Source organism: the organism of the source record quoted next, unplaced genomic scaffold (assembly GCF_019419815.1).
Source record: "Pyrus x bretschneideri cultivar Hongxiangsu unplaced genomic scaffold, Pyrus_bretschneideri_v1 Contig7, whole genome shotgun sequence".
NCBI classification, from domain to species: Eukaryota; Viridiplantae; Streptophyta; class Magnoliopsida; order Rosales; family Rosaceae; genus Pyrus; species Pyrus x bretschneideri.
Window position 1 is genome coordinate 10,559,937 of NW_025999809.1, and position 124,169 is coordinate 10,684,105.

The 124,169-nt window shown below is 36.1% G+C and overlaps 11 protein-coding genes and 6 long non-coding RNA genes across 36 annotated transcripts; 14 read left to right on the forward strand and 3 right to left on the reverse strand.

The window, feature by feature from the left end:
- Window positions 1-4,830: 4,830 nt before the first annotated feature.
- LOC103945070 lies at window positions 4,831-8,144 on the reverse strand. 4 transcript variants are annotated; one of them, XR_007254232.1, is made up of 4 exons: window positions 6,645-8,144; window positions 5,838-5,890; window positions 5,653-5,754; window positions 4,831-5,019 (listed from the first exon to the last, which is right to left on the reverse strand). It is a non-coding gene; the product is annotated as an uncharacterized LOC103945070 (long non-coding RNA). The 4 variants fall into 4 exon arrangements; XR_007254230.1 differs by having other exon boundaries at window positions 4,831-5,025; XR_007254231.1 differs by having other exon boundaries at window positions 4,831-5,025; window positions 6,102-8,144.
- Window positions 8,145-13,206: 5,062 nt separating this feature from the next.
- LOC103945069 (berberine bridge enzyme-like 21) lies at window positions 13,207-18,304 on the forward strand. Its single transcript, XM_048573844.1, is given in 5 exon segments — window positions 13,207-14,743; window positions 14,745-14,817; window positions 14,820-14,873; window positions 16,395-16,481; window positions 17,520-18,304. Coding segments are annotated over 5 exon segments (1,710 nt in total). The 5' UTR covers window positions 13,207-13,267; the 3' UTR covers window positions 17,540-18,304.
- Window positions 18,305-18,793: 489 nt separating this feature from the next.
- Window positions 18,794-20,454, forward strand: LOC125472429 (berberine bridge enzyme-like 13). The gene has a single exon (XM_048573845.1). It carries the CDS (start codon window positions 18,813-18,815, stop codon window positions 20,397-20,399), a length of 1,587 nt encoding a protein of 528 aa, XP_048429802.1. The 5' UTR covers window positions 18,794-18,812; the 3' UTR covers window positions 20,400-20,454.
- Window positions 20,455-20,805: 351 nt separating this feature from the next.
- On the forward strand, window positions 20,806-23,336 carry LOC125472431. 2 transcript variants are annotated; one of them, XR_007254393.1, is made up of 3 exons: window positions 20,806-20,989; window positions 21,663-22,113; window positions 22,230-23,336. It is a non-coding gene; the product is annotated as an uncharacterized LOC125472431 (long non-coding RNA). The 2 variants fall into 2 exon arrangements; XR_007254394.1 differs by lacking the exon at window positions 20,806-20,989 and adding an exon at window positions 20,998-21,129.
- Window positions 23,337-23,405: 69 nt separating this feature from the next.
- LOC103938132 lies at window positions 23,406-38,388 on the forward strand. Of its 12 annotated transcripts, none has more exons than XR_007254384.1 (17): window positions 23,406-23,581; window positions 24,062-24,111; window positions 24,281-24,333; window positions 24,419-24,505; window positions 24,603-24,715; window positions 25,339-25,464; window positions 25,611-25,765; window positions 25,914-26,222; window positions 26,306-26,352; window positions 26,476-26,515; window positions 26,602-26,676; window positions 26,832-27,009; window positions 27,663-27,800; window positions 28,268-28,331; window positions 37,380-37,519; window positions 37,699-37,857; window positions 38,132-38,388. It is a non-coding gene; the product is annotated as an uncharacterized LOC103938132 (long non-coding RNA). The 12 variants fall into 12 exon arrangements; XR_007254382.1 differs by having other exon boundaries at window positions 25,914-26,120; XR_007254388.1 differs by having other exon boundaries at window positions 25,914-26,120; window positions 26,313-26,352.
- A 7,450-nt stretch (window positions 38,389-45,838) lies between these two features.
- LOC103945213 (berberine bridge enzyme-like 13) lies at window positions 45,839-47,530 on the forward strand. The gene has a single exon (XM_048573846.1). The coding sequence runs from the start codon at window positions 45,854-45,856 to the stop codon at window positions 47,438-47,440; it is 1,587 nt and encodes a 528-aa protein (XP_048429803.1). The 5' UTR covers window positions 45,839-45,853; the 3' UTR covers window positions 47,441-47,530.
- Window positions 47,531-48,175: 645 nt separating this feature from the next.
- On the forward strand, window positions 48,176-50,631 carry LOC125472430. Its single transcript, XR_007254392.1, has 2 exons — window positions 48,176-48,807; window positions 49,861-50,631. It is a non-coding gene; the product is annotated as an uncharacterized LOC125472430 (long non-coding RNA).
- A 435-nt stretch (window positions 50,632-51,066) lies between these two features.
- On the forward strand, window positions 51,067-52,755 carry LOC103945068 (berberine bridge enzyme-like 8). Its single transcript, XM_009355584.3, has one exon. It carries the CDS (start codon window positions 51,108-51,110, stop codon window positions 52,692-52,694), a length of 1,587 nt encoding a protein of 528 aa, XP_009353859.2. The 5' UTR covers window positions 51,067-51,107; the 3' UTR covers window positions 52,695-52,755.
- Window positions 52,756-61,940: 9,185 nt separating this feature from the next.
- LOC103945220 (berberine bridge enzyme-like 13) lies at window positions 61,941-63,621 on the forward strand. Its single transcript, XM_009355761.3, has one exon. The coding sequence runs from the start codon at window positions 61,979-61,981 to the stop codon at window positions 63,563-63,565; it is 1,587 nt and encodes a 528-aa protein (XP_009354036.2). The 5' UTR covers window positions 61,941-61,978; the 3' UTR covers window positions 63,566-63,621.
- A 12,257-nt stretch (window positions 63,622-75,878) lies between these two features.
- LOC103945067 (berberine bridge enzyme-like 15) lies at window positions 75,879-78,407 on the forward strand. The gene is made up of 2 exons (XM_009355583.3): window positions 75,879-76,979; window positions 77,467-78,407. The coding sequence occupies exons 1-2, from the start codon at window positions 75,894-75,896 to the stop codon at window positions 78,028-78,030; spliced, it is 1,650 nt and encodes a 549-aa protein (XP_009353858.2). The 5' UTR covers window positions 75,879-75,893; the 3' UTR covers window positions 78,031-78,407.
- A 3,862-nt stretch (window positions 78,408-82,269) lies between these two features.
- LOC108867248 lies at window positions 82,270-84,346 on the forward strand. The gene is made up of 3 exons (XR_007254293.1): window positions 82,270-82,342; window positions 83,618-83,682; window positions 84,286-84,346. It is a non-coding gene; the product is annotated as an uncharacterized LOC108867248 (long non-coding RNA).
- A 703-nt stretch (window positions 84,347-85,049) lies between these two features.
- Window positions 85,050-85,396, forward strand: LOC108867249. The gene is made up of 2 exons (XR_007254234.1): window positions 85,050-85,191; window positions 85,283-85,396. It is a non-coding gene; the product is annotated as an uncharacterized LOC108867249 (long non-coding RNA).
- A 2,501-nt stretch (window positions 85,397-87,897) lies between these two features.
- Window positions 87,898-89,704, forward strand: LOC103945219 (berberine bridge enzyme-like 15). Its single transcript, XM_009355760.3, has one exon. It carries the CDS (start codon window positions 87,949-87,951, stop codon window positions 89,551-89,553), a length of 1,605 nt encoding a protein of 534 aa, XP_009354035.2. The 5' UTR covers window positions 87,898-87,948; the 3' UTR covers window positions 89,554-89,704.
- Window positions 89,705-93,223: 3,519 nt separating this feature from the next.
- LOC103945218 (berberine bridge enzyme-like 23) lies at window positions 93,224-94,798 on the forward strand. The gene has a single exon (XM_009355759.2). It carries the CDS (start codon window positions 93,224-93,226, stop codon window positions 94,796-94,798), a length of 1,575 nt encoding a protein of 524 aa, XP_009354034.2.
- Window positions 94,799-96,600: 1,802 nt separating this feature from the next.
- Window positions 96,601-98,491, forward strand: LOC103945061 (berberine bridge enzyme-like 22). Its single transcript, XM_048574263.1, has one exon. It carries the CDS (start codon window positions 96,873-96,875, stop codon window positions 98,454-98,456), a length of 1,584 nt encoding a protein of 527 aa, XP_048430220.1. The 5' UTR covers window positions 96,601-96,872; the 3' UTR covers window positions 98,457-98,491.
- Window positions 98,492-99,273: 782 nt separating this feature from the next.
- LOC103945062 lies at window positions 99,274-106,361 on the reverse strand. 4 transcript variants are annotated; one of them, XR_007254524.1, is made up of 10 exons: window positions 106,138-106,361; window positions 105,990-106,045; window positions 105,765-105,879; window positions 103,772-105,276; window positions 101,695-103,058; window positions 101,402-101,529; window positions 100,654-101,294; window positions 100,413-100,525; window positions 99,713-100,257; window positions 99,274-99,503 (listed from the first exon to the last, which is right to left on the reverse strand). XR_007254524.1 is itself a non-coding variant. In XM_048574262.1 (8 exons), the coding sequence occupies exons 1-8, from the start codon at window positions 106,053-106,055 to the stop codon at window positions 99,921-99,923; spliced, it is 4,269 nt and encodes a 1,422-aa protein (XP_048430219.1). In that variant the 5' UTR covers window positions 106,056-106,361; the 3' UTR covers window positions 99,587-99,920. The 4 variants fall into 4 exon arrangements, 1 of the variants encoding a protein (XP_048430219.1); XR_007254522.1 differs by having other exon boundaries at window positions 105,990-106,361; XR_007254523.1 differs by having other exon boundaries at window positions 99,274-99,509; window positions 105,990-106,361.
- Window positions 106,362-107,558: 1,197 nt separating this feature from the next.
- Window positions 107,559-110,870, reverse strand: LOC103945064 (dihydroceramide fatty acyl 2-hydroxylase FAH1). Of its 2 annotated transcripts, none has more exons than XM_009355579.3 (7): window positions 110,689-110,870; window positions 109,626-109,692; window positions 109,127-109,219; window positions 108,790-108,986; window positions 108,577-108,682; window positions 108,101-108,247; window positions 107,559-107,932 (listed from the first exon to the last, which is right to left on the reverse strand). In XM_009355579.3, the coding sequence occupies exons 2-7, from the start codon at window positions 109,674-109,676 to the stop codon at window positions 107,813-107,815; spliced, it is 714 nt and encodes a 237-aa protein (XP_009353854.2). In that variant the 5' UTR covers window positions 109,677-109,692; window positions 110,689-110,870; the 3' UTR covers window positions 107,559-107,812. The 2 variants fall into 2 exon arrangements, with proteins under 2 accessions (XP_009353854.2, XP_009353853.2); XM_009355578.3 differs by having other exon boundaries at window positions 109,626-109,695; window positions 110,689-110,869.
- Between the last annotated feature and the right edge of the window lie 13,299 nt (window positions 110,871-124,169).

Consider the following 124,169-nt stretch of genomic DNA (forward strand, 5'->3'; position numbering starts at 1 on the left):
GGGGTTGATGAGGGAAAATCGGAGAGAGGAGATGGAGAACCAGTGACGCTTGAGAATAGAGGAGAATGTGAAAAAGGGGGCGGTGATGAGGAAGAAGCCGTCAGCGTCGAAGAAGGAGGAAGACTTGGGGGAAGGTGGGGGAGGGTAGGCGGAACTAGAGGTTGGAGATGGGGTCGAAGACAAACAACTAATTGAAGTTGGAGGAGGTATTGTGGGATCTAGGTTTGGGGAAGACGGGAGAGGGAAGCGCAGATGAGGGTGGGATCTGGGTTTGGGGAAGACGGGAGGAGAAGAAAGGGTAAAGAGAATAAGGGGTGGGTCCCCATGTAAAAATTTATTTTTAAGTTTTTAATATTTAATTAATTTTTTAATAGAAAGTGGGTCCAACCTCAAGCCACGTCAGCATTTAATAGAGGAATTGACAAACAAACTGACAGAAGGTATGAAATTGTAACAAATTCGTAGATGAGGTATGACATTGAAATTTTTTAAAGACAAGGTATGAAACTGTGACCAACCCAATAGTTGAGGTAGTTTTATGTAATTTACCCTAAAAACTATCAAGCTTACGTAGCACGCAAACTGAATAGCTAATGAAGTGGTGGTGTTGAACATGCTGCTAACTTTCACCAATCTTTCAAAATCACTAAACTTTCACCAATTACGACCTCTAATATGCTCTCTTGCCATGTTGAACAATTTGGAAATGGAAAAAAATGGTAGAAAGATATATTGAAAGAATTGTAGGAGAAAATTGAGTTTTGTGTGGATGATTGAACAAATACATAGGTATTTATAGAGTTTTTGGGTAAATTTTGAGTTAAATAATTTTTTTAATTATTTTAGTCGTTGGATTTAAATTTGGGCCGTTAGATCTTTTTTTTACCGTTAGATTTGATTATTTTCAATATCAGGCATTGAATTCAATGTATTTTAAAATAACATATTCTAAAAAAATTAAATTTGAATCTGGACCGTTGGATCAACCAACGGTCCTTAGATCTCAATAATTAGGTGTATTTTGGGTGGCCGACAAGTTTATGACAGGGGGCCCCACCCCTGCCGGGTAGACTTTGCAAGCCCACCGCGTGGGCGCGTTGGAGAGTGAACGGGCCGAGAGTGGCCCAACTGCCCACAAGTCTACTCGCATCGGGGTGAGGGAATTTTTTTTGGGGGGGGGGGGGGTATTTGGCCCAGCTTTGACATTTGGCTTTTAGCCCAATGTTTTAGCATGGGTTGGAGGGTGTTTGGGGGGAAATTTGACAAATAGCCCACCATTGGAGTTGCTCTTAGAGGAGGGAGAAATTCTTTAGTTCACTCCACATCACCCGTCAACCAAGGACACAAACAAGAGAATTTTGTATTGGGGCCCACCAAAGTGCGGCAATGTGATTTTTTTTTTTTTTCACTTGATGTGTTAGGCTGTGTTCATAGCATGCTAAAAAATCTCTCCAATGCAAGGGTGTCTTTTGTAGTCTTTGGCTAGAGGGACAGTGGGAACCAGTAACAGATACAAGCAAGAGATCCTGTGCGTCAGAGTGAGGCTGTATGGGACCCTAGGGCATGCATCTTCGTCTGAACGGGTGACATGCAGCGACAGATGGACAAAAGAATAATAACATGTAGTGTACATTTCCTCCAATTGTATAATAACATGAGAAAATATGGCCTTTCTGTTGATAATAAACTTGATGCCTTAATTGTTGATGTTAACGGAAGAGTTTTAGGTTGATAATCAATGGGAGAAGACCTTTTCTGGGCTATTAGAGGTGGAGGTGGAGCTAGCTTTGATGTGATTGGTTTCTTGGAAAATCAAATTGGTTTCCGGCCCGGAAATTGTCACGGTTTATAGAGTTGAAAGGACTTTAGAACAAGGCACCACCGACATTGTTCATCGATGGCAATACATTGCTGATGAAGTTCATCAAGATCTTCTCGTTAGGGTTTTTGTGATGCCACTGAATAAGAAGGGACATCAGACAGTGAAAGCTAAATTTGTGGCATTGTTTCTAGGAAATGGAGAAAGGCTTCATGCTTTGAGGGATGAGAGCTTACCCCAATTGTGCTTGAAGGATGAGGATTATACTGAAATGAGCTGGATATAATCGGTTTTTTATTGGTCTAATTACCCAATTGGAATTCCCACTGACGTGTTGCTTGAAAGACAAAAAAAAAATCAGAAAAGTTCATGAAGAAATCTGATTATGTCCAAGAGCCAATGTCAAAGTCAGGTCTTGAAGGACGTTGGAACAAAATGTTGGAACTGAAAAAGCAGTGCTGACATTCAATCCAATCCATATGGCGGAAAAACGAGTGAAATTTCGGAGCTCGAAACTCCATTTCCACATAGAGCAGGAAATAAGTACAAAATCCATTACTCTGTGAATTGGAACGACGAGGGTGTGAAGGCTGCAGATGGAAATACTGATCTAATAAAAAGGGTTTATGAGTTTATGACTCCTTATGTGTCAAAGTCAACAAGGTGTTCGTATCTGAATTGTAGAGATGTTGAATTGGGGACAAAAGGAAACGGCAATGCAAACTGCTCAGAAGCTAGGGTTTGGGGAACAAAATACTTCAAGGGGAGTTTTGACAGATTGGTACGAGTGAGGAGTGCAGTAGATCCAGGAAACTTTTTAAAGGAAAATGCTAGAGATGGAATACTTTCATTTTGGTTTAGACCAGTCTATTATTAGGCTTCAAGCCCAACGCAAATTCACTACTCCTCCAATGTGTCACTCTCAGCCATTGTGTATAGATCGGAGCATATATAATTGAAGATATGTTGAAGCAAGAAACGAAAGTGTTGAACTTAAATGCAAAAATTAAATTATTCAGATAAGTTATTCATTCGAATTCCCTTTGAAATGAGAGAATTAGAAGAAATAAAGTTTTCTCGTGTTTAATCCAATACATATGATTATGTTTCAAGATCAGTCAGACAATAAAGGTGGTGTGTCTTGTTCGACTGATCGAACATAAATTTCTCTTATATTAGATAGAAATAATAACCTTATACCTGTTATATATCGAAATATATGTGTTATATTATGAGAAAAGAAAAGGCAAGAGAAAAACCATCCAAGTGAAAATAAAGGCAAATGGAATTTCCATCACATGGCTATCTAGTTCCTCAGCATGAAACCCAATCCTAGTTCCTCACATTTTACTGAAGTTCCACACATTATAGGTTTTCCGGAAGTTTGATTACATTTTTCCAATGGATTTCCTGTGTATATGAATTTTATGAACTTATGATTGTATCATTTTTTTCCGAATTTTACTAAGATTACAAACCCTAATTAAATATCCAAATTAATTTATTCCGAATTGAAAACCCTAATTAGTAAAGGAAACATGGGAAAATATTCAGTTAAATAGGATAATGAAAATATATATTTAACACTAAGACACACAATGTATCAACCATAATAATTTGATACCAAACTCATCGTACATATGATTTGAATCAAAGACACCTCAAAATATCACTAAATCATATTCTTCCTGAATCCACATTTAGTCAAACAAGGAGTACTTGTAAACAAGACTCTAATACTAATACCAAATTAGACAACAATTAAACTGAAAAACTTTAAGTTGTTATAATCTTAGAAAATGAACTTACAACGTGTATCAAATTTGCCGCGTCTAATTATTTTTCTTTGGTTTGATGTGTGTTAAGAGAGAATGTGTAGCCAAGAACAAAAGTTAGAAGACAAAGCATATATGACTTCATTAAGTCAAGTCCTTTTATTAAAGCAGTGGTCCTTTGATTTGAAAAGTTCAAAACTTAGGCTCGATCCCATTCGCCCTTGTCTCGCCCGGTGGAATCGATCCCTTGATTTGAAAAGCGTTTCTGAGCAAAAGTAACGAATATTCTAAATGGGAGCTAATTTCATTATCTTAAGTCTCTTGAGACCGCGTACATCTATTGAATTAAACCTCCGCGTACCTCTATTGAATTAAACCTCATGCTGTATAGCACTATAGTTTAGTGTTTTCTTCTTTACTTGTAAGAATAAAGTTTTAAGTTCAGCTACTATGGACGACGTACTTTTGTAATCTAAAAACAAGAGATTCAAAAGTCACAAATCAAATTACTCGTAAGCGCACGAATCAATTTTAATGAAAAATGACAAATAAAGGTGTAGTGAATAGTACCAGGAAAAGGTAAAATATGATTTTTCGTTAAAAGTAAACAGTACCAGGAGTGTTTCGTTAAAACTCTTCTTTTTTAAGGTAAGAATTAATTTGTGGTCAGGCATTAACTCGTGTATCTCTACATGATAACTATATCCTATTGGCACTACAACAAAACTGGTCTTTCGCGTTGCACAAAAGGCGCCGTAAATGGTTATTCACGGCGTGAGCCCCCAAGCAGTAAAAGCCCCTATCGTAAAAAATATTTTGTCAAATACGATGTTCTCTAGTAGCCGTAAATAATTTAAGCAAACACTTCGTAAATGCTCTTTAAGGGGTGCCTTGCGCGCCTTAATTGGTATTAGATACGGCGTTAATGAAGTGTCATAAATTCTCTTTAAGGCATGCCTTGCGCACCTTAATCGGTATTAGATACGGCGTTAATAAAGTGTCGTAATACTGCAAAAACAATTACGGCATATCTGTGTGCCGTAATTTATATTTGATATAGCGTTTGTTGAGTGTCGTAATACTGTGAAAAGAATTAAGGCATATATCGTACATCATAAACAAAGACTAGCATCAACAATTACTGCTGAATTTGCATACAATAATTTACATTTATTTTAATTTTAATTTTTAATATATATATATATATATATATAAAAGAATCGACAAAATTACACATTTACTATAATACAATAAATTCATAAGTAATCATATTGTCAAAATGTATTACAAGTTGAACAAAGCTAAGGTCAATATCAAACTACACATGAAATACCAAATAGGCCTCTACTAACAAAGAAATTTGTCAATTGAAAGACTTCACTTTTCCTTGAAGACCTCCAAACGAAGTCATTTGAGAGTGAAATGCTGCTCCTAATGCATGAACCACACTAATTACTTTCTCTATCTACATAGACATAAGCACATGGAGCAGAAGAAAATCTATTGTACAACTATATGTAGAAATACACATTTAATCTCAAGTAAGAAAAGTGATACTGAAAGAAAACCTAATCATTGTCATACAAACCTAAATCCCAAATTATGCCTTCACAATTTTATTGCTTTACACTCATACATGTATCAAATGACTAAAATATACACAAATTATGCCTTTACAATTTTACTTTTTCCTATAACCTGCATAAAAATCATATACTTGTGAATAGATAAATTAATGAGTCTCTAACATTTCACGGATGAAGAATTGATGCGGCAAGTAGAAGATTGGATATTCGATCAGTGGATATGGTTATCAATTATGATATCCCCAAAAACTGTAAGGTAAGACTCACTGTTTTTTGACCTTGTGGCTTACTATTATCAATTTACATCAAAGTTAGCCATTTATCTAGTTTTTTGGTCTTAATATATTACAAATTCAACAATCAAATTTCAATTTTTTTTCATTTCTTTTTGTTTCATTTTCTTCAATCCAATCAACTTTCTTGGGAACTAAAACAAAAGGAGAGAGAGAGAGAGAGAGAGAGAGTTCCCAACCTGTCTCAACTTCGTCTTTGGAAACTAGGCTTTGGAACGGATAGAGTGCCCAACCAAGATACTCTAGCTAGTCAGAGATGGATTTGGTTGGTAAGTTAAGTGCTGGTCAAAACAAAAGGTTAACTTACAAATTGATAAAGACTTTAATACTAATAAAATTAAGTATAAACTTTTCCACTCATTACCGTTGCATTTGCAACCTATTCGTTTAAAAATTCACCAAAGACTTGAATGCTACCTGAAAATTAGTAAAAAGAAATAGAATAAATAAGTAATATAAATCTTACCAAGGGAACTCAATCAAATTAGCATTTTTATCCAGTAGTACAAACTAAACAAAGTACTACACTACTACTATAACAAACTCACAGAGTACTAGGCTAAGCAACAAAGTCAATAATTTAAGTGCTAGGCTATGCCCCAGTGTTATTCTACTACTACTACAACACAGATTATTTGGATTTTCAAAACAGATTATTTGGATTGCAGTATCACTATAAGTCTGTAACATCTCCATCTCCTTTGCAAAAGTAGAACCTTGCTGAGTACCCCATGTGACCTAGAGGTCCGGGATATGCATACAAAGAAACCCAAGTCACTCTGCAAGCCCAACCAAATCACACAAAGAGAGAAAAATTAACAAATTCCCAACACCATAATTAAAACTCTTTCAGAGGAAATTGAATTGGAATACTCTAGATTAATATTAGTCTAAATTTTTTTTAAATACTTGGTGCCTCAGATTTGATAATTCATTGGGCGCCATTACTTACCACTGTAGATTTGGGAAGGAATCAATTCTAACATACCTATCAAAAACTGTTTCACTCAATAAAAAAGATTAGGTAACCCAAATATTGTTCGAATGCATATATAAGTTTATAACTTACAAAAAAAGACATTATAACAAGAAAAAAAGTGCTGATACAATTCCTATAATACACTTAAAGGTGGGCATATTAACACTTATTTAAGTTATTAAATCACTTAACCTGTATATATTTGTCACTGCATTTGGAAATATAGGTGGTGATCTAACGAATAGCATGAGCGACCTGCAAAGGACAGAAATGGATTGACAAAAGTTATTTGCTACCCAGGCTATTTGGATCTTTGGACCATTGTTTCCATATTAGTGTACCTAACCATACACGAAGAGACCATTCCTAAATAAAACAATGAAACCCAAAATACTCAATCCCATTTAAAAAGCAAAGCAAGTAGACTTTAGTGAAACAAGAACTTCAACAAAAATTTCAAACAAAAGTCCATCACAACAAAGAGAACACAACACGCACCCAATTCCTCATATGAGCTAATAAAAGGGTTAGACGTCAAGCAACCAAGTACCAACCTGTAATTGAAAATTAATATAAAAAAATGAATTAACCAAACATTCAGAAAGATCCAAATGTCGAAGACCAAAAACACAAAAAAAAATATATATAAAATAAATATATATATTGAAGTGTATTACAAACTATGGATTAGATAGTGATCCCAAAAGCCAAATATAATCATAAAGCACAAGTTCCATCATTAGTAAAAATTGATTGAATCATTGATTTTTGTATGAGTGATGCAAGGATTGGTATACACAAGCAACATGAGGAGATAAGCCTCTAGGACGTGTAAGATTACAATGCAGAGCAGCTAAAAGATAAACATTACAATTGAGAGCATTAATATCCTAATATCCAATAAACAATAGCTTATATTTTTAATTTTTAAAACTACTTAAGTACAGAGCACTCACTGCTCTGGATTCAAAGAGAACCTCACATAATAAAATCGCTTCTCCATAAAACATAAATGATAGCTCTTGGAATTGACTGCAGAGTATAACGTGATGGCTTAAACAATTATGTATGGTTCAATTTCAAAGCATCTACAAAGCCCAAAATTACTAAACCTTCTTTTCTTATTCAGAAAGATTTTACCTTTAAACAACAAGAAAACAGAAGCATCCCAGAAAAATAATTTCATCCTACAGATTCACAGCAAAAAGAAAAATACTGAAAAATAAAAAGCAAATAGAAAACTGATTAAAAAATCCTCCATATGTAATAATAAATCAAGTTAAAAAATCCCCAATCACAGAATAATAAAGCTAGGCACAAATACATATAAACTTAGAAAAATCAAACCCAAATTGGAGGCTGCGGAGTGCAAATGTGTAGGTGGAGGGGCTGTTGGAGGAAAGTACCTGTAAATTCAAAACCAAATTTATATAAAAATAAAATAAAAATTTGAAGAAAAACACTTCAAACTTAGAACATTGGGAGAAAAACGGCGGTCTCGTGTGTCTGGGAGAAGAAGATTTAGATGTCGATTTGAGTTTTGGCGAAATGGATCTCCTAGGTTCTTGAATTTTCGGTGGTGGACAACAAGCGACATGGAGATGGGACCATGGATAGCGACAAAGCGATGGAGAGAGGGGTTTGTTGTCTGGGTAAATAAATCTGGGTATGACATGCACACCAGAGAGGATATGGTCTAGAATTTCACTTGTTTGATATTTCATTCTGGTGCTATAATTTCCCGATGAACATTTTTTGTTAGGTGTGGAGTGGGAAAGTTTAGGCACGAAGCTAGGAACTATTATTGACGACGTATCATTCGTGCCATAAAAGGTAGGGATCCAAATATATAAAAAAGTTCATTTTGCGACATAACGTGATGCCTTAAAAGAGAAGGAAAATGCGTCATGTAAATTGTCAAATACGACACACAATACTTAGGCCGTAAATATTTTTATTTAACGACTTGCACAAAAGTGATGTCGTGAATGCTAGATTATGTGCAAGTATTACGACATGAACTTTACGAATGTCGTGAATAATATCATTTAAGGCATGCCAATACTGTACGCCGTATATTTCAAGTCGTAAAAGATCCAAATTGTTCATTAGGCATACAATTAAACACATAAAAATCCATTAAGCGTAGAAGAATCATGCCAAGTAAGACTAGCTTGATATAATTGGTCATTCTCATTAGTTATAATTGGTCATCCTCATTAGTTTATCTACTCTTCTTAATCTTAGAACCAATAAACTTAATTGTAGGTTATCCTAATAAATTTATTTATCTAGATGCTTAAGGGCGACTAGTCATTAGAAATCTGAATCTAAAATAAAATGCGCACAAAGATTAAGAATTCAACATGGTATACAATCGAATATAAGAATTCAACATTGCATTCAATCAAATATTAGTTAACAAAATACTTCACAAATATTCATGACATGTCGTCATCATAACCTTAGACAATATAACCTTAGACAATAACTAAGTTACACATAGAAATAAAAATAAAAGAAGGATAGAACCCGGAATCCATGGCAAGGTACATCCCTAGGCTCTTTTATACTAAAGAATCCTAAAAGGTTTGATAAAAATTCTCATAAAACGAAACACATTCCTTAATAATTAACGACACAAACTAGGAAATAATCATTCTCGTCTTGAAAAACACGTAAGTCACTTTGCCCGCTAGATTTAAGGTCGTTCCATCTTCTAGAAAATTTTGGAAAAATAGGAAACATGTAGCTCTGTGTCTTAGCTTTCTAGGTTTAAATCGCACATTACTAGGAAAAATCGGTAAAGCCTTCAAATCTTCATTCTTCCATAACTGCACAGTTCTGACGGGAATGTAACTTTTACAGGATTGAACTATAAAATTGGAATGTTTGGCTCCATAAAAAATTATGAAATTTGGACAAATGATCTTCGGTCTCTTCGATTCTTTATCCAATTGGCCTTGCATCAAAACTTCTTCTGAAGCCGATTTATCATAAAAAGTGTTATAAGTGCAGAACTTTGCTAAAAATAAGAAAAGGAAAGTAATAAGTCTCTTTTATAACCAATTCCTTAACAAAACCTAAGGATAATTGAGATGAAAATATGAGAAATAATCCACCTATGAGCAAGCTCGCTACCAAAATATTTGACTAACCATTGATTGTTTGGATCTAATCTCCAACTCTATAATGTAAATATATCGGTGTCTTACAAAAAATATCTTAAACTACAATTATTTTTCAATTGGTTCATTTAGACAATGATATCTTTACATTAAAGGGTGAGGAGAATAAATAGATATGAAACTCGTCATTCATTATATTTGAATTATATATGTGTGTGTGTGTGTGTGTGTGTGTATATATATGTATGTAGTTGTCCAGTGTAGGTAAAGGGAACACGTGCTTATTATGGTCGGTACGCATCCACAATACAATATCGTTAATCATTGGATACCATAAGTAATCAATGATTTTTCTCTTTTACATCAACAATTCTATATATATATCTGTACATTTAACAAATAAAAGGTTGTTATAGATTAATTATACAGTGAATAATTGACATATTTATATAATAACTTATTTTTGTTCAAAGAAATGTTAAGTAAACTTTGTTAAAAATTAAACTCTCTATATACTCTCTGGTACCTTATGTTTTGGACATAATGTTTTTTAATATTGGTAAGAAAGTTAACGTTAAACTGTGACCTGGTAAAAAGTTTATGAGGAATTTCACTTTAAGTTAATCACATTAGCATTTTTCTTTTGTTCATGTATGTATCCTCCAAGGTCTCAATAAAGAGTCATGTTAGCATTTCTCTGTATGTATCCTCCAAGGTTTTAATAGGGTCGAGAAAAAGTCCATGCTCTTACTGTCTTACACATGTTTAATTTGTGAAGTTTCACGGGATATAGTATTATACTGTAATTGCAGGCCATAGTGGGAAAGATTATGACCTAACCAGTACCAAGCATTGGAAAAGAATATAAGAATCATACAATAAAAAGGAATTTTAATGGATGCAATCATAACAACCATGCACTTTATTTTAGACTACAAAGTTGAGCGGTGTTTGGGTCTGAAGTGCTGGTTTGGGAGAGATTTTTCAGTGTGGTCAGTACATAGGGTGGTACACTATGTGTTACTATACAAATAGTGGGACATGTGTGCTAAAAAGTTAATAACTTAAAAAATAAAATTTCTCACTACTCCTATTAAAACACGTAATGTACCACTTGTGTTCCTTCCACAACTAAAAATTTATCTGGGCTTGGGCCAAGTTGGTAGAATGTCAGAAAGGAGGGTGTTAATTTCGGCCTAATAGTGATGATGGAGTGGCCGAGTCCTAGACGAAGTAGGTTTGATTAAAGATCAGAATTAGCTTATGATGTGGTCGAGTTCTAGAACAGGGATTGTTTGGGGATCATGATTGGTGTTTGATGGGATTTGAGTTAATTTCTTAAGGATCACATAATAAGACTAGGTCCAAAATTCTAGTTTGAGCAAAAACGGGTGAGATTGACTTACTAATTGTTAGCACAAATTCCGAGTGGATAGATGGGATTTTTTAGGAGCAACTAGTGAGGGCAATCGATTGGAAAGACAAGGATTCTTTCTGAGTTTGTGGTTGATTGTTTATCTTAAGTCTTAGTCGGCGAGGAGTCTTTGATTCTTTCGCAAAAGAGATCACTCATTAACCTTTTTGACGAACTGGGATGTTATATGATTGGTTACTCTCAGGTCACATTTAGAGTTCGGCACACAGACAACCGAACCATTTTTATGATTAAGACACTCATCTTCTTCGAGTATCGTTGTCCATACAGTTTAAACTGATTTGTTGGACCTATATTTTCACCTAATTGTTTAGGCTGCCAAACCTGGTGCACACAGGATCCAGAACTTCACAATGATTTGCACAACCTTGTCTTTACATTTTAGAACTCAAGGCTGAGAGTGTTCCTTCCTCGGATGAAGTTATTTGATTCAGAAGTTAGCAATGCATTCCACCATATCACCACATTCATGTTATTTGCCTAGTCAAGTTCAGTAGCGAATTGGCATGCTCGCATTAGAATTCAAGCCGTCAAAGGACGAGTTAGCTCTTTTTTACTTAGTATATGCGCCACGTATGCCTTGTAATTTTTAGGTTCAATACATGGTAGATTGGGTGTGCCCGATAGGTTCAAGGCTAAACTTAACCATCTTATACAATTTATCACTTTAATATCTTGTTAAGTTACAAACATGCGATAACTAAAATTATAGTCTAGTGACAACTTCTTCACTTGTATGTGATGCATATAAAGTTTGACTCAAATGAATGAAGATGACGTATTATATTTGTGTAGAGTTTGATACCTAGTTAGTGACTGATTCATTGTGTGGTCCAACTCAATTCCACTATCGACAGAGTAGAATTTTTTTATGTAAAAAAAAAAAGAAAGAAAAGATCAATTCTTACCAAAACTTGATTAATGAATTTGTCATTATATATGGATATATTTGAGTTCTCTTGTCATCTCCCTAGCTATTTAGAAAACAATTCATATGGTTGCAAAAATATAATCGCATCTCCCTATATAAACAAATAAACAATAACTAAAACCTGACAACTACTCCGACATAACTCTTTTCTAAATCATGGGTTTGGTATTTTTCCTAACAAATCGTGGCTTTGTTTGTCTTCGAGAAAGCTTCAAAATTCTGATTTTTATAAAACGAAATTTTAATAAAAGGTTTTTGGTACTATTTATTTTAACAAAAAATCATATTTTTACATTAAAAAATCAATCGTGGTACTATTTATTTTATCATTATCGTTAAAACTCAAAATTTTCAAATTTTTTTCATTAATTTTTCTTTATAAAAATGATCATAAGATCTTGATAACAAAATTTCTAAAAGTTCTTTAAAGCAATACCACCGACTTTAACAGGAAGGTTCAAGTACCATTCGGTTCAAGTACGATCTTTTTCTGTGAATTATGTGTTTTGTAGGAGTCAATTTGGATTTAGTTTGATTTTTCCAATTAAGCCTAAATTTTTTTAAAGAAATAAAAGTCAATAATATCATGTCAAATTACGACTATTTAAAGTCAAAATATCACAATTTTTTTAAATATCACTATTCAAAGTCAATAATAAAATGTACACAATTTCAGTTTATTTGGACCACACATCACAAAAATATTACATTCATGATTAATCCCGCCGGAGTTTTAGGAAAAGTAAGATGCTTGAGATGTGCAACGATTGATTGGTGCCGATTTGCCCAAACGGCAAACCAGATTACTTTCCTAAAGGTTTCCATTAAATTAAAGAAAGAAACTCATTTTTCTCTTAATTTTAAATCCATGGTACCAAAAATCAAATGCTATCCTACTCATTAATGCATAATCCGAATAGAAAATGATACACGTTTTAATTTTGTACATACATTTGTTTAATTTAGTATGTTGATATTTTTTTGAGTTTCTTGTTCGATAATAAAAATAAAGACGTGTATGAGATGCTAAATATAGTGTGTGAAACTTCTTTTCTATATAACTAAATTGGCTAAACTATTGTGCTATCCTATCAAGTTCGGATTTCATTTTTCGTAATTCGGATAAATTTAGTATAATAATTTAAATTGTTTTTAATGTTTTAATCTCGATTCCAAATAACAAATGTAATGGTAACCGCCATGAATGGTCAGAGTGAACCAGTGCAAATACTGTTCCAACACGCGGCCTTGGTTGGTGCCTCTGTGTCTATATATAAGAGGACCAATCCCTTGCAAACATTCAACAAATTTAACAAAACCGATGAGGGACGCCATGTCTAGATTCTTCCAGTTCTTGTTTCTCTTCTCCTTCTTCAAGCGTCTGCTTCATTGGGCAGCTTCAGATTCTGTCTACGACAGCTTTCTCCAATGCCTAAATACCAAAACGAACTCATCAAACACAACCCAGTTGTCCAGCATAGTGTATGCCCAGAACAACCCTTCATACACACCAATTTTACAAGCCTACATCAGAAACTCCAGGTTCAACAGAACCTCCACCCCAAAGCCAATCCTTGTCGTCACACCCTTAACCGAATCCCATGTCCAGGCCTCCGTCCTTTGTGCCAAGCTCGCCGGCGTACAGCTCAAAATCCGAAGCGGCGGCCACGATTACGAGGGTATTTCGTACTGGTCTAGCCAGACATTTATTGTTCTTGACATGTTTAATCTCAGGTCGATCACGGTGAACATTGAGGACAACTCCGTTTGGGCTCAGACCGGCGCCACGCTCGGAGAATTGTACTATAGGATTTGGGAGAAGAGCAAAGTTCACGCGTTTCCGGCGGGGATTTGCCAACTAGTTGGTGTTGGTGGACACATAAGTGGCGGCGGATATGGTAACTTGCTTAGGAAGTATGGCCTGGCTGTCGACAATGTCCTTGATGCTCAGATTGTCAATGCGAACGGGGAACTTCTCGATCGAAAATCGATGGGAGAAGACTTGTTTTGGGCTATTAAAGGAGGAGGTGGTGGAAGCTTTGGAGTCATTATTTCGTACAAATTGAAGTTGGTTTCTGTCCCGGAAGTTGTTACAATTTTTCGGGTCGAGAAAACGTTGGAAGAGGATGCAACCTCCCTCGTTTTGCGGTGGCAGGAGGTGGCGCCGACTACGGATGATGGGTTGTTCTTGAGGCTGTTGTTGCAGCCTGTGAGTTCTAAAGTGAAGAAGGGTGAAAAGACTGTTAGAGCTTCAGTTTTGGCTGAGTTTCTAGGCAATGGCGATCAACTTGTGACATTGTTGGGAAAGGAGTTTCCTGAATTGGGGTTAACGAAGGAAAATTGTACCGAGACGAGCTGGATTGAATCTGTCCTCTGGTGGGCGAATTTCGACATTGGTACCTCTCCGGAAGCGTTGCTTGACAGAATGCCAAACGATGCAAATTTCTTGAAGAGGAAGTCTGATTATGTCCAAACCCCAATTTCAAAAGACGGGTTAGAGTGGCTATGGAAGAAAATGATCGAGCTAGGGAAAACAGGACTTGTTTTCAATCCGTACGGCGGGGAAATGAGCCGGATTGCGCCATCCGAGACGCCTTTTCCCCACCGTGCCGGAAACTTGTTCAAAATTCAGTACTCCGTGAACTGGGAGGATGCAGGGGAGGACTTGGAGAAGAACTACACCACAGAAAGCAAAAGGCTTTTCAGTTACATGACCCCATTTGTGTCAAAGAATCCAAGAAGTGCTTTTTTGAACTATAGGGACCTTGACATTGGTGCTAGTTCAAACGGGAGCTCCTACATATGAAGAAGGAAAGGTATATGGGGTGAAGTATTTCAATGACAATTTTGATAGGTTGGTGAAGGTGAAGACGCCGTCGATCCCGAAAATTTCTTCTACAACGAGCAAAGCATCCCAATTCTTCCAAGTAAGGAATAAGAGAACTTAGGAAGTTGATACAAAAGCATGGATTTTTGGTTATTGATTGGTCATAGATTCATAGTAATAAGTTTAAAAAAATATGAAAATGTTATAATTATTGGGTCATTTTGATTCAGTTCGTGTCACAGTGAATATATACAATGTGGTTTTACTTTTATCCTGCTCCAGATTAATATTTGGTTTTGGATTTGTGAGAGATTGAGACATGTATAAGAGAGTTGGGACAATGCCATTTATATTGAAGGCTGACTTCACAATTTCTTTCTACCTTGTGTAATGGGGTATGCTTGCCGTGAATGTCATTTTCATCTGATTAGTTTATCTCATAGAGGACTAGTTCAATCATTGGAAAAAACAAAAAATTAAAGCGGAAGTAACGGGAATTGATTTTTGCACTTTCTCTTTTTTTTCGGCGTAAGAAATGTGCAGAAAAAGAAAATAAAAGTATGCAAATTTTGAAGAATTATGCTTACGACTAATCTTTTATTTTATTTGAACAATATGCCCAATTGGATTAAACCATCCAGATGCAGATTCTTCACCTCATATTTTGTGGAAAACCTTTCCTATAGTCTAAGATTGTAAAAAGTCACAATATGGGTTCCTTTCACAATTCCATTTAAGTCAAAGTCAAGTTGAGTTAAAATAGCTGTCATTGAAAACTGTAATTGCACAGAAGCTTCTGTTGGTCGGTTGGTCTTGATTTTGTGGCTGTGAATTTGATTCTTGTGACACGGTTAGATTTGAAGGGTGTGGATTATTAGATGGAGTACAATCATTGAAGGTCCCTTGCGACTCAGTCGTTTTCTCATAGAATCATCATGTGATGTGTCTACACAAAGTTATTTGACGAGAGATATAGACACAAAAAATATGTGAGGATTTTTCGTTTTCTTAGTCTTTGTGCACTTATAAATAAATAGATTTACCTGCATGACGGTATCTCAAACTAATTACAATATTAATTTGTTATTAAGTTATATTCCTGCTAAGAAGTGTAGGTAAGTCTTTTCCTTTAGATATGACCCTTTTGGATTTTGGTCTTCTCTTTTTGGGGATATCACCACATACATGTGTCTAATGTTATTGTTGTGTTGAGTTGCCTTCAATTTCAGGAGCAAAATGAAGTAGAGTGAAAAAGATAAAACAAGTGTGTGTGTTTGAATAATACGAACTGTTGCTGATTTCCTGTTATGATTATGGATGTTTTGTCAAACAGTAGGGTGATTCCCTCCTAACAATGGTCGTTGTGAATGCATTCTCTATTGAGTGCACTCAACCTGTTCGATGAAAGTCCGCAACCAATTAGCAGTTGATGTAATAATTAAGCTCAAAGAATCCACATACAGTTTGTTGCAGTGCACATTTGCCCTATAACATTCCCAAACATGATGTAAACATAACTTGTTTGATTGGATGATCAGATACTCAAACTATAATCTTCCCATACATTTTGTTCCCTAAAGCTGAGCTCCCCAACGGCACTGACTTTGGTTGCTGATTGCAGGTTCACATACAGATGTGAATGGCGGATCAAATTCCAAGATACCAACGGGGAAGCTACTCAGTTTACTGGTATACTTGCTTGTTGGAGGTTGGTAAGAGGGAATGCTTTACTAGCCAAGACTACGATCCATTGTATGTAAATATTTTTAATTCTTCATAAATTCTTATCATTTGTACTTACTAAGTCCATCGTGCTTCCTCTTTTAACTTATAATTTGTTTGACTCCCATTATTGCGTGAAAATGGAGTAAAACGGAACAAAGATAAACAAGAAGCATCACTCGAATAAGAAGGCATTGTAGGGAGATAAAAACAACCCTAGTTTCAGTAAGAAGGCATTCGGGTAATGCCTCATGCATATAGCATGTTCGGCTTTCTAGCGTGTAGCTAGAAAGAAATAGAAACGAAGAAGTCTTGTTTAGGGTGTAGTTGAAAATAGATTTTTGGAGATAGGGCCATGAATTATGATTTCTATGCTACTACAGTACTCATGTCTAATACGAAGTCATTTTAATCTGGAGGTGGAAACCATCATCTGAAGTGCCACTTTTAAAACCTCAATTGAGTCGAGGGCGGGTAGTTGATTCTCTGGTTAAGCTAGGACAGATATGTAAACCAAGCAAGTAGTTCCCTGGTCTGTGAGAATGCGGCACTTAATAGTAGGTGACAAACTGATCATTGCAGCCATTTTAGAAGAGATGAGTTATTTGCTGATGTCTCCATGAGAAAATTATGCCATTTGTTAAATTTCATCCTAGAATATTTTTCACTTTGAAGTTTCCACTTAGAAACTTCCAGTGTGCATCCAATGACTGCAATTTTCTTTCAACTCATAGTACAAAGTAGGAACATCAACCAGATATATATATATATATATATATGGCTGATCTCTACATGTCATACGTGATACGTTAGAGGAAATAATTGTGGTGATCTTAGACAAGTCCCGAACAGGCTTACATTGGTCACGTATGCTCTTTCCATAGGCGACTTTCCAGTAGGTCTACTTCTCTTTCAACTCAGTTTGGTCCACAAGTTCAAATTTTACTTCTCATAGATTTCTTCAATTTATTCCACTACCAAAAACAGTTCTGCTTATTCCTTTGCCTTGCAATTTTGCATACAGAAACGCAGATTCTTGGATAATTCAACGCTAAAACCAGTTAGCACTACTCCTCTCCATGAATCTCATGTTTAAGTAGCAGTTTTTTGCTCCAAGAAACATGGCACAGAGATGAGATTCCGAAGTGGGGATCATGACCACGGGGGCCTTTCTGCTTCTAAGCTCTTCATCATCATTGATCTTTTCAATCTACAGTCCATCCATATTGACATAGGGAAGGAGAGTACATACTTTGCACGGATTAAGCTAGGTGCTACTCTCGGAGAGTTGTGTTATAAAATTGCACGAAAGAGTAAGGCGCTACTCGGGAATATATGGATTCCAGTACTTGCTCACTTGGGATGATGACCAAGAAACTGAGAACTTATTAGATGGATGACAAGGGTGTATGTGTAGAGTGGCGCCAAATGTTTCGAAGTCCCCAAGAGCTGCGTATTTGAACTATAGGGATCTTCAGTTGGGGAAGAACAATGCTTGTAATACAAGCTATGGACAAGCAAGCATCTGGGGCTTGCAGTATTTTAAGAGTGACTTAAGAGACTTGTTTATGGGAAGGCCTTAGTTGATTCTGGTAATTTGTTTAGAAATGAACAAGTATCCTTGTGTTCCCATCAGGGAAAGTAGAATATTAAATAGATTGGTTGGGCTTTTTGTTCATCTTTCAAGCACATGTCAACTAACGATAGATATTAGGCAGCCTCAACCAACGTTTACAAGTTCCTAACTTTGCTTGTATCTCAATAAAAGAATTATAACCTTCTTTAAATAAATGGAAATTGTTTTCGACGAATATATACTTCTTTACAATAAATAGAAATTGATGTCAAAATACACAATTGTTGTTTTATAAGATGTGACTATGAGACAGAAGTTCATGGCAAAAGAAATAGAGAAATACCTAGGAAGACTTTGAAAGAGACTAAGAAAATATATGGAGTACTTTGAGCTAACCGAAGACTTGACACAAAAACCAAGCACAATGACATTTTAATATTCATACAGCCGACCTCACTTAGTACAATAAATCTTGGTAGTTATTGTAACTATTCCATTGTCACATAGACGGAAAATTGAATTGAAAACGTATTAAATAATTTGTATTAGATCCATGTACAGATATTAAATTATTTGCATAAAAAGTCTCTTTTGTTGGGCAAACGTTTATGAAACGGCTCTTTTGTTAGGCGATCGATTGTGAAAAGTCTACGCATATATCTTTTCAATTCTTCCAACTCATCTTACCTATATAAGTGAGCTTGGAGCTCATACCATTTCACATACGTAGAACAAATAGAGATGGAGATCTCCCACATAAAACTACTTCCCCTACTACTTTTCTTCCTTCTAAACTCGGTTTATTCTACAACTTCGAACCCGATTTCGGAAAGCTTTGTCCCTTGCTTTTCATCCCGCATACATTCTAACTCAACAAGCAAAATCATCCTCACCGAAAGCACTTGGGATTATTCCTTAGTCTTGCAATCCTCCATACAGAATCTCCGATTCTTGAACACATCAACACCGAAACCACATGCTATTATTACTCCTTCTCGATACTCTCATGTTCAGGCAGCTGTGGTATGCGCCAAGAAAGACGGCATACATATAAGAACCCGAAGCGGGGGCCATGACTACGAGGGCCTATCTTATGTATCCGAAGCTCCTTTCATCATCATCGATCTTTTCAATCTTCGGTCTGTCGATGTTGACATAGAGAATGAGAGTGCCTGGGTTGAGTCAGGTGCTACTCTCGGAGAGTTGTACTACACAATTGCACAAAAGAGTAAAATTCATGGATTTCCAGCAGGGACATGTCCAACTGTGGGTGTGGGGGGACTTATTAGCGGAGGTGGATTTGGCACTATATTCCGAAAATATGGTCTAGCAGCTGACAATGTTATTGACGCTAAGATTGTTGACGTTAATGGTAGGATTCTCGACAGAAAATCCATGGGAGAAGAACTCTTTTGGGCTATTCGAGGAGGGGGAGGCTCAAGCTTTGGAGTCATTTTGGAATGGAAACTTAGGTTGGTTCCTGTTCCTCCATCTGTGACAGTTTTCAAAATTTCACAGACCATAGAACAAGGCGCAACCAAACTATTTTCGAAATGGCAAAACATTGCAGATACGCTTCATGAAGACATTTTCCTACATTCAGTCATAAGTGTTGGAAATAAAGCTGGCGCAAATGGTGGCAAAACTATTAATATTGAATTCGGTTCCTTGTTTCTTGGGCCAGTCGAGAAACTTCTCACTTTGATGCAAGACAATTTTCCGGAGTTAAGTTTAGACCGCAGCAACTGCACTGAAATGAGCTGGATCGAGTCTGTTCTATACTTTGCCGGCATGTCGATAAACGAGTCGGAAGCTTTGCTTGGGAGAACACAACAATCTAAGAGCTTCTTCAAAGCAAAATCAGACTATGTGACTAAACCAATTTCGGAAGCTGGCTTGGAAGGTTTATGGCAAACACTGATTGAAGTAAAAGCTTATTTGATATTGACACCTTATGGTGGAAAGATGAGTGAGATTTCGGATTCGGAAACTCCTTTCCCACACAGAATCGGCAACATATTCGGAATCCAGTATATGGTCACTTGGGATGATGGCAAGGAAACTGAGAAACATGTTGGCGGGATGAGAAGGCTGTATGACTACATGGAACCATATGTTTCAAAGTCCCCAAGAGGTGCCTATTTAAATTATAGGGATCTTGACTTGGGGAGGAACAATGCTTGTAATACAAGCTGTGGAAAAGCAAGCATTTGGGGCTTAAAGTATTTCAAGAATAATTTTAGGAGACTTGTTCATGTGAAGACCTTAGTTGATCCTGGTAACTTCTTTAGGAATGAACAAAGCATCCCTGTATTCCCATCTATTTGAGTTGGAAACTTGTGATTAGTTTTTACCATACTAATGATAAGTATCGAGGTTTTTATTTTATTTTTTTAATAATAATAAAGGATTAAGCGAGATTAATTTGTCAATGAAAGGTCACAAGGTGCAAACCATATACCCTTAAACTCGAAGAATAAGAGGAAACTTTCTTGTCCCAAGAGTATTTTCAAATTCTGAAGAATTATGCTTACGACTAATCTTTTATTTTATTTGAACAATATGCCTAATTGGATTAAACCATCCAGATGCAGATTCTTCACCTCATATTTTGTGGAAAACCTTTCCTATAGTCTAAGATTGTAAAAAGTCACAATATAGGTTCCTTTCACAATTCCATTTAAGTCAAAGTCAAGTTGAGTCATTGAAAACTGAAATTGCAAAGAAGCTTCTGTTGGTGGGTTGGTCTTGATTTTGTGGCTGTGATTCTTGTGACACGGTTAGATTTGAAGGGTGTGGATTATTAGATGGAGTACAATCATTGAAGGTCCCTTGCGACTCGGTCGTTTTCTCATAGAATCATCATGTGATGTGTCTACATAAAGTTATTTGACGAGAGATATAGACACAAAAAATATGTGAGCATTGACAACGAAGGATTTTTCATTTTCTTAGTCTTTGTGCACTTATAAATAAATAGATTTACCTGCATGGCGGTATCTCAAACTAATTACAATAGTAATTTGTTATTAAGTTATATTCCTGCTAAGAAGTGTAGGTAAGTCTTTTCCTTTAGAGATGACCCTTTTGGATTTTGGTCTTCTCTTTTTGGGGATATCACCACATACATGTGTTTACTGTTATTGTTGTGTTGAGTTGCCTTCAATTTCAGGAGCACAATGAAGTAGAGTGAAAAAGATAAAACAAGCGTGTGTGTTTGAATAATAAGAACTGTTGCTGATTTACTGTTATGATCATGGATGTTTTGTCAAACAGTAGGGTGATTCCCTCCTAACAATGGTCATTGTGAATGCATTCTCTATTGGGTGCACTCAACCTGTTCGATGAAAGTCCGCAGCCAATTAGCAGTTGATGTAATAATAATTAAGCTCAAAGAATCAACATACAGTTCGTTGCAGTGCACATTTGTGCTAACACCTTGCTTTTCCATGCCCTATAACATTCCCAAACATGGTGTAAACATAACTTGTTTGATTGGATGATCAGATGCTCAAACTATAATCTTCCCATACATTTTGTTGCCCTAACCGCGAGCTCCCCAACGGCACTGACTTTGGTTGCTGATTGCAGGTTCACATACAGATGTGAATAGCGGATCAAATTCCAACATACCAACGGGGAAGCTACTCAGTTTACTGGTATACTTGCTTATTGCAGGTTGGTAAGAGGGAATGCTTTCCTAGCCAAGACTATGATCCGTTGTATGTAAATATTTTTAATTGTGTCTCAGTAAGTTCTTAGCATTTTACTGCATCGATACTAGGTTGATCGTGCTTCCTCATTTAACTTACAATTTGTTCGACTCTCATTATTGCGTGAAATGTGAGTATTACAAAAGTAGGAACAACAGCCAGATGTATGTATGTATGTATGTATGTATGTATGTATGTATATATACACACACACGATTGAGCTCTACTCATGTGATACGTTTGAGGAAATACTTATGGTGATCTTAGACAAATCTCGGACAGGCTCATATTGGTCAGATATGCTCTTCCCATAGGCGACTTTCTAGTAGGTCTACTTCTCATCTTTTCAACTCAGTTTGGTTCACCAGTTCAAATTTTACTTATCATAGATTTCTTCAATTTATCCCACTAACCAACAACAGTTGTGCTTATTCCTTTGCCTCAGAACAGCAGATTCTTGGATAATTCAACGCTAAAACCAGTTAGCGCTACTCCTCTCCATGAATCTCATGTTCAAATAGCAGTTTTTTGCTCCAAGAAACTTGGCATAGAGATGAGATTCCGAAGTTTGGGTCATGACTACGGTGCCTTTATGCTTCTAAAGCTCCCTTCATCATCATTGATCTCTTCAATCTACAGTACATCCATAGTGACATAGGAAAGGAGAGTGCATACTTTGCACGGATTGAGTTAGGTGCTACTCTCGGAGAGCGGTGTTATAAAATTGCACGAAAGAGTAAGGCGCTACTCGGGAATATATGGATTCCAGTACTTGCTCACTTGGGATGATGACCAAGAAACTGAGAACTTATTAGATGGATGACAAAGGTGTATGTGTAGATGGCGCCGAATGTTTCGAAGTCCCCAAGGGCTGCATGTTTGAACTATAGGGATCTTGAGTTGGGGAAGAACAATGCTTGTAATACAAGCTATGGACAAGCAAGCATTTGGGGTTTGAAGTATTTTAAGAGTAACTTAAGAGACTTGTTTATGGGAAAGCCTTAGTTGATCCTGATAATTTCTTTAGAAATGAACAAAGTATCCTTGCGTTCCATCAGAGAAAGTAGAGTATTAAGTAGATTGGTTGGGCTTTTTGTTCATCTTTCAAGCACGTTACTTTAGTCTAAAGTAGAAGCGGGAACGGCACCGTGCAATTTTGCCTCAATTTCATTTTATTTACCAAAGTGCTACTGAGTCTCTCTACCCCCTGAGTTAACGTTATTTGCAAAATTGCCACTGGGCTTCAGATAGGGTTTTAGATCTTTTTTCCGCTGGGCTTCAGAAAAGCTTTTGGGTCTTTGGGCTGGATGTGGCCTTTCACTCGGGGAGACAAGTGAAGGGGAACGGGAGGGTTGACGTGTTGGAGGGAGAGGATCGCTGGGAATATTGGCCCGGGGGCTGGTGGGTGTGGCCGTAGGTGATGCATCCGTCAGAGGGTCGTTGGGGGAGGAGAGGAGGGGGACAGAGGGACTGACAGGTTGGAGAGAGATGGGAGTTAGGGGTTTCGACTGGGTGGGAGAGGGATTTAGGAATTTTGTTGAATTTTTGAGACAAGGATGGAGAGTGAGAGAGAGAGAGAGGGCGGAGAGAATGTTTTCGACTGAGTGGGGGAGATATTTAGAGATTTTTTCCGATTTTTTGAGGGACGGATGGACAGGGAGAGAGAGAGAGAGGGCAGAGAGCATGCCGTGCGTTTTTTGGGGTTAACGGGTTACCCCACGGGGTTGGTGGGCAGAGGATGCCTGAGGGAGGTATGGGAGAGGAGAGGGTTTTCAGTTTTGTCCCCTGATTCAACAGGTAAAACACTGTTCAGAAATCATTGTTTATTGTTTGGTTTTCCATTTGCTTTGATAAAACTGTGATTGACTTTTTTTTTGTTTCAATAAAATTGTAATGGATGTTTATAGCCTGTTTAGTTGGGTGTTAGGAAGATAGGTCTGTTTAGTGCACTGTTTCGTACACTGTTAGAGTCAGATTTGTGTCTTTTTAACTTAGGGGGTTGCACTGTGCTCATTTCTGTGTTTCTTCATGCTTTGCTGCTGTTTTCTTGTCAACAAATCGAATTGAGGTTCCTTTTCTGCTTTACATCCTTTGAATATCCCTCTGTTGCTAGATTATTTCTCCATGCTTTGTTGCTTCTGTATTTGTGTGATAAGGATGTTAGAAGGCTCTTTTACTTATTGTTTTGCTCCTCTGTTGATGGATTTTTTTGCAATTCTTGGTTGCTTATGTATTTCTGTGATAAAGTTTTAAATTTTATTCTTGACATGTATGCAGATCAAACACAAGTCTTGACAATTGGTTGTAGGAAGCCCTCTGTGCTCAAGGTAAACAATTGCCTTTCCCCCTTTTTTTAATTTTTGAATTACAAGAAAGGTTTGAATTTGAGCCTCGGATTCGAAGATTACTGCTTCTTATAGTTTTAATTTTATTTTCCAGTAGAAAATGTAGAATTTGGAGATTTTCTGATTTGACTGCATCCCTCTTTTTCTTCAGTCAAAACCCTAGAGACGATTGCAAGCGGGTGGACAGTGACGTGAGCGACGAAGGTGGGTAATTTCTGCAATTCTTGCCCTTTTAATTTTGTAATAAAATTAGGAATTGTTGCTACTGAACTGAGTTGTGCGGATGAAGGAGAAATGGAAAATCCGGAGTTATGCCCAAAATGGATAGCTTTGCTGACTATGGAGAAAGCTTGCTTATCTACTATCTCTCTTGAAGGTCTGAGTCTGTGTTGAAGCTTATGGTTTTCTGGTTCTGATACATATTTTTATGCATTACTTAGTCAGGATCTCAAACTTATGGCCTGTACTTTCAGAAACCACTGGTGCGGTAAGGAAGTCGGGGGGCAACTTTAAGGAAAAATTACGAGAGCTTGGAGGTCTTGATGCTGTATTTGAGGTGACCATGGATTGCCATTCCAATATGGAGGTGTGAACCTGTTATGTTTGTTTGATCTCACTGTGTGTTTCATTAAATGTTAAAAGAATACCAAGGGACTGTAATGCTTTAAATAGTTATGAGAGATATTTACTTCACTGTGCTACTTCATCTATAATTTCTTGGTTCACTATGTAAATAATAAATTTCTGTGAAAAAATAATGCATGTGATGGTAAAGAACCAAAATGATGGTGTGCAGCCTTAGTTGTATCTAGATTCACAAGTTTCTTCTGTTCTGTAACCTATATATTTCTTCAATTTACGAGCAACACTGACTACACTTTGGTAGTTTTATAGTAACAAATGGACAGTTATCCATTTGCCTTTGGATAGCGTCATCTTCTTTATTGTTCGTTGTAGTTCCTGATTTTCTTCTTGGAGTAACATGAGTGGTTTTGCATGCTAACAATATCACTTCTCAGTCATTGATTTGTTTTCTTTACTTATTATGTGCACATCATACACATTGAGTTATGATAACCAAAATTCCTTCGACATAATATAACCTTTCCATTTATATACTTACCTTTTCCATTTGAATCCTGGGGTCCATATGGTACTCAATTGTTATTGGGGAAATTGCCTTACTAAGCACCAGAAATTAATATGCAGGGTTGGCTAAAAGGAAGCTCGCATTCTATTTGGGAAAATGAAAACGGCATGGTGCGGAGCCTGGTTCTGCTTTTGAAATGTTTGAAGATCATGGAAAATGCCATATTCCTAAGTAAAGAGAATCAGGTATTTAAATGTGGTTTAGCCTCCCTCTCTGTCCCTCCCTCCTCAGTCCGCTGGTCTGCTTTCTCTCTTTCGCACGCTTTTCTTCTCCTTTTTAGACTTTACAATGAAGTGATTGAGCTTAAGGGCAATATCCGATTTTTCTGCAGATGTAGACCTTTGAATCAAACTGAAATTTCAAGTGGATCTGGTTTCGTTGTTGAATTCGAATCCTCCCTAAATAACGAGCTGCAGATCATTTGTTCTGATTCCTCAAAAAAGCAGTTCAAGTTTGACCATGTCTTCAGACCTGAGGACAACCAAGGTAGTTGAGAATGCATACCGATTTTGTAATTGCACTGTCTAATACTCCACAGTTGATTTTGTTACGATGGATAACAGTGCTCAGTTTTTTTGTTGTTGATATTTTCGGCCTATGGTCTGATTGACATTGGGTTTGCTCGAGTTTACAGGTCTATGTGTGCAGCAAGCAAAATCCTTTCATTCATATGAGCTTCTTGGGCCTCTACCTTCACAGCAGCTTACCTAAAATGCTTTTTCAATATGTCGATGTGTCTGAAGCGTCTATGAGAATCTCAAACTTAATAAATAATTTCCTGCAGATCAAAAAGCTTGATGGCTCTGAGTTCCGAAATGCTTTTGACTGTCAATCTGTTCGTGTATGAATCTTACAAGTTGAAAATTTATTTTCTTTCCTCCTGTATTTTTGTTTATCTTTTGCTCTGTTGGGTTTTTTTTCCAATAACTCGAAGGGCCAAAAGGTATTCCCTTTTCATATTCTTCTCTCCCAATTTCTTTAGGGTTAATTTCAATTTTCTTATGCTATTTGCATGGGGCTTTTTAGGGTTCAGCTATTTGATTTCACAGATTCATTTCAGACACAGTAAATAGGTACATTTTAAATTCGTATTTCATAACTTGGTTGCTTGATTGTCGATTCGTTACAACAGAAGTGAACTTTTTCTTTCAATAATTTAATCTGATGTAACTCTGTTTTTGTTCTCTCATGTCTAGGTTGGTCAAGGACATAGGGAGAAGAGCACTTTGGAAATGGGTACGAAAGGAAATAAACTTGCTAACTGCATTGGCATATATTGTTCTGGTTTTTCTTTGACAAGTTAACTTGCTCTCTCTTTGCAGTAAGGTGCACAAATCTGGGAAAAGCATGACAGGGGAAAGCTGGGATATTGTTGTGGATGAGGAGACCTATTATGAGTAAGAGTCTTTACTTGGTTCTGGTTCTGTCTGCATATAGTATGTTGAAGCAGTCAAAAGGATTTCAGGGGAACCAAATATAAATAATTTAGATTACATCTTCTGGTATTGCTCTTACTGTAAAAGTAATTTTGATCTTTCACTTTTTGATTAAGGGCTGAGCCGCATTACGGGTGGGCAGATGTCTTTGGTGACTCTAGCCAATTGCTGTCAATTAAACCTCGAGAATGGCCACCTGGCGTCTACCCTGCCCTTGATTTTGGATCATCGTCGCCTTCGGTTGATGAACCACCAGATGAATTTTCTCCAATATCGTGCGACTCAGAGTTTTTTGTATGTGTTTATCCGTATTTTTGTGCTCTGAATAATTCTAATCAAATTCCATTGCTCCTAAGCTAAGGTCAGAATTTGTAGCATATAAGGGAAGGTTAGGAGATACTTGCCAATTATCCAAAGCTGGATATTAAGGTCTTTAAGCTTAATATCTTTTTGTATGTGTAGCATCTGCTTGGAAAAGGTTTCAACTTTAATGTCTGTATATGTTATTACTCTTCACTGATTGTCAAGAACTAGGATTAAAGAAAAGCATCCTTTAAAGTTTAAACTGGAAGGGGGCAAGCTCTAAATTACAGGTGAAATGAAACTAGAGATATATAGTCTTATGATTTGTGTCTAAAAACATAATAAAGGATGTTACGTCCATCCATGATAATAATTAGATTGTTATTTATGTGGTTATGAGTTTCAAGTCTCTTTGATTAAACATTTTCGTTCTCACTCAGGGGTTCACCATGAACCACCTCTTTTTGATCACCTATTATACTTGAATATGATTTTCAATTTGTTGGTGCTACAGCAAAAACATGTCCTTAACTGTGAGAGGAATCCTCCTTTGTGACTTTGGTTACCTATTTATGGTGAATATGATTTTCTTAGCTTATTATCAGGACAATGTTAATTTCACTTGATTATTTCACATTTTCCAGGTCAATCTTTGATTTTGAGTCTTTCCGAAAGCTGCTATCATCTCCAAAATCCTTATTCTGGTATGTAGATAGCTGCTAAGTGCTGCGGCTCACTAAGTTTGGCCTCATGCCTTCATTGCAGCATGCCCTCTGTGACAAGTAAGCATTATAATTCCACTTTGTGGATTGATATTAAGTTGGCTTATGGAATAATATAAGGTTGTGTTATGGTTGAACATTTCGACATTCTTTATAGGTAGGGTTATTTTTTTCTTTGTGAAATTTTGACCTCTTGCTTTTCAGTTAAGAAGCCCGATTACTGTTGCAATTTTATAGTGTGTTACTAATAAATATTCGTACATTATTTTAATTAACCAAATTTTCTAGGAAAATGGCTTTTGTGAATTGTGGTTAGACATAGTATTTGAATTTTTTTTTTCCTGTTGAAAATTGCATGGCACAGTTAATAATTTCTCTATCATTATTTTGTTTGATAAATTAGCTTCTCTATCAAATTTGAAGTCTGAATATGCCAATAGAACCATATAATTATAATAGTTGGGCCAGTTTCTGCTAATCTTTTTGTGACTTTTTAATGGGTATATTGTTCCATTGCTTTCTTGCAGGTATATATATTTTGGCTATTTGGGAATGTGAATGAATACGCAAGGTCTTGATGATACTATGTAGGTACAATTTTAAACTTTTAGTGTTTACAATCTGATACCTCATTGACCATGGGTTTGATTCTACTATATCCCGTTAGTTTGATTCTAATATCAGTGAGAGTACTAACCTTCTTGTTGAAAAACGCCCACTAGACTTGTTCTTTAATGTAACCAATGGCAATAGACTAAACTAGCAAATATAGAAAACTTAGAAACACACAAGAATTATACTGGTTCGGCAGAACTTTTGCCTACGTTCAGTTGTGATTTCTCTACCTAGAGAAATCACTGCTCGTTTGATTAATAATAGAGATTATAGAACTTTTGCAAACCCTTGAACTAATCTCAAAACTCTCGGCTGTCTCTGGCTGTTTTTCTCTCTAAAAATTAAGCCTTGCCGCACCCTATTTATAGGCATAGGGTCGGCTTACATGTCCCAAGGCTGATTGAATTCCTATTTCTAAGTGTAGTCGGAAATTACACTTGTCCAAATCCAAATAGACTTCTAGAAATCCAAACCGAAATTGAATAAGGAAAACTGAAATTCTTTCCTAATCCCTCTAGGACAAGAATCGGTATACCTCTAATTTTCCTAAAACAAGCCCAAACCGACTAGGACATATTTGACGAACCAAAATACCTAACAATCTCCACCTTGGTGAGTGAAACCAAGTCTTGATCGTTGCACCCCAGAGTATCCTTGAACTTTCTTGAAGCATCTCTGGAATCTTCAAGATTCTTCACCTTGGCAATCTTCTCCTTGCTTCATTGCACCTCAAGTGAGGAGGTGCTTCAATTTGATCAATCAACGAGATTGATCAAGTGCAAGCAATGCTTGAATTTCTTGGCAGGCACTATCTTTGTAAGGAAATCTGCAACATTGTCATCCATATGAATCTTTTCAATCCAAATCTCCTTAGACTCCACCCAATCTCTAATTCTGTGATACCTTGCTTCAATATATTTTGATCTTCCAGAAAAAAAACTCGATTCTTTGCCAAGTGAATGGCACTTTGACTATCACACTTCAGCTGCACACAATCTTGAGTGACTCCCATTTGACTTACCAAGCCACTAAGCCAAATTGCTTACTTTCCAGCTTCGGCCAATGCAATATACTCTGCCTCGGGTCGACAAAGCTGTAATTGGTTGCAGTAGTGCCCTCCAATTGATTGGTCCTCCTGCGCATGTAAACACATAACCAGAAGTTGACCCTATCTTTGTCCAAGTTCCCTGCATAATCGGCATCCACATATCCAAACACCCCTACATTTTCTTTTTGACTCTCAAACATAATCCTTTTGTCGCCAAGAACCCTTAAAATAACGCAAAATCCACTTGATTGCATCCTAATGTTGATTTCCTGGATTTGCCATGTATTTGGAAACGACACTGATTGCTTGAGCTATGTCGGGACGTGTGCATACCATTGCATACATGAGGCAGCCCACGACATTAGCATAAGGCATCTTCTTCATTACTTGTTGCTCTTCCTCTGACATAGGACACTGCTGCCCGCTTAACCTGAATTGAGCCGCCAAAGGAGTCGAAACTACCTTTGCTTCTTGCATGTTGAACTTCTGAAGAACCTTCTGAATATACTTGGCTTGTGATATCTAAATCCTTCTAGCAGTCCCATATCTTTGAATTTCCATGCCAAGGATCTTCTGTGCAGCACCTAGATCCTTCATATCGAACTCCTTGCTCAACATCTTTTTCCAGTCTTGAATTCTAGACTTGTCTTGACAAGCAATTAGCATGTCATCCACATATAGCAATAGCAATATGATCATCCCATCTTAGTACGCATGATAGTACACGCAACAGTCATATAAACACCTTCTAAAATTGATTTTCAGCATTAATGAATCAAACCTCTTGTACCACTGTCTTGGAGACTGTTTCAGGACATTCAACATCAAACACTCTTCTGTTATTTCTACTAATCTGTAGGTTTATTGGGATATCTGTGCAGGTTAGTCAGTCAGTGTGTCATGGGATGCTTGGGTGCCTATATTGTTAGTCCTGAGTGATTCTGCCTAATTGGTGATCTTAGATACATACGAACAGTCATTCGTGATTGATTTTGCCGGGTATAAACATTTGAATCGAACCATAGAGTAATTGTGTTGTAATTAGTGACTCAATGTTTTGCTTCTGTCGTCAAATTATGTAGCAGTGGCCAAATATAAACATTTGAAATAACATTGCTTAAAAGAGTGGTTTTAATCCGAACTCAATTCTTTTCGGGGACATATTGTAAGTTGATTCACATTCTGGGATGTAATATAGTTGGCGTGTTGGGGCTGATCGTGGAGATTCTGTTTACACTGTAATTGCTGTTGTAAAGAGCCCCTATATGCTGCTTAAAGGCTGGTATCGACTGATTCATGATCTGATTACTCGAGAAGGTCCATTTCTTGAAATAGCTTGCATCCTTATTGCTGGTTTGACAATCACTATGTGGGTAATTGTGATTGTTTCTGTTGAAAAAAACCCGCACACTAGACCTTGTTCTTTGATGTAACCAATGGTAATAGACTAAACTAGCAAATATAGAAAACTTGGAAACACACAAGACTTATACTGGTTTGGCAGAACTTATGCCTACGTCTAGTTGTGATTTCCCTAGGTAGAGAAATCACCGCTTCTTTGATTAATAATAGAGATTACAGAACTTATGCAAACCCTAGAACTAATCTCAAAACTCTCTGCTGTTTGGCTGTTTTCTCTGTGCTGAAAAACAGCCTTGCCGCACCCTATTTATAGATATAGGGTTGGCTTACATGTCCTTTACAGATTATAATACCTATTCTAAGTGGAATAGGAAATTAGACTTCCTTTCCAATTCCAAATAGACTTCTAGGATTTCTAATCTAAATTGAATCAGGAAACTAAGATTCTTTCCTAGCCCTTTTAGGAGAAGAATTGGTGCACCCTTTCCCTAAAACAATCCTAAACAGAAAAGGACACAAACTGACGAGCCAAAAACTAACAATCTCCACCTTGGTGAGTCAAACCAAGTCTTGATCGTTTGCACCCCAGAGTATCTTTGAACCTTCTTGAAGTAGCTCTGGAAAACTTCAAGAGTCTTCACCTTGGCAACCTCCTTCTTGCCTCATTGCACCTCAGGTGAGGAGGTGCTCCACTTTAATCAATCAACGAGATTGATCAAGTTCAAACAATGCTTGAACTTCTTGGCCGGCACTATCTTTGTAAGGAAATCTGCGGCATTGCCATCCGTATGAACCTTTTCAATCTAAATTTCCTTAGACTCCACCCAATCTCTGATTCTGTGATACCTTGCTTCAATGTGCTTTGATCTTCCAGAAAAAATCTGATTCTTTGCCAAGTGAATGGCACTTTGACTATCACACTTAAGCTTCACACAATCTTGAGTGATTCCCATTTGACTTACCAAGCCACTAAGCCAAATTGCTTCCTTTCCAGCTTCGGCCAATGCAATATACTCTGCCTCTGTGGTCGATAAAGCTATAATTGGTTGTAGTAGTGCCCTCCAACTGATTGGTCCCCCTGCGCATGTAAACACATAACCAGAAGTTGACCTTCTCTTGTCCAAGTCCCCTGCATAATCGGCATCCTCATATCCTAACACCCCTGCATTTTCCTTTTGCTTCTCAAACATAATCCTTTGTCGCCAAGAACCCTTCAAATAACGCAAAATCCACTTGACTACATCCCAATGTTGCTTTCCTGGATTTGCCATGTATCTGGAAACGACACTGATTGCTTGAGCTATGTCAGGACGTGTGCATACTATTGCATACATGAGGCAGCCCACGGCATTAGCATAAGGCACCTTCTTCATTTCTTGTTGCTCTTCCTCGGACGTAGGACACTGTTGTCCACTTAACCTGAAGTGAGCTGCCAAAGGAGTCGAAACTACCTTTGCTTCTTGCATGTTGAACTTCTCAAGAACCTTCTGAATATACTTGGCTTGTGATATCCAAATCCTTCCGGCGGTCCTATCTCTCTGAATTTCCATGCCAAGGATCTTCTGTGCGGCACCTAGATCCTTCATGTCGAACTCCTCGCTCAACATCCTTTTCAAGTCTTGAATTCTAGACTTGTCTTGACAAGCAATTAACATGTCATCCACATATAGCAATAGCAATATGATCATCCCATCTTGGAACACATGATAGTACACACAACAGTCATACAAACACCTTCTAAAATTAATTTTCAGCATGAATGAATCAAACCTCTTGTACCACTGTCTTGGAGACTATTTCAGGCCATACAGGGACTTCCTTAGTTGACATACTAGGTTTTCTTTCCCATATTCAACAAACCGTTCTGGTTGAGCCATGAATATTGTCTCCTCTAAATCCCCATGAAGAAACGCTGTCTTCACATCCATCTGCTCAATCTCCATGTCATGCTGAGCTGCCATTGCTAAAAGCAATCGGATAGAAGTATGCTTGACTACAGGTGAAAAGATCTCATCATAATCCACCCCTTCCTTTTGCGAGTACCCCTTAGCCACGAGCCTTGCTTTGAATCTCACGGCATCTTGTTCATGTAGTCCTTCCTTTTTCCTAAATACCCACTTGCATCCAACTAGCTTTTTGTCTTTGGGTTTAGGAACCAACTCCCAAACAGAGTTCTTGTAAAGAGACTCCATTTCCTCTGTCATAGCACTTATCCAACTATCTCGCTCATCACTCGCTATAGCTTCTCGATAAGTAGTCGGATCTCCTTGACTAATGTTAAGAGCATAATTAACTTCGTTTTGGTCAAACCCAAACCTGTCAAGTTTCTTCTTGTTCCACTTAGGTTTGTCCAGTGCTATGCATCTTTGGAATGCAGGTGGATTGTTGGGTGGAGTTTGACTCCTTTGGGATATCTGGCGGATTGGAGTACCTTCAATCTGTCCTGTTTCTTGCTCCACCTGATTCCTAACTGGTGAATGATGCTGATGCTCTTCTTCTTCCTCAAAACCATCAGATTCGGCTTCTTGCTCAATTTGCTCCACCTGAGCTTCTTCTTCATCTGAACTGATTAGCGGAATCTTTGTTGCTTCAATTTCAGCATCATCCTTCTTCTCCCTACTGCTCTCGACTTTATTCAGAGGCATGGTTGTCTCATCAAAGACAACATCTCGACTGACAACCTTTTTCCTGTTGTTGAAATCCCAAAGCTTGAAACCCTTCACTCCTTTCTCAAAACCTAGGAATATGCAAAGTATAGACTTCGGTTTTAGCTTGGACCTTTCATCACTTGGAATATGTGCATAAGCACTACAGCCGAACACCCTGAGCTTGGAATAATCCACCGGCTTCTCAGACCATACCTCTTCTGCACTCTTAAAACCGAGAACTGTAGATGGTGATCTGTTAATCAAATAACTTGCATGATTAACAGCCTCTGCCCAAAAACTATCAGGCAATCCTGCATGAAATCGCATGCTCCTTTCTCTTTCCATGAGAGTTCGGTTCATCCTCTCAGCAGCTCCATTTTGTTGGGGATTCTTCTTTACTGTGAAGTGCCTTATGATGCCTTCCTGCTTGCAGTAATCGGTGAACTCCTTACTTGTATATTCACCTCCATTGTCACTTCTCAGATACTTGATCTTTCTTCCAGTTTGATTCTCGGTTTCTGTTTTCCATTCCTTGAACTTTGCAAAAACCTCGGATTTCTGCTTCATGAAATAAATCCAAACCTTCCTAGAAAAATCATCCATGAAAGTAACAAAATACCTGGCTCCACCATTTGATTTAGTTGGAGCAGGACCCCAAACATCTGAGTGAATATAGCTGAGTCGCTCCTTACTTCGGCTATCTGCACTGCTACTTGCGAATGATACCTTTCTTTGCTTCCCAAGAACACAGTATTCACAAAAGTCCAGTTTGCAAGCTGACACGCCTTCCAACAGGCCTTGCTTGTGTAATTCTTGCAATCCCTTCTGGCTTATGTGCCCGAGCCTATGATGCCATAGTTCAGTCTTGTCTTCTATACTTTGATTTACAGAAACAGCTGCTCCCCCGACTATTGTGGTCCCAATTAACTTATACAACTTATTGGGTTGTAGGTCACCCCGCATTACCACTAGCGATCCTTTGGTTACCCTGAGTCTTCCTTTTTTAGACTTGTACCCATAACCGGCCTCATCTAAAGTACCCAAGGAAATCAAATTCTTTCTTAGTCTAGGGACATACCTGACGTTCCCCAAAGCTCGTATCATCCCATCGAACATTCTGATTCGAACAGTGCCGATTCCTCTTACAGGACATGAAGAATCATCCCCCATTAAGACTTCCCCGCTGCTGACTTCTTTGTAAGTATCGAACCATTCTTTTACTGCACACATATGAAACGTGCATCCAGTATCCAAAATCCAATTGAAAGCCTTGGAGTCCGATGTTACCGAAAGAAGTTCCCCGTCACTCTCATGTTCGGTGACTGCACTAGCGGAACCTGAGCTTCCTTCCATCTTGGCTTTCTTTTCTTTCCAAATCTTGCAGTTCCTCTTCCAATGATCGGCTGAACCACATTCGAAGCAACCTTCCTTCTTTTCCTTTTTCTTCTTGGATTTTGACCTACCTCTGTTGCCAGTTTTCTCTTCCCTTGTCTTTTCCCGCCCCCTCTCCTTGCCTTTGGCATAAAGGCCTTGAGAGCTTTCAGTTATATCATCTAGTTTAGCATATGACTGAAGAGCTTGAATTACGTCTTCAAGCTTCAAGGACTCTTTTCCAAACATTAGAGTTGTTCGAAAGTGCTTGAAAGACGAAGGTAGAGACCTTAGCAGGATGATAGCCATATCATCATCTTTGTAAGTTTCTTCGACTTTCTGAAGATTAGCTATGCAATTCTGGAACCTGCATACGTGATCTTCAATATCACCTCCTTCTTCTAGTCGAAGCCCGAATAGTTCATCCTTTAGAAAAAGTTTATTGGACACGGTTTTTCCCATATAAACATTCTCCAATTTTTCCCATGCTTCCTGGGCAGACATCTTTTTGGTGATGTGTGACCGAACTGATCTTGTGAGATGGATCTCGATGGAACTCTTGGCCTTCTTGAGAACCTTATTCCATGCTGCTTCTGTCATGCTTTCCGGCTTCTTACCATCAAGTGCATCATCCAAATCCTGCTGTATCAGTACGTTCTTCATCATCCTTTGCCAGTCCGTGAAGTCATCCTTGCCGTCAAAGGGTTTTAACGCAGGTCCTTGATCCGCATTCATCTTCCCTTTTAACATCGTAGAACACCTTGATCCTAGCTCTTGATACCAATTGTTGAAAAAAACCCGCACACTAGACCTTGTTCTTTGATGTAACCAACGGTAATAGACTAAACTAGCAAATATAGAAAACTTGGAAACACACAAGACTTATACTGGTTCGGCAGAACTTATGCCTACGTCCAGTTGTGATTTCCCTAGGTAGAGAAATCACCGCTTCTTTGATTAATAATAGAGATTACAGAACTTATGCAAACCCTAGAACTAATCTCAAAACTCTCTGCTGTTTGGCTGTTTTCTCTGTGCTGAAAAACAGCCTTGCCGCACCCTATTTATAGATATAGGGTTGGCTTACATGTCCTTTACAGATTATAATACCTATTCTAAGTGGAATAGGAAATTAGACTTCCTTTCCAATTCCAAATAGACTTCTAGGATTTCTAATCTAAATTGAATCAGGAAACTAAGATTCTTTCCTAGCCCTTTTAGAAGAAGAATTGGTGCACCCTTTCCCTAAAACAATCCTAAACAGAAAAGGACACAAATTGACGAGCCAAAAACTAACAGTTTCAAGTATCGTGTTGGCAGTTTTTATGAACATTTTAATTGGATTGTATGCATCAGTTGTAGTATATCAGGTTTGCTTATCAGTTGTAGTATAATCATTGTAATCTCATTGGCCCTTCATGACAAGTAAAGTTATACATTTTTTAACCGTTTGGAAATGCAAGGGAGATCTTAGGAAAGGTGTGGTTCATGATTGTAATGATGGCTGAATTTGATGAGTACACGAATGATCGGCTGTATCTTCAAGAGGGATCAATCTTTCCAAAGTTAATGACTTTCTTGCTTATGAAATATTGTTCCTTAAGCTCGTTCAGTTTTACCGCAGAAAGTCACTTTCAGAAAGCGAGCAGACTTTCTTCTTATCTAATATCTTGGCCATTTCCATCAATCAGTAACCATGTGTTATGCCTGACAGCTTCAATCCTCTTGATTCCCATGTATGGCTTGAATCCTATATAATTGGCCATTGGGAATGAAAAGCCGTTTCATTGCTGTATTTTTACCCTTTTTGGTTGTATCATGTGAAATTATGTGTCGCTTTGGAATATCTATTTTTTCAGAAATACGCTTTGATGAGCTTTTAGACTTTTAGAAGGTTCAATATTAAAATGAAATCAATATGCACAATGAATGATTCGAGAGGTCTCAATTGAGTTTTATCGATATTAATAACAAAAAACCTTGATATTTTAGTATAACTAGTGACAATGAACAATTTGATACAAAACTGTTCAAATTCGTGGATTTGGGTAAGAAACTACGAAATCTTGATATTTTCTTTCGGTTTTAAGATCTGAAATGGACATGCATGTACTTTTCTTTGTGAGATATAAGAAATTGAGAAATTTTTTGTTTATCATTCTGAAGTAGGAGGGGTATTGTCAGAAATAAGAGAATTAGTAATTTTAATCAATTTAATAAATTAAGAATACAGAGGTAGTGATCTACAAAAAAATATGTTAATAAATTGGTTAATGGGTTTTCAGTTCAGTGTTATTATTGGCTTTGATGCTTTTGTTTGACTTATGTGTATGATAGAATTGATGTTCTGTATATGTGAGCTTGCTTAAAATAAAGTTAGGAAACATCATTCCTTTTTTTTTTTTGAAATACTCTGAAGTATAGCTAGGAAACATCTTTCCTTTTATATTTGGGCAAACATTTATGTCCTACACTATTAACTTTCTTTAATGCTTGCTTTGGATTTTACAGGTTGTTTTTAAAGTTTGGCACTAAATTGCTTTTTCATTGTTAATACATGTTAATTGTGATTCAGTTGTTTTTTCAATCATGTAGGGAGACGCAATCTAATCGACAGTAAAAGATGTTGACTATGCTTTACTTGATAAAAAAAAAAAAGAAACTGAATGTGTGTATTATGAGAAGAAGCGGAGAGCAATTTGTCTCAGTTTTGGAATTAAAGAAGCTAACTCAAGGTGCTAACTTTGAATTTTCTGGAAATATCTTTTTTTTATTTATTATTATTAATTATTTTAGACGTAGGAATTCTCCATGTTTTATCTGGTAGTTGAAAATATAAATTTGGGACTTCTTCCATTTAGATATTTGGGAGTTTGAATTTATAAATATGGATTTGTGTTTGTTTGCCCAGCAGATATTTCAAAGTTGGAGGAGGCATTGTGGATTAATAATAGGAAATATGATGCTATGTGGTGTTGGGAAATGCAAAGTGCTTGTGCATTTTGCACTCTGGACCAGAATGAGGCAAATGTTCCAAAAGGTGTTGCAGTGCTTCTAGAAGGCTTTCAATGAGGTACTTTCACTTACAAATCTCAAAGAAACTATATTTGTTTTTTTCAACTTTTGATGTGTAATAAGGAGGGTAATGAGATTGACTAAATAATTTGTAATATGGGTTTAATGACTTATAAAATTGCAATTTCAAAGATCTTAAATTACAGCTTGGTTATCCATTTTTGAAATTCCTGTGCAGAGTAATTGATAGATATAATGTTATTTGAAAATTGTTATTACTGTGATTGTGCAGTGCTTACTATGTATTTACTTAGCTTAATTATAAATTACAGGTGGTTGCAAGTTAGAATTTTATTCATGCAGAGAAGTGTATCTCATTACAAGGAACTTAATCCAACAGAATATTTACTACTTTTAAAAGCATTTTGTGAACTCCAAGCTCAAGTCAATCTTTAATTTTCATCTACTTTTTATTTATCTATGTCTAGGTGATTTACATGGTTTGTAACCATTAAATCACCCAACGTTATATTTACAATTGTGTTTCTGAATGTTGATATCAATTAAAATACTATTATTCAAGTTATTAGATTTTATGCTATATGTTAACATATTCATTTTAATAATTACCACTTGCTTTGATGCATTGAAAATGCTAATTCTGTGACAAGAAAGTAATCTTATTTCTTGTTTAATAAAACTCATAATTAGAGAAACTGTTAGAAGAGAATGATACATAATTATTCGTACAATTTGTAATCCCGGAGCAATGCACGGACATTACTAACTAGTGTCAACGAACGATAGATATTAGGTAGCCTCAACCAATGTTAACAAGTTCCTAACTCTGCTTGTATCTCAATAAAAGAATCATAACCTTCTTTAAATAAATGGAAATTGTTTTCGACGAATATATACTTCTTTACAATAAATGGAAATTGATGTCAAAATACAAAATTATTTTTTTATAAGATGCGACTGCGGGACAAGGTTCCAGGCGAAAGAAATAGATGAAGACATAGGAAGACTTTGAAGGAGATTATAAGAAAAGAAAAAAAAAAAAAAAGAAATTTTATTTGAACCCATATTTTGTATCTCAATACGCATCTTATTTTTTATACCCACATTGTATTTGATTTATCTATCATTATCTCCTTACACCCAACGTTATTTCCGAAACCACCATTACGACACACCCCGACTGAGATCAGGGCATGTTGGCCGTCACGTGGAAGTGACGTAACCATGTGTATAGTGCGGAAGCTAAGAAATAATAATAAAAGTACGAATAAAAACAAACCTGGCTATACACAAAGTAAATAATATACATGTGCAAGCATAAGTGTGAAAGAACAAAGTTCAGAGCACGAAAGACCTATTGCAGTCCAGGAGAAACAACACTAAATAAACGCACACAAATGTGGTCTTACACTGGTGATAATCTGTCAGATAAGTCGAGAAAATCCTCTGGGGAGCCACCAAAAGTGCTAGCCAACTAGAACCTGGAGGGGTGCAAAACAGAAAGCGTGAGTGGGTAAAAACAAAGCTTTTCAAAAATCATTTCATAAATAAAGTTCTAACCCCTTGCCGTAAAACCTGTATACTTCCAGAAAATATAATATATACATATATATATAAATCATGCTCAGAAATATGCCATGACAAATGCCTCTAAATAAGATGCATGTACTAGGTAATGCCAATCGATGCCATATAATCTGTCAACCGGAGTCACCTAACGTGACCTGTACGGCTGAATCTAGAGCTCAAATCTCCAACTCACTAACTACACCTGCATACAAGTCGGAACCACCTAAAGTGGTCTGTACGACAGGATTGGGTGTATAATAAGTATGCTCAAGTGCTACGATCACGTGAAGACTGGGCGAATGATTACGGGCCACCTACGAGTCAGAACCACCTAAAGTGGTATGTACAACAGGACTGTGCACCTAATTTGGATCCAAGATGAGCGTGTGGTGCGGGAGGTGAACATCATGTGAAAGACTGTGCCCAACTCTGGGCAGGAGCACTAACACTAAGGATGCAGGTTATGAGCTCTTTATGCATCTCAAATCACTACTAAACATAAACATAAACCATAACTTACCTGGCACTTACCTGTGCGTCCGCAGCACCAAACATATATATATATATATATGCAACTAATAATGCATAATTAAACGGGCAAACATAATGCATGGCATATAAAACATGTAAACGTTTCATTTCACTTTCTGGGAAAAACACAAGTATATAGGTATATACGGAAAACTAAAAGCCCACTTACTGGTATGTAGAAGGGTCGTAACCCCCTTGCCTCGAGTGACCGCGCTCATCCTCTTGATAGGTCTCACCTGTATGCGAAACAACTATAAAAACGTAAATTTTAAAGCATATAACCAACATTACGAAATAACTTCTCATACAATGCTCAAATGGGGTGCATGAATACACCAACGTGATCTACTCAACCTCACGAACATCTCCATAATTTTAAAATAATTTTCTGACACCGCACGCACCCCCATGCGTCCGCCAAGGCACGGCCACACGCGTCGCTCACGCGCAGGCACACTGACGACGTCAGTTAACGCCGTCAGGAATATTCCGTTAAGTCTAACTCATTCTGTTAACGCCATTAGGAATATTCCGTCCAAAATGACGGAATATTCCATCATCTTCTCCGGTCAACCATAGGCGCCGAAAAATCAGTAAAATTTCAAAACTTGATATCTCACTCGTTTTTCATCCAAATTTCACAAAATTGGTACCAAAATGAAGCTTACAACAAGAAGAACAAATCCATACCACCTTCAAGCACTAAAACCATCGAAATCTCGCCGGGAAAATACCACCAACTCCGGCCAAACCTACAACTCACGATCCCGACGTCCAAAACCTTCAAACGAACCACCCCGAGCCTCCTAAGGACCTCACCAAGCTTCCTACAAGCTTGAAATTCCCAAAAACATAAGAATTAACGTGTGCATGAACAGTACCCCGATTTACACCTCTCGGGTTCGACGTGAAAATGAAGGTTCCCTTACCTGAAATGGGTATGGTTGAACTCCTAAGAACCTCACGAGCACAAATATGTAGTTTGTTTCCTCGATTTGTGACGATTCCAAGGGTTTTGGGTGTTGTTCGTACGAAGAAGATAGGAAAGGGAGAGAAAGAAGGGGTCTCGGGACAGGGCAGAGAGAGAGAGAAATAAGTGTGGGTATGTGTGTGGTCCAAAATCAACCAATCAAAACCCAAAAACGACCACACAACGAAGCAACCATACTAGGGGTAAAATCGTCATTTCACCATACGGTACGAAAAGTCTGGGACGGGCTATCACAATTACTTATCAAAACTCAACTCAATCAAACTTCTTATTACACCCAACTCAATCTACTTAAAAATAAAAAATAAAACCCTAACCAGTCCATCATCTCCATTGAGCAAAGCCCCTTCTCTCTCTTTAAAAAATCCTTCCATCTCCCATGGTTGTCATTCTGCACCCCCATCTACTCCTCCATAGTCATCCAAACCTCTTCCTCTTACTTTTCTTCATCAGTTGACATCTCTAAATTTCTAAAGCACTAATTAGCTTAATAATTGGTATGTGTTCAATTGACTGGTTCAATTTTTACGTATTGATTCCTTTTTCTTTTCAATTAAATGAGCTTCTGGTTAGAGTGTTTAATGAGTTTGGTATGTTTCAATTAAATGAGAATCTTCTAGACTCTATATTTCTATATGTGGTAGAAAAATGGGTACGTCCATGATAACTTTTGGTAGATCAATGAATATTTTTAACCGTGGATATTTATTTATTTTTATTTTTTTGTTGAAACCGTGGATATTTATTAGATACAAAAGTTGTGGACAACAATTCACATTACATTGAACTGTGGCTAAAAAGTGTATCGCCTTTGCACATTTTAAAGGCAAACTCATAGGTAAGCAGTTTTTATTGTGGAGCAAAACTTTGGGAATTAATCTAACCTGGATACAAAAATGAGTTTATGCATTTTAATGATTAAACTAATAAATATTTCGATCACATATGGATTTAACATTGTAGTATCTTTTAGCCTCTATATGCCACAAAAGTTGCGAACAAAAATTCACAATACATAGAATTGTGGTTAAAAAAAGTATATCATATTTGCACGTTTTATAGGTGAACTCATAGGTAAGTAGTTTTTATTGTTGACCAAAACTTCGGGAATTGATCTAACTTGAATGTATAATTGAGCTTATGCATTTTAATGAGTAAATTCATAAATATCTTGATAACATATGAATTTAATATTGTAGCGTCTTTTAGCCTCTATATTGGTATCTGTGGCAAAAAAATGGGTACCTCCATGAGAAAATTTTCTTTGTAGATCGATGAATATTTTCAATTTGAATATTTATTAGATACCAGAAATTATAAGTCTATTGGCGAAAGTTTAAGTCAATGCCACATACAATATTTGTTAAGATATATTTAGGGAACTGTTATTAGTGCTCCAAAATCTCATTCTACACTTTGCACAAGTGTATTTTTCTTTCTAATTATAGAAAGTTTGGAGTGATAAATGAGATTTTTGGAGTGCTAATAACAATTTTCTATATTTATATACATTTTATTTTAGTTTGGAAGTCGACTTCCTTTTTTTTTTCTTTCTTTATCAAGTCGGGAGTATCACTGATTGTGACCTTGTGCAACTAGTTGTTGATTCGTTTTGAATAATCAACATTAGTTCTTACAATGTCTTGGGCATATGAATAACAGAAAGAAAACAGTCATGATACAAGCTGAATAAGAGTAGTACTAATTAGTAAACAACTTGTGCATGACGTTTGCTTATAACCAAGTGGCATGAAGGGACAAATGTGTATGTTTCATGCATGACTTGGAATAGTATTAGGCCAATCAACTTGTTGACAAGTGGCCCTTTACCACATTGGTTAAAAAGTGTTGTGCTTTTGCATGACGACGTGGGTTCGAATTCTATAGGTGATTAAACTAACAGCTAACTTACTAATGCTATCGCTCGACTAAAAAAAAATAAAAATGGAAATGTATGTAGTGGATAAACACAATCTCAAAATTTAATTAAACTCACATAACAACGATAAACAAAGGCATTATCACAACTTAGGTGTGGTGAGCAATCCCATTAAAATAGAACTTAATGTGTATGTTTCATGCATGACCTGGAATAGTATTAGTCGTCGGGAGATTTTGCATCAATTTGTTTTTGTTTTTAATGTACATATTAAAAACAAAAACAAATTGATGCAAAATGTCCCGACGACTAATACTATTCCAAGTCATGCATGAAACATACACCTTTGTCTTTCTTACAATGTTTTGGGCATATGAATAACAAAAAAAAAAAAGGGTCATGATACATGTGACATCCCACATCGCCCAGGGGTGATCCTTAAATGTATATTCCCATCCTTACCTAGCACGAGGCCTTTTGGGAGCTCACTGGCTTCGGGTTCCGTAGGAACTCCGAAGTTAAGCGAGAAGAGGGCTAGAGCAATCCCATGATGGGTGACCCACTGGGAAGTTGCTCGTGAGTTCCCAAAAACAAAACCGTGAGGGCGTGGTCGGGGCCCAAAGCGGACAATATCGTGCTACGGTGGTGGATCGGGCCCGGGTTGTGGTGGGGGCCCGGGCTGGGATGTGACAATACAAGCTGAATAATAGTACTAATTAGTAAACAATTTATGCATGATGTCTTCTTATAACCAAGTGGCAAGAAGCGACAAATGTATATGTTTCATGCATGACTTGGAATAGTATTAGTAAAGTCACACGGGCCAATCAACTTGTTGATAAGTGGCCCTTTACCACAGTAGTGAAAAAATGTTGTGCTCTTGCATGACGGCATGGATTCGAATTCTATCAGTGACTAATCTAACATCTAACTTACTAATGTTATCGCTCGACTCAAAAAAAAAAAAAACAAAAAAAAATATCAAAATGTATGTAGTGGATAAACACAATCTCAAAATTTAATTAAACTCACATAACAACGATAAATAAAGGCATTATCACAACTTAGGGGTGGTGAGCAATCCCATTAAAATAGAACTTAATATATACATATTAAAAACAAAAACAAATTGATGCAAAATCTCCCGATGACTAATACTATTCCAAGTCATGCATGAAACATACACATTTGTCCCTTCATGCCACTTGGTTATAAGCAAACATCATGCACAAGTTTTTACTAATTAGTATTACTACTATTCAACTTGTATCATGGCCGTTTTCTTTATGTTATTCATATGCCCAAGACATTGTAAGAAATAATGTTGATTATTCAAAACGAATCAACAACTAGTTGCACAGGGTTACAATCAGTGATACTCCCATCTTGATAAAGAAAAAAAAAAAGAAAAAGGAAGTCGACTTCCAAACTAAAATAAAATGTATATAAATATAGAAAATTGTTATTAGCACTCCAAAAATCTCATTTGGCACGCCAAACTTTCTATAATTAGAAAGAAAAATACACTTGTGAGGATTGTAGAATGAAAATTTTGAAGTGCTAATAACAGTTCCCTAAACGTCTTAACAAATATTGTACATGGCATTGACCTAGACTTTCGCGAATAGACTTATAATTTCGGGTATCTAATAAACATCCAGATTGAAAATATTCATCGATCTACAAAATTTTCTCATGGAGATACCCATTTTTTTTGCCACAGATACCAATATAGAGGCTACAAGACAATACGATATTAAATTCATATGTGGTTGAGATATTTATGAATTTAATCATTAAAATGCATAAACTCAATTATACATTCAAGTTAGATCAATTCCCGAGGTTTTGGTCAACAATAAAACCGCTTACCTATGAGTTCATCTATAAAACGTGCAAAGGCGATATACTTTTTAACCACAGTTCTATGTATTGTGAATTTTTGTCTGCAACTTTTGTGGCATATAGAGGCTAAAAGATACTACGATATTAAATCCATATATGGTCGAAATATTTATCAGTTTAATCATTAAAATGCATAAACTCAATTACATATTTAGGTTAGATCAATCCCTGAAGTTTTTCTCCACAATAAAAACTACTTAGCTATGAGTTTGCCTATAAAACGTGCAAAGGCGATATACCTTTTAGCCACAGTTCAATGTAATGTGAATTGTTGTTTGCAACTTTTGTATCTAATAAATAATCACGGCTAAAAATATTCATTGATCTACCAAAAGTTATCATGGACGTATCCATTTTTCTACCATAAATAGGAATATATAGGCTAGAAGATTCTCATTTAATTGAAACATACCAAATTCATTAAACACTCTAACCAGAAACTCATATCGATTATTAAGCTAATTAGTGCTCTAGAAATTTAGAGATGTCAAATGATGAAGAAAAGGAAGAGGAAGATGTTTAGATGACTACGGAGGAGTAGATGGGGGTGCAGAATGACAACCATGGGAGATGGAAGGATTTTTTAAAGATAGAGAGAAGGGGATTTGCTCCATGGAGATGATGGACTGGTTAGGATTTTATTTTTTATTTTTAAGTAGATTGAGTTGGATGTAAAAAGAAGTTTGATTGAGTTGAGTTTTGATAAGCAAGGACGGTTTTGGAAATAATGTTGGGTGTAAATAGATAATGATATATAAATCAAATACAATGTGAATATAAAAAGTAAGCAGAGCATTGAGATATAAAATATGAGTTCAAATAAAATTTCCTAAAAAAAATAGCATACTTGGAGCTAGCGGAAGACTTAGGACAAACACCGAGCGCAACAGTGTTTTAGGATATATACAGCCGACTCCACTTAGTACAGTAAATCTTGGTAGTTCTTGCGTAGACAAAAAATTCGAATTGAAAACGTATTAAATTATTTGCATTAGATTCATGTACAAATATTGTATTAAAATTCGAAAAGTCTCTTTTGTTAGGCAAACGTGTATGAAGGGGCTCTTTTGTTAGGCAATCGATAACCATTCAATTCTTCCAACTCATCTTACCTTTATAAGTGACTCATACCATTTCACATATGTAAAACAAATAAAGATGGAGATCTCACACATGAAACTACTTCCCCTACTACTTTTCTTCCTTCTAAACTCAGTTTGTTCTACAACTTCGAACCCGATTTCGGAAAGCTTTGTCCCTTGCTTTTCATCCCGCTTACATTCTAACTCAACAAGCAAAATCATCCTCCCTGAAAGCACTTCGGATTATTCCTCAGTCTTGCAATCTTCCATACAGAATCTCCGATTCTTGAACACATCAACATCGAAACCACAGGCTATCATTACTCCTTCTCAATACTCTCATGTTCAAGCAGCTGTGGCATGTGCCAAGAAGGAGGGCATACAAATAAGAACCCGAAGTGGGGGCCATGACTACGAGGGCCTATCTTATGTATCCAAAGCTCCTTTCATCATCATTGATCTTTTCAATCTTCGGTCTGTCGACGTTGACATAGAGCATGAGAGTGCTTGGGTTGAGTCAGGTGCTACTCTCGGAGAGTTGTACTACACAATTGCACAAAAGAGTAAAATTCATGGATTTCCAGCAGGGACATGTGCAACTATGGGTGTGGGGGGCCATATTAGCGGAGGTGGATTTGGCACTATATTCCGAAAATATGGTCTAGCAGCTGACAATGTTATTGACGCTAAGATTGTTGACGTTAATGGCAGGATTCTCGACAGAAAATCCATGGGAGAAGAACTCTTTTGGGCTATTCGAGGAGGGGGAGGCTCAAGCTTTGCAGTCATTTTGAAATGGAAACTTAGGTTGGTTCCTGTTCCTCCATCTGTGACAGTTTTCACAATTTCACAGACCATAGAACAAGGCGCAACCAAACTATTTTCGAAATGGCAAAACATTGCAGATACGCTTCATGAAGACATTTTCCTACATTCAGTCATAAGTGTTGGAAATAAAGCTGGCGCAAATGGTGGCAAAACTATTAATATTGAATTCGGTTCCTTGTTTCTTGGGCCAGTCGAGAAACTTCTTACTTTGATGCAAGACAATTTTCCGGAGTTAAGTTTAGACCGCAGCAACTGCACTGAAATGAGCTGGATCGAGTCTGTTCTATACTTTGCCGGCATGTCGATAAACGAGTCGGAAGCTTTGCTTGGGAGAACACAACAATCTAAGAGCTTCTTCAAAGCAAAATCAGACTATGTGACTAAACCAATTTCGGAAGCTGGCTTGGAAGGTTTGTGGCAAACACTGATTGAAGTGGAAGCTTATTTGATATTGACACCTTATGGTGGAAAGATGAGTGAGATTTCGGATTCGGAAACTCCTTTCCCACACAGAATCGGCAACATATTCGGAATCCAGTATATGGTCACTTGGGATGATGGCAAGGAAACTGAGAAACATGTTGGCGGGATGAGAAGGCTGTATGACTACATGGAACCATATGTTTCAAAGTCCCCAAGAGGTGCCTATTTGAATTATAGGGATCTAGACTTGGGGAGGAACAATGCTTGTAATACAAGCTATGGACAAGCAAGCATTTGGGGCTTGAAGTATTTCAAGAATAATTTTAGGAGACTTGTTCATGTGAAGACCTTAGTTGATCCTGGTAACTTCTTTAAGAATGAACAAAGCATTCCTGTGTTCCCATCTATTTGAGTTGGGAACTTGTGATTAGTTTTTATCATACTAATAATAAGTATCAAGGTTTTTATTTTATTTTTTTAATAATAATAAAGGATTAAGCGAGATTAATTTGTCAATGAAAGGTCACAAAGCATATACCCTTAAACTCGAAGAATAAGGGGAAACTTTCTTGTCCCAAGAGTATTTTCAAATTCTGAAGAATTATGCTTACGACTAATCTTTTATTTTATTTGAACAATATGCCTAATTGGATTAAACCATCCAGATGCAGATTCTTCACCTCGTATTTTGTGGAAAACCTTTCCTATAGTCTAAGATTGTAAAAAGTCACAATATAGGTTCCTATCACAATTCCATTTAAGTCAAAGTCGAGTTAAAATAGCTGTCATTGAAAACTGTAATTGCACAGAAGCTTCTGTTGGTGGGTTGGTCTTGATTTTGTGGCTGTGATTCTTGTGACACGGTTAGATTTGAAGGGTGTGGATTATTAGATGGAGTACAATCATTGAAGGTCCCTTGCGACTCGGTCGTTTTCTCGTAGAATCATCATGTGATATGTCTACATAAATTATTTGACGAGAGATATAGACACAAAAAATATGTGAGTACTGGCAACGAAGGATTTTTCATTTTCTTAGTCTTTGTGCACTTATAAATAAATAGATTTACCTACACGGCGGTATCTCAAACTAATTGCAATATTAATTTGTTATTAAGTTATATTCCTGCTAAGAAGTGTAGGTAAGTCTTTTCCTTTAGAGATGACCCTTTTGGATTTTGGTCCTCTCTTTTTGGGGATATCACCACATACATGTGTTTACTGTTATTGTTGTGTTGAGTTGCCTTCGATTTCAGGAGCACAATCAAGTAGAGTGAAAAAGATAAAACAAGTGTGTGTGTTTGAATAATAAGAACTGTTACTGATTTACTGTTATGATTATGGATGTTTTGTCAAACAGTAGGGCGATTCCCTCCTAACAATGGTCATTGTGAATGCATTCTCTATTGAGTGCACTCAACCTGTTCGATGAAAGTCCGCAACCAATTAGCAGTTGATGTAATAATTAAGCTCAAAGAATCCACATACAGTTTGTTGCAGTGCACATTTGCCCTATAACATTCCCAAACATGATGTAAACATAACTTGTTTGATTGGATGATCAGATACTCAAACTATAATCTTCCCATACATTTTGTTCCCCTAAAGCTGAGCTCCCCAACGGCACTGACTTTGGTTGCTGATTGCAGGTTCACATACAGATGTGAATGGCGGATCAAATTCCAACATACCAACGGGGAAGCTACTCAGTTTACTGGTATACTTGCTTGTTGGAGGTTGGTAAGAGGGAATGCTTTACTAGCCAAGACTACGATCCATTGTATGTAAATATTTTTAATTCTTCATAAATTCTTATCATTTGTACTTACTAAGTCCATCGTGCTTCCTCTTTTAACTTATAATTTGTTTGGCCCCCGTTATTGTGTGAAAATGGAGTAAAACGGAACAAAGATAAACAAGAAGCATCACTCGAATAAGAAGGCATTGTAGGGAGATAAAAACAACCCTAGTTTCAGTAAGATGGCATTCGGGTAATGCCTCATGCATATAGCATGTTTGGCTTTCTAGCGTGTAGCTAGAAAGAAATAGAAACGAAGAAGTCTTGTTTAGGGTGTAGTTGAAAATAGATTTTTGGAGATAGGGCCATGAATTATGATTTCTATGCTACTACAGTACTCATGTCTAATACGAAGTCGTTTTAATCTGGAGGTGGAAACCATCATCTGAAGTGCCACTTTTAAAACCTCAATTGAGTCGAGGGCGGGTAGTTGATTCTCTGGTTAAGCTAGGACAGATATGTAAACCAAGCAAGTAGTTCCCTGGTCTGTGAGAATGCGGCACTTAATAGTAGGTGACAAGCTGATCATTGCATCCATTTTAGAAGAGATAAGTTATTTGCTGATGTCTCCATGAGAAAATTATGCCATTTGTTAAATTTCATCCAAGAATATTTTTCACTTTGAAGTTTCCACTTAGAAACTTCCAGATATATATATATATATATATATGTATATATATATGGCTGCAATTTCCACTTAAATTTCATCCAATGACTGCAATTTTCTTTCAACTCATAGTACAAAGTAGGAACATCAACCAGATATATATATATATATATATATATATGTGGCTGATCTCTAAATGTCATACGTGATACGTTAGAGGAAATAATTGTGGTGATCTTAGACAAGTCCCGAACAGGCTCACATTGGTCACGTATGCTCTTTCCATAGGCGACTTTCCAGTAGGTCTACTTCTCTTTCAACTCAGTTTGGTCCACAAGTTCAAATTTTACTTCTCATAGATTTCTTCAATTTATTCCACTACCAAAAACAGTTCTGCTTATTCCTTTGCCTTGCAATTTTGCATACAGAAACGCAGATTCTTGGATAATTTAACGCTCTCCTCTCCATGAATCTCATGTTCAAGTAGCAGTTTTTTGCTCCAAGAAACTTGGCACAGAGATGAGATTCCGAAGTGGGCATCATGACCACGGGGGCCTTTCTGCTTCTAAAGCTCCTTTCATCATCATTGATCTTTTCAATCTACAGTCCATCCATATTGACATAGGGAAGGAGAGTACATACTTTGCACGGATTGAGTTAGGTGCTACTCTCGGAGAGTTGTGTTATAAAATTGCACAAAAGAGTAAGGCGCTACTCGGGAATATATGGATTCCAGTACTTGCTCACTTGGGATGATGACCAAGAAACTGAGAACTTATTAGATGGATGACAAGGGTGTATGTGTAGAGTGGCGCCAAATGTTTCGAAGTCCCCAAGAGCTGCATATTTGAACTATAGGGATCTTGGGTTGGGGAAGAACAATGCTCGTAATACAAGCTATGGACAAGCAAGCATCTGGGGCTTGAAGTATTTTAAGAGTGACTTAAGAGACTTGTTTATGGGAAGGCCTTAGTTGATCCTGATAATTTGTTTAGAAATGAACAAGTATCCTTGTGTTCCCATCAGGGAAAGTAGAATATTAAATAGATTGGTTGGGCTTTTTGTTCATCTTTCAAGCATATATCAACTAACGATAGATATTAGGCAGCCTCAACCAACGTTTACAAGTTCCTAACTTTGCTTGTATCTCAATAAAAGAATTATAACCTTCTTTAAATAAATGGAAATTGTTTTCGACGAATATATAGTTCTTTACAATAAATGGAAATTGATGACAAAATACACAATTGTTGTTTTATAAGATGTGACTATGAGATAAAATTTCATGGCAAAAGAAATAGAGAAATACCTAGGAAGACTTTGAAAGAGACTAAGAAAATACATGGAGTACTTTGAGCTAACCGAAGACTTGACACAAAAATTGAGCACAATGACCTTTTAAGATTTATACAGCCGACCTCACTTAGTGCAATAAATCTTGGTGGTTGTTGTAACTATTCCATTGTCACATAGATGGAAAATTCGAATTGAAAACGTATTAAATTATTTGCTTGAAAAGTCTCTGTTGTTGGGCAAACGTTTATGAAAAGGCTCTTTTGTTAGGCGATCGATTGTGAAAAGTCTACGCATATATCTTTTCAATTCTTCCAACTCATCTTACCTATATAAGTGAGCTTGGAGCTCATACCATTTCACATACGTAGAACAAATAGAGATGGAGATCTCCCACATAAAACTACTTCCCCTACTACTTTTCTTCCTTCTAAACTCGGTTTGTTCTACAACTTCGAACCCGATTTCGGAAAGCTTTGTCCCTTGCTTTTCATCCCGCATACATTCTAACTCAACAAGCAAAATCATCCTCACCGAAAGCACTTGGGATTATTCCTTAGTCTTGCAATCCTCCATACAGAATCTCCGATTCTTGAACACATCAACACCGAAACCACATGCTATTATTACTCCTTCTCGATACTCTCATGTTCAGGCAGCTGTGGTATGCGCCAAGAAAGACGGCATACAAATAAGAACCCGAAGCGGGGGCCATGACTACGAGGGCCTATCTTATGTATCCGAAGCTCCTTTCATCATCATCGATCTTTTCAATCTTCGGTCTGTCGATGTTGACATAGAGAATGAGAGTGCCAGGGTTGAGTCAGGTGCTACTCTCGGAGAGTTGTACTACACAATTGCACAAAAGAGTAAAATTTATGGATTTCCAGCAGGGACATGTCCAACTATTGGTGTGGGGGGACATATTAGCGGAGGTGGATTTGGCACTATATTCCGAAAATATGGTCTAGCAGCTGACAATGTTATTGATGCTAAGATTGTTGACGTTAATGGCAGGATTCTCGACAGAAAATCCATGGGAGAAGAACTCTTTTGGGCTATTCGAGGAGGGGGAGGCTCAAGCTTTGGAGTCATTTTGGAATGGAAACTTAGGTTGGTTCCTGTTCCTCCATCTGTGACAGTTTTCACAATTTCACAGACCATAGAACAAGGCGCAACCAAACTATTTTCGAAATGGCAAAACATTGCAGATACGCTTCATGAAGGCATTTTCCTACATTCAGTCATAAGTGTTGGAAATAAAGCTGGCGCAAATGGTGGCAAAACTATTAATATTGAATTCGGTTCCTTGTTTCTTGGGCCAGTCGAGAAACTTCTCACTTTGATGCAAGACAATTTTCCGGAGTTAAGTTTAGACCGCAGCAACTGCACTGAAATGAGCTGGATCGAGTCTGTTCTATACTTTGCCGGCATGTCGATAAACGAGTCGGAAGCTTTGCTTGGGAGAACACAACAATCTAAGAGCTTCTTCAAAGCAAAATCAGACTATGTGACTAAACCAATTTCGGAAGCTGGCTTGGAAGGTTTATGGCAAACACTGATTGAAGTAGAAGCTTATTTGATATTGACACCTTATGGTGGAAAGATGAGTGAGATTTCGGATTCGGAAACTCCTTTCCCACACAGAATCGGCAACATATTCGGGATCCAGTATATGGTCACTTGGGATGATGGCAAGGAAACTGAGAAACATGTTAACGGGATGAGAAGGCTGTATAACTACATGGAACCATATGTTTCAAAGTCCCCAAGAGGTGCCTATTTGAATTATAGGGATCTTGACTTGGGGAGGAACAATGCTTGTAATACAAGCTATGGACAAGCAAGCATTTGGGGCTTAAAGTATTTCAAGAATAATTTTAGGAGACTTGTTCAAGTGAAGACCTTAGTTGATCCTGGTAACTTCTTTAGGAATGAACAAAGCATCCCTGTGTTCCCATCTATATAAGTTGGGAACTTGTGATTAGTTTTTATCATACTAATGATAAGTATCAAACGTTTTTATTTTATTTTTTTAATAATAATAAAGGATTAAGCGAGATTAATTTGTCAATGAAAGGTCACAAGGTGCAAACCATATACCTTTAAACTCGAAGAATAAGGGGAAGCTTTCTTGTCCCAAGAGTATTTTCAAATTTTATCACACCAAATTATCCCTTTGTTCCCATCTAGGAAGAAGTAGATTGTTGGTATTGAAAATTTACTAACTCAATACCAAAATACGTGGATGGTAAGTTTACAAATTTTATCACACCTCTCACTTCACTCACTTTGTAAATGAACCGAAAGACAAAAGAAAAGGAAGCAGCAAGCTCCTGGGAAAAAATGCTCTGCAAAAGTTTTTAACTCTGATTGATGGTAGGAGGTAAATTGTCTGTCTTTCCATTTCCATACTCTACTCCTGTCTTTTTATTTGTGTGGTCACGGTTAGCTATGTCAACATTTTATATTCTTATTACTTTTTATTTTATTATTTTTATAAAAAAATTAATATAAAATATTGACGTGACTTAATCGTAACCACACATCATTTGAAATCATGAAAAGAATATAAAAATAAAAAGGCAGACAATCCAGGACATCTCTCTTATAGAGATTTTACAAGACTTCCTAAAAGTCATATTTGGCTGCTGCTTGTAAAACAAGGCAGCTTGCGTACAACAATTTCAACCATTGTCATTTATTCTTATTCGTATTCATTTTGCTTTTGACTTCCAACATAGATGAGTTGAAAACTTGGAATTAGTTTTCCAGTCAATCATACTAATCAAAGACTCATATTTCTTTTTGTTCTTTTTAAATGATAAAGGATTAAGTGAGATTAATTTCTCAGCAAAGGTTACAAGATGCAAACCATCAACCTTCAAACTCGAAGGAGGGAAACTTTCTTGTCCCAAGAACATTTACAAGGCTTCAATGCAGAGTTTTAGATTATACTATTGTTTGTCACGATGGATCCTGAAAAAGATTTAGGTAACCATGTTTAGTGGGCCACCAAATTGTGCTTTGAGTTTCATAGGAGAACATAGGAATGGTCTTGCTAGGCCTAAAACTATGGCTAGAATTATATAGTAATTTTATTTCAGGGGTTTAGTTTCCACTTCTCTAAATGTTAGTTTGGGATGCTATTCACACTTCTTTTTAACTTCCACACACTTCTTTCAATTTTCAATCATCTTATGAGAAAAAGTAAAGAAGGTCAAAGGATAAAAATTAACAGTGTGTAAGAGGTAAAGGGTATGCGGATAGCATCACCTTTTAATTTTTTAGACAATCTTGAGCATTTTATTATCTCGTGTGTTTGGAGTTTGTCTTAAAAGCAGTGTAGAAACAAACAAAATATAACTATGAACATTATTTTATTAACATAAAACAAATAAACAAGATTATCAAGATGACTACAGATTGAGGGCTACATCATGACTAAGTTGTTCCAAAGTAAATAACAAGTATCCTATTTATAATAAATCAAACCTAATCTCTAACAAAACCTAATTCTAACGGCTGAGCCAAATCCAAAACTTATTATTTTCTAACACCTCGGTCAAACTCATGGCGGTAAACAAATGAGATTGTCAACATGCAAATGTGGATGTAGGCTCCATTTGTCGGATAGACAACCAAGCTCTGCTACACAGACAGACAGATAGGAGGCTCCGCTATGCTAATGGATAGATTCAGATAGGCATATTCACATTCCAGCAGACAGATGTTGAGAGTATTGGACTCAGTGGATGAGAATTCTCATATCACAACTGCAGTAACAAATAAACAAGAAACAAAAACTATCACTTGAATGTTCACAGGTCCATGCACTAAACTGACAGGCAAGCAAACTCTAGCAAAACTTATCCGTGTAGGCCTCGAAAGGCCTAACAAACAGCCAATATTTTTTTCCTTTTTCCCAACAATTCAAAAACATTCTCATCAATGTAAATGGCCCCATCATTCGGAATACGGTCAAGGCTTAAAACACATCATTTTTCAATGTACCAATCTTGTTTAATCACAGATCACCAACTTCAGAACTTCCTCACTAAATCATTCACAACTCTCTCATCAGGTACAACGGCAAGCAGCAGTGGTGGTGGTCTCCAGCTTGAAGACAACAACTTTTCAAGCAGAGGAGTCACGCTGGTTCGATCAGATAGCAGGTGGCAAACAGAATTGTGCTCGTCAGATTCGAGTCCTTCGGGCTGCGGGTCGGGCTAGCGGGTCCAAATCAGGCAGACAGTGACATCGAAGCTTTAGCGTGATGGCGGTGCGAGATAGAGATTTAGCAGTGGAATGGTGGCTCCAGCGGCTGGGCACAACTCTGGCTCCAGACTTCGACATATTCATTTTATAATATTTTTAAAACGACCACATAGTGTAACCCAAACTAGAAAACAAAAATAAAAAATTTTAAGGAACAAAACTAGACAAAACAAACAGTGGAGATAGAAAAACTAATACAAACAACACACGAGCAGATTAAACTCCGAATGAGAAAGAAGGGGGTTTTAACGAAAAATTCACGGTACTGTTCACTTTAACGAAAAATCATATTTTTTTCCATTAAAAAGTCAATCATGGTATTATTCACCTTACCATTTATTTTGTCCTTATCATTAAAACTCAAAGTTTTCAAACTAGACGAAATAGACAAGGGAGATAGACAAATACAAACAAAACAGAAATTCTTTTTAAACTTTTAATGTAATCTATAAATGGGTCTTTGTTATCATATAAATTGCTGTTTATATCTATGGGTTTAAGCTGGGTGCGTTTATCACTGCCCGTAAATTGTCCTACTTGTTGGGAAATGCAAACAATACACAAGCAGATTAAACTCCTAAGGATCAAACCTTACAGAACGAAACTAGACGAAACAAACAGCGTAGATGGACAAACTAATACAAACAAAACAGAACCAGATTAAACTCCGAAGGATTTAACCTGCTCTGATACTAAGTTAAAAATAAACAAACGGAAGGACAAACGAAATATAACTATAACATTATTTTATTAATGGAAAACAGATAAACGAGATTGACAAGACAGCTATAAACTGAGAGCTACATCTTAATTGAATTAGTTAATAATAAACATCCTATTTATAATAAACTAAATTCTAATTTCTAATAAAAGCCAATTCAAACGGGCTCAGTTCAAATCTTAAACTTATTATTTTCCAACATGACAAACAACAAATTTTAGGCTAAGCTTCATTATAAGGAAAATTAATGAAAATGACTTAAAAATTTTGAGTTTTAATCAAAAAGACAAAAATGTATTGTAAATGAATAGTACCATGAGTAACTTTTTAGAGTAAAATTATCCTTTTTCGTTAAAATTACCTTCATTATATCCAGGGAACTTATGTGCACATGCCTATTTGTACACGAATGTGAAGCGAATAAAGTTTGAAAACCAATCATGTGCCATCATAAGGATAATCATATAATCCACATGTTACAGAAACATTTCCAACAATGCATAACCGCATCTATGAGAGAAAGTCTTCCTCCAACCACGGAAAAAAAAATTAATAAAGAAACCGCTACATCATCAAAGAGTTACACGCGACTTCAAAATCCTATGTATGAAAGCTTTAGATGAGTCTAACCTTTTTTACACTATATTCTACTTCTGGAGAAGATTTGAGCCAAGTCATAAATACAATGATCTATTCATAATTAAATTTCAAAATCTAACAATTTAAGTATTATCGTCATTTATACAAAACAAACATAAAACATTTTACTTAGTTAAAAAAAAAAAAAATACCACTGTATTGCATGTTAAAAGGAGTATAACTTTAAACCAATATCTTCTTCGTCTGTTCTTTTATTTCTCATAAGAAAAATGATGATGTATGCATCCCTGCATTGCGTACGCACACCGATGATGTTTCTAAACCTTTTTAGGTTTAATCATCATACTTTACTATCCTTATTCTTTGGAATGATGGAAAGCTGACTCAACTTTCCTCAAACCAAAGCTTTATTCAAGCCAGGTTTAATTATCATACTTTACTATCCTTATTCTTTGGAATGATGGAAAGCTGGCTCAACTTTCCTCAAACCAAAGCTTTATTCAAGCCAGGTTGACTAAGGTAAATGTTCCTCACCTAGTCTAGGCAGATACCAGCGATCTTGGTGAACTTCTTTAACATTTTCTCGCTTATTATGTCCTGCTAGAGTTACTCCTTTATATTTTTCGTCTATTTACATTTCAAGTCATGTATCTTAGCTTATCGGTCTAGATTTTACTTTTGTAAGCATTTGTAATCTCGACTTCATTATGAAATGATGACATTCAGTTTCTCGTTTTAGTTTCTACTTCTCATTCGCTTACTTTTTAGGTAAATACATGCAAATTCACATTAAATTTTAAGTCTTCATTTGCTTGAAACATGAAAAAACTTAATTGAATCAATGTCTCACTCGATGCAAAATCTTTTGGTTAAGAAGTCAATTGACATGCAACCTTTACACACACTCAAACACAATCTCTGTAAGTTGACAACCTCAATAGTGGCATGCTTATTTTCTTTTTTTTTCGAGTCATCCCATGACAATGAGACCGAAAACAACTCACAGTAAATACATGTTCAATCCAGTTCAGACTCTACCTAAGTTTTGACACCAATACGATCATAGTGATTAATTGATGAGAGTGTCTCATCACCAAATTAATAAAAAAGAACTGAACTTTAGGAACACTGTGGACCGTATTTAGCAATAAATTATATCAATCAACTATATCATTAGTTTCTCTACTACGTAGTTATCTGTCTCTAATTAAAGTGTTAAAACACTTTTGTCATGGCATCTCCTGGATCCTAGCAAACCCAGGAATCTTGCCTCTAAACAATAGATTTGGTAGTTGCATGTCTAAAGATGTCTTCAGTTAAATCCAGTGGCCAATATTTTATAGCATATATATATGTATATATATATACCTAGTCGAACTAACAAAACTAATTCAAAACTTAATAAAGATTATTACATGGGGGTTCCTTCTTTACATTCTGAATGGACTTGTACAAACTAATTAAGAAAATTAATGTTTATTAGAGTGCTTTGGCTCTTTAAACCCTTTACGAGTGTCCAGATTCTATGCTGATATATGTAACTAGTAATTCCTCTTTGTAAATAAAATAAGAATTTAATATGTGTATATGAACTTTTATTATCAAACTGTGATTTGTAGACGAGTTAAAAACACAATATTAGCACAAAAATTAAGTACAAACCAGAGGATTTAATGCATTATTTGATGGTTATATGAGAACATAGCAAAAACAACGAATGGGAAAAAAAAATTAGGGAAAATTTGGAAACTAGCTATTGTCCATGCTCACAATTCACCTAATGATCTAATTTAATTAGTCAACATTACCAAATTTCCTTCAAACATGGCGTGCCTTAACACTATATATCCTTGGTGGAACTATATATGTTTCCAATAACAACCCACCAAATATATTCCACTGTACATCGGTAATAATATTGGTAAAGCGCTGACCAGTTAGAGGAGTGGAAAGTGGTACAGATATTAAACCAACTGAAGTGGCAGATATTTGAATGTATATTTACCAATATTTCAGTACCATGGCAGACAAAGCTTCTTTAGAAAATACAAGAATAGAACTTTCTTGAAAAATCCAAATTTGAGTGTAATGAGAGAGTAAATGAGGCATGGGAGAGGGTGAGAGAGCAATTAGTGGGGTGTAATGATGAGTCCGATGGATTGGTTGGGTGATGGTGATGGAAACCAAAGGAAAATTCCAGAGATCCACGAAGCAAGAGAAGAGTGCCACCCGTCCCATTTCTTTCCACGATGGCGGACACGCGTACAAAAAGGGTAAAATCCTCTCAACAAAAACATTGCCGATGATCAACACTTGGAAAGCATGTATTGAAGGCAGAGCAAAACCCAAAAATGTCCAAAAGACCAGAGACGGAACGATGCAATTGAAGGAGATTTGGAGAAATGCAATTGAAGTGAACCTATCCACGATGATCGACGCGTTGCAAAACAGTGGAGAACGCGTGAGAAGGCTGTGCAAAAGAAGAAAAGCAACGGGCAGGCTACCATGTGGCCTGCTTTAATTCCCATTTTTTAAATCTTTTTTTGGTTGTGGCACCTAGGGCCTGGCAATTTCTGACACGACCCGATAACCCGACACGACACGACACGAAATTAACAGGTGTTTGGATCGACACGATAACGAATCGGGTCGTTATCGGGTAACCCGATAAGCACCTGTTAAGATAACGGGTTGGTTCGGGTATACACGTGGGTAACCCGATACACGATAAGCAGAATATTATTTTTATAATTTTATAACCTAAAAAAATACTATAATAATTATATACATTAATTTTACAATTTTATACCCTAAAAATTATAATATATATATATATTAAATTAACTATAAAATTTATAATAATTATAATAATTATATATACTATAATAATTATACCCCCAAAATATTAAGTCTATCTATAATAATTATATATATATATATTAAATTTTATAAAAACTATAATAATTATTAATTAATAATTTAATATGCATGATTTTGCATCCATTGAAATTTGATGTGATTTCTTTCCATTCAAATTTCAATAATCAATTTCTTGCCGTTGCCAACTTGCCGCCCTTTTTGAAAAAAAAAAAATGGAGGGAAAATGAAAATGTTAAGAAAAGTTGAAAATGAAACAAAAAAGTGAGGGAATTAGGGAAAGATGTTAGAGGGAAAAGTGAAAATGATAAGAAAAAGTTGAAAATGAAACAAAAAAGAGAGGGAAAAATGAAAATTAATAGAAGTGGTGAGAAATTTTTTTTTTTTTTTTAAGTTATTAACTTTTTATCACACACATGACTGTCATGACATATCTCACTATTTTTATAATGACACACGTGACACGTGATGTATGTACTATTCCGTGTACCAGTCAATTATAATTTATACGTACAAAATAAATAGATTTAAATCTACTTAATAAATATATATATATATATACACACACAGACACGGAACTTGATTGATGGCTTACGAATTCTCCAAAACTAATTTCAACGATCCAAACCGTCAAAATTGTTTGTATATGCTTGGAGATCACATCAGCAAAAAATCACAACAAAAAAACATTCAGAGATCAAGTAACGGGACAAAGCTTTTCAATGGTTATAAACGAAAAATCACGATTTAACGGTTATTTTAACTCCGATTTTGATGATTTTTTATAACTACACTCCTTGACCCTATATGAATACAATGAATGAATTCGATCTTCAATTTAAAATATTTACACAAGTGGATACCACAAAATCTTATGTTATACTTAATAAAAGTATAAATAAACTCTAAGTGTTAGTCAATCTATCGTTTTACGAATTCTCCAAAACTAATTTCAACGATCCAAACCGTCAAAATTGTTTGTATATGCTTGGAGATCACATCAGCAAAAAATCACAAAAAAAAAACATTCAGAGATCAAGTAACGGGACAAAGCTTTTCAACGGTTATAAACGAAAAATCACGATTTAATGGTTATTTTAACTCCGATTTTGATGATTTTTTATAACTACACTCCTTGACCCTATATGAATACAATGAATGAATTCGATCTTCAATTTAAAATATTTACACAAGTGGATACCACAAAATCTTATGTTATACTTAATGAAAGTATAAATAAACTCTAAGTGTTAGTCAATCTATCGTTTTACGAATTCTCCAAAACTAATTTCAACGATCCAAACCGTCAAAATTGTTTGTATATGCTTGGAGATCACATCAGCAAAAAATCACAAAAAAAAAACATTCAGAGATCAAGTAACGGGACAAAGCTTTTCGACGGTTATAAACGAAAAATCAAGATTTAACGGTTATTTTAACTCTGATTTTGATGAATTTTTACAGCTACACTCCTTGACCCTATATGAATACAAAGAATGAATTTGATCTTCAATTTAAAATATTTACACTAGTGGATGTGGATATCACAAAATCTTATGTTATAATTTATATACTTAATAAAAGTATGAATCAACTATAATATTAATAATTATATACATTAATTTAATAATTTTATATCCCTAAAAAGTAAAAACTATAATAATTATATAGATGTAGGTGTAAATTGAATACAATTTCATGATGATCGATGTAAATTGAAGATTTTGTAAATGGAGGTGTAAACTTTTGAGAAAGACTTACAATCTTAAAAACAAAAACTCTTTATCCTTGCACATTTAATATTTGTAATATATTAGTAGTGTATGTATTATTTTTTTATTAGGCTTTTATTTTCGAGTGTAGATATAGTACTTAAACGAGAAATGTTTTAATGTTTTGAAGTAATATTTATGTGGCAATGTGTGGTATGTGCAAATTTTTTAAAAAAATATTTTTTTCTTAACGGGTCATAACGGGTCGGGTCACTTTACCCGTTGGGTAAAGTGACACGACCTGTTAAGGACCCGTTAAGATAACGGGTGTGACACGACACGACCCGTTAAGATAACAGGTGTTACACGAAAATGACACGAACACGATAGACACGACCCGTTTGCCAGGCCATGCATTCAATTTCTTTATCCAATTTTTTTTATAATTGTTTATTGTTCACTTTGCCATGGCCTGGTTTAAGTTTTAACTCCCATTTTAAAAAAAAATTTGTCCTACCACCAGTTCTTTAATTATTATTTTATATTTCTTCGTCTCCCAAATGACGTATGTGGGTCAAAGAACAGTGCCAATCTGTTCGAGCACCTTTCCGTATGTAGACTCACTCTACCAAGGGGCAAAATCGCTAATTCATGTAACATCTTTTAAAAGGTTGAAAACCGTGCGTTAGATTAGGGGCAAAATCAGAACGGCATTGTTAATGAACAATATCAATAGCTGAGCTTTAGTATATGTAGAACATAGAGCACTTAGATCTAACGGAAAACTTGATGAAAAACGAGCGCAATGACATTTTAAGATTCATACAGTCGATCCCACTTAATAGAATAAGGCTTGATTGTTGTAATTATTCCACTATCACATAAATGAAAAAATTCGCATTGAAAATGTCTCTTTTGTTAGGCAAACGTTTATGAAAAGCTTCTTCTGTTAGGCAAACGTTTGTGAAAAGTCTGCCTATATATCTTTTCAAGTCTTCCACCTCATATTACCTATATAAGTGAGCTCAAAGCTCATACCATTTCACATTTATAGAACAAATAAAGATGGAGATCTCACACATAAAACTACTTCCCCTACTACTTTTCTTCCTTCTAAACTCAGTTTGTTCTACAAATTCGAACGCGATTTCGGAAAGCTTTGTCCCATGCTTTTCATCCCGCATAAATTCTACCTCAACAAGAAAAATCATCCTCACCGAAAGCACTTCGGACTATTCCATAGTCTTAAAATCTTTCATACAGAATCTCCGATTCTTGAATACATCAACACCGAAACCACAAGCTATCATTACTCCTTCTCAATACTCTCATGTTCAGGCAGCTGTGGTATGTGCCAAGAAAAACGGCATACAAATAAGAACCCGAAGCGGGGGCCATGACTACGAGGGCCTATCTTATGTATCCAAAACTCCTTTCATCATCATTGATCTTTTCAATCTTCGATCTATCGATGTTGACATAGAGAATGAGAGTGCTCGGCTTGAGTCAGGTGCTACTCTCGGAGAGTTGTACTACACAATTTCACAAAAGAGTAAAGTTCATGGATTTCCAGCAGGGTCATGCCCAACCATCGGTGTAGGGGGACATATTAGCGGAGGTGGATTTGGTACTATACTCCGAAAATATGGTCTAGCAGCTGACAGTGTTATTGATGCTAAGATTGTTGACGTTAATGGCAGGATTCTCGACAGAAAATCCATGGGAGAAGAACTCTTTTGGGCTATTCGAGGAGGGGGAGGCTCAAGCTTTGGAGTCATTCTAGAATGGAAACTTAGGTTGGTTCCTGTTCCTCCATCTGTGACAGTTTTCAAAATTTCACAGACCATAGAACAAGGTGCAACCAAACTAGTTTCCAAATGGCAAAACATTGCAGATAAACTTCATGAAGACATTTACCTACGTTCAGTCATAGGTGTTGGAAATAAAGCTGACGCAAATGGTAGCAAAACTATAATAATTGAATTTGATTCCTTGTTTCTTGGGCCAGTCGAGAAACTTCTCACTTTGATGCAAGACAATTTTCCGGAGTTAGGTTTAGACCGCGGCGACTGCACTGAAATGAGCTGGATTGAGTCTGTTCTATACTTTGCCGGCATCTCAAGAAATAAGTCGGAAGCTTTGCTCGGGAGAACTCAACAATCGAAGAGCTTCTTCAAAGCAAAATCAGACTACGTGACTGAACCAATTTCGGAAGCTGGCTTGGAAGGTTTATGGCAAAGACTGATTGAAGTAGAAGCTTATATGATATGGACACCTTATGGTGGAAAAATGAGTGAGATTTCGGATTCAGAAACTCCTTTCCCACACAGAATTGGCAACATATTCGAAATCCAGTATATGGTCACTTGGGATGATGGCAAGGACACTGAGAAACATATTGGCATGATGAGAAGACTGTATGACTACATGGCACCATATGTTTCAAAGTCCCCAAGAGGTGCCTATTTGAATTATAGGGATCTAGACTTGGGGAGGAACAATGCTTGTAATACAAGCTATGGACAAGCAAGCATTTGGGGCTTAAAGTATTTCAAGAATAATTTTAGGAGACTTGTTCATGTGAAGACCTTAGTTGATCCTGGTAACTTCTTTAGGAATGAACAAAGCATCCCTGTGTTCCCATCTATATGAGTTGGGAGCTTGTGATTAGTTTTTATGATACTAATGATAAGTATCAAGTTTTTTTTCTTTTCTTTTTTTTCTCTAATAATAATAAAGGATTAAGCGAGATTAATTTGTCAATGAAAGGTCACAAGGTGCAAACCATATACCCTTAAACTCGATGAATAAGGGAAAACTTTCTTGTCCCAAGAGTATTTTCAATGTAGAGTTTTAGAATATACTGCTGTTTGTCAAAATGAACCCTAAAAAGGATTTAGGATACCATGTATAGTGGGCCACCAAAGTGTGCTTTGAATTTCATAGGAGAAAATAGGAATGGGCTTGCTAGGCCCAAAACTACTGCAAGAATGATAGTAATCATTTCAAGGGGCTAGTCTCTACTTTTTCTATATTTTAGTTTGGGTGGTATTATCTACACACCGTCTTTTTTACCTTCTATACACTTTTTCTAATTTTTGACTGTCGGATGAAAAGAATTAAAAAGGATCAAAGAACAGAAATTAACAAGGTGTATGTGGGAGGTAAAAAGTTGTGTGTCGGTAGCATCACCGTTTAGTTTTTAGACAATCTTGAGCATTGTGTTATCTCTTATGTGTTTGGGTTTGTCTTTATAAGTAGTGTGCACAACTTTATCAAACAAGTGTTAGGCTAAGCTTCATTATATCCACGGAACTTATATGCCTATGCCTATTTGTACACAAATGTTAGACGAATGAAGTCCGAAAGATAATTGTACATGACCGCATCGTATTCACAGTCATACAATCCGCATGTTACAGAAACTATTCCAACAATACATAACCGCATCTATGGGAGAAAGCCTTCCTCCAACCACATTAAAAAAAAGACCCGCTACCCTTCAAAATAACTTTGCACTCCTACGTATGAAAAGCTTAGATGAGTCTAACTTTTTCTACACAATATGCTTACTCCTGGGGAAGATTTGAGCTTAAGTTATACAGTGATCTAACTATAATTTGGTTTTCAACTCAACACAACAATTAAAATGTCGTAGTCATTTATATAAATCGAACTTGAGACCGTTCACTTACAAATTAAGAAAAATATCACTGATATCGTATTGTTAGAGGTAGTATAACTTTAAAACAAAATCATCTTCTTTTTCTTTCTTTTTTCTCAGAAAAAAAAAAATCCTGATATATTCATCCCTTTCATGGCATGCGCATACCAATGATGTTTCTGAACCTTTTTAGGTTTAATTATCATACTTTACAATTCCTATTCCTTGAATAGAATACGTTGTGTTTGGACCACAAATAAAAATAAAGTCTGTTATGGGGTCAATTTATATTTAGTTATACCCCGACTCACCAAGTTTGAAGTTCAATTTAGGATCCTTTTTTAGGACACGGACAACCAACTCACATCATTCCAATCGGTCTAAGGACTCGGACAGGGTTCTGCACTGAGGGCTTGTATAGGGTTCTCCCTAAAGCACGCCTGCCACACAGACGACTAGTCCTGAGAATATCTATTCTTCTTAAATGCTGATTAATACCTCATTTTGACATACAAATGTGACAACAACAATCGTGCGAAAATGTTACAAGACATAGCTGAAAGCCATCAACTAGGAATTGTAGTTATTATCAACATCAAATGATAGATATACCCCTCCTAGCGGAACAACACTGGGGTCATTGAGTTCACATGACCCCAATAACCCAATGTTTCTCCTTTTTTTATTTTTTTATTTTTTTTATTTTATTTTTTACCCTTACAAGTTTGAGAAAGAAATGGTTTGTCAGTGTGAGTTTTAACTTTTTTTTTCTCAACCTGTCTCCCCCATGCTGCTGCTTCTTCTATTTTCTTCTTTCTTTCTTTTATCTTTTTCTTCTTCTGAGGTGTTACTTCTTAATTTAGATTTCTCTGTCCTTTAAAGTGTGCTTAACTCAAACTCTTCTTAGTTGACGAAAAAAAACCGTGTTCTTATTTCCTCTTCTGTTCTTAACTACATATTTTATGGATGTATTGACTTCTTGATTCGTGGTTTATTGCAACGTGTGGTGCTTGATGTTTCCTTTTACTTTTTGTTAGCGCTTTAAAGATGAACAAAAAATACAACATTACTATGTGAAAAATATGATTAATTTTTAGATTTGCTTATCATGACTTTATTGTTATATAATTGTGGCTTCACCACTGCTACCCGTGCTCCAGATCAGTAACAAGAACGAGATTACTCATTCTTCATTGCCTAGAAATAGGACCAAAGGCCTTCAAGCTCGAGACTTTAGTCAAATTCAATCACTACGATTATACAATCTTCAATCAACCCAACTGCTCTCCAGCACAAACCCAATTGCTTAGCAAAACCTCTAACTCTTCAGCTACAATCTCAAAACCTTCCTTCGATGCACACATTGCCTATGATCCCTAAGATCTAATTATAACTGTCGTTACTTCTTGATATGATTTGGTTGACGTGCAATTCCAACCACCCCTGAATTCCTGTCTGAGGCAAATGTTCATTACGTAGTCCAATTTGATACTAGTGATCTCGGTGGACTCGTCTAGGATTATCTCACCCACCATGGCTTAAATCTTGTTACAGTAGTACTGTTTTCTTTACATTTTTAGCTATTTACGTTTCAAGTCTTGTAGGTCGGTTCATCAGCCTAGATTTCAGGCAAGTACACTCAAGTCAACACTGAATTATAAGCCCGCGCTCACTCAAGACACAAAAAAGAATTTAACCGAACCAGTGTACCACTTGGTGCAAAATCTTTTGGTGAAGAAGTCAGTTTTACACACAACCCCTCACACACACTCAAATACAATCCCTTTGTTGGCAGCCTCCAAAAGTGGCGCACCTATTTTCTCTATCTCTCGAGTCATCTTGTGGTACTAAGACCAAAAGCAACATTCGGTGTAAATGCGTGTTAAATCCATTGCAGACTCTGTCCAAATTTTAACACCAACACTGTCAAAAGTGATTAATCGATGAGAGTGTCTCATCATCAAATTAATAATAAGAACTCAACTTTAGGAGCACCACGGACGTTAGTTACAAGAAATTATATCATTACCTTCTTTACTACGTACTCATGTGTCTTTAATTAAAGTGTTAAAACACTGTCATGGCATCTCCTGGATCCTAGCAAACCCACGAATCTCGCCTCTAAACAATAGATTTGGTAGTTGCTTGTCTAAAGATGTCTTCAGTTGGCCAATATTTTATGTTATATAGGGAACTTTAATGAAATGTTTCAGTACTGTTCGCTTTAACAAAAAAAATTATATTTTTACACTAAAATGTTAATCTGATACTATTCACTTTTACCCTTTATTTTGTCCTTATCATTAAAACTCAAAGTTTTCAAGCATTTTTCATTAGTTTTTCTTATATAAGGGAACTTTAATGAAAGTACGATATTCATTAATACGAAAAACACGTACAAAGAGAGGATATGATGCTAACATGGGCCTGAATAAAAACCTTGCTGAGGATTTCAACCCGATCTAAGAAAAAAGAGTGTCCTTGCACAAATAGCTATCCTCACCATAACGTAAACGGTTACACTTGATTATCTTCTAACAAAGCATCTAAAATAAAAGCATCGAATTAACAAAACTAATTTAAAACTTAATAAAGATTGTCACATGGGGTTCCTTCTTTACATTCTGTATGGACCTGGACAAACTAATTAAGAAAATTAATTGTTATAAGAGACTTCTTTGGCTCCTTAAACCCTTTATGAGTGTCCAAATTCTGTACTTTCATATTCTCTGCTAATATTGGTTTTTTTTGCCCGTTTATTTACTTTTCCACACTTAAACTTGAGCGCACAATATTATTTTTAGGAAAATACTTGACTCTTAAACGTAAAGAGTCATTCTTTTTGGCAAATAAAATAAGAATTTTATATGTATATATGAAATTTTCTTATCAAACTGTAGATGAGCTAAAAGCGGTATATTAGCACAAAAACTAAGTACAAACTAGAGGATTTAATGCATTATTTGATTTTTCTCTTAAAAATAGGAGTAGCGGGTGTCTTCTCCATGACAATCCATCATTTTGGAAACTGGGAAGACTAAGAAAGGCATTTCAGCATTCCCTGACCATCATCTTGTGATTCAGTAGCGTCAATAATCGAACTCAAGATGTTAGACCCTGAAATTTGTCCCCAACCATTGGATCATCATATGGTTGTTTTAATGCATTATTTGATGGTTATAAACTTAAAACGACAACATGGACAGTAATAAAACAACTAATTTGGAAAGGGTTGCTCTAAGAATTGGAAAAAAAAATTAGGGAAAATTAGAAACTAGTTATTGTCTATACTCATAATTCACCTAATGACTAAATTAATTAGTCATCACCATTACCAAATTCCCTTCTAGCATGGCGTGCCTTAACGTTATCCTTGGTGGAACTGTATACGTTTCCAATAACAAGCCAACAAGTATATTCCCACTGTACACATGCGAACTAAACTAGTGGCCATAGTTAAAATGAATAAAACACACCTAATCTGTTCATCTGTTATAATATTTGTAGAGCACTGACCAGTTAGAGGAGTGGAAAGTGGTACAGATATTAACCCAATTGAAGTGGCAGATATTTGAATAGCTCACTGTTGGGATGCTTACCAATATTTCAGTACCATTGCAGACAAAGCAATATGCTCTAGGTGAGTGATCTAAGACTTATAAGTTGCTTTATTTGACATTTGCAGATTGAGTGGCTTTCTTAGGACCCTCCGGTGTCTATGGAATCAATATATTAATAGCTTGTGGAGTCGATTCATCTTTTGAAATCCAAAACCTTAAAAGTTGAATGGTCTTTGCGTATTAAGCGGCATGATTTTACTGCAGATGACTGAAAAAAAAAAAAAAAAAAAAATGCTCCCCACCATTTAGAAGAAATTATTAGCTAGAGATGACCGTATCGTATAACATATGACATGCTTAAGTAATATTGAGCATTCATAAAAATTATAAAGCCCGAATAATGAATTCAACGTGCATAAATAATCATTTATCTTTTTCACTTCTTGAGTATGAACATCTAAAATAATTGTGGAGTTCATAATGACATTTCGGGCAACTCATGTTTTTCTTTGTTCTCAAGTACAAATAACTTTTGGCTTCCTTTTAAGACTAGATTCATCAGAGTTTGTTGAATTTAACTTTCTTTTTGGTTTCCTCGACTTGTAAGTTGTAAAGTTTAATGTTAATTGATCCATACAAAACACAGAAGTCAGTCTAGTCCTCTTATGATTTTATTGTAACTTTCTGGAAAAAATGTCGGCAATGATTTTACTCAACATTTCCTCTTGCTTTAATATATACAGTATATTGGCCGAAGATGAGATATAAATATGCAAGACCTTGTACAACTTGTTATTGTATCTTTTTCACAGTAAATGTCAAGAGTAATTCCAACGAATTTTTTTTTAGAAAATCTCGATGGTACAATGAAAAAAAAAAAAGTTTAAGATGATTTACATTGGAGTTAAGCATATATTAGAACAATATTATAAAAGAAAAATATGACTTGATATGTATTTAGATGGCTTACCAGCCACAAACTAACAAAGAAGCTAAACTTGATCAAATAAGCAACATTAAGAGTAAAAGCAAAGTGGTGCCTCTAGCTTCAAGTCATAGTTCTGTTCAATATAATCCAAGAAGCACGTCTGGTCAAAAAGGAATTAAAGAGGGGAGGAGAAAGAAGCTATATATTTATTTCGTGCAAGTATAATATTATTTACAAAGTTTGACACTTGCCAACATCTCTGCATCGTGAAAACGAATTAGCATAATTTTTACATGCATTTTGAAAAATACCACCATTAATCTAACATATGTATAAAACTCAATCTCTCGTTTTAAAACCAAAGTCTTCCTTTCCCAAAGTTCAAGATGGTTTGTTCACGTTAAAGTAAATAAAAGAACACTATTTGGGAATCATTACAAAGGACCATTTATCTCATTATACTGAGAAATGATACACACAGTTTATTGTTCTTTGATACACCTTTTTTTTTAAAAGAGATCATTTCCGAATTTTTTCCATCAAAATTCACGGCTCAAGTGATTCGAACCTTTGAAATTTAATCAAACGGTTAAAAACAAGGTCATCTTTTAAAAGTCATAATAATTTTAACGGTTAAATCAAATTTCAAGGATTCGGATCACTTGATCCGTGGGCTTTGGTGGAAGAGATCCGATTGTCCACAAGAACTGTCGCTACAGTTTTAGCAACAGTTCGAGTTAAGAATCGCTATCTTCATACCGAACTCCTCTTTTCAATTTTTTTTTTTTTTTTTTTTTTTGCTTATGTTTGTTTTAGTTCTCTTACCATAACAACAAACTATCAAACTCCTATTCTTCAAAATATATTTTTTCATGCAAAATCTATTATCGTACATATTTAAACACTTGTAATCAACGATTTAAAACCTAAATTTAAAGATATTTGAATTTAATAGTGGTTACTCAGATAAAGTAATGTACGAAGAAAAAACTCAAAGGAATAAACAAAAAAGCAGAAAATAAATAAATAAAAAAATGAACTGGGAAAGATCGGTACCACGCTACCGATCCTTGCCCAGTCGTATTTAAATTATCGTTCAATCTATTTATTTTCACCTTCGCCTAATCGTGAAGTTTGAAGACTATAGTAATACTTTTTGTTATATTCTTGAGTGTGGAATGTCATTTTAACAATGTTTTGGGCCTCCCTACTATATTTTTCACTTATTTTTTTAGTTTTCGACTTAAATAGTCTATTAAATATAAATTTGTTGCTCAATAAATCGTAAACTTGCTTCCAAATAAATAAATGAAATAGAAAAGGATACGATCAGTACTTTGATACCGATTGTCCACAAGAACTATCGCTATAGTTTTAGCAACAGTTCGGGTTAAGAATCGCTATCTTCATACCGAACCCCTCTTTTCAATTTTTTTTTTTTTTTTTTTTTTTTTTTGCTTATGTTTGTTTTAGTTCTCTTACCATAACAACAAACTATCAAACTCCTATTCTTCAAAATATATTTTTTCATGCAAAATCTATTATCGTACATATTTAAACACTTGTAATCAACGATTTAAAACCTAAATTTAAAGATATTTGAATTTAATAGTGGTTATTCAGATAAAGTAATGTACGAAGAAAAAACTCAAAGGAATAAACAAAAAAGCAGAAAATAAATAAATAAATAAATGAACTGGGAAAGATCGGTACCACGCTACCGATCCTTGCCCAGTCGTATTTAAATTATCGTTCAATCTATTTATTTTCACCTTTGCCTAATCGTGAAGTTTGAAGATTATAGTAATACTTTTTGTTATATTCTTGAGTGTGGAACGTCATTTTAACAATGTTTTGGGCCTCCCTACTATATTTTTCACTTATTTTTTTAGTTTTCAACTTAAATAGTCTATTAAATATACATTTTTTGCTCAATAAATCTTAAACTTGCTTCCAAATAAATAAATGAAATAGAAAATGATACGATCAGTACTTTGATACCGATTGTCCACAAGAACTGTCGCTAGAGTTTGAGCAACCGGTCGGGTTAAGAATCGCTATCTTCATACCGAACCCCTCTTTTCAATTTTTTTTTTTTTTTTTTTTTTTTTTGCTTATGTTTGTTTTAGTTCTCTTACCATAACAACAAACTATCAAACTCCTATTCTTCAAAATATATTTTTTCATGCAAAATCTATTATCGTACATATTTAAACACTTGTAATCAACGATTTAAAACCTAAATTTAAAGATATTTGAATTTAATAGTGGTTACTCAGATAAAGTAATGTACGAAGAAAAAACTCAAAGGAATAAACAAAAAAGCAGAAAATAAATAAATAAATAAATGAACTGGGAAAGATCGGTACCACGCTACCGATCCTTGCCCAGTCATATTTAAATTATCGTTCAATCTATTTATTTTCACCTTCGCCTAATCGTGAAGTTTGAAGATTATAGTAATACTTTTTGTTATATTCTTGAGTGTGGAACGTCATTTTAACAATGTTTTGGGCCTCCCTACTATATTTTTCACTTATTTTTTTAGTTTTCGACTTAAATAGTCTATTAAATATACATTTGTTGCTCAATAAATCGTAAACTTGCTTCCAAATAAATAAATGAAATAGAAAATGATACGATCAGTACTTTGGTACCGATTGGTCCACAAGAACTGTCGCTACAGTGAAAATATTGAATAAATTAATCAAAATTAATGGACAATTTTTTTTAAATAATTAATGGACAAGATTAAACACTGTGTGAGAGGTTAAAAACGTGTGTTATCAGTTTCCTTAGTATTTTGACATGGCCTAATCAAATTCTAGTATTCTTTTTCTCATAAAAATTGTCTGAAATTAGAGGTTAACATAGGGTGCAGGAAGAAATCGTTTAAGTTTAGGTTAGGTCAATAGTTTGTTTCCCTAAATTGTAATTTACAAAACATCTCAATTTACTGTAAGGACTAGTTTATATTCACCTCTTCAAAGTAAAGTAATTTTCATACTCTTTTATTCTCTTCCTAAATAATTTTAAGAAAATTTTATTTGAACCCATGTAACAATTTTTTTACATCAAACTTAAATTTAAATTGTTAATTGTCTATTGTTATTTATTGCATAATTACTATTAAGTACAAAATGAAATTAATAATAAAACTCAAATTCATCAATAAACAAATTAAACCCTACCATCACTTATTGTTTATCCTACATTCATTCTGGCTAAAACCCTAATAGGTCTTGTAGAGAAAAACAAGTTTTTTTTTATTGATGGATGGTGATTTTGAAGTTTTGAATCCTCCAACTAAGGTATTGACTCAATTTATTGTTCGTTTGATTTTAATTTTTTTAAGGTTTAGAAGATGAGTATTTGGGTTTCAATTTTTTTCATCAATCCCGAATGGTTTGTTAAACTTTCTACAGTTGGAAATTATGAGGAAAAACTTCTTACCAATGTTCTTAGATTATAAACTTCCTTGCTTGTTGATAAATATAAGGGGATGAATTGTTTAATTTGTTGCTTATGCACATCAATAGAAAGAAAAAAAGGCAAATGTATAGGTTTGGTAGCATAAAGAAAAGAAAAAAAAAAGTAGCCATGGAAATGCTTGTGGAAGGAGGGGTGGGGCAAGGATGCCTCTTTAAAAAAAATTTAAGTACAGATGTTATTTTATAAAGTGAATAAGTGTAAAGATAACTTAACATTTTAAATTAGGTTTAAGAGGGTAGTTTAGGTAATAAATTTGGGTTTAAAGATAGATTAATTCTTTAATAAAAAACAATATGATTGAAGAGAGTAAGTTATGTGAAGAAAGAAGTTATATAGGTTCAAATAAAATTTTCATAATTTTATTAAGTTAAAAGAGAATCAACAAACCTAAATAAAAGAGTAAGTACAAAACGAGAAAACAAGAGTATGAAAATCATTATTTTTTAAAGCCTTAATTGCAGGGTACGGTTAAGAATGAAATATCCTGGCTGATAAGGATTTAAATATAAAAATTTTAGTTATAGTCTTAAACTATAACACGAGCGCAATAGCAGCTGAATTGAGGGCCACGATAGTTAATTGCGGGCATGTCATTGTCCAATTGATTATGCATTACTTTCTCTAGACGAGGCATGGCGGTGACACAATAGTCAAATTGAGAATCTACAAATGTGAAAGTTGCTTCGCTTTACTTTCCTTCCTTTCACGTGTCCTTTACTTTGATCCAAATATATGACAGACAAATGATAAACACACTATTTCCAACTTCTTACACGATTTTGTTCAATTCTAACCGTTATTTTCGTTTTATTTATTCAATTCAATTTAAAAAACTAAAGAGTTGTGTGAGAAGGTCATATCAGGAGATAAGGATCCAGCTTCACGGGATGTTTGTTTTTTATCTTTCCTCGTCCACTTCCATCTTTTGCATGCCATGAATAATATGTATTTAATACTTGCATGTATTTAATACAATTATTACTGACTGTCAGATATATTCATTTGAATAATATGTATTTAACACAATCATTGTCTACCTGTTGAGATGATGATTATATTAAATACATGTAAATATTATAGCAAAATCTATATATTATATTACATGTAAATATACATAAAATCTAATTGTTATTACACTTGTTTTTTATAATTTATTTTAATAATGAAATTTAAATGTTAAGTAATAGATAGTGATTGTACAACACAAATTTATATGATTTAATATGATTTGTTTTATGGATTATTTGTCACTCATGCTCACTTTAGGGATAAGAAAGAAAGTAAATAATCTCAATCATAGTACCCACCCAAGCCAACCCGCCTTAAGATGGCTTAGCACCACATGAAAACATAGATTCTGTGAAATTAGCTCTACATGTGGCCCTGCTTTCCTCATACATTCCCATCCACCAAATGTCCATCCCTAGTCAATATTATTTATCTTGAATTTTTGGTCTTTTTTTTTTTTTTTTTTTTTTTTTTTTTTTTTTTTAATATTGAAAGTTTGGAGTGCACAACTAAATATTTCAAGGGCCAATAAAAATTTCATTTTTTTTCAGTGTTTTAAAAAACGGTTGAGGCGGCGCCTAGGCGCTAGGCGGCAGTGTTCCGCCGCGATTAACTCAAAATCGTTTCTTAAATCGGCAAGGTCTGTGCGGACGCTGGGACGGATCTATTAAGGGACCTGGGTGGTCCTGCAACCACCCGGAAGCCCGGACTAGTGGCTGTGAGACCTCCGCGGACCACCCAAATATGGGTATATGGTGGAGGAGAAAACAGTGGCGACGGCTGCTCTGTCATGGCCTTCTGCAAACCAGAAGGTGGAGAAGAACTGAAGAAGACGACTAACCATTTGGTAAAACAGTGTGTTTTTGCTATTGGTTTGAAAACACTCTCCTCATCCACATGGGAGGCCTTTTAGCCTCACCATTTTTATTAAAAAACTAAAAATCACGTGGGTTGCTTTGCTATACAGTCCACTTTATCAATTCTAATTTGTTTTCTCCTCCCCCACTCAATCCTCTCATTCCTAAATTTAAGTGTTATATTTTAGTTTAAATTAATACTATAAAATGTCTTGAATTATATTTTATTTGTCTGAATTTAATTTATTTAACTTACTAATCATTCAAAATGTCTTAAGTTATATGGTATATATGCTTAATATGTTTTTAAATTTTGAACTTGTTGGATACTCTTTTTGTATTTTATCATTCTTTTATTATCTTATCCATGAATTTCATACAAGTAGAATTTTTTATGTGTCAATATGCATTTATTTACAAGATATACAAGAAATTTACCTAAATCCACCTAGGCGCCCGTCTAGATTCCGCCTAGGCACTAGGCGCTAGCTCGCCGCCCGACTAGCACCTATCGTTTGTTAGAACCTTTTTTTTTTTTTTTTTTCAAATGATAGCGTTAGTAGGTTAAATTGTTAGTTGTTAGAGAAGAAGAGGAGATGGAGATGGAGATGGAGATGAAGATCCAACTGAGCACTAAGATGCATAAATATATTGTTTTCCGTCATTACGGTAAAGCGCCCGTTGCAATTCCTTTTTTTTTTCTAATACAATAATATATGTATACCAAGAAAATATAGTATAAGGGTCTACCATAGTTTTAAGTGGCAAGTCGACGACAAACCTATTTTAAATAAGGATTTTTTAGTCCGAAACCGAAGCTCTAGTATTTTATCTAGCAAATTCAAGAAAAATAATTCTCTGATTAAAGTACGTATTTTAAAAACTTGAACTTTTGGATATGAAATATTGATAAGGAAAAAAAGCTGATCAAATATATTGCACGTTCCTTTTGCCCAGAAAAATGAATTTTCTGATTCGGAACCATTTACAATATACAGGGGAACTTGAATTTAAAGCAAGAACATGATAAAACTATGTCTGGATAATCAAAACATTAATTGTAAAGGACCATGAATTAAAAGAAATGGTAGATCAAAGATGTTGACTACGTACTGCTGACTTGGTCCATACTCCACACTCTTCAAACACTTGAAGAACAATACCAGTACATACGAGATAAAAAAATATGTATTTATTCGTTGAAATCTCATGTATAAAATAATAATATATGTGACGATGTGATAGTCATAATTTATTATTATAAAATAAGCAGAAAAAATTATACCATATTAACTATTTGGCAACAATCATCCATAACAATTTTTTCATGCCAACGCCACATGACGTTTGCATTAGCTCAAGAAGACGTTGCGGTGTCAATGAGAGAATCATGCTTCTATAAAGCAACACACACCATCATCCACTTTCCCAACACCACACAAAGCGAATACCTTAAACGAAGCAATTAGGCATGAAGCATCCAATTCCAAACGCTTCAATTTTCTCACTGTTTCTTCTCCTGATTTCAACTCCATGGGCACATCCTCTAGCTTCATTACAAGAAGATTTCAGCCAATGCCTCTCGGAAAAATCTGAGATTTCAATCCCATTCTCCACGGCCTTGATCACCCCCAACAATTCTACATTCCTCCCATTCCTACAATCCTCAGCACAAAATCTTAGGTACTTGGTCCCTACAGCGCCAAAGCCTCAGTTTATCTTCACACCATTGCATGATTCCCACGTCCAAGCTGCTGTCATTTGCTCAAAGCAGCTTGGAATCCACCTCAGAGTCAGAAGTGGAGGCCATGATTATGAGGCCGCCTCTTATGTCTCCCAAATCGAAACGCCTTTCGTCGTTGTAGACCTGGCCAAGCTTCGATCAGTCATCGTTGATATCCAAGATAACAGTACATGGGCTCAAGCTGGTGCCTCCATTGGTGAGGTTTACTACAGAATTGCAGAGAAGAGCAAAACACATGGCTTCCCTGCCGGGCTTTGCACGAGTCTAGGCGTTGGTGGGCACATAACCGGAGGTGCATATGGCTCCATGATGAGAAAATATGGCCTTGGAGCCGACAATGTCATCGATGCAAAAATCGTTGACGTGAGTGGGAGAGTTCTCGATAGAGCAGCAATGGGAGAAGACCTTTTTTGGGCAATCAGAGGAGGAGGAGGAGGAAGCTTTGGAATCATTCTCTGGTGGAAGATAAAGCTGGTTCCCGTTCCGGAAACCGTCACAGTTTTTACTGTTCCTAAAACCTTGGAAACAGGCGCTACAAAAGTCCTACATAAATGGCAACAAGTAGCTGCCACTGAGCTCGATGAAGATCTCTTCATGAGAGTCGTCATACAAGTGTCAGAAGGTAGCAAAACTGGCAATAAAACTGTCACAACTCTTTACCAAGCCCAATTCCTTGGAGGTGCTGATAGATTGCTTGATGTTGTTCAAACCAGCTTCCCTGAGTTGGGATTGACCAAAAAAGATTGCACAGAAACAAGCTGGCTCAAATCTGTGATGTACATAGCAGGGTACCCAAGTTCGACCCCACCTGAGGTAATGATCATCTTATGTATTTGTTCAGGCTCATATAGGACAACTTATGTTAGAAATACTTCTACTGATAAGTGCTTTTGTTAAAAGTGTTTTTACTATAAACATGTCAAAGTTTTTATTTAAAACCCAAGTAATACTTAGAAAACCACTTGAAAGTGCTTCATGAAGCGCCTAGCTAGCAAGCGCTTTATGAACAACATCAAAAATACTTTTCTCAAGTGTTTCTGCCAATTATTTATTTAGAAGTACTGTTGTTATTATAGAATGGATTACATAATACTCTTAGCAGTCCCAAATAGGCCTTTGGCGGAAACAATTTAATGCGTGAGGACGTAGCCCAATTATTTGTGTGAATCGTCATATATCGTGTGTTCTTTGCGCTTGCTTGTTTCTAAATGAAGTTTGGACATTCACCGTGTTCGTTTTACTCTTTTGGTGGATCTGCGGACTAAAATTTTATTTGTTGGTGCCTTTAAATTCCTAACAGGTTTTGCTTGAAGGAAAATCTACGTTCAAGAACTACTTCAAAGCCAAATCAGATTTTGTAAAAGACCCAATTCCTGAAAGTGGGCTTGAAGGGTTTTGGAAGAGGCTGATGGAGGAAGAGTCTCCTCTAGTAATTTTAAACCCATATGGTGGAATGATGGGTAGAATTTCAGAGAGTGCAATCCCTTTCCCCCACAGAAAAGTTCTCTTCAAAATCCAGTACCTGACCACATGGCAGGATGAGAAAGAAGATGAAGGAAAGCACATGGATTGGATCAGAAAGCTTTACAACTACATGGCCCCTTATGTCACAATGTTTCCAAGGCAGGCGTATGTGAATTATAGGGATCTTGATTTGGGGGTTAACAAGAAGAGTAACATAAGCTTCATTGAGGCAAGTGCTTGGGGGAATAGGTATTTCAAGGACAACTTCAACAGGTTGATTAAAATTAAGAGCAAAGTTGATCCTGATAATTTCTTCAGGCATGAACAAAGCATCCCTCCTCTTCCACTCCCTGCAAGATCTAGAACTCGAGGCCATCACCATACAAAACAGAACAGCTAGATTATGGTGTTTGCAGCATGGTAAGTAAGGATTTGTTTGGTTTGATAAGTGTGCTTTGTTGAAGGGACTACTTAGCCAATTATACCTGGTATAGTGATTTTCACATCCCGGTTTCTCTATTTGCACTCGTCTCTTTGCTTCCGCCTGTAGTTATTTTTTATTTTGTTCGATCTAAAAACAAGGAGAGAAATGCATAGGAGAAAAAGAAAGTGCGAAAATCACTTACCATTCTATATAGACTAGAATAAAGTCATCGAAGAAGTATCTTGGTCTCGTGATCCAACTGTTGTAGAAAAGTGATGTTATTGTAACTGATATGAGGGTTGCAATAATGTGTTTGTAGGAGATAATTGAAATAAAAGTTTCTTTTTATTTCATTATTTAATTTATAAAATAAGGTTAACAGACTACCACCTAATCTTTCAGAAACTACCAAAATTCGAAATCATATAACTGTTTAAATAAAAGAGAAGCTTGAAATTCAAATTTTCAAAGTAATCCGAGTTATTATAGCCGAACAGCCCACTTCATGGGTTATCTTTCAACAACCCAACTGATTTTTAGTCTCACTTTACATCTTGGCAATGTATGAAATTTCCAGGCTGCTCTAAACCTCTAAAACTGCCAAATCTCTGCCGCCGCTGACATAAATAAAGTGACTTAACTCGATTTTGGCAGTTTTAAGAGGTAAATGAGGTAAATCCAATTTCAAAAATAAAGTAAAATTAAAAAACAGTTTCAGACCGCGAATCAATAAACAAGCCTAAGAAAAACTACAAAGAAGTTTCCTCTGTTGGAAGGCTAGAGCCTGAGAACTGCAAGGAAATAAAATAATTAAGCTGGAATTATGGTGTGTTTACGTAACGGTAATGAAAATATGAGGAATTGAATTGAGGAGGAGTTGGAATGAGGAGGAGTTGGAATGAGGAGAAGTTAGAATCGGATTCCTGTTGAAGCTGTTTACTTAAATGTTCTGGAATCGGAATAGAATTCCATAAAGCTGTTTACTAATTCAGCAGAATTGGAATATAAACTAGTATGATTACTCAAATGCCCTTGTCCCAAATCAAATATTTTATATATTTTAATGAGTTTATAAAGGATAGTCTTGGAAATAAAAAAAGTAAGTGAGGACGTATAAGGAACAAAAATATCATTCCGATTGCCCAAACAATCAGGAATTGGATTACCACTTATATCTAGGGCATCCAATTCCACCAATAAAAGGAATTGAATTCCAAAATTTCTGTGGGCCCCACTGCTTTTTTTATTCCTCCGTGTTTAGAAAACACCGTAATACTCCGTAATTAAAATTCAATTCTACATTCTCATTCCGATTATAGATACGTAAACACGACATTAGCCTAATTTGATTGCCCAAGATTTATCTTTTGACTAAACCCATAAGGCTGGAAAACGAGGCAGGTCTAATCATGCATATATTGGGGTATTTGTGGTGGAAAATGGAAAAGGGTCCTCGACTGATTCTTTTCTTAGGGATTCAGGGGATCTTGTAATCTTATCCGTTCATCGTGCATCGTGTGGTCAGAAATCATTTAAAATTTAAAATTAAATATAAATAGTACCTAACAAAAACTGATCGCATGATGTAAGATTAACAAACATAATTACGAGATCCTTGCGATCCTCAGGAAAAGGATCTAGCGAGGATCATTTTCCGTGGAAAATGAGTGTCAGATATATTAAAGCACATGATTCCGGAAAGAGATCCTCTCCGGATCTCTTCCACCAAGGCCACCGGATTAAGTAATCCGGACCTTTGAAATTTGATTCAACGACTAAAAACAGGGACCCTCTTTAAAAGTTATAATAACTTTAACCGTTAGATCAAATTTCAAGGATCCGGATCACTTGGTTCGGTGGCCTTAATGGAAAAGATTCGAAGATGATTTCTTTCCTATAATTCCATATCAGTGTTGAGTCATTGACCAAGATGGTCTATAATTTTTTTTTTTTTTTTTTTTTTTTTTTTTGTGATTCAAATTACTTTAGTCTAAAGTAGGAGGGGAAATTGCACTATTCATATGAACAGTGTTTTGGACCACATTTCAGTTTATTTACGAAGCTGCCACTGTCTCTCTCTGCCGCTGATCTTGATGCCGCGTGTTGATGATCGTGGAAAGGCAGGGTGCGATCGTCACCTTACCATTCTCTTCCTCCCCTCTTTCTCCCTCAGATCCCATTCTCTTCATCATTCTCTTTCTCTCTCCCTCAGTTTCAATCTGCTCACCTAAAATCCCCAGATCGAACATCATCCATCTCAAATAAAAAAACCTTCCCCCTTTAAAACCTATAGAATCAGCACTCATGGAATAATCATGGATTTTTGTTTAGGTAATTTGATTTTTTCCTCTTCTGTAATTTGTTTTTGTTAGTTTATTGTTCCTGAATTTTAATTTTTCTGTTTTCTGACTTGGAAGGGTCGACCTTCAGGTGATAAAATCATGATGTGACCATCACATCTCAAAACGATGAAATCGCACAGGGCTTTGTTGATTTCTGTCACTCCGACCACGACCAGTGTCGGGTAAGCTATCGACTACCCCCTCTTCATCTTCTTTTTCTTCTTCTGCTTCTCCATGCGCATTCCAGTTTGACTGTTTGTGTTTTGGATGCATCTTGATTTCCTTAGTATGTTTAGACGGTTCGGATGCGCCTAATAAACCAACCAAATTTGCCTCGCGCGTTTAGTCATTTCCTTCCTTCGTCTATAACCTCACGCAAAGACCGAGTTCCCCCAAAACCCTAAACGCCCAAAGGTAATTTTGTTTAATTTTTCAATTAGTTTTAATTATCTGGCGAATCCCTAGCATAAATTCATTCTTTTTTCTACTCTAAATGCGTATAATTTTTTGTTTTAATTTTTTGCAGTATTGATCACAAAGCTACGGAGCTGAAATTGCAAACGTTATCCATGGCTCGCTTCAAAAATGTAAGCTTGAAATTTTTAGGTTCTGTTTGGTTTTTGAGAAAACTGAATCAAAGAGGGTTTCTTTTTTTGTTAATTTTCTCGAAAACGTAGTTGATTGTTGTGTTTCTGAAAATTTGAAAACAGAAGAAGAAGGTGTTTGTGAAGTCGGTTTCGACGAAATGATGTTTGATATGGTTAAACATATATATTCAAGATTTTGATCTCTGTGTGAATTGGCAATACTACTTTTCACCTAATATTCCTCTCTCTCTCTCTCTCTCTCTCTCTCTCTCTCTCTCTCTCTCTCATGAAGTCGCTGATTGCATTAAAAAAAAGGTTCCCAGTTAATCAAGTATAGCCGGAAAGGGAAGCCAAAACTTTGTCCATTCAGAATTTCTACTATGAGTAATTTCCTTTACATTAGGATATTGGATTCATTTCATACTAATAAGTTTTTTATCTTACATCTTCTTCCAGCTGCGTATCTCCATGATCATTACTAGATATCTTAACCGCTTGAATGGCTTCATTTTTCGTATCTTTAACAGGATGAAACCACACTAATCTGGTTTAGGGATTTAGGGTTTTTGAGTTAGTTTTTGTGAAGGTCATTTTTTGATTTTAGGCACACTATAATCGATTACGGGTTTTGGGATCCTAAACACTTTGAAATGGTTTCCAGAAAAGACATCTTTCTAAAGGCGAGTAGTGACACTGTAAATTTTCTCAACCAATCTTCACTGGAATTTTCTCCGTCATCCTATATATTGCAACATTAACACATTTGATAACAAATTTTCAGTTTCTGGCCACTTAAGATGGCAAGAAAATGGACACAATAAATTATCCATGGTCTTTATCATAGCTGAAAATTGGAAAGTGCCTGAAATTATTAGTTATTAAACTCTTCCTTTTTGTTTGAAATGCAGGTGGTGTTGGACAAATGGGATAAAAGAAATGGTTTTTGACTGGAAAGTTATCCGAAAATAATGGAAAGAAAATTTTCTGCATCGTTATTCTTTAATTGTATGATAATGTTTTCAATGTTTTAGATTACATTGATCTGTATTATTTTAAAGAATATATAAAGATTAGTTTATAGGTGTATGCACTTAATATTGGATATATGGTATTTTTCAGGTTATTTGACATACAATTGCATATAATCTCAATTTTCTCCTGCAGATTTTATCTGAGCTTCGGAATCATTGAAAAATTTGTCTAAATAATAAATTAATTGAAATGGTTATTAGTAATGAATGAGGTGTTTACTGTGTTTTTTTGGTGTGTACAGAGCATTTTTTGGTGTGTACAGAGCCAATGGTATGTTGCTAACGAAGGCAAAAACAAGATGCAGTTTGCTGCATATAGAAAACGGAGGTTAGTTTGATTCCAACTCCTTTTTTCAGTTTATTTGAATAGAAAATTGGTAAGTTCGAGTCCAATTTGATTATTTCTTGCTTTTCTGCTGCCTGTCTGCTCTCCCCCTTTCTTGCTGCCGTCCATTGCTGTAAAAAAATAAAAAATAAAAAATAAAATAAAACCATTTGCCAAAACCACCAAAGCCACAAGAAAAGACAAGTAGAATTTTATATTCTCTGCCCACTTTTATTCATGATTGCTGTTGGCTTCCATTTTTTTAGAAAGGAAAAGTCCCGCTCTTCTTGGACAGTACCATCTTTCTCAAAACATGGATTCGGAAAGACATCTAACAGAATATATTTTGAGTCTAAATTATTAAATTAGGAGAGCTAAGAAGATATTAATAACTCTAATTTCTCTTTTAGCTACCACCTTGCTCTCCATTTCTCTTTTTCCTCCTGCTCTGCTACTTTTTCAGTGTTACAACCTCTATGCAAAAAACACATTGTATGTGTTTTGCATGTTTTTGTTCATGCTTCTATTCTTTGTTGTCATTGTGGTGACTCTGAATGGAATTCTCAGTTATCTATTCCTCTACAATACATGATACATCTTATTTTTGTTCATTGACAGATGATGCCACATGCTTGAGATTTTTATGCCATCACTCTGTTGGTTCTTTTGTGATTGTTATTATTTGTTTTAAAATGTGTATGCTGTGTGTGCACAGATTAGAGCAGAGATCTATGATTTAAATTCAAAATAATCCTCACATCAAACTTAGTTAAGTTCAATGTTGTTTTTTGAAACTTTGTATGCTGTTACCAATAACGTTAAGTTTAAATCATTTTATCATAACATTATGTATTTAAATTTAACTAATAATGTTAAGTAATAAAACGACGTAACAAAACAACATTCATTGAGACACGCCAAAAACAAGAATCTTCATTAACGTTATTAATAAACCAATCAATATTTCATAATTTTTTGCATGTAAGTGTACTAATATCGATCCAAAGCCGCATGGCCTACCTGTGTGGTCAAATCTTTTGATATAACAATCACTCGACGTTTTCAATGTACATAGCATTAATCTTTAGTACATTAATTCAAATAAAATTGTGGCTCAAGGGAACAGTTAATGATCCACATGGCATCAAAGTATCTTACTCAATTGTATATTACACATGTGTATTGCATTATGTGTGTGCGAATACCTTTTTTCACCGTCAATCTATATTAGTTTTGAATTCTGAGTTGATTTAACTAACAGGTTTCTTTTTATTTCAGATTAATTTGGTTCTCGCTAAATGAATCAAAGATCATAAGACTAGAACCAATGGTTTCCAAAAAAGGTTGGTTCTTGAATATTTTCATTTATGCTTTTTCAGTTCTTTGAATGGACTTCCTATAATCCAAAATGAGCTATTGAACAACTCTTTTGCTACATTGTGTTTGCAAATCAATATTTAGGCTAATAATTGAAGGATGATTCTTTTTTGTTGAAAAATGTAATCTGGATTCTTAAACTGTGGCGGTTAATGTGGTTTTTAGGTGAATTTTTCGGGTGGGGGAGATGGGGTGGGTGGGGGCTTTAAATTGTTATTCTCAATTGGTATATAAATATGTGCAAATCATGGATATCATGGAAGAATTCAAATGTTTTTTCTGCATTAGGTTGGAGAGCATGATCATTTTCTGTTTACACATCACAAAGTTTGTTTTGAGTACTTCTCACGCCATTGAGGCACAAATGTTCTTCCTGCATTAATTAATGTTTTTTATATCAAAATTTAATAAATTCAATTTTCCTTTGTATCCAAATATGTATTAAAGTAATTGTGATTGAAGTTTGTTTATGTCTGCTTTCCAAGATTTATTTTTTGTTTACATGTCGTACTCCGTTTATGAATGGTTTTTGGTTAACTGAAAGAATGCTTTTCATTCTTGGTTTTCAGGACTTTATCTACCGTTTACAAGTCAACCCCATAATACCAAAGTACAAGAGAAGCAAAGATTTGAGGTGATTTTTGCTCTAACTTATTTAGATTTTATATTCTGGGTTAATTATCAGCCGGATTCTGTTGCTAAATTTAGAATTGTAATTTGGTACCACTACTGCCACCTGCCGCTTCAGTTTTCACATCCAAACGCCACAAAATGCTAATTTTAAATTCTAGGTTATGGGTAAGCATTATTATTTGGAAGCACAAATTATTTTCAGCCGCTAAACCAAGTTCTAAATCTTTTTTTGTGTAGTTTACATTAGGCTATCCAAGCCCTATTTTAAATGTATGATTGGTTTGCGAGAAATGAATGAAAAAGAGAGTCAGAATACCCTGTGAGATGACTGATTCCAGAAACCATTTTAAATAAAACATATCAAAAGTGTTGAACGGAGAGCTAAAAGATTATTTGGATGGAAAACAGATTTCACTTTGTTTTCTTTACTCAAAGTGCTTTTATTTAATCCGGTTCTGTTTCGGTTGCGTAGTTTGTGGTTCGCAGCGACTAAGAATTGTTTCCTAAGAAATCTATTGACCTAAGTTCTTTTGGTGGGAAATTAGGGTTGCTGATGTTAGCAATGGATTGAGTCTTTCTGTTTGGTATGATTATATCTCTGAACAAGCATTAATAAATAGAACGATTTTGATCAATAATTTTATTCGGTCAAGATTCAAACTCCCATTGTAGAGCAAACTATAACTCAAACTCCCATTGCAGAACAAACTAGAAGTCAAACTCCCATTCCAAATCAAACTATGAGTCACACCCCCATTTCAGAGCAAACTGGGAACGAGGAGAAGCAATAGGGCATGGCTATTTCCGGGGCATCGGTCGTTTTGAGATTCTGGTGTAATTAGGTTTGAACATTCTGCTCCTCTGCTTCTTGATTTATATATATCTCGAATTTCTCTCAATTGCTAATGGATTTATCTTCTTGGGAAATTTCAGAAAGTCGGGTCGTGTGAGGAAGAAGCTGGTTTGTTGCCATTTTTAGGTATATAATTATGTGCCCTGATAGCATATTCAAAGCCTATTTAGTTATATGGGTTTTTTTTTATTTATCTTTCTAAAGCTTTTGTGCCTGGATTTTAAATATGTGATTGATAATTACGTAGCACGATAATTGTCAAGCATTTGATCATTATTCATGAATACAAAATCTTCATTCACAAATCACAAGTATATGATGAGCTATTTAGAAATTCAGCATTTCCGTCATCCAATTCAATAGCATTGGGGATACTATGCTAGAATTCTATTACAGCTCCAGTTAAGAGATGTGAAGCATGAAGAATATCTCTTTAGGAAGTGTTAGCTAATCCGGTTAATTGGTCAACGAAATTAGCCATTTCTATCATCTAGATTGGATAAGCTAGGAAGAATGTTAGAATGATTGGTCATATTCGTTAGCCCTACGTTTTTTTATTGCATAATCATGGAATTGACACGTCATTTAGTCATAGTAATTGATGTAATAAGTACGTATCAACTGCCGCATTCACTCATCTATTCTTCTCTTCATTTAGGTAAAATGTATCTTATTCGTGCAGTTCAAGGTGATGCATTCAAGTCCCGCAGCAACGCGCGAGCACATTTTCTAGTTAAAACTAAATTGTCATTAGATAAATGGATTCTCAAAATCTTAATTTGTTAGAAAACGGGCTAAACAAACATGCACGTGGGAAAGTATACAATAATTGAACCCCAAAACTTTGAGTTATTAGACCATCTCTAAAGAAGGTGTCAAATTTTGAACATAAAATTTAAATTGTGACAGCTTATGTGGCATTTTGACATCTTTTAAAGTTTTGTTCTCCAACCAATATGTCAAATTAAATTATTATTTTATTAAATAAATTATTAAACTAATTAAAATTTAATAAAGGACATTTAAAGTTTAAGCAGTAATCTGTTCACTTTCCTTGATTGAAAAGAAGAAAAAAGTAGGATAATTGCAACCTCAACTCAACATTAATTATAATAAATGATTAAAAATTAAAAATTAAAAAAATACATTTAATAATTAATAAAAAATACATTTGAAGCTGCTGTTAAATTTGACAACAACCTCTTTTGCTGCTAATGCATGTCATCGCCGCATAGGATTTGACACTTCAGTTGAAGAATATTAGTGTGGTCTTTTTTACTATTATAACTGATGTGTACATTTTGGCATCTCCTTTAGAGATGCTCTTAGGAGAGGGATGAACTTCTTGTCTTGAACAAATTTTTTGTATCATATTAGTAAAGTGTTGGATGTTGTTAATTAGGGGTGGTTTTTGTACATTACCGTACCAAAACCTCTGTACCAATTACCATACCAAATATTTGGTACGACAAAATCTATTATCATTACCGTACCAAACTTTTGGTATATCGAATATCGGTATACCAAATAGTTTGGTTGGTATGGTATACCAATGGTAATTGCCACTTTGTTTTACGCCACTTAGTTTGCCCAAAATCTAATATTTTTTAATTAATGTAGAAGTGTAAAAAATATAGAAAAAATATATAAACGCTTGTAATGACAAGCTTTACAACTTTCGTGAAGAGCTTAACTTTGAAATTCACCATTATAATCATATAAATCATAGATCAAAATTTAACCGTTGATTGTTGTTTACATTTACGCTTCATTTTTCTCATCAAATTTTGTTTTTATTCGGATTTTCTTTTTTGAAAACATGATCTATTAGAGGATGTAGGAAGATGAACAGTTTGGATCGTTGATATTATGTTCAGAGTTTTATAGTTAGTGAAAATATTGCTTGATGTTTATAAAGTTTTTACAAACTATATGACATCGACTCATATTTCAGTTAACTGTAAATATCAAAACGTGATATCAAAGATCTGAACCGTTCATCTTCTTACATCCGCCAGATGATCATGTTTTCAAAAAAGAAAACTTAAAAAAATGAAATTCAGTAAGAAGAATAAAACGTAAATGACAATCGACGATTAAATATAAATTTAAGGTTTATGGATTATAGTGTTGGATTTTGAAGCTGACCTCTTCATGAAAGTTGTAAAGCTCATCACTATGAGTGATTGTGTATTTTTTTTTTTACATTTTTTACACTTCTACAATAATTATTATTAATTTTATTAATTTTTCCCTCAAATAATTATATAAATAAATACATAATATAATATTAATAATATTGGTAGGTACGGTATACCACCAGTACTGATTTTGGATACCAGTACCGTACCGAAATAGTATGGTACGATACAAATATTGTACCATTACCAATTGGTACAAATTTTTGGTAATAATTTGGTATGGTATGGTTGGTAGGACGGTTGGTAGAGTAATTTGGTAAAAATTTCCCCCTACTGTCAATTATGAATAACATATTTAAATGAGTTTTTAATTTCACTTAATACTACGATTTAGTAGTATTTTTCTTCACTTATAAGTACAAAATCTTATGTTTAATTCTTGTCAAAGGCGAAATTCAATCCAAAATGATTTCATATCACTAAAATGATTTGATATCCATTAAAATGATTCCATATCCACTAAGAGACCTTCAAACTTCTATAAAGCTGCACAAGACACTTGGCTATTTCCTCAGCACCATCGAACTTCCAACAAGCAAAACAAAATGCTTCCAATCTTTTCAATTTCTTCTCTTTATCTTTTCCTTGTGCTATCAACTTCATGGGCACATCCTCCACCTTCAACACAAGAAAATTTCATCCAGTGCCTCTCGCATTATTCTAACACTTCCATTCCATTCTCTTCAGACTTTCTCACTCCAAAAAATTCTAGCTTCACTGCTGTCCTTGAATCATCTGCACAAAACCTCCGGTACTTGGTCTCTTCAGTGCCAAAGCCGGATTTTATTTTCACACCGGTGCATGATTCTCATGTGCAAGCCGCCTTTATTTGCGCGAAAAAGCTTCGAATCCATCTCAGGTTCCGAAGTGGAGGCCATGATTATGAAGGCCTCTCCTATGTCTCCCAAATCGAAACACCTTTCGCTGTTGTTGACCTTGCCAAGCTTCGATCCGTCAGTGTTGATATTAAATCCAACACTGCATGGGTTCAAGCTGGTGCCACCATTGGTGAACTCTACTACCGAATTGCAGAGAAAAGCCAAACTCATGGTTATCCTGCCGGGATCTGCACAAGTCTAGGAGTTGGTGGGCATATAACTGGAGGTGCATATGGTTCCATGATGAGAAAATATGGCCTTGGTGCTGATAACGCCGTTGATGCACGAATCATAGACTCGAATGGGAAAATTCTTGATCGGAAAGCAATGGGAGAGGACTTGTTTTGGGCAATAAGAGGAGGTGGAGGAGCAAGCTTTGGAATCATCCTTTGGTGGAAGATAAAGTTGGTTCCAGTTCCACAAAATGTGACAGTTTTTTCAGTTGTGAAGACGTTGGAACAAGGTGCCACAAAGTTCCTCCATAGATGGCAACAAGTAGCTCCATTTGTTGATGAAGATCTCTTTATCAGAGTTTTCATACAAGTATCAAATGATAGCAAAACGGGCAATAACACTATCACAACTGTTTACCAAGCTCAATTTCTTGGAGATTCTAAAAGATTACTTAATGTTATGCAACAAAGCTTCCCTGAATTGGGTTTGACAAGAAATGATTGTACTGAAACAAGTTGGATCAAATCGGTGCTATATATAGCAGGGTACCCAAGTGGAACTCCTACTGAGATTTTGCTACAAGGAAAAGCTACCCTACCCAAGATCTACTTCAAAGCCAAGTCAGACTTCGTCAAGAACCCGATTCCAGAAATTGCGCTCGAGGGGCTATGGAAGAGGCTGCTGCAAGAAACCTCTCCAGTGATGCTTTTGAATCCTTATGGCGGAATGATGAGCAGGATTTCTGAAAGCGCAATACCTTTTCCCCATAGAAATGTTCTCTTCAAAATTCAGTACTTGACTGTATGGCAGGCTGGAGATGAGGCAGAGCACATGGAATGGATTAGGAAGCTTTACAGTTACATGGCTCCTTATGTCACAATGTTTCCAAGGCAGGCATACGTGAATTATAGGGATCTTGATTTGGGGACTAATAAAAAGAGCAGTACAAGCTTTATTGAAGCAAATTCTTGGGGTTACAGGTACTTCAAGGACAATTTTAATAGATTGGTGAAAGTTAAGACCAAAGTTGATCCTGATAACTTCTTCAGGCATGAACAAAGCATCCCGCCTCTTCCACAAACTCAAGGCCATATATAGATGGCTAGGAGCTTCGATATGGTGTTTGCAGAAGCTCAAGGGTTTCGTTGCTATGATCTGTGTGCTCTGTATATGCTTCTGTGTAGCCAATTATATACATTGGAATAAAAATTCAGAGAAGTCTATTTGCCCTCTATTCTCTAGTCTCTGTTTTGTAAAGTAGTGTAATGTTGCTAATTTGCACTCTCTGCAACAATGAGTTTATTGTGGTAGATAATTTAAATACAATATTTCTCATCATAGATGAGATTAGACTAGTTGGCTAGGATAGTATGCTAGCCCCCTTACACCCAAGTTCGAAACCCCTTCCCTGTTGATTAAAGTAGTTTAGAATATAATATGCCTTATAAAAAATATGGCTTAGCCCAACTTTTCTCTAATTTTTAGGCATTAGTCATTCAGCTAAGTTATATAAAAGAAGAATTTACAGTTAATTATACTCATCAACTAATTTGTAAATAATTCTCAACAAAATGTAGGTAACCATAAGCTCAAAAAGGGGGGAAAACGGTAAGAAAATGGGGAGAGGGTCTCCAAGGCAACTAGGGCACAAAGTGGTGGTCTTTTTTCGTTATGGAAAAATCAAATTCTATTTCTGTTACTGTTCTCCATTCACATGCTCGGTACATCCATTCTGTAGCCACTGATTCGAGAGCTGGTGCTCCTTGGTTTCTATGTTGTGTATGATTATCCCCAGAAAGAAAACCAACCTCAACTTTGGAATGAGTTACTTCATCTTCAGCCTGCTAATGCTCCTTGGATCCTTCTTGGAGATTTTAATAATATTCTTTATCTAGACGAAAAGGTGGGTGGCTTAGAGTGTTGATAACTATTAGAGTGTTGATAAGTCCAGCCGAGCCTCCATTCACCTCTAAGGCCTCACTTCTCAATTTTTGTCCCAGTTAGAATTTTAGATCGGTCATTTATCAGATCTTCAGTGGAACTGTCCATCCTTCCCTCTCTTCAGACCCCCAACGCAACCACCTTCCCTCTCCCTCCCAAATCTCACGACCAAGCCTCATGCCCCGTTCCGAAAATTTCATTTGTATGCCCAATTTCCAAATTCTCGACAATCCAATCTCATCCCTTCAAGCCCAATTCCTTTTTTGGGTATTCCATTTTATTTGAAGGAATTGAGACAGTTGCAGAGAGATTGTGAACAAAGAAGAAAATCTTTTCTTTTTTTTTTTTTTTTTTTTTTTTTTTTGCTTTGGTCTTAGATGTCATTTTATAAGAAGGTAAAATTGGTATGAATTTTATTTATTTATTTATTTTAAAATGTGGATGGAGAGATAAATCAATAAGATGGGTTTATCAACACTATGTTTTGCCTCATGAAGCTTTGTATGCCTAGCAGTTTGATTGCTTTAGTGGAATTGCTGCCGAGACTTTTCTTTGCAATTTTATTATTTTATCAGAAAAAAAAATTTGGGTAAAGTACAAAAAACTATCTCAACTATTGGTGTCACGACACTTTTATATCTCATCTTTTAAAATTGACAATGTCATACCTCATCTTACGAATTTGTGCCAATGTCAGACCTCCGTCAGTTTTTCTGTTAATTTCTTTGTTAAATGCTGACGTGGCCCGACATGTGTCACACTCACTAACCCAATTGGATTAAAAAATAATTAAATATTCAAAAATTAAAAATATATATACATTAAATCTCTCTCACTCTCTCCTTTCTCTCTCTCTCTCTCCCCCTTTCTCACCTCTCTCCTCTGCAACCCAAAACCCCTTCCTACCCGTCCCCCACCACCCATTTCTCCATCATCACCACTACCGTCACCTTAACCACCACGAATTGCCGCCGCACTATCATCAAGTCATCTGCAAGCTCTGAAATCGACATGGTTGAAAACAAGCAGGGCATATACATGCCGAAGCAGAAGAAAGTCGTGATCTTGTGGGACTTGGACAATAAATCCCCTCACAGGTCGCCGTACCAGGTGACGATGGCGCTGAAACAGCTAGCCCAACGCTTCGACGAGGTTTTGAGTTTTGGGTTTGGGGAAGACGGGAGGGGGGAAAAAGGGTGAGGGGTGGATCTGGTTTTGGAGAATGACGTCGGTTTTGAATAAAAAGGTAAATCAATGGCGGCAGAAGCAGAAGACGAAGAAGGCTGAGAACGAGGGCTTCGTGGCGAAGAAGAGGAGGGAGACCCAGTCCGAAGTAGGAGAGTACGCATTGGGGAGAAGATCGTGCGATACGAATCCCGATCCGGGTCGGATGTCATTGGACGAGCCTCCGGCTTCTTGGGACGGGTATTTGGGTTCGAGAGCCCCTCACCCGAGGCTGACCCTGATGGTTTCGGTTATGGAAGAGAGCTGGGAGAGGAGTCCAGGCGGCTCAGCTCAGACCAAAGACTATTACAATTCACAACAACGGCGGAGCTTCGAACGGCCAAGTTTCGATCGATCCGCAATGGCGGAGGTTGATGAGCTGAAGTTGGGATCAAATGCTAGATTCTCCCCTGCCACTTTAGAATTGTTCTATGGGGCCTAGTTGTTGATTACAAAGAAAGAATTGATGAGTTTGATGGGTTCGAATTCGAAGTTGAAGTTTATTGAAGATGATGAGTGTGCGGAGGAGGGCGGCGGCGGCGCTGAGATTGGCTCTGAACCTATTTGCAAAAATACGGTCTGGAGATCGCAACTACGCCGTTCCACCGCATCATCTTCCTCGACTACTCCGCCTCCCTCACTCTGCCACCCTTGATTTGCACCTGGACGCCCAAAACGATGGCGTCGACCTGAACTCGGACTGGGAACCGGTCTGATTTGCGACGAAGTCCGAGTCTGTGGGTAGTGGGGGGGACACGGGCCAATGGGCAAGAGTTTGGGGGGACAGGTCAATGGGCAAGAGTTTAGGGGGACGAGTCAATGGGCAAGAGTTTGGTGGATGAAAAAACCAAGGTGGGTTTGGGCGGTTCTGGGCACAGTGAGAGAGAGAAGTGGGGAGGAAGGAGACTACAGTGGAGAGGAGAAGGAGAGGCGAGAGAGAGGGGAGAGAAAGGGTAGTGGAGGACGGGTGGGAGGGGGTTTTGGGTCTTCTGGGATGCAAAGAAGAGAGAGAGGCAAGAAAAGGTGGGGGAGAGGAGAGAGAGAGATTTAATATATATATATATATTATTTTTTTAATATTTAATTATTTTTTAATCCAGTTGGATTAGTGAGTGGGACATGTGTCGGGCCACATCAGCATTTAACAGAGAAATTAAGAGAAAAACTGACGGAGGTCTGGCATTGGCACAAATTCGTAAGATGAGGTATGACATTGTCAATTTTAAAAGATAAGGTATGAAAGTATCGTGACACCAATAGTCGAGGTAGTTTTTTGTATTTTACCCAAAAAAATAATACGCTCAAAAGAGTTTTACTCATTAATTCAAAGGGTTGCAAACAAAAGTTAATACGTCGTTTTAATTTTCCTTTGCAGAACCTGCTAACTGACCATTGATTGTATTTCAAGAAAATGTTCAAACGTTCTATACAGACACAAGAATAATTCTTTATAACTGATATCATTAATAAGGAAATTTTTTATTTCAGTTTTAATGTTCTTTAATTTTCTTCCCGTTAATTTTTTCTTACGTATTTTAGGACAAAAAATTAAAGTATAAATGAAGCAGCTAACAGAAGTAAAATATTGGAGGGGAAGCAAATCATGGCTCACCTTCTAACATTTGCAATAGTTTCTCTCTTCTCAGTTTCTTCTGCAACATATGACCTCATCCCGGAATTGAATTTTTATAGTTGCGTTGGCTTCCATTTGACAGGATCCTTGACCAACGTAAGCACATTTTTGTTCGATCCTCATTCCCCTTCATTTTCGTCTGTCTTTGAGTCCTCCATCCAAAACCTCAGATTCAACATCACGAATCAGAAGCTTCAATACATCATCACACCCTATCTATACGAACACGTGGAAGCTGCCATCATTTGTAGCAAAATACATCGCTTGCAGGTCAGGATTCGAAGCGGGGGTCACGACTATGAGGCCCTCTCTTACAAAGCTGATGTACCCTTCATCATCATCGATCTCGTCAAGCTTAATAAGGTTAAAGTTAACAGCAAAGAACACACTGCATGGGTTCAATCCGGTGCAACACTTGGTGAGCTTTACTACCATGTTGCCAAAAAGAGCAGAGGAAAACTCGGTTTCACAGCCGGTGTTTGCCCTACTATTGGTGTTGGTGGACATATCAGCGGTGGAGGTCAGGGCGTGTTGATGAGGAAATTTGGGCTTTCAAGTGATAATGTTGTGGATGCAATCGTGGTAACGGCAAATGGAGGTATTGTTGACAGACAATCGATGGGAGAGGACTTGTTTTGGGCCATTAGAGGAGGTGGAGCTGCAAGCTTTGGAGTTGTACTTGAATGGAAGATCAAGTTGGCTCCGGTCCCTCCGAAGGTCACGGTTTTCACAATCCCCAGAACCCTAGAACAAAACGCAACCAAATTGGTTCACAGGTGGCAAGCCATCGCATCCAAGTTTCATAAAGATCTGTTCATAAGAGTCATTCTTTTTGTGGGAAAAGGTTCCAGTGGTGGCAAAACAATCCAGGCCAACTTCAATGCCTTGTTTCTTGGCACCATTGATCAACTAGTCCCATTGATGAAAAAGAGCTTTCCCGAGTTGGGTTTGAAGCCTGAGGACTGCAAGGAGATAAACTGGATTCAATCTATTTTCTACATTAATGGTGAGAACCCAGGGCAGCCATTAGAGCTTTTGTTGGACAGAAACCATGTGCAAAAGGGCTTTTTCAAAGCCAAAAGTGATTTTGTGACAAAACCCATCTCAGAAAAGCACTTAGAAGCCATATGGAAGGTGATGCAAGACGGTGAGGCTCCTGGAATAATGATTTGGGATCCTTATGGTGGAAAAATGGCTGAGATTTCAGAAGATTTTACTCCATTTCCACATAGAGCTGGAGTCTTGTACAACATTCAGTACTTCACGAAGTGGTTTGAGGGGGGAGCTTTGGCTGAGAAGAAGCATTTGGAAGGGATCAATAGGGTTTACAACTTCATGGCTCTATTTGTGACCAAAAACCCTAGGACTGCATATATTAACTACAGGGACTTGGACATTGGAAGAAATATCAAAGGAACTTTGGAGGAAGCAAAGGTTTGGGGTGAAAAGTATTTCAAGGGAAATTTTGAGCGATTAGCCAAGATAAAGGGTAAGGTTGATTATGAAAACTTCTTCAAAAGTGAGCAAAATTTTGTGCCAATTTAAGAGTTGTTTGATTTTATAATCAAATTGACGAATTTTAATAATACCCTCCCTCCATCCTTTTTGCTGTATTTTTTTTTTTAACTGGGATGGGGGGTGAGTTTGATTGGCACGCCTGATATGGCTCTCGAGTCACTTAACTCAGCATTGGGCAGAGAGGGCTTAGCAAAGGCCAATCCAGTTGTCAGATATAGCAAGGCTAATGAGAAGATTAGACCACCATAGTTGAACAAGGAACGATTCCGCAAGATTAATGAATGGGATAACAATCCTTATAAGCATGATTCAGTTTTAGGTCATGATATTCAATGCGGTTAAAAAATCTTTTCCATTCAAAACTCTAGTCACGTTAAATAAAACGGCTAATTGACTTGATGACCAGAATAACTTTTTACCGAAATTCGCTTATATTTAAAACAATTAGAATTATCACAATAAAAACTTACATGACACTTAAATAAATATGTAACTTTTTACCGAAATTCGCTTATATTTAAGACAATTAGAGTTATCACAGTAAAAACTTATGTGACACTTAAATAAATGTGTACGACATAGAAGAACAACGAGAAACATATAAAATAGTGGATCAGTAATGTGGATAACTATCAAACCCTTGTATGTGCCGCATCACGTTTGAAAATGTCAGCAGATATGACCCTTTCAACACATGTTGCTCCTAGAAGCCTAGAACAGGAGGATCGAGTCAGGCATTTTTCACCCTCGAAGAGGAGAGATTTTTCAATGTGATCGGCACACAAGATGATGCATCACGTGTTATTATACAAATGATAAGATTTGTGTATTAAAAAGTTAATAAGCTTAAATGTTAAAAGGGTCCCTGTGTTTCAATCATTAGGCCAATTTAGTTCTTGTGTTTTCAATTTAGCCAATTTGATCCTTGTGTTTATCTCTGTGAGCCAATTAAAGACATTTCCATCTAATATCTGTTATAAAAAATTCATAAATTATTATAAAGTTATTTATAAAAAAATTTATTTGATTTAAAATATTTAAAAATGAAATAAAACTATAAAATAAAAGAAAATTTATTCTCTTATATGTGCTATTATCATATAAGAGGAAGGGTAATTATATCTTATGAATTTTCTTATGAATTTTTAAACAGAGATTGAATGAAATATTCTTAATTGGCTAATAGAGATAAACACAAGGACTAAATTGGCTGAATTGAAAACACGGGAACTAAATTGACCATATGCCTATAACACAGGGACCATTTTGACATTTAAGCTAAGTTAATAACTTAAAAAATAAAATTTTTCACTACTTACATAAAAACATATGGTATACCATCCGTATTCCTGTTACAATGAAATTTTTCTCCTTGAAAAGAGAGTGAGAGCTAGCCGGTGCATTTAACTATATATGATGAAGATTTCGTTCTAGATGGAGCTTTGTACTTAGTTGGCTTGCAACCATGCAGAACTCAAAGCATATGGAAGTCCCACATGCATTAGCCTATATATTTTGCCAATTTGCACCAAGTGGAATTGGCTACTATACTTCATTAATAAGAATGAATTCAGTTGGCTCCTTCAACTAGTGCTTAACTCTGAAAAGTGACAAAATATTAAAACACTCATTAGCTTTTATATGCTTATTTTTTTTACTTATCATCAAATCATAATTTGACATTGAAATAGTTAAATATTTTATAAAATAAAGTTAGATGACTTGCGTCTCAACACATTATTGATTACAATTTTAACAAGAAAACAGTAAGAGTAACTTCAAATACCGAGTGCCGACTAAATTATAAGCAAGGGACAACCTTTGGTTTTAATGTGGCAGATGATAGATATTCTCAATTCACTCCATCGGAATCATCGCTTTCTTTGGTTTTGTTCCTATACACGCAGCGGATGAGCAGAAGTAAAAACAAGCCGAATTCAGCATATCTAATAGCTAGTTAAGTTAAATATTCCACCCCCACCAAGAAAATATACCACTCAAAATACATACATACATACATACATACATATATATATATATATATGTATGTATGTAGCCAAACCAATCTATCAAAATCTAAAGGCCTAAATTCCTGAAACAGATGGAGTTCATTGCACTACTAGCTTCTTTGTTCTTGGTCTCAATTGCTTCGGTAACTTCTGTTTCAATCAGTGGTGAAAATTTCTGTCAGTGCATGGCAGACTACAGCAAAATTTCTGACCAAAACATTCACACCTCAAACTCTTCTTTGTATTCATCTCTTTTGCAATCTTCCCAGCAAAACCCTAGGTGGTTAAACTCCACATTAAAGCCTCTTCTCCTTGTCACACCTTCCCATGAGTCTGAAATCCAAGCAGGTGTTCTTTGCAGCAGGAAACTTGGCCTGCAAGTCAGGGTTAGAAGTGGAGGACATGACTATGAAGGCCTATCTTACCTCTGCAAAACCCCATTTATCATCATTGACCTCATCAATCTCCGTTCCCTCGAGGTCAACCTTGCAGATGAAACAGCTTGGGTGCAGTCAGGAGCTACACTTGGTGAGCTTTATTATAGCATTGCCACGAAAAGTGGGGTCCATGGATTTCCAGGAGGTTTATGCCCTACTGTTGGGATTGGAGGGCACTTGAGTGGAGGTGGGTTTGGAACCCTAATCAGGAAGCATGGCCTAGCAGCTGACAATGTCATAGATGCTCGGTTAATTGATGTGAATGGAAGAATCCTTGACAGAAGAACAATGGGTGAGGATTTGTTTTGGGCCATTAGAGGAGGTGGGGGATCAAGTTTTGGGATCATAGTTTCATGGAAAATCAAATTGGTTCAGGTTCCAAAAATCGTGACAGGTTTTACAGTTGACAAAACCCTAGCAGAAGGAGCTACCAGCCTTGTTCACAGGTGGCAACATATTGCAGACAAATTTCATGAAGATCTTTTCATCAGAGTCATAATTCAGAATGTGGGGAGTGGGAATCAGAAAACGGTTCAAGCATCTTTCCAATCACTGTTTCTTGGAAAAATTGACAGGTTAATCCCACTGATGAAGCTGAGCTTTCCAGAGCTGGGATTGCAGGCAAAAGACTGCATTGAGATGAGTTGGATCCAATCTGCCCAGTATTTTGCTGGATTCCAAAAAGACCAGCCCTCAGATGTCTTGCTATCTAGAAATCCCCTCTGGAAGATGAATTTCAAGGCTAAATCCGACTTTGTGAAGAACCCAATACCCGAATCGGGACTCCAAGGGATTTGGGAGAGGTTTCAGCAGGAACAAAATGTGTACATAATTTTGGATCCATACGGTGGCAAAATGAATGAGATCTCAGAACATGAAATCCCATTTCCTCACAGAAAAGGTAATTTGTTCAACATACAGTACATAGTGAAGTGGGATGGAATTGGAGTGGAGGAAACCAACAAGCATATCCACTGGATAAGAATGCTTTACAGATTCATGAGCCCTTATGTTTCTAGGTCCCCAAGGGGTGCCTATATCAATTACAAGGACCTTGATTTGGGTGCCAACGAGCAAAACACAAGCTACTTGGAGGCAAGTACTTGGGGCACAAGGTACTTCAGGGGTAACTTCAAGAGGCTGGCACAGGTGAAGAACAAGGTCGATCCAGATAACTTCTTCAGGAATGAACAAAGCATCCCTCCTCTTCCTTCTTTGTTTGAAGTCACAGAGGTTTGAAACAAATGTTTCTTCAGGTTTAGGTGAATTCCCTGTCTATTCAATGCCAGGCATAATGAGTAAAAGGACCTCAAAAAAAAATTCTTTTGTGTCCTGTTTCTATGATGAAATCAAGTGCTTTTTCATATGCAGATATCAAGTGAAAAAACATAAGCAAAAAATCCACCTCGTAAGCTTATATGGATCAACCAGCATGTGAAAAGTTAGTCATTAGAAAAGTTAATATTTTCTTACCAAACAGTACCGAGCAACATAAGTCTTGTAAGATTTCCCATAGTGAAGGAATTAGCGGCTAGCATTTTCTTTTAGGAAAACTAATGAAAAGGACTTAAAAACTTTGAGTTCTAACGATAAGGACAAAATAAAAGGTAAAGTGAATAGTATCAGGATTGATTTTTTTGTGTAAAAATGTGATTTTTCGTTAAAATGAACAGTACCGCGGATTTTTCATTAAAACTCCCTTTTCTTTTAAGAATCATCTGGTATTTCATGCCACATATGTTGAAAGTAATACCGGGATTTTCTTTCTCTGACCTTCATTTCTGTTTGATCTCTGTTTTTAATTTGAGAGAGCAGATGACAAATTTGTTTCTTGCCTTTACCCACCAATTTAACTCTTAAAATACAAATTTTAGGGTTTCTCTAGTATGCACTGATGCATGGGATATGCTGAGATTTAAGCGATTAGATCCTTAGCCATTCGATACTTGGCCACACATCTTAACCTTTTATTCATTAGGTGTATGCCTACATTATAATATAGTAAAATTTTCTGCAAATTTTATCGTTACTGTATAATTTTCGGAGAAATGTGTGGTACTGAAAAATGAATAAAATATTCTTCAGATGTAGGCCATACATTATAATATAATAAAATATTCTGCAAATTTGTCTCTATATGTTTTTCAAACAAATTATTGTGTGGTACTAAAACGCCAATTGCATAGTGTAATAATCTAGTTTTTGGAATTGGTTACTATGATACCTCTTTTCTTCAAATTGTCAAGTGTCCTTTTGTCCCGAGACATTTTTGCAATTTGCTCTCTTCTGTACCTTACAATATGCCAATTAAGATGTTTAGGAAAAGAATAAAACTTATTTCACACTCTGCCACTGCCAGGCATGGTAAGTTGATCGAGAATTTAAAGTGATGTATTTGCAGGAAAGGTTAAAGCTCAACAAAATTTACACATCTGGTGCAATGAATTTCAAAACAAAATCTACACTCCATCACAGTAACTGGCTTAGAAACTTACAAAGTTCTTCGGTGAAAATAACAAAAACGCATTCACGTCGGATGTCTCTGAATCCTCAATTTCTCCAAGATTTGCAGCCTACTCAATGGTCGAAATCAACAAAATTTCCTACTCCAGATTAACCTCAATTCTCCCAACGAGAAGAAAATTTCAACGATTCTCACAACAATCTACGTGTACAGTTCAACACATCAGAGAACCCTTGCAGTCAGCTTTGCAAGACAGTGTCCCAGGCTCGGGTCTTATTTACACCAGGTGTTTGTAGAAGGTCGAATGAAAAATCTTGTTGCTTCTTCGGCAGCAAAGAAAACCACTTTCTTATAGACTCAGCTGGACCGGACTGACTTGCAATGGCTGCAGAGTTCGCATTATTCTGAATAATTGTTTTGAAATCAGAAGAGAGAAGCCCCAACAATGCCGTAACAGTGGCAATTTGAGTAGGAAGACTGACACTCGTTGCAGAGTCCCGACATAAAAATGCAGATAATTCCCCCCTCAAGATTTCAACTTCTTTATCTCCATATCCAAGGTCATTAACTCCAATCCTGAAAACAAGTAACATATCGTTAAACTCAAGTACTGGCAGAAGTACCATTACGACATTTGGCTTTATATAAAGATTAGAAGAAAGTAAAGAAGAACAATAATTCCAGCAGAAAAAGAAAAAGGAAAATGCAAGGGAAAGTAATCAAAGACATACCTCCCAAGTTGACCAAGGAGAACAATAATTCCAGCAATCACATTCTCAGCCATGCATGATTCCATAACTTTTAAAAGCCGAGGGATAATATTAGCACTTGTCCATTCCCAACTCTGCATTCAAAAGAGAAAAACCAGCAGCAAGTCCAAAAATTAGTACCTAATAAACCAATAAATTATCAAAACCGAAAAGACAACAGCAAATTGAGAAAATTCATACTCAGAAGGATATTAACACATACCATGTTTATTGCAACCAACTCCACCAATGATAGGAGGTCACTGAGATCACAATCCATGAAATTGGTAGTAGTGTTTGAATGAATAGAAGCATTCATTTGGAGCCTTTCTAAAAGCAATGATGTAGCAGAATCCATAGAAACAGCATCCTCAAAAAATGGGCAATTGATACATGGACTGAACATGGTTCGAGAATTGCTCGCAGATGGAATAAAAGAACTAGCAGTATCTGATGAGCTTACTCCCTCAAGGTATGTAACAATAGATTTCAAAATAATCACTAAATTGGAATTGCCAAAGTTAAAAAACTTCTCTCCACCCAGATAAGCAAAAACATGTAGGATAGTCAGAATCAATGAATGATTGGACCAGCTTATCAGCAAAATATTGTAAGACATCTCGCAAATAGAACCAGTGTGGTCAATTGCTGCACATATTGATGCTAATACAATGCTCCCTGCTACCAACTCATCGGCTGATGCAGGTCGAGAGGATATATGAACCCCATCAATCAGGATCTCTGAAGATTTGTCCTTACACACCACAAATCTTCCATTTATTAGGAATTCCTCCATGATATTAAGTGATTCCTCCAAACTACCAAATTCTGCAAATATGCTTCTCCCTTCCCAATCAGACATCACTGCACAAAGGGAAAAAACAGTATGATTAATGAACAAAATCCAGGATGAAACCAATAATGGCTTTCTAAATTATAACAAACATGATCAGGGAAAAAAATCAACAGACCTGAGCACATGTGTCCAACATAAGAATCCAAGCAGGGGGTTGACATCCAATTCAAGCTCCCAAATTTACTCAAAGCAGCAGTGGAGAAGTTAAGCAGCAACAATGAAAACAATACGCAAACCTTTTCCCTATACAGGATCACCAAAATAAATCAATTAGAACATATATCCACTAGTAAACTAAGCATAAGACCTCTTTATATATACCAACTTGGCAGTTCGAAAATAAAACAAGATTAAGATCAACATAAGGACCATGAGAGAGAGAGAGAGAGAGAGAGAGAGAGTATTGACTTGGGAAATAGTTTTTCTTCAGTCTTGAGAGCAAGCAGAGTTTCTCGCACCCTCCAATCTGTATCAGTAACCAAAGGGCATTGTGTAATACAAGCTCTGAAGGCATAACGTATCCTAGAAATGCTGCTGCTGTCTTTAAAATTACATAACACCACATATCCAAGTTCACTTCCAAGGGGGAAAACAGCCTCCACGTTTCTTGCAAACGGAGCATCAGACATCAGTCCAGCACCAGAGTCCTCGAGATCACAAGCTTTTGTAATTGCAGAATTACCCAAACCGTTCCCGCTCTTCCCTAGTATGTCAAGAGCATCAACTTCAACTCCACAAGAGGGTGGCCGTTTTTCTTTACTTGACAATCCTTCACAGTAGGATTCCTTTAATGAAGGTTTAATCTTATCTGCACTGTATGCTTCAAGGCCTTGAACCTCAATCTCAGGAAGTGTAGGAGACAGTGGCATTTCCATTGCCATCCTGTAGCATTCCTCATCAGAAGCATTGTCCAAGTCTAACAGTTTCAGGTAGTCCCCATCAGTTACTTCATCAAAACTTGGCAAAGTTTCAAAATCACTTGTAGCAGACCCATTTATGCCTTTTCTGCTTGCTTGAGCAACCCCTATCAGCTCATTAGCATTTAATGGAACTTGTCTGCAAACATTTGCACATCCAAAGACTTCATTTTCAAATTTATCGGCCATATTTTCCTCATTACTGTCAGCATATTTCTGCATTGCCAATTTATCTTCAATACCTTCATTTCCCTTTTCATATAGCATTCCATGCATTGCATTACCCTGCAGACTAGGAAGGAGATATCTCCCTTCTTCATAAGGTATTTTCATTTGCTTGTCCAACAAAAAATGCAAAACAGAAAGGTTTTCCTCTACCCGCAGGTGCAACTGCTTACCCTCTGTATATAAACTCTCAATTGATTCAACTACCTGAAGTATCCTCTTTCTTTTCCTGCTATGCTCATTAACTCTTCCAACCCCATCGGTTCTAACAGGACTTCTGACACTGTTTTCAGCAACCACAGCAGCATTTTCATTGCAATTTATTTTGGTAACCTCAGCAGACAAGTTGGATATTGTTGGTTGCACATTCTCTTCAACCAATTTTTCCTGTGAGCCCAACAACTGTCTATCAGAAAAAGATTCCATACTGGAATGTATTGCACAACTCTCTAACATTTTTCGGTTAGAGCCTCTGACTGGAGACTCCAATATAGAATCAATACCTGAGATAGAATCACTGCAATTTCCTCCAGATAAAAGAAGAAATGGTGCAGTATGTTGCGTGGCTTCCCTTGCATCCAAAACTGGGCTGCAAGGCTTGAGACGCTTAACTCCACTTTGAAGGTTCATCTACAAATTGCACAAGTCCATTTCAGTAAACAGAAAAGAACTACAATGTTGTGAAATTCAAATTACTGATAATATTCGGGTAAATAGTGTAAAAGTCCAAGAAAGAAAGATTATGCATGTTAAAGACAAGACATACCCAAAAATATTAAATAAAAACCCATGCATTGGAAGCAAAACTAAATATTTGAAAGGTTAACTGGCATAAGTCACATGTAAAAGGAAACATGCAACTCTCTGACACAAAACTACAACTACAAAATAGGTGCGAGAGTAAAATTATCACGTTTTCCCCATTTCTAAGAAGAGAACAAAAGAGGAGCTGAGTATTTTCTTTCCTATGTTTCTACTTGTACTTGGAGGTAAAAGAAACGTTTCAGGGCTAGACTAAAGAGTTCAAACATATGACTCACCAACTTAAGACACCTTTTTGAAGTTTGAACCTTGTTAGTGTTATTCTGGTATTATTCTAAAACTTTCCAATCATCGAACCAGATTACAACACTAAAAGCCATTAGATGAATAAGGTTCATTTGTCATCAACAAAGCCTGAAAAAAGAAAATAAATCAACAGTAGCTGTAGCAAATGCTAAAACATGTACATTATGCTCCGAGTATAGATTCCTAAACACTATCATGAAAGCTAACAACACTAATTATCTACAAAATCAAATGGAAATATGGTAGCAATAGAGATTAGGCTGAAGAAAACGAACCTTTTTTGGGTTGTCTATACCTTCAGCACTATGTGAGAAAGCTTTATTTAGCATACCCAGGCGCTGTGAAAATTGATCAAACTCCACTTGCAAGCGACCTAGTTCTCGTTGCAAGATACTGTTACGACTTCTTTCCAGCTTGACCACTTCTTTAGCATGTTTTTTTTGCTTTTTCTCAAACTTAAGTTGTTTCTTCAAATAATTCACTTCTACACTTTCAGCACCCCTATCTTTTTGAAGTTCTACAGCAGATGCATCAATCAATTTTCTGGAGGATAATTCCACAATTTTCTTCTTAGCGTCGCCCAACTGCCTAGACAGATGATCAGCACGAGATTTTTCTTCCATAGCCTTCTTCCAATTCACTTCCACAAGCTTTTTCTGCTTTTCAGCTTTCACCCTCTCTGATTCTGCCCCTTTTTTCTCCTTTATTACCTTCTGTTTTTCAATTTCATACCTTTTGTTCACTTCCTCAAAATATGGATGCTCCAAAACCAACTTCAGTTCATCTGATTTACTCTCTTGGAAAGCTACCCCACTTCTATTGTTATCAGATTGGGCGTTTGCAGCCTCATCCGATTCTCTTAAACGCCTAATTTCATTTATCTCCTTCTGTAACTCATCGATCTTTTTCCTACACTCTACCAATTCCAAAGACAATCTTTCAACATGACATTTTTCTTCCATAGTCATCTTCCTATTGGCTTCAGCAAACTTCCTTTGCTCTTCAGCCTTGGCCTTCTCTGAATTTGCAATCTTTCTCTCCTTGACCACCTTCTGTTTTTCTCCCCCAATCTCCTTGTTTGCCTCAACAAGCTTCAATGTCTCAGAAGCCAAATCAGAACGTGCTTTATGAGCTTCTTTCTTCAGCGCCTCCAACTGAAGCTCATAATTCTCAGCCTTTTCTCTTTCAGTATTGGCATGCTTCCTTTCGTCATCAGCCTTACTTTTTTCAGCTTTAGCAGCTTTTCGTGCTTCAGAAGCCTTCTTCTTCTCCACTTCAACAATCTTACTTTCTGAGTCTGCCCTTTTCTTCTCTCTCTCAATAAGCTTCTTGAGATGATTAATTTCCCTTTCATAGTCAGCAACTTGAGCTTTAAGAAGGTTTACTTCACCTTTATCTTCAGCATCTGCATTTTCTCTCTGCTTTAGAGAATATATCTCAGATTTCAACCCAGAAATATCGTTCTCCAGAGATGCCCTAGCAGCAGATTCTTTTACTTTCTCCTCTTTCTCAACATTGGCATTCTTACATGCTGAGTCTGCCCTTTTCTTCTCTCTCTCAATATGAACATTGAGACGATAAATTTCCTTGTCCCGGTCAGAAACTTTTGCTTTGAGAAGGTTTAGTTCACTTCTATATTGAGCATCTACATTTCCTGTCGGCTTTAGGGAAATATCAGATTTCAACCCAGAAATTTCTTTCTCCAAAGATATTCTAGCAGCAGATGCGTTTTCTTTCTCCTCTTTCTCAATATCTGCCCGTGCTCGCTCTTCCTCTAGTGCTGCAAGTACAGAGTTAGAAAAGCAAGAAAAGGAGGTCAGTCACTTGGAAAAGTTATAAGCACACTCTCTATCATAACTATTTACAAACTAACATTGCATATTGACTGGACAGCTTCAGAAAAGCATTTCATTTTAACCTAGTTTTGCATCTGGTTCTAGATTTCGACACATAAAGTGACATCGTGTTTAACATGAAACATACAAAATCTCACGGGTAAACTAACAACATTAAAGCATAAATTTGAACAGGAAGGGAACTAAAAAAGTATAACCTGCTTTGACAACTAACTAAAACTTTAAAAAATTTCAACATAAAACAAACAGGTACCCAATTTACAGCTACTTGAAAGGAGCTTCAGACGTAAATTTCGTTAACATCCCACAATCCAAGTGAGCCATGTTCAGAAATTATTAACATTTCAACAGCTTACTTAACAATACTAAATTTTTAATGTCTCAAAGATCCTATAGATCCTATAAAATTTACCTTTCTTGAGATTGGAATTCTCGGCTTGAGCTCTTTCAACCTCCTGTTGAAGTAAGTGCACAGCTTCCCGCAGTGCATTCCGTCCCTTTTCGAGCTTCGAGTACTTATGTTTCCACTGCACAGCAAGCATAAAATTGGGTAACAATGAAATCGAATACCAATAAATTCAAAATATTAAAACTTCAGAAGAAAAATAAATGAAAATTTGAAAAATTGAACCCTTACCGTAGCACAGCACGAATTGACCACCTGGGGATTCACTGGCCCGTCTGCCACCATTGCTGCAATCATGTCGCCAAATCAAAGAAGCTTTAGAAATGAGTGGTGAAAAGTTAACGAATTGATGTAGAGAGAGAGCGAGAGAGAGTCGTACTGGTTCTATTGCAGTGGGACAAAGGAGTTGAAGTGGTCCATTAACAAGCAGCAAAAACCCTAAATCCCCAAATTGTTGATGAATCTCTCAACGCAAAAGAGAGCGAGAACCCAACACAAATTACAACTGACTATTGAATACTGGCAGTAAGAGGAAGGAACCCTTTTTGGTTTGGGTCGGTAAACCCGATTCCTAATCGGATCCTTAAACCCCACAATCCTCTTTTTCTTTTTCTTTTTTTACTTTTTTTCTTTTTTTCCAAAAATTTTGCACTCTCTCTCTCGACCACTTGAAAACCAAAAATACACAATCGGATTGCATTCTGGTCTCGGCCCACATTCAGATCCAAGTCCATTTCAAACCAGCAATTAGCCCAGCCCAATATGGTATGAAAAATCAAATGTGTGTGGTGGATGTATGTTTCAAAACTGGGCCAACAAGTGTTGCAGTATTATTGGTTCATGTAATTAGATAAAGAAACGAGCGTTAGCAAGTCTTGAGACTGCCTTCAAGGGCGCTAGCGAATACCCGTGGCGAATGGTGATCATCGCCAGGGATGCACGTGTTCCATGCTACAATTTCTCCGATTTCTTCAAGCAGTCACGCCCTAAGTATTATCCTTTTAATAAAAAAAAATTCCAGTATACATTTCGAGATTTATTTTCATTAATGTAATTAAGACACTCAATGGCATGTTTACTTAGCAAAGCATGAGAGAAGAATAAATCAGGTAACCTAGGATTATAGAAAGTAAAGAAAGGAAATCAGATCAACTATCCTCATAATTAATCAATTCATGATTTTAAATACTCAATTACGGATTTTAAGAGAAAATCCACCCCTTACATAGAAAGTTAAGAATTGAAACAACTACACTCGTATTTTAGTGAACAAAAAAATAACTCAAAAATCACAATAATTCAAATTTTCAATACTTGAGTGAAAAAAATGCCGTGTCACCAAGTATGCCATGATGAGGGTTGTTTTTAATTGGATTATAAAAGTTCAACGTCAAGGCGCACCTATAACCTCACCAGATTGTCTCTTTTAGTAACTACGATGAACATTGTACACACAACCTCATGCCAGAAGGTTGTTTTATTGGTAATTATGATGACCGTCGTACACACGAGTACTCTCCGATTATGAAGCACATTACTTCCACTTGAGTATAGTTTTCGATAATATCTTTAATTTAATAATGTCCAAACAAATTCATGATTTGTTAAAAAAAAGATTCAAAAAGTTGATAAGCAACCCTCAATTTAAATATTGAAATTCTAATTTATATTCTCAATGCTATAGCTAAAGTCAACAAAACGACTAATAATAATAATACTCGGGAATTGACTGCAGACCTTTGAAAAGTCCACTCTCGACGAAAACATGCAACAAGATAGCTTAAGAGCCAAGGCAAAATATAGACAACTTGGAGAAAGTCTCCTCCCATAAACAAGCAATGAATCCGCCGACAGTAATCCACGTTATGTTAATTTGTACATGACAGCACCACAAAAATTGACACCTCCGTGCCACATGCGATGCCAACCCGAAGACGTCGATAAATTACGCGTACATCAAATTTAGGAGAGCAAATTAAAGAATATTAATGTTGAAATTCACTTTCACTTGCTTATCCTAACCCAATGCCGGGTGCTAATCCCTTCTTCCAAAATTATCTGACTTTCTTGGCTGCTTTCGATTGTGGAAGTGTTCCGAACACCCTGTCCCATAAACTTGAAGTTATTCCGAAGCCCTTATCTTGGATCCTGAAGTGATGATTCAAGTGGTATTTCTGCAAACACAAGCAAACACCGTGTTATTCTTGTTGGGCATTGACCGGTTCCCGTCGAGCAGAAAGTGTAAAAGATTTGTAAGTTCTGATCATGATTACAATGCAAACAGAGATATTAGGTCTAATGGGTAAAAGTCCTACAAGGATGAAAGGCGTAGAGATCTTTACCTTCAGATTTCGGGGTACCTCACTTGATGGCTGGCCGTGATGAAGATAGTAATGGGTGCAATCATACATCACGTAGCCCAATAAACCGCCTCCAAACAAAGCAGGAGCAACAGTAGGAGAGGCCATCAGCTTCACCAAGTTAAAGAACTAGCACAAATGACAATGGCGTTATGATTGGCAATGAAATTCTTTTTCATATAAAACAATCCTAGACAAATTTATTTAATGGTAATATCGTTAAGGTCTAAGTAAACCTCAAGACCAAAATTATGCAATCTTAATACCGAGAACAGTAACCAGATATCCTATCCAATCAAATTCAAAACAATGTATCATGGCCCTAGGACATGTAATTTTGCTTCCATTAGAAAAATAAATAGTTTGACCCTTCAGAATAACCATTAACCACAGTATTCTTGAACCACACATAGTGACAACGAGGCAGGACAATAAGAGATATGGAAGAATAGACATACTGGAATGCATAATACAGCTGTCGCAGCAGGAGGGAAAACAAGTCTCAGGCCGTCCATTGGATGCTTATGGTGGCAGCCATGAAGGAGATAATGTAAGGTGTTCCACCTGAAGCAGTTACAGCAGAACAATTGCATTAGTCTCAGTGACATTCAGAAGTTATGCATGCGTAAACAAAAACATAAAAAGTGGGGAGAGAGTTATAAGAAACAAACCAGTAGCTATTTGTCTCAATGTGGAAAAGAAAGCGGTGCAACGTGTATTCAAGCAATGTCCAGACAAAAATGCCAGAAACAACCATCAGAACTATTTCAGGGAATGTATGGCCCATTCGTACAGACACTGAGATGCAATAGAACACAACTGGCAGCCATATGACAGGAACTGCCCACCACACTGTGCGGGTCAAGAACTAATTCAAGTAGAAAAATGAGTCAGAAGTAGAGCTCTGCAAATTCTCAAGAAAGAAATTTAGCTGCATGTGCACTGTGCTACCATATAAGCATATGTGAATTAAATTTGTAACGGATTAACTAAAGGAGGAGGCAGTACCTCCCAAAATTCATTTTCAAAAAATCGAGGGCCTTCTTTGCTAACAATCGGCTGGTGAACCCACTCTTGGTATGCTTCTCCAAGATGGCCAACCTGTGAAAGATTGTGAAAAGCCAAAAGTTACAGTCAAATTCAATACAATCATCAAATACAATAAAGAGAGACGGGGTCGCAAGAGAGATCACAATACTCATAGATTTATAAAAAAAAGGAAAAAGCAATTCTAGAGAAAAATGTGACATGCTATGAACTCTCTGAGAAGGAAAAGGAGGCACCAAATATAAGCGGTAAATGTCCCCGTGCAAAGAGACTGTTTAGCAAATTTCTCAGCATCTATCCAAAAATAAAAGATATATTTGGAGAAATGCATTGAAAATCGTCGTTGAAAATCTAGAAGGATGGCACTTCGTATACTTACGAATGAAGAGCCTCAGATCTAAATGGTTATACATATTCAAGTCCATATACGAACAAATAAAAAACATTAGGCAAGCCTTACCTGAAATACAAGGGCTTTATCCAAATCAACTTTGAAGTCCTGTGCAACCATCTTGTTACGTATAACACTGCTGGAGAAACAGCAAAACTAATACATTAAGTTCAATGATGCGGATCTATAGAGGACAAGAACCAAAAAGATATAATGACATGGTTGCAATAAGGATTCAGATATTAGAGATAAAAAATTGTAACATGTGAGAAGTTAGTATCTGATATTACATCTGATTACAATATCAGTAATTGAACACTGGTTTAATCTTATGGACTAGGTCTCACTGCCAACGACAATTTAAAGGAAAGTTCTCTTTGACTTCCTCAAACTAGTCCGTGTAACCGACTAATACCTGCCTATAGGCCACAAATCTTTGTTTGAAAATTATCAAAAGATAAACTTATCAAGGTGAAGCAGTAATCAGCACCAGAGAAAAAATACAGCTAAGAATTTATCCAGTAAATGACGACATTTATGGCGACATTTGATAGCTAAGAATTTATCGGACTCATTTGCACTATGATCTAAATCTCGAATTTTCTTCATCAATTTTAACATGCATCCATGAGAAAAAAGATGAATCTTGACAACAAAAACGAAACACAGCATCCATAACATGATGCAGAAAGGAAATTTCCACTCAAATGCCTCATTTGAAATTAATCAAGTCACAGGAGATCCATTTTTTCTTGAAAACAAGAAAATCCAGCTTTCCCTTTTCCCTCTACTTTCCCAGCTACCAAACAGATAATCTCACTCTGCATCTGCAAAAACGGCTCCACACAATATCACACAAAGTATCAAGACTCGTGCTTTATTCTCAAACCCCATGATTTGTTCCCCTTTTCTTCCATGATTTCTCACCAACCAAACAGCATTTAGCATCATGAAATTCAAAAAATCCACTGTTCGACAAGAAAAAGGAAACCCACAACGCACCTATCGAACCCAAATTCGAAACCCACAACTTTCGAAACCAAAACACCAAAAACAAACACACCCAGATCTACAAATCGCACGAAAACTACACAAAATTTAAAAAATCAGACGAGGGAGAGCAATGGGTTACCAATTGAGAACCCGGGTCGGATCCAACGGAAGAGAACGACGGAACACGGCCACCCTTTGTCCCTCTCTCTCTCTCTCTCTCTCTCTCTGTAGAATATGAACCACCAGCACCACCACTAGAAGAGGTTTCAGCGTTGAGGGTCAAGCGGTGCAGTGGCAGAGGAATATCTGAGTCTCTCTCTCCCTTTTTGTGAAAAAAAAGTCGGCAGATGATTTAAAGAGATGGGACGATTTGGGCCGTCGATTTTTGTATGGGCATGGCCAGCACTCCTCACGTTGGATTCCAAGTTTCTAAAACGGTAGCCAGTCTGGCAACTTTTCAAGTTCTTTTAACGATTCTTTTTAAAGAAACTAATAAAAATGTTTTGAAAATTTTGAGTTTTAATGATAAGGGTAAAATAAAAGATAAAGTAAATAGTACCAGAATTGACTTTTTAGTGTAAAAATATGATTTTTCGTTAAAGTAAACAGTACTGTAAGTTTTTCGTTAAAACTTCCTTTCTTTTTACAGCGGAGTGCAGTGGGTTAATTTACAGTGTAGAAGTTGAGACGGTGTCTGTTGTCTGAGTTCGTTTTTCTTGTCAATGAGGTGGTGGCGATAAGAAAGTCTTGTGGGTCCCCCTATGGTAACTTTGTTAAGGAATTTGATTCACTCCAAACATTGTAGAAATCAAAATATTGACCACACAAATTGAATATGATCGTTCTTAATTAACTTATTTCGTTGATTCATTTCATACAGATTAATGATTTTGATTTTTTTTTTTCATACAAATCAAAAATCCAGATTTTTTTATCTTTACTCCGGACATCCATAGGGATCTAATTCCCTTTGTTTTTTTTTTTTTCTTTTGTTCGAAAATTCCCTTTGTTAATTAGGGAATTTGGTTGGCCTACATGAGACATTTTTGTGGGAGAAGGGCAAAATCATTCCGATCGGTTGCCTCAACTGCCGGTCAGCGTCAACAGTTGGCTAACTTCGGTAAAGGCACCATTCTCTCGTTTTCTCCCAACTGTGACATGTTCTCTTTGCTCATATGATGAATGTATGGATGGTTTTTATGTGTTGTTGATACCCAACTATCGTAACGTCATGTGTTAATATTATAGTAGTATATATAAACTTTTATATACAAGACATTAATAATATTGACATGTCATAAAACATAAATTACTCTCACATAATCTTAACGACATCTAAAGTTTAAAAAAATAATATTATTTTTCTCTATAATATAAAGATCTTAAATTCAATTCACATAGATAAAAAGTTCAATATATAGTTGTAACAATTTCATTGTATAGTTTAACTAAAGTCTCTTAGTTTCGTTTATTCAAGGTTTAAAGGAAAACTTAAATTAATTACATCAAAAAGCCTTTAGACCAGTACAAATATGGTCAAGATAATACATGAAAAATCATAAAATATATATACTGATTACGGAACTACTTTACAACATATTCTTCCCTCATTTCAAGTAAGCAAACATGTCATAAATCTTTTCTAACATAGAAGATATTTTAGTGTCATCGCTACATTATTTGGTCTAGTAATATACATCTCTACTAACAAGCTTAATTAAGTAATGTCACTGCAATTCAATTTAGATCGGTTTAGAAAATTTCAAAACTATAACGGAACCAAACCATTACGGTCCAACCATTGAAATTTCTTTTGTAAAAAAATAATAGAAAAGCCAATCTAGCCACTATGGTTTGGTCAATTCGGCCAACTGATGTCCACATTGACATGGTACTAATAAGAAAAACATATATAATTTAGGGAAAACAAAGAATGAATCGAACCAGCCAGCAAGGCTGACTACTGGTTAATTTCTGGGTATTTTTCCGGAGGGAGTGACCCCAAATCCCTTGTTTTGAATTCTGAAAGTGATGGTTCAAGTGAAACCTCTGCAGTTAAACATACACACACGTACGACCAAGTATTACTTGTTAATTAAGTCATGAATATTAGAGATAAAGTGAGGATTATTTGATGAAATAGAACCATAAATTGGTCTCTAAATTAAAATTAAAATTAAAAAAATATTGTTACCTTGAGATTCAAGAACACGAACTTTTAGAAGGCTTCCCATATGGTGCAGGTACTAATGAGTGAGATCATATGCTGTGTATCCCAACACACCCCCGCTTAGGGATAGGTAATGATTATGGCGAGCGGGTAACTGCGATTATTTATCTATAACCGTTTAATCTCTTACCCGTATGACTATTTACCCGTTGGGTAATTGTATATAAACGATTAATCATACCAATAACTGCATACCCATTTAACCGTAACCGCATATACCTGTTTTTTTACCCATTTACCGTTTTTTTACCCGTTTACATGTTTTTTTAACAATTGGAAAATTTAAAAAAAAAAATCATAATTTTATTTTTTTGACCGTTAAACACTATCATATTTGACAATGAATCGATGAGATTTTTCTTAGTAGCCATGCGCCTGAACATCAAACATTAATTTATAACCGCAATTAAAATTTGAAAATTAATTAGCAGCACCATCCATACACATGATCATGGAACATTAATTTATAACCGCAATTAGCAAGACGAAAGAAAACACTAATCAGACACCATTACAATTGAGATCGTCACTCTGAAATTAATAGACCGAGGCCCCGTATCCCTTCCAAGTTCCAACCAAAATACGTTCAGCATGCAATGCATGACAAATAAACTTGAACTCAAAATTAATAAGATCTTTCCGACCTAAATATTTATTAATTTAGGGTTTTAGTTTTTTTTTTCTTTCTAATTTTACATATATTAAAATAAATGGTTAAATAGGTAACCGTTTATAACGGTAGGTAACACCCATAAATGCTCATTTAAATTTCACGGATAAATGGTTATTACATATAATCGTTTATTTGTCTAAACGGTTACCTATAACCGTAACTGTGAATTTTAAATGGACAGGTAACTGCAGTTATCTAAACTTATGGATATTTTGCCCATCCCTACCCCCATCAAACAAAGCAGGAGCAACTGATGGAGGGAATAAAACCCTAAACAGAACCAGAACTAGCAGACCATGTAGATTGATATATCAGAAGCAGCGTACATAAATCTGTGTGTGTATATATCTTTACTAATTAATAAAACACTCATTATCAACTAAAATTTTATGAAATTACCGATTTAATCCTCTAATTAAAACAGAACATGAATAAGAAATATGATGTAGAAATGTAATTTCACACAACTAGAAGGCTTAAAACAGTGGCAGTTGCAGGAGGAAAAACAAGTCGCATTGCATCCATAGGGTGCTTGTGGTGGCATCCATGCAGAAGATAATGCATTGTGTTTCCCCTACAAAAAGTTATTAGAAAAAAGCAATTCAGTTCATCCATGTCAACTACACGATTTACGAAGGCCCTCTTATATGAAAACAGAGACAATCATCACCTATAGGGTTTCAACTTTGAAGGCCTTAATATATGGGTTGTAACCTATCCCCCTTTATACTACGTTGCAACGGGATCTCCGTATGAAGTTCCTTACTAAGGGCTTGTTTGGATGTGTTTTTAAAATGATTGAAAGTGATTTTAGAGAAAATTGTTTTAGATTCCAAAAGCACTTGAAGTGCTTTCTGCAAAAAACGCCAGTTATGTGCTTCTTCCAGGAAACACTTTAAGTGTTTTTCCAGGATTTAGTTACATTTTTACTAAAGATTGGTTTTAAAAACATTTTCACCAAAAACATTTTCAGTCATTTTAAAAGCACACCCAAATGAGACTTTAATTATGATAATTTTATAGCTAACTACATTTTGCACACTTCAGAGCATTTACAACGGGTATGTCAAAAAATTTTGTCAAATTCGTAATTGATGGTTGATGTTGCATTTTAAAGTGGATAATGATAGGAAGATCAAATTTTTAAACCAAATTTGTAAAATTAAATGATGTACGTCACCAATAGGAAATAAGCACGTTAATCAATACTTAAGTAATGATCCAATCATCAACATCCACGTAATTTGGTTTACAAAATTTCTAAACATGGTCTCTCTAGCACTACCCTTTTAAAGCATGATGTCAAGTTCCTTATTATAGGAAAACTAATGAAAATATCTTGAAAACTTTGAGTTTTAATGATAAGTACAAAATAAAGGGTAAAGTGAATAGTACTAGGATTGACTTTTTAGTGTAAAAATGTGATTTTTCATTAAAGTGAACAGTACCATGAACTTTTCGTTAAAACTCTCCCCTTATTATATTCCAACCAGTATGTTAACTATTATTTTATTATCATATAGGACCACGTTAAAATAAAATAAACAGTAAAATCATTTTTAAAACTTTATATCCCAGTGGATGGTTGAACCTATGATTTAATAATTAAATAAAATAGCAACTGAAGGTGGAAGAGCAACGCCAAAATTGACAGTGGAAACAACCAATCCAGGTTACCTAAAAGATTACACACTAAGGTTTTGAAATTGTATCAATTTCTAAATTTTGTCTCTTTGAATGTTTAATTATCCATTAAATTGAAGAGTGTATTTGTCAAAGTGGTGTAAACAATTTAGCCCATATAAGGAGCTCAAGCTTTCATCATATCAAAAACCAGACCAAAAGATTTCAATACCTTGAGGTGCGATATGAGAAAATTAAAACATGGCGGCCTATTTTAAAAATTACCCCAAACCTAGGGGTATGTTATAAGGGACGACAAGGGGATGTTTGTGGCTGTGTCCTGCATGAATTTCCAGGATATTTTCTTTCCCTTGCAGACAAAAGCTATGGCTGCAAGAGCATGTTCATCTTGGGCGGACTTGAGGGGTTTCAGAAATTTCTTATTGGAAGGAGACTCTCTTCAAATTGTGACAATTCTTTGTGATACTTCCACTAACATGTCATGACACACCCCAACCGAAATCAGGGCGTGCTGGCCGCCACGCAAAGGTGACGTAACCATGTGCACGTGCGGAAGCTAATAAAAGTAATATAAAAGTACGAATAATTTAAAAACTAGCATACATAATGTAATAAGATAAGTGCTAGCGTAAGTGAGACGCTGAATTCAGAGCATAAAGCCTACAGCAGTCCAAAGGAAATGATACGACAATAGTACACCCGAAGGTGACCCTACACTGGTGAGTATCTGTCAGAAATGCCGGGACGCCCTCTGGGAAAGCCACCGAACCTGCTAGACCACTAGAACCTGGAGGGGCGCAAAACAAAAGCGTGAGTGGGCAAAAACAAAGCTCTTTGAAAACCATTTAGTAAAATACATTCTAACCCCTCGCCGTAAAACCTGTATACTTCCCATAAATAAACATATATACGTATGTATAAATATGCCAATCATGCTCAAGGGTATGCCAATCATGCTCAAGAATGTGCCATGTCAAAGCCTTATAATGGTATGCAAGTGCTCAGGTATAAATCACATCAATAGCATAACATCTGGCAGCCGGAGTCACCTAATGTGACCTGTACGGCTGCATATAGAGCTCAAATCTCAAACTAAATAACTGAACCTGCCCACGAGTCGGAACCACCTAAAGTGGTATGTACGACAAGCCTGGGTGTAATATGTATGTACACTCAAGTGCTACGATCACGTGAAGGCTGTGCGAATAATCGCGGGTCACCTACGAGTCGGAACCACCTAAAGTGGTCTGTACGACAAGACTGTGCACCTAACTTGGATCCAAGCTGAGCGTGTGGTGCGGGAGGTGAACAACACATGAAGGACTGTGCCCTACTCTGGGCGGGAGCACTAACACCGGGGGTGCAGGTTATGAGCTCTCTAAGCATCTCAAACCACTACTGAATATATAAACATGAATACCACTTACCTGGCACTTACCTGTGCGTCCACAGCACCAAATATGCATATGTATATGTATGTCACTACTAATGCATGCAATGATGCATAAACGATAATAATATAGTGCATGGCATAAAACAATTAACCCTTTTTAAACAATTTCTGGGAAAATAAATGTATATAGGTATATACAGAAAACCAAAAGCCCACTCACTGGTATGTGGAAGGGTCGTAGCCCCCCTGTATCGAGTGCGCACGCTCGTCCTCTGGATAGGAATCTCCTATATGCGAAATAACTATAAAAACGTTAATTTTAAAGCACATAACCTAACTTTCGTAATAACTTCTCATACATTGCTCAAAATGGACAATTGAATATACCAACGTGCTCTACACAACCTCAGGATCACAACCATATTTTTAGAAAAAATTTCCTCCGCCGCACGCGCCCCCACGCGCTGGCCAAGGCACGGCCACACGCGCCGGCCACGCACAGGCACATGCAGTGCACACGGACGACATCAACTGACGCCGTGAGGAATATTCCGTTAGTCCTAACGAATTCCATCAACGGCGTCAGGAATATTCCGTCAGATTTGACGGAATATTCCGTCTTCTTCCCCGTTCAATCTCCGGCACCGTCGCCGGCGCCGGAAAACTGGAAAACCTGCAACCTACGTTTTCTCACTCGTTTCTCAACCGTTTTTCACAAATTTTGCATCAAATTGAAGCTTAGGACTAGTAGAACACGATCCTACAAGTTTTAAGGCCTAAAAACTACTAGATCATACCTGTCCACAAACTCCAAAACCGGCCAACTTCGAACCAGGCGATTCCGACGTCCAAATTCGTCCAACGAAGCACTCCGAGGCTCCTTGGGACACCACCAAGCTACCTACGAGCTTAAAAATCCCAAAAACGTGCTAAATAAACTTTGCATGAATAGTACTCAAAACTGCCATTGTCGAATCGACGTGAAAACGACGGATTTCTTACCTGAAAATGATATGATCGTGCTCCCACAAGCTTCACGATCTCGACTGTGCCCTTGGTTTCCTCGATCTGCTAAGGTTTGAGGGCTTTTGGGTTTGTCTGTACGTTCGAAGGAAGAAGAAGAAGGAATGAGGACTCAGGAAAGAGAGAGAGAGACAGGGAAAAGACAGAGGGAGAGGGAAAGTGACAGTGTGTGTGTGTGTGGCCCAACACTTGCCAACACCACACAAAACAACCAATAACATAACGTAACAAACTAGGGGTAAAAGGGTCATTTCACATGTACGTTTCGATAGTTTCGGGACGGGATATCACATGTCAACATCAATTAGGCAGTTAGTAGAAGACACGAAGAGCATTCTTAGTGCGATCACTGAAGAATTATGCACCCATGTCTGTCGCCAAGCTAACATGGTTGCTCATAGACTTGCTAGGTTCTGTTTAAATGTTGGCAGGCAGTGTGAGTGGTTTGCTCAGCCTCCTAGCTTCCTCATTGATCTCCTTGTTGAGGACACTATGTAAGTTGTAACTAATTATGGTCTTTGGTTGAGATTTCTTTTGGTCTCTTCCTGAATGAATACAACTCAATCGATTTTATCAAAAAGGGTATATTATTAACCTATAGTTTTATATCATACGTGGCGTAAACCATGTACTATCTGTTTAGTTTTCTTGTAAGAACCCAGATCCTCTCTGGATCTAATGATTATGAGCCTAAGGATCAAATGATCCGGGCCGTTGAAAATTGATCTAACGACTACAAACAGGGGGCCCCTCTAAAAGTTATAATAATTGTAGCTGTTGAATCAAATTTCAACTGTTTGGATCATTTGATCCTTTGGCTTAGGATCTGGGTTCTTCTTGTAATACCCTAGGTTGTTCGGTAATCATTCCTTTTCATTATTCATTTTTTGAAAAGATTCGTTTGGTAATTTAAAAAAAAAAAAATTTAACTACTTCTTGAGTTTTCAAAATTTCTTCCGTTTTGAGTTTTTTAACTGAAAATTATTATTAGTTACATAAAGAATAAAAACTGAAAATTAGAAACAAAATAATTATCAAACGACTCTCTAGCAAGCCTTGCTGGCTATATATTATGTAAGCTTGGTTTTTTGCCATCACCACCAATAATCAATATGATGATCATGGCTACGTTCGGTGTTTTGTAATGGTTCCCAGCCAAGTTGAAGATGAGTTATAAAAATATGTTGGGCCCTTTTAATGAAGAATATAAACATATAAAGATCTCTATGATGTGATGTCAACTTCGTATTGTAGTTCAATGATCTAGAATGATCATCTAAATTTTAACTTTTTAAGCATCCATTCCAGCATCGTTGTAGTCATCCAAACAAAAAACTATTCATCAGTTGATTATCATGACGAAATTTCGCGCAAATAATTATCTTAATATCGTTGAATTATGTATTTTAATAAAAACACATAGAAGTAGCTTCTTTCATAATTATAATTTCTGAATTAGTGTTCGATTTCGGAAAGAAGTGAACACATGAAGTTGTATGCTTAATATTTTATTATATTTATATGAGAATTAACGTTAAATTATGATGTAACATAAAGTTTATAAAAAATCTCAAAAAATCTCTTTAACATTTCTATAATTTATACAGTTGGAGTTAGACCAAATCAATTATTGACGGCTACCACTTGCCCGCCCCTGAGGCTGCGAGTAATCAATTGTTATTTTGGATAACTACAATATGTGCTTTCTACGCTTTTCAGATTGTTTGCACTTTGGTACCTTGACTTTATTTCGTTTCAAGTTGGCCTTAAGCTTGTGAGAGTGTTTTTAACGAGGCCAAATTATGATGCCGTTACACGAGTTGAAAAAAGTAGTGTCCCGTGAACATATTTTGAAGGGTATTTTATTATTACAAATGATATTTTACATTAATTTACTATTAAGAAACAAGAGAGAGGTTGGACCCGAGAACCAATGGTTGGCTCTGATGCATCCGGAGGAGTTGTGGCCTGTAATCAAGGTTGAAGGGTAATTCCAGCAGCCCCGCCCCACCCGAACGAAATTCCACAACGCTCGATGTCTCAACATACGAAATTCCAAGTCGTGATAGCAAAGTGAGTGAAGGTCACCGGCATGGAAAATCGATACCATAGGACAGCATTGGAAGTTTCTCATATTCCAAAACCAAATAACTAGGTGTGGCGTCTTTCGCATTCGGATTGTTACGAATTTTCCATGAACTCCATTTGACGTTTGGAAAACGTTATTCTAGCACAAATCTATGATGTCATTGAATAATGCTCCATCTGACGTATTTATATTGAGAATAAATTTTATATTGATGAGATAATGAACTTTACATGGGTTTATAAGTTGAGTTACTCTTCATATTGCCAATTGGTTTTTCAGTGGAACCTCAACTTTTTTCATAGTATCAGAAGAGGTTGAGTTACTCTTCATGAACCCAACTGCCACACACGCTCAACGTCATCCCGTTTGTGTTATCCACATGTTTGGCTTAAAAATTTGCTACACGTGTGTGTTGATAATGAATCATATATTGATGGTACAAGGGACCTTACATGAGCTTATAAGTAAATTGTGTTGGGCAAATTGGGTCTAATTAATTGCTATAATAAATCACATAGAAAATCAAGAAATAATTCATGCAATTATATTTCACAATAATCCATACACATGGGTAACCAATGTTTAATGAACATGATATAATGGATTATAAAAACCTAGAAAATACAGTCGAGGCAAGTGTTGGACACTTTGTCCTTAAGACAAGTTTACGCCCCACTACGGTGCTCATAGTTGATCGGTGCATGTCTCCCAAGATATAACGACCACGTCCTTGTAATAGTAGCACTTCAAATCACAAGGCTCCATGAACCATGATTGTGTTGAAAATCCTCATATGGACTCAATGAGATTCTCTAATATTTAGTGCACTCTATGTATGATTATGTAAACAAATGAAAATTTATTTTTGTGATTATAGGGGGCTTCCCTATTTATAGAATGTGAGATACCTCTTTGGAAAACATGTGACTGTTCATGAAGAGTCAAAAGTTGTAACACTTCATTTAAGTGGACATATCTTTCTACCAAAAGGCTCAACTTCTAATTTTCATTCAATTAATAAATTTAATATAAAAATATTATTATTAAATTTTCCAACAATCCCCTACATGAATGGAAATTGACTCAACACTATGCAAACGACAATGCATACACTAGAGAGAGAATTCAGTAGGAAAAATACCGCATCAGGATAAGAGGCTTTTGGCTTTGAACATTTCGTAGTGAATTACTATCGGATTTACTTGGCTAATTAGTGAACGTGATATCTTAAACTGCTCAGCTGTTTGTGTGAATCAAAATAATAGTAAGCACACAATACCCTTCCAGACACCCCGTGGTTGCTCGGTTGTATTCATTTTGGTCCTGAACAATTCTTGGTTTCTCATGATTGCTTTTATAGAACTAAGCCCTTCAAAAAATTCTCATAGGAACGGCCCCATTCCTCACTCAAGATAAGTGACTTCCCATTAAGAGTATCCTACAATACCCTACTTGTTATTTCCAAGTATAGGAATCATTAAAAGCAAAGTTTATCCTAAATACGTTGTAGATAGCATTGTTTCATCATAGGACATGGGTAGGAGATTATCTCCGCAGTGCTCTCATTGAATCATCCACAATTCGGTTGTCCATTTGAACCTAGATCTTGGAATCTCCAGTCAGCTAGGTTGGGTTGCCATTATGGCAATTCTTATGACGTAAGCTTTTAACCTATTTCCCTCGATGATACAACTAACTCTCTAGTCAAACCTTTAATTAATTGGATTCACCGGGTTGATGACTATCACTTATGGTGCGTGCTTCAATTTATGAAATTATATTTCATTCAAGAGTAGTTTTTTTTCCAATGTCAAGTCCTTCAAAACATATGTTAGGACTTAAAAAGTAACTTGCTAATACTTGTGAACATTCCCCCGAATTTAAGGTATTTGCTAGAAAATCTCCAACCTTTCAATACCTTAAAATTTCAATTATAAGAGTCATCGTTATCTCTTTCTAGAAGCAAGTTACCTTTACATTCTTTTTAAGTATATTTTATTCTCAAAAATAGCTAAGTCACTTCCCCACAATTCACACACATTGCGGTTGCTTTGATGCTATTAATAATTCACTTTCATACTTTAAGAAGTAAGAAACATGTGAAAGATAAGTTATCCATTTATCTTCACATGCCAAGCCTTTTAGCCTCACCAGCCCTTCTAATGAGGAAAACTTGGCACTTTATTTTAGAGGCACCTTCATGGTTCTTAGCACTTTAAACTCTCCAAGTTCTCAGGGCTAATGCGTGTAAACACATTTCAAATACATTTGTAGTGTACTTAATACAAATTAGTCCTAAAAAGGACAAATGCCTTTCTACACTTAGTCAAATACTTTTAGTGTCCACAACATCGCTCATTTCTTTTAAATTTGGAGAACTATACAAATGAATGAATCATGTCCATATAACCTTTTAAAATATATGGAAAGAAACAAGATTAAATCACCCACTATCGTGGATAAAAGCTTGATGCACTTCTTCAACGTTTTGTATTATTTCACTATTTGTACCACTTTAGAAGAATGAATAAGTGAAGTTTGATAGCAAACCAAACCTAGCAATTCTTACAGTACATGAATTTGCATTAGCATGTCGAGACACCAGTCCCGTAAATATGCACTTATTCCAAAACTTCGCACTAACGCACACATAATTTCCCAAATTCCTATGGGAACATATATATGGAATTGTCAAACGGTTGCATCCTTTCGCTAACCACCACTTGTGTTTTAAGTCACAGCTCTTGATTAAGAGGTACACAGACTTTGACTTATGCAAGTCTAACAATTGCATCCCCTTAGACAATCTTGGGTCTTTGGTTGAAATGCTAAACTCTTTTATCTGGAAAATACGATATTTTCAGATTCTGCAAACCAATTCTGCTGTGTCAAAATGGTTCATCCATCTTGAACTAGAATTTGTTCATCCCTCCACGTCTAATCAAGAGGTCCTGTTATCAAATGGTGCGACTCGTATAGAAGAATGCACTGGATTTTAATACCCAGATTTCCAGTTGATAAGATTCTCATACAGAACACGAATTTAATCACAATAAAATGATCAATTTTTTAAAGTTTGCATTTTGTAACTCATAATTGGATACACTGAAAATGGAAAGAAACGGTCGTGCCACCATACACCAAAGTGAGAAAAGACATGTCCAATTTAATATGAACATATAGATTTGAGTTCAACAAACAAATATAGCAAACACAAGAATTAACACATAATTGTCATGTTCTTCGGAATAATATGTGATCGGAAAATATTTTGTCTAAAGCCGAATCATGCACCAATTAATGTAGCAACCAAGCCAAATAAATTTGACATGACTATATGGAAACAAAATCATAGTTTTATGCAAAGATAGTTACCATACCATTCTCTCACAAAATTAAACAAGAAGAAATTATGTCTTTAGGACCAAAAATTATTATATCACGCATCATTTAATTCTCAAATAAACATAACAATCAAACCACAAACTTGTCTTTAGATTGTTGGAAAAATTGGGTCTAATTGCTATAATAAATCACATAGAAAATCAAGAAATAATTCATGCAATTACATATCACAATAATGCATGCACATGAGTAACCAATGTTAAATGAACATGATATAATGGATTAGAAAAACCTAGAAAATATGGTCAAGGCAAGTGTTGGACACTTTGTCCTTAAGACAAGTTTATGCCCCACTACGGTGTTCATGGTTGATCGGCGCATGTCTCCCAAGATACAACGAACATGTCCTTGTAATAGTAGCACTCCAAATCACAAGGCTTCATGAACTATGATTGTATTGAAAACCCTCTCATATGGACTCAATAAGATTCTCTAATATTTAGTGCACTTTATGTATGATTATGTAATCAAATGAAAAGTTATTTTTGTGATTAAAGAGGGCTTCCCTATTTATAGAATGTGAGACACCTCTTTGGAAAACATGTGAGTATTCATGAAGAGTCAAAAGTTGCAACACTTCATTTAAGTGGACATATCTTTATACCAAAAGGCTCAACTTCTAATTTCCATTCAATTAATAAATTTAATATAATAATATTATTAAATTTTCCAACAAATTGTGCTACTTTTCATATTGCCAATTAATTTTATGGTATAATCTCAACTTTTTGAAACGTCATTGAAATGTAATGGGAAATGAGAATCTAAGATCTCATATATATAGTTTAGATCTATGATATCTTTTTTATCTTAAGGTCGACCTGTTTGTGCTAGTATGATATGTCATGGTTTGACATTTTAACAAGATAATTTATGTGTACCATAAGAAAAATCCAATATGAGGCAATTACTACTTCCAAGTATTACATTAAGACTAGTTGAGACAAATTTTGACTTCAAATGCGTAAGATGTTGAAATTTTTTAGATCGACGGGTCCAAGGGGTTCACTCTAATGATATCGATAAAGTCCTCAACTTTACTACCTACCCAATCTGTCAGGTATGAGGTTTTACTACAAAATGCCTCGGTAGTTAGAGTAAGGTAATCATATTTAAAGTCACACTTGTTGACTTCCCCCACTGGTGTGGGACTGCCAACACGC

Excerpts from the sequence above, each read along its gene's own strand:
- LOC103945220 (XM_009355761.3), top strand. The coding sequence starts at position 61,979 with ATGGAGATCTCACACATAAAACTACTTCCCCTACTACTTTTCTTCCTT.
- LOC103945061 (XM_048574263.1), top strand. The coding sequence starts at position 96,873 with ATGGAGTTCATTGCACTACTAGCTTCTTTGTTCTTGGTCTCAATTGCT.
- LOC103945062 (XM_048574262.1), bottom strand. The coding sequence starts at position 106,055 with ATGATTGCAGCAATGGTGGCAGACGGGCCAGTGAATCCCCAGGTGGTC. Across the intron at positions 105,277-105,764 it reads GAATTCCAATCTCAAGAAAG|CACTAGAGGAAGAGCGAGCA; the intron begins GTAAATTTTATA and ends CTGTACTTGCAG. Across the intron at positions 103,059-103,771 it reads GTATAGACAACCCAAAAAAG|ATGAACCTTCAAAGTGGAGT; the intron begins GTTCGTTTTCTT and ends TGCAATTTGTAG.
- LOC103945068 (XM_009355584.3), top strand. The coding sequence starts at position 51,108 with ATGGAGATCTCCCACATAAAACTACTTCCCCTACTACTTTTCTTCCTT.
- LOC103945218 (XM_009355759.2), top strand. The coding sequence starts at position 93,224 with ATGGCTCACCTTCTAACATTTGCAATAGTTTCTCTCTTCTCAGTTTCT.
- LOC103945064 (XM_009355579.3), bottom strand. The coding sequence starts at position 109,676 with ATGGTTGCACAGGACTTCAAAGTTGATTTGGATAAAGCCCTTGTATTT. Across the intron at positions 109,220-109,625 it reads ATAAAGCCCTTGTATTTCAG|GTTGGCCATCTTGGAGAAGC; the intron begins GTAAGGCTTGCC and ends AATCTTTCACAG. Across the intron at positions 108,683-108,789 it reads ATTGAGACAAATAGCTACTG|GTGGAACACCTTACATTATC; the intron begins GTTTGTTTCTTA and ends TAACTGCTTCAG.
- LOC125472429 (XM_048573845.1), top strand. The coding sequence starts at position 18,813 with ATGGAGATCTCCCACATAAAACTACTTCCCCTACTACTTTTCTTCCTT.
- LOC103945067 (XM_009355583.3), top strand. The coding sequence starts at position 75,894 with ATGAAGCATCCAATTCCAAACGCTTCAATTTTCTCACTGTTTCTTCTC. Across the intron at positions 76,980-77,466 it reads CAAGTTCGACCCCACCTGAG|GTTTTGCTTGAAGGAAAATC; the intron begins GTAATGATCATC and ends AATTCCTAACAG.
- LOC103945219 (XM_009355760.3), top strand. The coding sequence starts at position 87,949 with ATGCTTCCAATCTTTTCAATTTCTTCTCTTTATCTTTTCCTTGTGCTA.
- LOC103945213 (XM_048573846.1), top strand. The coding sequence starts at position 45,854 with ATGGAGATCTCACACATGAAACTACTTCCCCTACTACTTTTCTTCCTT.